This window comes from Panicum hallii, chromosome 2, assembly GCF_002211085.1.
Source record: "Panicum hallii strain FIL2 chromosome 2, PHallii_v3.1, whole genome shotgun sequence".
In the NCBI taxonomy this organism is placed as follows: Eukaryota; Viridiplantae; Streptophyta; class Magnoliopsida; order Poales; family Poaceae; genus Panicum; species Panicum hallii.
This window is the reverse complement of record NC_038043.1, coordinates 8,025,375-8,148,631: the sequence shown is the minus strand read 5'-3', so window position 1 is coordinate 8,148,631 and position 123,257 is coordinate 8,025,375. Positions and strand designations below refer to the sequence as shown.

Genomic DNA, 123,257 nt, shown 5'->3' with positions numbered 1-123,257 from the left:
GCCGGGTGGCAGAAAGCACCCGCCTAATCCTAGTTAAGGATAGGTTTGGAGGAGACTTAGGAGCGCTCAATCGGTGGGCAGATGAACGCAGGAAGGACACGAGGATTTTAGAGTGGTTCGGGCCGCCGGAGCGTAATACCCTACGTCCACTTTGGTGTTGTATTGATTGTGTGAGCACGGATGCACCTTAGTTTGTGTTCGTGTGTGTCTGTCTGAACCTCTTTCTAATGAGTACACTCTCCCTTTTATAGTCCAAGGGGAGCGCTTACACTGTGCGGGGCCCCGACAGGTGGGCCCGGCCAACAGGAGCCTGCTCTATGAGAGATGTGGAGATCTTCATCTCCAGCTTCTCTCCGTAGTCTTCTCTATCGGAAAGTTGATGTGCGTATCTATAGCCAGGATATGGCCGTGTACAGCCTTGTCTTGCACAGTGTCCGGTGTCAGTGTTGCCCAACAATGAAGCCGTGCTGTCACTGTTGGGATGTAGCCTTCTGCCAGGCGGTGAAACAGCACTGACCCGTTGCGTGCGCACTGTTGCAGCGCACGCCTTGGCTCGCCTATTACAGGCCATCATCACGCACGCAGCGCGGTGACGGGACTGTACACAGTCCGCGCACTATGCACGGTGATACGACGCGCCGCCTTGGAAACAGGCGGGCTTACTGTGGTGTCAGCCTACCTGCCCCGTGTGTCAATGGCAGGCCGCTCTTTTTGACTTGGGCGCGCCCGGCCCAGCTACCGCATTAAACGCTGGTAGGTGGGCTGGAGACCAGCGAAGGGCCTCTAGCCGCAGGCACGCGGCAGGGCCAGCCCCGCTCCTTTTGCAGGACGGCACGTGGCGGCACCGGACCCCTTCCCGGGGGAGGGGGGTCCGGGCCCCCGAGGCCGGCAGGAGCGGACAGACGTGTGATGGCATGGCCATCACACGTGGCGGTCCCGGACCTCCCTAGGGGTCCGGGGTTTCGGGGGCAACCTGAGAGCTCGCCAGCCTCCCTGGGCACATGGAGGCCCCGGGCCCGGAGGTGCAGGGGGAGGGTCCGGAGACCACGGTCCCAGCTGCCAGGCCCAGACCGTGTGCCACGTTAGCCAGAAGGCGAGGGGGAGGTACCCCTGTCTGTGTGTACCGATATATACCGTACTCACATTAATTATAACACATATAGATAGGTGCTATCACAACCGGACATATAAATTAAATAATTTGAGAGGATTTTGATTAGTGAATAGAAAATTCAGATTACCATGTTTGTCTCATATGCTTAAGATATTAGAATATGCTGCTTGTGTATTTGTTTATTCGTTGATTAAATTTTTATCTTTATATGATTAGTATTTTATATGCTCAGTATCTGATTAGCTTTATATGTAATGCAGGACCGTTTTAGGTTGGCGAAACTAACGTTACAGCCGGTTTACTATGTGGTTGTGAAGTTATACTCGTACTCACCATATTTATCGCGAGTTTATATTTAATAAGCAGCCTCCTTTCCCTCGGTCTCTACAGTCGTGACTATGCAGTCTAAAATCATGTCGTCTCCCCAGGCAGTTCCACCCGAAGGGAGCACTTCTCTACGGCAACAAGTTCTCTCAACTGTTAAACACGGCTTTAAACGAGAACTACCGAGAGGTCTCTCCTATAGGATCCTTGGCACGAGACTTAAGACGCACAACCAGACTAGTGGATACGGGAAAAATAAAGAAAAGCTACTTTATTAAACCAAACAAGCTTACATATGGTTTTTCCTTTCGAGAAACCTCCAAACTCTTAAAAGATTGAACGGAAAAGATTACCTTACATTGAGTATTTTACTACAGACTTGGCTGCTATATTACGGGATGGTACTAGGAATTTTTATTAGCTTTTGGGACTCTCGCGGGATCTTTTCGCTCTTGGAGGCTCTGAATTCTCTCTTCGATGCCTTCTGCGTAGCATGTTCTCCTTGTATAGTGCCGTGGAGAGTGCTGAGGTCTTCGTTGCTTCATATCTTCTATGTTGAGCTGATCATTCTGTGTCATGGTGCAAACTTCATCGGTATGGTGCTAGTTTTTGGTAACTTATTCTGCATGGCGCTTTCTGTCTTGCATGGCCTTAACTGGAGTCGCTTCTTATGCATATTTTTTGGAACAAGTCCCATGTAGAATCTTGAAGACACCGTAGCTTGCTGAGTGCATGCTTGTCCATGCAGCGCTAGTGCATGCTATATCACAATCTGAAAAATTTTATTTATTTATCTATTTTTATCTATTTTTGGATTCTGCGGTAATTTTTTGGATTTTGTAGGATATATCTTCCACGCCCAAAGATTTGATAGTACCACTATCAAATTAAGGGAATGGGAATGTTATTGATGCTTCCACGCCCGATTTATTGATATTCATATCAATATTCAAGTGCTTTCAAGCCTGGCTGTGGCCGTGGATGTCCATCTTATCTTCTGGTGAGTCTTCCATTTTGTCATCTATTAACGAGAATTCAAATTTCTCATCCAAATCTTTCTTTAAATTTTCATTTTTTTCTTCGATTTCTTGTCTAGCTCATTCATTATTTGGTTCTTCATTTCATCCTTTAATTCATTCATAATTTATATTATGGGGAAGTTTGTTCAAATATTTCTATGATCTTCCAGTCTATATATTCACTATCTAGAGGATCTATTTCTTTTTGAAGAGTTTGTTTATAAGTTGGTCCAACGGACCTTCTTGGGCTCTATTTATTAGGGATGTTCTTTGTTGTATTCCTTTTATCTTTGCTAATTTGAAATTTTGGATGTATTCTTTGGCAGCTGGTTCTATATAATAGTTCACTCCCAATAAAGATCTTGCTTTAGTCAAGGCTTCATCAATCTCATTGTATTTTTTTTCATGACATTCCCACTTGGATCATATTTGCTTCTATTTTTGGGATATTATTTCTTCAAAAGTTATATATAGATCAGACTATTTTCCATCATAAACTACATATACTGGTTTTTGTTTAAGAGCTTCTGGAATATTTAGGATTGGTAGGATTTTGTTGATATGGTGGAAGTATTCGGCAAGGCTGTTTAGTATTGATAGCATGTAGCCTTTTCCTTCTCTTTTGTTGTTGTTTTGGAACTAGAAATTATCTAAAATATATTCTTGCACTTCATCTAAGATTATATGATCTCTTGGCTTGAATTTGTATGAATTTGGTGGGAATACTTTGAGCTTGTTGTATTGCCCAAAACAAATGTTTTGATTCCGCTAAAACTGACGCTTTTCTTCATCATTTCTGCAAGAAGGATGAACATGAAAAAGGTTAGGTAACTTGTTTTCTTTTCCTTTAATATGCTCAAAATTACTTTATATCCATTTCCAATAATGACATCTTCAAATAAAACCCATCTTCTAGTAGAACCTTTTTGCTATTTATTTGGTTATAGTAACGACAAATGGCTTCGCAATCCGTTCGCACTGTAAACTCTTTGAATCCTAAGCATATCTAAAGGCATTTAGCGCATGAATCATTGCTAAGATCTCTCTATCAGTGTTATTTACTCTTTTTAATTTATAGCTCCCTGAAGCATATCCATATTTTTTCTTCTATTTTTGGAGAATATTTATTTGGTTTCTTTTTTAATATGGCTCCACGTTCTCATATGGATGCATATGTTTCAATGATAAAATAATTATTGTCTAAAGGTAACTCTAAAGGTTGCAGGTTTTTAACTTTTTCCTTTATGACTTGGACTAATTTTACATCTTTAGAGTTGAAGTATTTTTCACCATTTTTTCTTAACTTTGCATATAGGGGTCCAGCAAATTTTGCTAGGTTATCAATATAGTTTCTAGCATAATTTACAATTCCAAGGAATTGTTGTAGAACCTTTTCGCCATTCATAGTATCAGGAATTGTAAGATTTTCTTTGCTATATGTTCTTGTAGATAAATTTTTCCTTCTCCTATTTTATGACCAAGAAAATTAATATTTTCTTTACATACTTGCATTTTATTTTTAGATAAAATTAACCCATTTTTTTCTACCTTTCTAAAGAAAACTTCTAAATGATCAATATGTTCTTTATAGGTTTTTGAAAAGACTAATAAATTATCTATATAGAGTAGTATATATTCATTAAATATGTTTTGTATTTTTCTTTGAAATAATGCAGGTGCAATTTTTTAATCCTAGTGGCATGACAAGCCATTCATAGTGTCCTTGTGGGCATGTGAAGGCGGTCCAAAGAATGGACTCTTCGGCCATTTTTACTTGCCAGAATCCTGCCTTTAGATCAAATTTTAAAAAATATTTACTATCTTATATTCTATTGATCCATTTTTGTTTATTGGGTATATTGTAAGCATCATCTACTGTATTATCATTAAGTCTCTTATAATTTATTACTATTCTAGATTTTTCTCTAACTATTTCATTATGCTTTCTTACTATAAAAGCTGTAGATCTATGAGGGCTTCTACTTTCTCTTATTGCTCCTAGCTTTATTAATTCTTCAATATGCATCTTGAATTCTTCTATGTCTTTTGGAGTAGCTTCTATGGGGCTAGTTTTGATTATATGATCAGGTTAATTATATTAAGTTTGCAAACAATAGCACTTTTATCCCAATACTTCATTGGAATTTCCCCAATTATTTGAATATCTTCTAGTCTGGAAAATTCTTTCTATATCCTTTTTAGAATTTGTATCTCTATACCAGTTTGGTGCAAAAGATTGCAGTCCAATGCATTCTATATGATAGTTTTCTGCATAATATGCTTCGATATTTTCACTAAGGTCTATAGTATTTGATTCAAGATTTTTCAGATTTTATGTCATTGATTTATAAACATTGTTGGGTGCCTTTTACTTTTCTTACTTCAGAAATAAATGGAACATTATCGTGATAAGGGATAAATGTTACCCTTTGTTCAGTTAGTATGAGGGCGCTTATGGAATTTTGTAAACATCATAACCCTATTATCATATCATCATTTATTAATGATAGGTCTCTTATGATAATTTCATCTATATATATCTAGTTCTCTTTATATATGATTCAATATTATATGCTATTTGGTTATGGACTTTTATTATACCGGACATATCTATGGAAACTTTAGCTTTGTCATTAACTATAGTGGTAACTAATTCAGGGCATCTTGAAGTTTCTCCATAATACCTTATTTTTCTTTCTTTTCCTAATTCTACTTCCATGGCTTCCATAGAATTTTCTAAATTGCATATACTTTCATCATCTAGGAAGTCAATATTATTATCAGATTAATTGAATATATCACTATTGCATTCTTCATATTCTTCTTCTTCTTCGTAACTTTCCAAAAGTAGATTATTATTTATATCCTATTATTTTTCTTCACTTGGAACCTATCCTTTGGGAGTTTATGACTAGCATCTTCTTTCCTTTCAATCAATTTTTTGTTTTCTTTTATATGTAAACTATTTGTAGCTAGATTTTTGTTTATCTATAGCTTTTTAATTCTTCAAATTTCTCTTATTAGGAGTAGCTCCTTTTCTCTTATCTTAGAACAATCTATTGCCATTTCAGTTTTATATTCCCTATCTATTTTCTTTAAAATTTCTTCATAGTGCTTAATTTTATCATTTAAAACTGTTTTTCCATACATTCAGATATACTATGTCTTCTGCTATCTGATGCTTCTGAGTCTAAGTTTCCTATGGATTTTATCTTTTAGTTTGTAAATCTAATACTAGTTCCTCCTATGCTATTGTTATAACTAATATAACCCTCAGTTTGTTTTAAGGTCTTACTTTCTGTAAGCTCACTTATTTTCCATTCTTCTCCCGCTCTTTCTTCAGAACTAATTTTTAAAGGGCTCATAAATTTTATTCTTTTTTATTGCATACTTTCAATTACATCATTTACATTTACTTTATATCTGGTACCACTTATATTAGTTAGTCTTCCTATAAATTCTATACTAACTAAAAAATTAGTTCCCTTGAAATCTTCATAACCCTTTGTTTGAAAGCCAAGGCTCATTTTTTTCTATGAATTCTTTTATAGGCATAATAGATCTGGAGCTATATGAGCTATATAGATGATTAGATTATTTTCATTCATATCTCCTTCAACAAATCCCATTGCTGCTTTATTTATGCAATCCCATCTTTTATCTAGTAGTGATATTAAAACTTTTGTTCCTAGCTTTTTTCTAGTCATTCACTTTATTCCTATGATATACATACCTTGGTGAATATATTTGTAACATGAATATTCTAAGCAGGGAGAGGTGATTCGTTTCGTAAGCTTCTTGCGTGCGTGTGTGTTTGGGAGGGCACCCACCACCACCGGTGACCCTAGAAAAGTTTGTTTTTGGATTGTGGGCCTTGTCCATACCCTCGATACGAATGACATGAGCTGCATGGTTGTAGCTACCTAGTTGCTAGCTCGGAATTGGCACGCACGCACGCGTAGTACGTAGATAGGCTATTGTGCTTTTAAAAAAAATCTCTCCCGAGATCTTGCTGATGTACCTGTCAAATTTGGTGGCGGTTGGATTTAATTTCTATTCAAACGGTTTGTATCCAACCCGCGCAACCGTATGTCCTTATCCCCGCCTTCACTCTCTCCATCCAATTCGTCTCCAAACTAGCGCTGAGATATATGTCTCGTCTCAAGATGGTGGCACCATGCCCTCGCGCCTCTCTCCCCTTCCTAGGATTCTATTGTTGTTGGCCGCAGCACGAATGCAGCATGGCGACAGCATCCTCACCCTCCTTTCGCGGGTTTCATCTCTCATCCTAATGATTCACGGCCCACCATTTCTTCTTTGACTCTGGCATACTCGACAACCTATGTATGCTGTTTGTCGGTACATACGGACAGGGGTACCTCTTGCTAGGGTGTCCGGCTCTGGTGTGTGCGCCAAGCGCATTGTGGTGGACGCGCACCACCACATGCTCGGCCACCTCTCCTCGATCATCGCCAAGGAGCTGCTCAACGGCCAGAAGGTCGTGGTGGTCCGCTGCGAGGAAATCTGCATGTCCGGCGGCCTCGACCACCAGGGAGTCGTCTGCCAGAGTGTCCAACCTGATGGGCATGAGGTTATCCGTGACTGCGCCCTAGGCCTTTAGGGTGATGAGGGGTACGGCCCGGGCCTGACAGCTGGGGTCACAGTCTCCGAGCCTCCCCCCGTGCTCTTACAGATCCGGCGCCTCCACGTACCCCTCGAGGACAGGGTGCTCAGGAATGGCCTCCACGGGCCCGGACCCCCCCGGAGGGGGGGTGTGGCAGAACCAACCTGAATTATACCGGCTCAAGTACGCGAGTCCTCTCTGGAGGGCTACCTCGTGCTTCAAACGGTATAACCCTATTGGCCTGTCGGGTAACGTCCCGATCAACCACCGAACGCAGGATCCAACAAGGTACCTCACACGAAGGTGAGTCCAGAGATATAAATGCCATTATATTTTACATCACAAGCAGATATATTACAAAAGTATACAAAACATCATTAGTTCCCAGTGAAGGGAGATTATTACAAAACAGGTTTTAGTTTTAAGTCAAAACAGCGGAGTTTAAAAGCGTAAATATTGTACATGTCGTTATTACAAATACCATGCTAGCCCTGGCATGATATCACTCGGCGGAATCCGTGTTGGCCGGGGACGGATCCCACTCCACGGACCAACCATCAGGCAAGGGGTAGGGCCACGGTGTAATGAATGCTGGCTCATCAGGGAGATTACCTGAAGTAAATCAACAAAGCAAGGCTGAGTATACTAATACTCAGCAAGATTTACCCGCTCATGGTATACTTAGCCATGTATCTAGACTTATGCAGGCTTTTCAGGTTTTGGGTAGAGTTTTCAGCTGAAAAGCAACAAAGAGTAGATCCTTATTTTCAACTTTTAGTTTTCAGGTTCTAGTTGATTAACCATTCTAGATAAGCACCTGTAACTACTCACACATGGTAGAATCTTTAATCAAACATCATCTTTGATAATCACAAAGTTACTCTTGTTACTCTATGTGGTAAAGGGATCAAGCAGTCTCAACCATCGTGAGAAGCGGACGATTCTGAATCGAATTCAACCTTGCAAGGGTAAACCTAACACACACGCTTGGAACACCAAAGGGTCGTTCCGAAGCAACCGTTTACCTTTCATTCCGACTCGTGGATCAGATCCACCACAAGCGACTGCAGGACCATACGCACTTCCAAAGTGCAGGACGTACGTCTGTAGCGCGACTACAAAACTCGTACTCCTGGTTGCCCAGCAACACGTATTCCTGCACGTAGAACAAAGTAATCAAAAGAAGCAAATACATGTAGTGGGGGGTATGTCCACTCCTCGGGCCGATTGGTTACTAGGCTTACCGCTTACCATATTTCACGGTATGTGGCTAGTACTTTCAAACGCTTAACCACCGTTACCACACACTGCGACCTTATCCATTTCAATAACACTGACAGGGTATCATCTCAAACATGATACTCCTTAAAATTCCCGTCCGTCATCCTTATAGTGAATACCGAAAAGTAAACATTACAATTCCTATATCGCGCGAGTGACAGGAAATCACTCGACTTCTACCGGTCCTATAAGCAGAGCAGCTATTCGGACTCAAGTACTAGTGTTCAATACATCGGTTCCTGGAATTATGCAGCTAAGGTTTCCAAACAACTCCTAAGAACTTAATGCATAAAGACATATATAAATAGTATAGTTTGCAGTGTAATAAAGTAGGGTTATGTCCGGGGCTTGCCTTCGCTGGTGGGGCTGGGGTTATTCAAATTAATATCTTCTGAACCTTGGTTCGGGGCTTCAGAGAATTCCGCGGCGAAGTTCCCGGGGTCTTCAGGACAAACTCCTTCTGGTTCCGGAATCAGCTGATAATCTCTGTCGGCAAGAGCGGTCGAGTCTATATGAAATGCAGAGTTACAATTTATGGAATGCATATACTTTTATGTTATTTTACAATAAAGTTGCAATCCAAATAAAATAATATTACATTTCAACAAATAACCTAACTACCCTTTACTGGGCAGTCATTTATCGAGTATCAACTAAACTAACTAGTTACGCTAAGCAACAGGGTGGGTTACTCTAAACATCTATACTAACTTCATTAGGTAGCATGTTTGATTATCTAATTGGTTGGTGTATAGGTCTTGGTCTTAACCGATGAGGATGCATCAGGTTTAGCCGATTGATGTGCTTTGGTTATGTCTAACAGAGGCGTGTCTTAACAGAGATGTGCTTAAGCATTATCCTAGGTAACTAGGTGTGGTTGCATCGGCTGGATTACGTCAACACAACAATTGAGTGCCGTACAGCCGATGGAGTTATCTAAGTTAGACCTATTTCAAGAATTAGGTGCAACAGATCACTAATATCAAACTAGGTTGGTGAGACCATAAGTGCGGAATTAGACTAAAGAGGATGTGGTTGAGGGTATGTAACCGGTAAGCATATAGCCGATCTCTCAGCCGATAAATCGGCTGATAACAGTGTGTGGATAAGGATGGGAAAACTAAGGATTGACCGGCCATATTTGACCACTATGGGAAACAACTGGAATCGGCTTAGATCAATGGGTAATAGAACTCTAAGGTCGTGTGTGCATCGACTAGGTGCAGCCGATACGTTATCTAAATCGAATGGCTAGTTGATCACTGTGCGCATTGGCATAGCCGATTTGTGTTTTTAGCAAACTAGTCGATCTGTGAACATCAGCATGCTAGTCGATCAGGGTAAGTAACTATTTGATTGCGTATTAGTAAACTAGTCGAAAGTGTGAGCATCGGCCGAGCTAATATGTGCGCATGCGTTAGATTTGTGAATCGGCACAAGTAGCCGATTCCCTATGCTGTACTGGCTGTGCTTAACCGATAATTACATTCTCTATTGGATGTGCCTATCCGATTCTTGACTGGAGTGTTAACCGGAGTAATCAGTGTTTGAGTGGTTCGATGATATCAGCAAACAACCGATTGATGCATAGCCGGCGTGGTTGTCTAGATCGGACCGGGTCGGTCAGGGCACTAACATCGGATCGGACTGATAGGGTGGTTAACATCGGGCCGAGGGGCTTTTGCCGGTAGGGAAGAAGTCAAGAGGCTCATGGCCGATAGGGTCACGCCTATCGAAAATCGGCTGAACTAGTAGCCCATTGCTAAACCTAGTTACAAAGGTGTATCAACTAAGTAGTCGATACACGAGGTAGACTAGGATCTTTACATAGGAAGGGGCTCTAACAAGATTGTAATCAAGACCAAAGCAAATGTATGAGCATCCATATGAATAAAGGTTAACCAATCATCACAAAAAGTCTGCCATAGGAGCAGCAAGTATATCAGGCATGGTGCACAATTTACCTTTAATCTATCTATGGCAAGGACTTTGGCTATCAAGAGATAATTAGGTTTAGCGTCACACAAACAGTAGGCTAAAATAAATTAAATGTTTCATGTCCGAATTAGACATCTCTTATGCCATAAAGTTGCACAACAAGTTTAATTAAGATTCGAACAAGCGGCACAAGGAAACGTATTGCAATAACAAGCACACATGACTAAATATAGCTTTAAGTGGTTCCTAAATTATTCCAAGTTGTTCATTATGACACAAGTGTCACAAGGTCTTAGGTATGTTAGCTAAGTTGTGCTGAGGTTACGAGTTAGTTTTAGCAAGCATACAAACAATATCATGCTTAAATAATCAACTTTAAAGCATATGCTCGGAATTTGAGCAACCACACAGAGACACTCGTTGTAACCCTAATTCATGTTGTAACATGACTTATTTAGGAACAAGGATCAGCTACTGAGATTCACAGGTAGGAAAACACTTCTTAGCAACATTCAACAAGAAAACTATATCTAGGGACCAAATAAATGCCGCAACTTGGCATGCAGCAAGGATCTAGCAACACAGATTAACTTGCATGATAACCTACTGATAAGGAGTGTAAAAACAGTTTACCAGCATTTATTTCCGACCTAAAGTATTTATTTTAGCCTCAACAAGAAAACTGAATAAAAATAGATTTACAAACATGCACATAGCTTCTAGGTTCGAAATTTTTATAGTAAATTAAACATGCAAAAGAGTAAGCTACTGCTTAAATTTCATAAATTTTTGACTTCCAGCATTGCAGATATCGAATAAGCAAGCTAAAACAAGCATTACTCAAGATCAAATCAACATCATAAAAGCATTAAAAAAATAGTAGATTAAATATTTTTCCTAAGTTTTTCATGCTAAAATAAAACTAACCCAACTGGTTTTACATGTTTACCATTTTTCTACCATTTGCTATGCATTTTCAAAGCTTGCAACCACTTAAAATAATACTTAAACTAGAGCAAAATTTTCTACTAACACATACAAAATTATACACATACTACATAGACCTACTCACAAGGATTCCAAAACATCTTCATTTGATATTTTACGATTTATATACCACTTTCTATGAATTTGTAAAGCTTTAAACGATTAGGTCCCTAAAAGACTATACCTATGAGTCTATGACAATGCAGAAAACCCCCTGGACTTGTTCCAACTGTTGCACGAGGTCCTTCCTGTGAACTTGAAGCAGAGGAGGTGCTCGGGGGGAGGGGGGGGGGGGCTCGGTTCCTGTGGGAGGAGACCACTCCGGTGGCCGGGGAGGACGAGTGGCACACCAGGAGTTCATTTTAGGGGTCAGAAGGTGAGGAGGAAGACCGGAAGGAGGCCTTCGGCGTTGGGGGGGGGCGGAGCTCAGAGGCGCGGCTGCTCCGGCCGGGGAGGTGCAGGCGCGACGCTGGGCAAGGCCAGGGGAGCGCTGCTGGCCTGGTGGCGCGCGGGTACCGGGCGGCGTGGGGGCGAACGGCGTCGGAGACAGTGAGGAGGAGGTGCGGTAGCGACGGGGACGCGGCAAGGTGCGGCAGCACGGCGAGCGGGCAAAAGGCCCGGTGTCGTGCGTGGATGGTGTTGTCCTGCGCGACGTCGAGCTCGGGGAGGGTCGCGCAGAGCTCCAGACGCGGCTGGATTGGCGGCGTTGAGCCGAGGCGAACCGTGCACCGCTCCGGACACGGCTGGGCCAATAGCCCCGACCCAAGGAGGACTAACGGTGATTGGACGTAGGGGGAATGGCGGCGTGGAGGCGAAGCGAGAGGAGGGCGTCGGGAGGCGGGGAACGCGGTGGCGGGGTACTTGCTCGGCTCTAGGTTCGCTTCGACGACGACCTCCACCACTCTGGCATCTACCTGCCTCCACCGCTCTGGAGTGATATGCAGATGCCAGGAAAGGGAGCCCGGCGGAGGAGTGCTTGCAATTGGGGACAGAAGGGAACAAGCGCGAAGAAGGGAGTGAGTGGGGCGATTAGACACGGAAGGAAGAGGAACCGAAGGGGTGGCGGCACGTGGAAGACTTGCAGCAGGAGGTGGCGAGGGCAGCCAGAACAGCGGCGAGCTGCAGAGCAGAGCAATAAAGGGGCGCCGGAGGAGGAAGAGAAAGGGAGTTTTTCCCCAGAACCTATGCACAAATTTAAAGAAAAACAAGGGCCTGGATGTAAAGAAGAATTTAACCACTGTTCTAGAGCTCAAACAAAACTGGGACCAAAATGAAAGTTGTACAACTTTTCAAACTCTACAACTTTGTTTTAGGGTTTGAACTCCAAAACTCAAATATGAAGTTTTATTTTAAGACTTGGACTAAATTTGAATTTTATAAAATCTTTGTCATTGTTAGTATAAATTACATATAACCTTGGGCCTATTTGCAAATTGCTAAGTAAGTCATGATTACTTACATTATTACCCTTTAGCCTCTAGTAATTTTGGAAAGTTACTTTTGTAAATCACCTATTTCGCATAAAAAGACTTGTACTGTTAATAAATTACACAAATACCCCTATTTCCGCAACTTTACTCAAATTTTTACACAATTTAACTCATACATTTCTAATGCAACTGTTGAGTAAATATATATATTTTTACAAGACATGAAGTAAGAAAAACATATTTGCAAAACTACTCTTTACTTATTTTGAAGTTACCTTCTATCCAATTACATTTTGCAAAAACAACCCTAGGTTTTTCTGTAATTACAAAAGTACCCTTTTACTGGCACTTAAATTTTTCAAAAGCTTCATATAAACACACATGAGCTTTATACAAACAAACATATATTTCACACTAACAAATATATGTCTAACTTACAAACACATGAACTGTCACAGGGGGGTCGGTGCCGCCACGTGTGGGAGCCAGACCCCTATGGGCCTGTGCACTGGGCCGGCCTCGGGAGCCCGGACCTCCCTTCCCCCCGGGGAGGAGGTCCGGTGCCGCCACGTGCCGCTGAGGAAGCGGCAGCTAGGCCAACTCTGCCACGTGTCCGGCGGTAGAAGGCCTTCTGCGGGACGCCAGCCTAACTACCGCATTAAATGCGGGTAGGTGGGCTGCGCGTGCCCAAGACAGGGTATGGACCGTCCACTGATACGCTGGGCAGGTATGCTGACACCATGGTAAGCCCGTCTGTTACCAAGACGGCGCGTCACATCACTGTACTCTACGCGCGGGCAGGCAGCGTATAGTCACGTCACAGCGCCGCGCGCGTGAGCAAGGGGTAATTATGGTCTGCTGCGCAAGAGCTGAGGTGTGCGTTGCTACAGTGAGCGCGGAGGCGACGGCGCGGCGGGTCAACATAGCCCCTTCGCCTGTCAGCGGGAATTGACCCAACATTAACAACACGTCTTCCACTGTGCATGACACTGACAGCAGGCACTGTGCCGGTAAGGCGGCACATGACCATACCCTGGTTGTTGATATGCACATCAATTTCTCGATCGAGGACTACAGGAAGGAGCTGGAGTGGAAGATCTCCGTATCTGTGGCGTAGAAGGCTCCAGTATGCTTATTATTTAATGTGTCGCTAGGTCCACTTGTCTGGACCCCGTTCAATATACGCACTCCCCTTGAGCCTATAAAAGGGAGAGTGCGCCCGATAGAACACAAGCTCTTTTAGGCTCCCTCAAGCTTAAGTTCACTCAGGAACTCCCAAGTTCTTCAGAAGCAATATAGCACATAAGTGGACGTAGGGTTTTATGCTCCGGCGGCCTGAACCACTCTAAATCCTCGTGTCTTTTCCGCGTTCATCCATCCTTTGATCAAACGTTTCTAGATTTCACCCAAACTCGTCCTAAACTAGGATTAGACGGGTGCATTCCGCCACCGGCTGGAGATTTCCTCGGACACTGTTAAGCACCAAAGCTTTTACCATTACCACCTCTCGCCACAGTTGCCACCCTAAATTATCGTCTGATATTGATCATTATAAAGACGCGTAAACTTCAATCGATCGACCGAAGAGAGGAGTAAACTTCCTTTTTTGTCCTCGGGATTTATTGGCAGCCAAGCCACGCAGAAAGGAAGACACACACACTCTAGCTCGCCAGCCACTTATATTAAACACAGATGGTGGCCGGCCTAGGCTACCACTGCCACTTCGGGTCGTGATAAGGTTTGATCACTAGCTGGAGCACTCGTCCCCAGCACCGGCGTACGCGTACGTGCGCTCCGCCAGTGCCCGCACCACCACCCAGCCCGGCCGCTCGCTCGCGCAACCACAGCCGCACAACAAGCCCGCGTCCACCGAGGCACCCATCCCCCAATGCTTATATATAGAGACGCGGCGGAACCCGTGGCGCCCACACAATACAAGCCTGCAGCGACGACGACGTACGCGGGTGATCTGATCGTCGATCGGAGGATCAGCGCTAGCCAGTCAGTCTATAGTGTACTGTGGTATCTAGCTAGCTAGGCCAGGATGGCGGCCATTTGGCTGCTGCTAGCATGCTTGATCGCCGCGTCTTTGGCCGGCGCCGGCGCCGGCGACGGGGGGAGCCGGAGCCAGGTGTACGTCGTGTACATGGGCGCCGTGCCGGCCCGGACCTCCCCCAACCTCCTGCTCGAGAGCCACCTGCGCCTCGTCGGCACGGTGCTCAAGAGGTCGGTCGGTCATCTCAAAGTCTAGCTCCGCGGCGCATACACACGGTCATTTTAGTGGCGGCCACACCACCATAGAAGGAAACAAGTAGGGTTGGAGAGAGCATCGTATCGGAGGAACAACAAATAGGATAATTAGAGAGTGAAAATAGGCTAACAGCACGATGTTCATCCCACCGTCGAAAAAAATCTAAGCCTACCATCTCCTGCTTAGTGATTTACAGTACTAATTACTTCTACTCCACGTGCCATGAATTGTTTTTTTAGAATAGTTTGTTCATTTCCGTATGTGATTTTCTTCGTCGACCAGGGGGCAGCGGGCGGACAGCGTGGTGCTGCGGCAGTACAGGCACGGCTTCTCCGGCTTCGCGGCGCGGCTGTCCAAGGACCAGGCCGCCGCGCTCCGCCGCAGGCCCGGCGTCGTCTCCGTCTTCGCCGACCCGGTGTACCAGCTCCACACCACCAGGTCCTGGGACTTCCTGCAGCAGGCGGCCGTCAAGATCGACGCCGCCGCCCGTCGCCGTGCGGCCCGCAAGGCCGCCGGCGACCCCTCCTCGTCGTCGTCCCCCGCGGCCGCGACGGCGGACACCATCATCGGCCTGCTCGACTCCGGCATCTGGCCGGAGTCGCCGAGCTTCAGCGACGCTGGATTCGGGCCCGTGCCCGCCCGGTGGAAGGGCGTCTGCATGACCGGGGACGACTTCAACTCCTCCAGCTGCAACAAGTGAGCGCCATTGATTTAGCTTTTCCCTTTTTTGTCATCTAATTTTCCTTCCATTTCGATCGGGAGCGGGAAGAGACGTCGTCAGGGTTTCTTACATCTTCTGCGACGATCCCGACGCAGGAAGTTGATCGGGGCAAGGTACTACGACATGGACGACGTGAGGGGCCCCTCGCAGAGCGGCGGAGGCGGCTCGCCGCGGGACGACGTCGGCCACGGCACGCACACGTCGTCCACGGCCGCCGGGAGCGCGGTGGCCGGCGCCTCGTACTACGGCCTCGCCCCGGGGACCGCCAAGGGCGGCTCCGCCGCGTCGAGGGTCGCCATGTACCGCGTCTGCTCGGAGGAGGGCTGCGCGGGGTCCGCCATCCTCGCCGGCTTCGACGACGCCGTCGCCGACGGCGTGGACGTCCTCTCCGTCTCCCTGGGCGCGTCGCCCTACTTCCGCCAGGACTTCTCCGCGGACCCCATCGCCATCGGCTCGTTCCACGCCGTGGCCAAGGGGATCACCGTCGTGTGCTCCGCCGGCAACTCTGGCCCGGCGGCCGCCACCGTGGTCAACGCCGCGCCGTGGATCCTCACCGTCGCCGCCACCACCATCGACCGCGACTTCGAGTCCGACGTCGTGCTCGGTGGAAACAACAGCGCTGTCAGAGTACGTGAAGCTCGTCTTCGGTGGTGTTGCAGCTTCGATTTCTCAGTATTGTCATCAACCTCTGATCATATATACATATATATAAATATATATCTTTATATATATGTAGGGTGGAGCCATAAACTTCTCTAACTTGGATAAATCCCCGAAGTATCCATTGATCACTGGTGCAGCAGCAAAGTCGAGCTCAGTTTCCGATGCTGCCTCAGCTAGGTAAGAGCAACGAACTCCTAGCCAAATCGATGGCTAAAATTCTGGACAGCAACAACTCTCTGCAAAATTTTGTGACGCCGTCGTCATCCTCCGATCATGTAGCCACTGCGAGCCCGGCACGCTGGACAGAGGCAAGGTCCAAGGGAAGATCGTGCTGTGCAACCACTCGCAGGGCGACACGTCGAAGCAGGTGAAGGCCGACGAGCTGAAGAGCGCCGGAGCGGTGGGGTGCATCTTCGTGAACGACGCCGAGCTGGCGGTGGCCACCACCTACCTCGACTTCCCGGCGACCGAGGTCACCTCGGCGTCCGCCGCGGCCATCCGCAAGTACATCGCCTCCACCAGGTAGGTAGCTCTGCAGCCGACAGTCATGGCCTCCTCTCCCAAAGCGAAGAAAGAACTCACCTTCGTCATTCCGATCCGCCGCCACGGAAGCCAACCGGTGGCGACGATCACGCCGGCGGCCACCGTGACGGAGTACAAGCCGGCGCCCGTGGTGGCCTACTTCTCGTCGCGGGGCCCGTCGGCGCAGACCGGGAACGTGCTCAAGCCAGACGTCGCTGCCCCGGGGGTGAACATCCTGGCGTCGTGGATCCCGACGTCGTCGCTCCCGGCGGGGCAGACGCAGGCCTCGCAGTTCAAGCTCGTCTCCGGGACGTCCATGGCGTGCCCCCACGTCGCCGGCGCCGCCGCGACCGTCAAGGCGTGGAACCCCACGTGGAGCCCCGCCGCGATCCGGTCGGCCATCATGACCACAGGTAACAGTATTCTTCATCTCTGAATCTGAAATTGGCCGTCAGCGAAGAAGAAAGTCTCATCATGTCCGGTCGATCCGCCGCCGCAGCGACCCAGCTGGACAACAACCATGCTCCGATGACGACGGACTTCGGGTCGCCGGCGACGCCGTACGACTACGGCGCCGGCCAGGTGCACCCGACCGGCGCGCTGGACCCCGGGCTGGTGTACGAGGCCGGGGAAGACGACTACCTCCACTTCCTCTGCAACTACGGCTACGACGCGTCCAAGATCAAGCTCATCGCCGCCTCGCTCCCTGGCGGGTTCTACTGCGCGGCGAACGCGAGCACGGGCCTCATCTCCGACCTCAACTACCCGTCAATCGCCGTGTCGGGGCTCGGCAAGGCCGCGGGCGGCGGCCGGACGGTGACCCGCGCCGTCACCAACGTCGGGGCGCAGGAGGAGGCCACCTACACGGTCGCCGTCAGCGCGCCGGCCGGCCTGGACGTGAAGGTCACGCCGAACAAGCTCGAGTTCACCAAGGGCGTGAAGACGCTGGCCTTCCAGGCGAGCTTCTCCGGCGGGAAAGACGCGGCGGCGAAGAAGGGCGCCATGTCGGGCTCCATTACATGGTCGGATGGAAAGCACATGGTTCGCAGCCCATTTGTGGTGACCAGCTGAAACTGAATGTCACATGTAGTAGAAAACTGTCAAGTATCATGGATGCTGCAGTGGTCAAGCAATGCTGTGAACTGTGATCAACATAAAGGATATGATGCTGACAACTAGTAGTGGCAACTATAGAAGATTCTGAAGCTGGGTCATTGGCAATGTCTTGGTCACAGACATGACATCATGTGACGCAGGGCCGTCCCAAAGTGAAAACAAAGTCCAACACATACTTTGTAGCAGCACAGAACCAACATGCAGAGCAGCGCTGGCAAATAAGCATCAAGGCCAAGGCACCTAGACTTGTGCAAGATCACCAATGAACAATCACAACATAAAGTGTGTGATATAGCCAAATGTTTCAAAAGGCACTAGGCAGGCAGTGAGTCTGCAGAGTTTGAATTTGCCACGAGAGCTTGAGGGCAACTTGGCGGTAATACAAAGTTGAATCAAACACATGGAGACAAATCAAAACCTGACAAAACATAAACCCACAGCCACTCCAGCAAGCCAACCCAGACTGGAAAAACCAGCTTCACCTTTTCTACAACCAGAACAGAACTACATCTTTACTATTTAATCACTATCATAGTTGGATTTAACTATTCTCCAAGAAAAGAGTTGTGGTGCATACAACTAATTATAATGCGGATGGTCAAAAAATACATAAGCAGAATGCTGCTCATAATAAACTACCTAAAACATGGATGGATGATACTATGATAGCTATATTCTGGAGTTGCCTTCTGCCACGTATTACATCCACTGCAATCAGCTTCCGGATACCTGATTCGATGATATCACTAGCATCATCAACCGAGATATATCAAGTTTCCATAAGCAGGGATGAGAAAATATCAACCGTTGTTAGTTTAGTCCTCGTCAGAATCACCGAATGTGATCTTCGTAGATTTAGGAGCATCTGCAGTGATTTCCTTGAAGTGAGAGCCATATATTTTAGATTCCTGCAAAAGAATGACAAAGGATAAAGTCAACATCATTAATCAAAATCACCCTCATGCAAACTATTTAAATGTTCATTCTGTTCACATGTAGTGAATTGAGCCTTTAATAGCATTCAAAGAACTGAATAACATTCTCTACATTTAAAAATTGATACAAATTATTTGAGGTTTAAGTCAATACTACAGTTCTAGAAATAAAACTTTATTTTGACTGACTGAAAAGTGTTTGGATATAAGAAAGCATATAGTTTTGAAAACCATCACCGGAATTATATCCCTTTTGGGTTAGGCAGCTCAAATTAAAAAAAGGATCAATCACTCAACTCCTGACTCCCAAGCCCTCAGAATTCATTTGCCACCCACATCTCTTGTGCGTTTCCAGGTCCACAAACGACGGAAGCCGGGGGGGGGGGGGGGGGGGGGGGGGGGGGGGGATTTATGTTTGCTACATATAAAATCTTTGTTTGTGCATGCCCCTGTAGTCACAATTGCCTTTGTTATACTGTGGCCAGATTCTGCAGGAGTAGCATCGGTCCGCTGCTGATTGCTGAACACATAGACTAGACCTTGGCTCCCATGAAATGGTAACAGGACCCTAATTTCTATGTCTGCTGCATCTAGGAATCTAGAGACAGTTATCCGCTTGAATGAAGATATCTCACAGAACCATCTAGCCATGTCATTTCAGACAAAAATAGTTACAGATTTTGCATGATGGGTCAAGTACACTAATTATTTCCATTAATTTATGCAGCTTGATATATTGATGGTCAAATCTTGAAATGTTTCATGAATCCAGATCCTACATGTTTTGATGTGGAGTGCACAACTGATCTAGTTTTCTTTCATGGCAAATAGCTTTTTTTCTTGAACGACGCAGGAGAACTGCGTGTCATTTCATTTAAGGAAGAAAAGAAGAAGAGTGTAGAGGTTAGAGAACCTCAGCACTCAGTACAACACACACCACCTATCTCACCACTGAAAAAGAAACAACCCATGACCAAGACCACCAGCACCTAAGGGGCCAGGGTCAGCGACCCATCTAGCTCTTTAAGCTTGGTGGCTCCTGCCATGCACCACAGGGCGCACTCATTAGTTTTCTGCCATGGCAAATAGCTTTATCAAGTAATTGGCATTTTCATAGGGATGCAAATGGACCATCTGCTTCTTAAAATGGCAGGAGACATCAAGCTCCATGCAAGTTGACAGATGCTACAAATCCTATGAAATTCAAGCTTGCTTCCATAATTTAAATCTCGGAAAAGAATTCAAGATTGAGGCAATATTCAGTGACGTGAAATAAAAATGAAGATAAACTCAACTGCATTTTCGAGATGAAAAAAATGCATACTTAGTGAACTGAAACACCAATTTCCACGCATTTACAGTATTTGCAACGACACAAAAGCTACAAAACTAGACCGGACAAATCATCAAGGTGGTTTCTTGAGAATGAACTCTGTGAGAATGTGTATTTCAAATGCATTTCTTTCTGTACTCTTACTGACTTTGCTAGATATATCCATACCTAAACAATCAGACATGGACTAATATGGACTATGAACACACGATAACTTCAAATGAAAAATTCGATCTGAATACAAACCTTTTTCTTGACATGTGTGCCAAATTTCATAAGGGCTGAAGGAACAACCTGGCCAGCCTCCCGCAAAACATTCACAAGTTCACCAGCAAGACCCTGTAAATGCAATTAAATTAACATAACCTAAAAAACTGACGTCATCAAGTGCAACAAGGGTATGATCGTGTACCTTGTTCTCTTGGGTGAAAAAGGTATGAGCAACACCTTTCTTGCCAGCACGACCAGTCCTTCCTATCCTGTGGACGTAATCCTCAGTTGTCAAAGGATAACTATAATTAATGACAACTTCAACATCAGGAATATCAAGTCCACGTGAAGCAACATCTGTAGCAATCTGCATGTATTACAAAATAATGAGCACACAGATGGAACAAACCATAATATTTGTTGCTGAAACAGTAAAACAAATAAGAGATATTCACATGCAAGATAAAACCACAAATATTCCACACTGGATTCAGCCAGCCATGCATATTTTGAAGAATTTCCACTCTTGCAAAATGTTTTCATTAACTGAGGTTCACCTCGTTCACATGTAAAAAAATATACAATGGCCTTACCATATGAGCAACATCATAACTAAAATGGGTGCTGGCACTTGTTGATATACCATATTCTAATTTTCCAATAAGTACAACAATAATGATTTCAATTTACAACTATATTCTTGGATGTTTTGAACCACTGATCAGAACACCTAGATCTCATTAAAAATGATCTCTAAACGGTAAAGATGAGAATCCAGGAGTAGCATAACCTGTTGATATCCAGAAGGAGCTCTTTAGCTGCTCTTAACTTTCTAAAAATTTACAATGCAACATGAAGTCATGAATCCCATTAGTACTTCAAAGTACTCTTACCTAGCATGGCTCTCCACTAGTATTGCCCAACCTTGCCTAGCAAAGCTGGTGTTTAGTGGGCAAGGACGCAAGGTTCAGCAAAGAAACCAAAATTGCTATAGATATGAGGATCTGATCATAAATTAAACAACAAACCATGTATAAAAAGCAAAGTCCATACGTATCTACAATTGGACTATCAGGCCTGAATCAAATTATATGGAAGTGATTGAAAAAAGCTAACCATTAAAGGGCATTTTCCTTCTTTAAATAAAGATAAAGCTTTTGTTCTATCATGCTGAGCCTTGTCTCCATGGACTGAAACAGCCTTCCATCCCCTTTAGAAGAACATATAATTAAAAATATGGAGAGATATTGTGCACAGATTAAATCGAAAGATGGAAACAAATCTGCTACCTTCTCTGAAGCATTGTTTCCACTCGTGCAGCTTCTTTCTTGTACAGCACAAAAACCAAAACCCTGTTGCTGTAGCATTAAACACAAGTAAACTTCCTTATATGAGTTTTAAATATAAGGCTCCAAAGACAAAAGAAGAACATCACTAAAAAACTGTTCATGTGCAAAAAGAATGTTTTTCACTTTTTTGGGAGACAGTAATAAATCACTAATAATGTGAAGACTGGTAGAGTAAGAAAACTGGATTTTTATTTAAGTTTGTCCCAAAAAGGCTTGATTTTTTTTCCCATAACTTACATCTTTCTAAAGATGCTCTAGTCCTCTTTAAATACTTTCCTCAACTTCTTTTTTTTTAGTTTTGTTTGAGTCGAAACAAATCCCAGGACCAAATATCTCCATTTGTAACCAAAGTGTTTCAAGCAACTCTGATGTTTCAAGCATTTCAAGTAGACCACAAATTTCTCCTTTCGTAACCAAATTGCATCCAATCATATGATCAAGTTCATATATGTTTGCTTGAGCATCAATCTATTACCAAGCCTGATGCTTATCTCCCAGTATGCCAGTGGAATCAGTGCCTTAAGGAAATGAATCTTATGTAAAAAAAATACAGCAGAAAGGAAAACCTGAATAGTATATACCTTTGTGCTTGATGGTATTTGTCAAGCAAGGCAAGTAATCTTGAATCTCGTGATCTATCATCCAATACTTCAACAATTTGCATCACATCATGGTTAGCTGCAAGATCTTCTGATCCAATAACAACCTGCAGTGAGATGTTGAACAGACTGTCAACCCCAAGTAATCAGGTACTTTGAAAGCAAAAACAAACAAGAAAAGCATAACCTTTATCGGATTCGGATCCATGAACTCTTGGGCTAGCTTGTGGACAGCAAGAGGCCAAGTTGCACTGAACATAACCATCTGCCGTACTGCATGAGAAATAGCATCATTATGCATCACACAGAAAACAGAAGGCTTGAGGTCGAGGATGCAGTAGAAAAAGGACAACAGGACTATGTAACATACAACAAAGTCCAGGTTGCTCAGGTTGCATTGTATAGCATCATCAATAAGATTTCTAATTTGTAGTAAGCACACAATCACAAAAGGGGAAACTGTGACACTTGGACCTGTCAGCTTTACAATCCAGAAAGAATCCCAATCTGAATTTCTTTTGCAGTTTATTTTATATTCTGAAATGGGCTTCGTAGTTGTTTATTCTATTCTGACCTAATCTCCTGCTATCAACTTATCAGCAGAATTGTTCAGAATCTGAAATATTTCGCATACAGAAATATCAGAACATAAAGACTAGTAATACCATGGTAGTGCAACAGTACCACATAGAAGGATCGCAGATCCTGCCATCTAGCCCAGACGTACGAATGAAATCACCCCCCCCCCCAACCCCCCACCCAAAAAAAAAGAAAAAACAAACTGCCAAATGCATGTGTATAGGAAGATAAAGTAATAGATACAAACCAGATGATGTTTGGCTCAAAATTGCCCTGACTTCAGGTTCAAAACCCAAATCCAGCATTCTATCTGCTTCATCTAGAACCTATGCAAGAAAAGTCTGTGTTAAAGGACATTTATCACACCATACAAGACCAAAAGCAACAGAATAGAACACAATAATTAATCATTAAAGCACAACCATGAAAGTGCAAGCACAGTAGTTCCAAGAAACATTTGAGGTGACTGATGCCCGAAATATGCTAATCCATTTCACTACTATTTTTTTATCTTAACCACCCGTTCTTAGACCTAATCAGTGTTCATTAGATCCCTGAACGAGGACGGATAAGGTAAGGAAGATTAGGGGCAAAATGGTTGTGGGAAATGCCATATCCAACTAATTTGTTCCTATTTATGTGAAATATATTCGGTAATTTCCTTGAGATTTATGAAGCACCGACTGACACTAAAGAGTGTGTACCAGGCTACACAGTTAGCTGAAAGGAATGCAATGCCTATGTAAAAGGCAATTATTATCATTCTAATAGGATGTCTATTTATGAATATATTTAAGTTAGACATGACTGGTAGATTTGTCTCAGAAAGTACTCATAATGTTTTTCTACCTCCCAGTTTCCACGGCCTCTGGTTTCAAGATGTCACTTTCACTATTCCTTTCATTAATTTAGCATTGATACCTAGTTGTAAACATACAATCCAATGGAACTACTTTTAACTAGAAAACTAGTAACATAGTTTTCGTACAGCCAACCCACAAAGTTTTAGGATATCAAGTACAAATGAACAAATGAATAGTGATTGAAGTTGCAACTGGGTGAGCCTGTTGATGTCCAAAACACCACATAAATATTTGTGACTGAAGAGAATATATATAGTATGCACACCATAACTCAGACAACAAGAACAGCACAACAAAAAGCACAACTGACTTACCACAAACGAAACTTCATTAAGGTTACAAAAACCCATTTCAATAAGGTCTTTCATGCGACCAGGAGTTCCTATGACTATATCCTGAAAGCAAAAAAAACCCAAGAAAATGAATAATGGATTAGGCAGCAATGTATTTTTACATAAAAGTAGCTGTGGAACAGTGTTGTTAAGGTGTTGCCTATGTGCCACAGGACACTTTATTGCCTTAAGAACCATGCTGTGGAATACTGAAAGACCAAGGCAAAGTTGCATGTCCTATAAAATAAAATAAAATAAAAACATTTCTAGTTTTGGGATTTAATCAATATTCATTATAATTATGTGAACCATGTCTGAGCAAAAACTGAAATCAGTGTGATCTTACCACTCCTGATTTAAGGGCAGCTATTTGGGGTCCCTTTGAAGTTCCACCATAAAGGCAAACTGAATTTATCCCACAAGGTGTACCAGCCTCACTTAGTACATCTGCAATCTGGCACAATACAGAAATGTGTAAATCATTCAGCAACATTTTTTCTTCAGACCCCCCACCAAGCTTACAAATTACTATGATCAGTTTTTCTACTATCCCACTAACAGTATATGACACGCATTTGTAGACAAAGGTAAAAGCATTATTATGCCCCTCTTATCCAACTTTTTTTTTGCTATGTGCACTAGAAGTTTTTTGGAGAAATTGAAAAGGCACCATATCCATTAAATTCAGGCTACAAAACAAAAAACAACTGGACATGAATGTAAAAAATGATTATTACAGAAAAAATGTCAAATAAGAAAAGCCTCACGGACTCACCATTCGATAAATTAGCAGCAAGAATATAACGAAGTAGAAGTACGTATGTCAACTGAACCTAAAGTAACTTATTTAATGCCACAGCAATCAACCAGCATTTACCTAAAATTTGCGTGCCTTGTTCGAGCATGTAATTAAAAAGCAACATTTTGGATCACATTCATAGGCTTACCTGCTGAGCGAGCTCCCTCGTTGGTGACAGCACGAGGCACCGCGGCACGGCCTTCTTGCCCGTTTTCCCTCCAACCTTCTTTCTGATGTGCATCAGAGCTGGCACACCGAAGGCAATTGTTTTCCCTGGTATTATCGGAATGACGCAAAGCAACGAGATTATCAGGAATCCGGACACGACGGGGCAAAGGAATAATCGAATGGAAAACAGAAATCAAACAAATTTCGCTGTACCGGATCCGGTGGCGGCGATGCCAATGAGGTCTCTGCCGTCAAGGAGGAACGGCCAGGAGTGCGCCTGGATGGGCGATGGCTGCGAAAACTCTTTGCAGCAGTCGAGCACCTGGGACGGCAGCTCGGCGGCGGTGAACGACCGCAGCGCCGCGTACTTGGGGTCCTCCGAGCCCTTCCCGGTCACCGCCACGGCCTTCTCGGCGCCGTTCTCGGCCGCCCCTCCTCCTCCTCCTCTGGCCCCATCCTCCGCCCGCTTCTTCTTGCTGCTCTTCACTACCGCCTCCTCCGTCGCCGCCGCCTCCTCGGCCTCGGCCGCGAGCTTCCGCTTCTTGTCCTTCTTGCTCTTCTTCTCCTTTTTGCTGCTCCTGGGTAATTCCGCTTCCGTTTGCTCGGCGGGAAGCTTGCGGCCCATGGCGGCGGAGGAGGATGTGGCGGTGGGGATGGGCGGGGAAGGGAGGGAAGGCGAGGACGGCGGGAAGGGGGACGGGATGGTTGGTTTCTAGGGTTTTAGAGGGAAACCGAGGCACGGGTTGGTGAATCTCAGCCGTCAATTTCGTGATCGTGTAATTTTGTAGCCCCGGCTGCCCAGCCCAGCATCAGTTGCTCCATCCGATTTTAGTCCGACGACGTCCGGTTTTTTATTAAAATCACCTAGACCTGCTTATTCGCAAGTCATTTTTACAATTAGATTCACATTAATTGTTCAGATCAGCTTTTAGAGAATTTTTATTTAATCGATAATATTTTTTTCTCGGATGAAGTACTTAAGTGGAACATAAATAAACCGGTGGATATACAAAACTATTTTTTTAATAAGTTGGATTACAACCTTAACACTAATTAGATGCATTTTTATGAAAACCCCACCTTAAAAAAATCAATTTAAATAATAGATCGAAATGAAAGGCTGAAAGTGACATGTGAAAAAACTGATTTTGCATCTTTTACTTCAATGATGGATGAAAATGAAAGGGTGCAGTGCAACTAACATGTCCAGAAACTGTTCCTGAAAATCATGTTGAAAAAATTGATTTTGCATCTCTACAGCGTCAAATTAGCATTGGAGCGGGGGGGTGTAGAATGATTGCCCATCGATTATGTTGACAACAACAAAATAAACATCCAACGGAACCACAAGCAAAAGCATTTTCCGACTTGTATCACGCATCATATTTTGTCAAAAATACGATATATTATGGACGGATGTGAAAGTGTATTTGTCCTCCTATGTGGATTTTGATGTTAATGATATGCATAATTAAGGAGCTAACGAGTTTAATTATCAAGTTATGGACAGATTAAAATTCGATGAAATAAAAAAAAGCAAGAAAAGATACCAATTTATTTGAAAAACGGTGTTGGAGCTTCTATTTTGAATTTAAGTATAGAAAATACCGTACTAGGGGACGCGAATAGATGTTATGAAGATGTCAAAGTGCTTAATTAAGATGCTAACAATCCAAGAGATATATAAATCACATACTTGTGCACTTAGTTTTTCTCTTTTATTTTAGTGTGTGTTGGAAGTTTCCACGGTATTTCCGACCCTTGTTGGAAGTTGACAGCTTCTTCCGGTTGTTTTGAGTTAGGCCTTGAGTGAGAGCAAGTTTGAGGTGTGAGACTTGGGGTTTTGAGTGTGAGGTCATCCACGTTCATCTCAAGAACAATTGAAGCATCTTCATCCATCGATTCGCGTTTGTTACCCTTGGCTTGTAGACGGTTCGGCGCCGTCCGGTTGAACGTCCTCTCGTGTGTGCACGCCCCGGGAAGTTTATATTACCCATCCTTTGTGGATTTCATAGCATGTGACTAAATCCTCCTTTGTGGTTGATTGAGTGAGGAAAAAGGTTAGTGTAAGATCCGGCTCTTTGTGAGCTTCTCAATGGAGACGTAGCTCCTTTGGTGGAAGTGAACTTCGTTATACAAATCTCTCTTCCAGTGCTTATTGCTTTTATCCAGTTCTTGTTGATCTTGAGCTTATTTTATGCCAATCTACGTTCTCGTGTTGTTGTGCTGCAAAGTTCACTTGTAGAAGTCTCCTAGCATCACTGTGCAACTTTTGATTCAAACAGATTATGCAGTTTCAAGTTAAATTTCGTAAGTCGGAAGTTCCGGTCCTGTGTCGGAAGTTCCGATAGATTTAACTGCTGCGAAGTTTTTTAGGAATTTTCAGATATGCCTATTCAGCCCTCATAGACATCACCAAGATCCATTCAGGATGGTAAGAAGCAAGAGACTATATGTTGATAGGCTATACCTCTATGTGGAGAATGATTCAGAGTCCTATGCTTGTGAATTGTTGATTTGTCTCTTCACTCAATCGATGAAATTGCTTGTCGCTGAAAATGGGAGAGAAAAACCTAATCTCCTCTTTTTTGGGTTTTGAAAACCACATGAAAAAAGTGAGCTAACAGGAAACACAACACAACCAAAAGAGTAGTAGGAAGAATGAAAGGAAAAAAATGTCCAGATTTGGTGATTTGAGGTTGACATGTCTCAAAATAATGTTGGGAGGCTCAAACTTAGCTTGGACCAGTGTCAAAATTCGGTGTCATTGTTCTACGCCTAGAGTACTTTAATTTGATCAGTTAGTTTGAGGATGGTTTAGTAGCATATTTGAGAGGGACTTCGCCAATTGGGATGAGTAGCAATCGCAATAGATGTCAAGTTTAGGTCATAAAACAATATCCGAATTTGTCCATGGATAGAGGATATATGGATCTATATGTCTACCCAAAATTGTGTGTAGTGAACTTGCAATTTGTGACAGTTTGTGAGATACAAATTGATATCAGAGGGGGAAGATATGTGACTTCTTTGTTTGACTGTTCATCACACTTCTAGTTAGATGGTTCTAGTTGTCGTTTTAGATGCTAAGTTTGGACCTAGGTGAATATGTGTCGCTGCTGTTATAATCCTCTAGAGGCTCTGGAGACATTGCACATTCTTGACTATATGTAAATTTGAAGCGTGGTCAAATGTTTTTTTTTACTTCTCACCTTGAGTAGGTTTTTCCATACAAATTGACGTTTCTTTGTGTATGTGATTGGTATTATTTCATTAGCAACATGCCGGTAAATATTTTTTTAATTTTTATCTCAAGATGAGATATTAATATTGGTGTAATGCTACTTCTATTAATCCCAGCTGGTGTGACGTATGGATCGACCAAAACTTTGCACTCCCCTCCTTACCTCAGTATCTTGCATGATATTGTCATAAATGCATCGAGATGAGATTGATCTACGAGGATCACATCGAAATGTTCCGGGGGTGCTTAGATCCGAGGGTTAAATTTTAGCCCATGTCATATTGAATGTATGGTTACTAATTAGAAGTATTAAATATAGACTGATTATAAAATTAATTATATAGATGGAGACTATTTCACGAGATGAATCTATTAAGCCTAATTAATCTATCATTAGCGTATGTTTACGGTAGCACCATCTTATCAAATGATGAACTAATTAGGCTTAATAGAATCGTCTTGCAATTTAGTCTCCATCTATGCAATTAGTTTTATAATTAATCTATATTTAATACTCTAATTAGTAACAAACGTTCAATATAATATGAGCTAAAATTTAACGTAGTATCAAACAAGCTCTCAATCGGTAACCCACGGGTCAGCAGGGATGAAACTTCTTGCTCCCTGGTCACTGACACGTAGGTCAGTCAAAAGGACTCGCGTCAGAGGATTTATATCCTGTCAGCAGCTCGGCCCACGCTACCTGTCCAGCAGCAGGCCGCCGGCCCGCGAGTCCGCAAGCTGCAGTAGCCTGCAGGCAGCGGAGCAGCTAGCTAGCAGCCTGTTCCAGTTAAAGAAACAAAAAAAGAAAAAAAACTAGCAGCCTGTTGAATACAATGACCTTTGGCGTCAGGTAACGGGGCTGTTTGGATGGATGTCTAAGACGCCATAGCCTAACTTTAGGCGTGCCACACCATGTTAGGCAACCGTTTGGCAGCGGTACTAAGGTTAGCGCGCCACAGTTCCTTAGGCGTGTTTCCACCAGCTCGCCACAGCAAATATCGCAGAAGGTGCGGCGCTCGATTTGGCCGCCGCACCCAGAAATCACGCCACGCTCTCGCCTTCCTCCCGTCCGCGCCGCCAGGTCCTCCTCCCCGCCGCCCCCTCCTCCCCCCCCCCCGGGATCCACCGCGAGCGCCTCCCCCCCCCCGCGGGATCCACCGCGTGGGCGCCCGCCACCCTCGGCGGAAGGCCGCCCCCCCCCCACCCCGCCGGGGTAGAGCCCGCCGCACCCCCCCGGCGGAAGGCCGCCGCCGCTCCGCCCCTCCCGGGATCCGCCGGGGCAGAGCCTACCGCCCCCCTCACCCCCACGGCGGCAGGTCGCCGCCAGGCCGCGCCCCCCCTCCCTGGGCTGAGCCCGCGCGCCGCCGGCCGCGCCCCCTCCCTGGGGCAGAGCCCGCGTGCCGGCCCCCCTCCCCCCTCACCCCCTCCGGCGGAAGGACGCCGCCAGGGCGCCGCCGGCCGCGCCCCCCTCCCTGGGCAGAGCCCGCGCCCCTCACCCAAATTGATCATTTGTCTACCCCCCCACACCCCCAAATTGATCAAATTTGTCTAGCCCCCCCTGCAATTGTCCCCCACCCCCCCAATTGATCATTTCCTGCAATTGTCTAATATTTTTGTTCCTTTCTTCAGGTATTTTTGTAGCGAGAATAGTCACCTTCTCCTTTAAGGTATAACTATCTTCTAGATTTTACTTGTATTATATGTGTTGTATGCATTCTAAAGTAGTTCCTAAATCTTTATAGATGGGTGCAATGGAGGATTATCTTGAGTATTATTATTATAATTATAACATTCGAAGAAGAAGGTTGCTTATTTGCATAGCCATCTGTGTTTGTATGTTGTGGTACAAGTTACAAGAACATAGATTGATGAGGAGGCCCAAATATGGTTCTTTATTAGAAAGAGATTTCGAAAGAGAAAAGAGGTTAAACCGTTTATATAATGGGACTGAAGCCAACTGTATTAGTGAGTTGCGCATGCGTAAAGTTGTTTTTCACCGGTTATGTGGTCATTTAAAATCCCGTGGATTGTTAGAGGATAGTATCAATGTGTCAATTGAGAAACAAGTAGCTATGTTCTTGAAATTTGTTGGTCATAGATGGACAAATAGATCAGTTGGTTTTGAGTTTCTACGCTCCGGAGAGACTGTTAGTAGATATTTTAATGCTGTTTTGGATGCTTTATGTGTATTGTCTCGTGATATTATAGTCATGAGAACTACGGAAACACATCCAAAGATATCCACCAGCCCGGGAAGATTTTACCCATATTTTGAGGTAATTTATATATATAATGCAATGAATTTATTTTTCCATTAATTTGTAGTAATCACTAACAGGAGCACTTTTTTTATTTGTGTTAGAAATGTGTAGGAGCATTGGATGGCACACATATACCGGCATCGGTTCCTATATATATGCAAGATCGGTTTAAGGGTAGAAAGTACTATCCAACATAAAATGTCTTAGCTGCCGTAGATTTTGACCTTAAGTTTACTTATATGCTGGACGGATGGGAAGGATCAGCTCATGATTCCTTTGTGCTCCAAGATGCATTGTCACGGCCATCAGGCTTAAAAATTCCAGAAGGTATAAGTCAAGTCATTAATATACCGTATTTTAGCTTCCAAAATGAATAGCTAATGGTAGTTCAATCTAATTGTAGGTCACTACTTTTTAGCCGATGCTGGTTATGCTGCTAGACCTGGCATATTACCTCCATATCGAGGTGTCCGGTACCACCTTAAGGAGTTTAAGGGTACTAGACGACCGGATAATCCAAGAGAATTGTACAACCTTCGCCACTCCTCTCTTAGGACAACGATTGAGCGGGCATTTGGCACACTGAAAAATAGATTTAAGATACTTACAAGTCAACCATTCTTCCCTTTGAAAACACAAGTCAAGATAGTTTTGGTATGCTGCATTTTGCATAACTTTATAATTGATGATGGACCTGATATTTATGTCTATGATGATGCGACATGGTTTCAAACTCTTCCAAGAAGCAATCGTTCACATGAGGATATTAATAGGGACAACCAGCAATGGGCAATCCTACGTGATCAGTTAGCTCAGCAAATGTGGGATGAGTGGGACCAAAATTGATGCTTGTGCTTCTGTTTTGATATATTAGTTTAAGTGTATTGTATGGCTTTGTTGAGACCTTATTTAATTATTTAGAGACATTATTATATGGCTGTTTTGAGATCCTATTTAAGATATTTGTGTTGCTGTTTTGAGATAATGTGTAAGTGTATTATATGGCTGTTTTGAGACCCTATTTAATTGAATTGTGTTGCTGTTTAATTGTATTATAAGGCTATTTTAACACCATATTTAATTGTATTATGTGGCTGTTTTGAGACATTGTTATACATTGATCTTGAGTACAGATATGGTCAAGGGGAAGGAAAAGGATGAAGGTGATGGCACTACTCGAGAGAGGACCATTCTATGGGATGAGGATCAAACTAAATATATGCTTGGTTGGTTCATTGACTACATAAAGGAGCAGCATTCTGGTTTCAAGATAAAAAAATAGCATCACTTCAAGTGTTCAGAAGCATTGAATAGGCAGTTCAATATGGGGGTAACTGCTACTCAAGTTGAGAGGTATTTCAGACATTACAAGGAAAATTGGAAGTTTATTAGAATAGCTTTAAGCAAGATTAGTAACATATTTGACACCTCAAGATCTATGGTTATCATATCTGAATCAGAGAAGGCAAACCTACAGGTATTCTCTTCTTCCAATCTTTGTTGTTAGTATTTTGCTAAATGAATGAAATATTGTTTATTAACAAATAGCATATTACCATATGCAGGTAAGAGCAAGAAGGCTCCCGTCCAAGCCTATCAAATTCTTCAATAAAATGCAAGAACTATTCCTTAACAACAGTGCTGATGGTTCTCTTGCCATGGACGCCAACGCTTGTCTCAATGAGACACAAGCTGATGAAGATAATGATTATGATGATGACTTATGCAATGAGTTATCCAGCTATGCTCCGCCTGAAGATAATCTAGGTGATGATTCAGACACTTTACCTTCACCTATTAGTGGCCAGCCTAGCATGGCATCCCAAGTGGCTGAGCAAAGCTCATCTAGCTCGGGAGTCAAGCGTCTAAGAAGTGAGGGAAAAGCACAGAAGAGAGATGTGAGACCAAAGAGCCGCATGTTTAGGGTAGGAGATGCAATCACAACTACTTTAGTGGAACTTCAAAATGAAATCAAGAAGCCACCACCACCTCCACCATCTATGCGCAGCTCTGATGATATATTATGGCAAAGATTTGAGAATATGACTTTAACTACTGACCAAAAACTGATGGTAGGAACATTTCTAGCATCCAAAGAACAAAAGGGGATGCGTAGTTTCTTATCAGGCTCATCCGAGGTAACATTTCAGTCATGGGTTTTCAAGTTTCTTAGCGATTCGGGGATGTGAATTGGCTATGTCTACTCGTCTGCTATTTTGTTTAAGTACTCAGGTAATATATCTTGAGTGTTGTTATTACACATATGTTGTATTCTAGCTGTCATTACAATTACTATTTGCATTTGGTTAAGCTGATTTATTTTACACTTGTATTAGATTCATCGGACTACTCAAGATGGGTGCTGTGAATGGAGGCTGACCGCTGCGAATGGAGGCTGACCATAGGAACTTTTGTTAACTGCTAGTGCTCTACTATTTTGTAAATCAGCACCATTGTAAACCTCTTATGGTGATTATATGGAGCTGGTGAAAACTATTGATAACTGCTTATATAGGCTTGTATGTTGTCTTGTGCAAGTTTGCTGGGTACATTTGATTGCTTAAAATTCAATCAGTCGATTTCATTTTCTTGGACGTTCTTATTTCCTCACATGTTTGTCGGGTTTCTTTTTTCCTGTGGAGACAGAAATAATGGGTGGTCGGGTGGGTATCAGAGAGACACCCACTTTAGAATAAGTTTTTTTCCGGATTTTTGTCCTCTAATCCTCCTTTCAATATGCAATTCAGTTGCAAGTTTAAAGTTGGATATATTCGTCTTAATGCAGCAACTAGTTCACAATGATAAATTCTGACTTCATTTTTCCATCTGTAGGCCCTAAACTGAAGGACCCAAAAATCTGGAAATATGCTATTCCTGGACATCGGTGTTACTGAAGTCCCAAACAGAGATATGCATACTGCAAGAGGTTTGTCCTACTAAAGGAGGCAACTGGTGCCCATTAAGTCGGTTTATAAAGCATCTATTTTGATTTGTGCTTGTGGCGATTGCTGATCGTGTGTGCCTACCTTTCAGAATGGATGCATTATGCTATCTAGCATGGAACAATGATGGGCAGGCGCAGAGCAGAGGGTAGGGCAGAGCAGGCAGCACATTGGTGGTGAGGCAGAGAGGACGTGTGTTGGTTGTGTGTGGGATGGTACGGCCTTTGCGAAGTGCTCCTGTTCCGTCGTGGACGGACTCTCTAAACTGCGATAAATTGGTTGATGAAATAGTAGCTACTCTGCTCTACACTTGATTTCCATTTTGGTGTGTTCTGGATGCAAATTGTGTAGTTGGTCAGTGCCACACGGCAGGTCTTTTTTCCCCTTTTGCCAGTCTTCTGAAGAGATGGTGTGTTCTGCTGCTCAATGCTTTGGAATAATCTTCATCTCAACACCAACATGGTTATAGATTTGCCTCCAGGTAAAGCAACAACTTCACAGCATAGATAGTTTCCATGCTCTTCGTCTTGCTAATTTTCATGTGCTTTTCAGTTCAGGCACTGAAAGTGAAAGCTGGACGAATACAAACCGATTGATTCAAGGCCAAAAACATGGTCACTGGATCAGCTTGTTTTTCTCCAATATCTCATCTTCGGTAGACTGCTTCATGTCTACGTATACTACTGAGTTTAGTCTACAACATATGAGCAGATTAGCGGTAGGAGCATGTATGTATACTTGCCATTTGAGGTGAGGATTAGAGGGAACTGAACCAGATTCATGGGGATAAAGGAAGTGATGCGGGTTCAGTTTCCTTTAATATCTCACCATGAATGGTCCATCTGGAAAACAATTTAACACTCACACGTACACAATTATACATTAAGTACAGTATCAGGCATCGAAGCAGGCATATAGTTCGGTTTCAGTTTGTTAATTTTCCTGTACCATCTTGAATTAGTCTGAATAGTGCGTGATCTATGAAGACTAATACTACCTCCGTTTTTATTTTCATGATGTTTCAGATAGCTACTTTAGTGTTAAGATGCCTAAGTTTCCATCCACTTTTGAATTTGAGAAAACCCATATTTGCACATTAAACACATGCATAAATTAGGCGTGTTACCAAACAGATGCTACATGCGCCTAACATTAGGCGTGGCAGCACATCAAACACTTACCATACTTTTCTTCAGTATGCCTAACCTTAGGCGCGGCAGTACACCAAATACATAACTAAGTATGGCTGCTTAGGTACGCCGCACTTGTGGCGGTTGTCTAACCTTACTTAGACGGTGGTAGGTTAGGCAGCATTCCAAACAGGCCCTATGTCTTCATCTTTCTCCATCCCTGCCTAGGTAGAGCAAGGCTTATGTTTCAGCCTGCCGCCGGCTGAATAAACGCCAGCGTGAAGAGCATTTAGGGTCTGTTTGGTTCGACGCCTCACTCGCCTAGCCTAAGGTTAGCCTGTTGCCTAAGCTGTGGCACGTCTAACGTAGCTAAGTTCAGGTACGTGTTTGGTTCATGACCACACCTAAAGTTAGGCATTTAGAAAAAAAGTGTGGTAGCAGTTTGGATGGCTGCCACACCTATAGATAGGCAATGTGTGGTAGCTGTTTGTTTTGCTACCACACCTAAAAGCCACTTAACCGTGATCTTCTGAAAATTGACATCAATGATTCCAAAAAAAAGGCTGTGATGAGAGGACCTCCATGATGGTTCCCAATGCGAAGCATGCAGAGAATTATACAGACAATTCAAGGTCTGCTGAACTTATTCCAGAAATCAACATGATAGAAACTCCTAATGCCGGCAAGGAAGCAACTGCTCCTTTAGTACATGAAGTTTCTTCAAATTATGACAATAGTTTCAAAGCTCCTATGTAGGCAATGGCGTTGAAAATTTTGACAACTCCCTGGACTTATTGTTCTGGTCATTTGGTCCAGTAGTTGATGCATCTGAAGACTTGCAAGCTGCTCAGGGGTTCTCTATGCTGCAATCTGAAAATGATTTTGCATTTGGTTTTCAAGGACCTGAAAAAGCAATGGTTTCCATCTCCCAATATGAGGTTCATAGTTTAGAAAAAAATGGCTCAAATTCTATATGTGCTGATGAAGTAACCATGAATGGAGATACACAAGGTATCAGTATATCGCCATCTCAGTCACAAGTTGAACTCCTTGGGGCCTTTCAAACAATCTGATGTAAATGTAGCATGACATATGGTCATATGGAAATCCTCATACAGAAAATGAACAGCAGCCTTAGACCAAAACTAAAAACTCTTCTTTGTCAGTCTAGCATTTAAATAAATGCAAAATTATTATAGTAAATAACAACAAACAGACACAAGTGCCAAAGATGATGTTTCTTGCAAGCTCACCAGAGATGCAAAGCTCAAAAAACATTAATTAGCAGCTGTATCAAATAACATATAAGTTGGATACTAATGTAGCACTGTCCACAAAAGATCGTACCATTAGCAAAAGTACGTGAGCACCACCATAATATCATCATCTTAGTTCTACAGAAACTAGAGCAGCACCATAGTAGCATCATCTTAGTGCTAGAAACTATATGAGCAGCACCATACTACCATCATTTTAGTGCTACAGAAACTATATGTGAGCATCACCATATATCTTCATTAGCTGTCATATATCAGCCTAAAAGAAAATCAAAAGAACTGCTGTTGGATACACCATCCACCTTCAGTTAATTCTTGAATGAGTCTACAAATGCAAAACAGCTCATTTTAGCAAAGTGCAAACAATGAAAGTAATAATGTATGAACTGAAACATATATCACCTGGCACTTAAACAAAATAGCAGTCAAGCACATAGGGAATTACAACCCCGAATCACTGAGAAATTTGAATACCCATGATTGAAATGTCATCTCCGCTGAACCGGATAGAAAACCACGCATACCCTTTTGATCCTTATGTGCTAGAAAAGTTCTCACCATCAGCTTTTGATCGGTAGTTAATGTCATATTTTCAAGCCTTTGCCACAAGATAGCATCAGAATTAGGCATATGTGGTGGAGCCGGTGCCGGCTTCTTGAGTTCTTGTTGAAGGGTCACCAAAGTAGTTGCAATCGTATCCCCTATTTTTGACAACCGACTTTTCGGTCTCACATCTCTCTTGGCTGGTTTACCCTCAGCTCTAGGACGCTTCATTCCAGAGCTAGATGAACTACCATCGGCAGTTTGGGATAAAAAGCTAGTCTGCTCATTTGTAGGAGAAGGCAAAGTGTCAGAATCATCACCTAGATCATCTTGAGGTTGAGCATAATTTGAAAAGTCATTGCATATGTCATCATTCAAGTCATTGTCTTCATCATCTTGTGTGTCATTCATGTAATTAGCGGCATCCATAGCAAGAGAACCGTCTGCATTGCTGTTACGGAACAATTCTTGCATTTCATTGTAGAATTTGATAGGCTTAGAAAGGAGCCTTCTTACTCTAACCTGCACAAAGTAACATATTACTTAGTTGTCAAAAGTTACATTAAAACAGTAAAATATTAACAAAAATACATTGAAAAAGTGAGAGCACCTGTAAATTTGCCTTGTCTGATTCAGAGATAATTACCATAGACCTTGTTGCATCAAAAGTGTTACCACTCTTAGCTAAGGCTGATGCAACAAATTTCCAATTTTCCTTGTAGTGTCTCAGATGTCTCTCAACTTGGATAGTACTTACCCCCATATTGAATTGTCTATTCAATACTTCTGCACACTTGAAGTGGTGCTGTTTTTTAAGCTTGAAACCAGCATGTTGATCCTTTATGAACTCAATGAACCAACCAAACATAAACTTGGTTTGATCATCATCCCAAGTGATGGTCCTCTCACGAGCGGAGCCATCACCTTCAACCTTTTCTTTCTCTTTTCCTTTAACCATATCTGTACTCAAGATCAACAAATAAAAATATAGCAATGCAACAAAACAAGATCTGAATACAGCCGCTTTATATAGGTAATCAATAGCAACTAAATGCAACCATCAAATACAAGTACAAAGGGTCTGAATACACCATCCAATACAAGTAAATAGGTCTGCATGCAACCACACACGTCCAAATACAAACACACAATACAAGTACATAGATCCGAATACAAGCGCACATTTGTTGGGCTCAAATACATCAATTTCGATCCCATTCATCCCACATTTGTTGGGCTAACTGATCGCGCATATTTGCCCACAGCTGGTTGTCTATATTCATATCACCATGGGAACGGTTGCTCCTTGGAAGAGTTCCAAACCATGTCTCATCATCATAGACATAAATATCAGGACCCTCGTCTATTATAAGGTTATGCAAAGTGCAGCAAGCTAATACTATCTTTACTTGAGTTTTAAGAGGAAAAAATGGCTGACTTGTTAGTATCTTAAATCTGTTTTTGAGTGTGCCAAATGACCGCTCAACAGTAGTCCTAAGGGAGGAGTGACGAAGATTGAACAATTCCCTTGGATTCTCTGGTCGCCTAGTCCCCTGAAACTCCTTAAGATGGTACCGAACACCTCGATACGGAGGTAATATACCAGGTCTAGCAGCGTAACCAGCATCAGCTAGAAAATAGTGACCTACAATTGGATTTAGCTAAAGTTAGGTAAAATTTTTTTAAGGCAAAACACTAGGCATCACTTATGACTTTACTAAATACCTTCTGGAATTTTTAATCCTGAGGGGCGTGACAATGCATCTTGTAGCACATAGGAATCATGAGCTGATCCTTCCCATCCAGCCAAGACATATGTGAACCTAAGATCAAAGTCCACGGCAGCTAACACATTTTGTGTTGGAAAGTGTTTTCTACCTCTAAACCTATCCTGCATATATAGAGGAACCGATGCTGGGATATAAGTGCCATCCAGAGCCCCTATACATTTCTAGGAAAAATAAAAAAAAGTTATTCTATTAGTAGGTACTACAAATTAACGAATATAAGATTAAATTCTAATTACATATGTATATGTTACCTTAAAGTATGGGTGGAATCTTCCTGGGCTGTTGGATATTTTTGGATGTGTCTCGGTGGTTCTCATGGTAATGACGTCGCGGGACAGAGTGCATAGAGCATCTAGAACAGCATTGAAGTATCTACTAACTGTCTCTCCGGAACGCAAAAATTCAAAGGCAACCGACCTATTTGTCCATCTATGGCCAACAAACTTCATGAACATAGCAAGCTGCTCTTCAATAGAGACGTTCATACTGTCTTGTAACAACCCACGAGACCTTAAATGGTCACATATCCTATGAAAAACGGCTTTACGCATTCGCAACTCACTAATACAATTAGACTCGGTCCCATTATACAAACGGTTGAGACGCCTTTCCCTTTCTAAATCTCTTTCTAGCAAAGAACCATATTTGATGTACCTCCTGGACAATCTATTTTCTTGCAACTTGTACCATAACATAACAACGCAGATTGCCATGCAAATAAGAATCCTTCTTCTTCGAAATTCATAATAATAGCAATACTCAAGATACAGCATTTTTTCACCCATCTATACAAATTATAAACTAATTAGAATGCATACAACGCATGCTTATACAAGTAGTGGAACGAAAATATACCTTGCAGAAGTTCCAATAGATTGTCCTGCTCAGTAATCCCTGCTCAGTAATGTAACGCCCGCGTTTTTACCCTATTTTAATTACAGCACAAATCGCTCGCTAGAAAAATTCTTCCGTCACACTCAGATCGCTCCTAAACCCTTACCGTCCGAACTCCTAATCGCCCAAAACATTTTCGCCCGTTCGCCGTCTGACATCCGAAATTAACCGCCATCCTTTCTTTTTCCTCGACCCCGCGCCGTGCCGCGTGCTCAACCTCGCGCGTCGCGCCGCACGCTCGTGACCGTCGCCGCGAATCCCGTCGACCCAGCACCCCCTCGCGCGTCGCGCCGCACTCTCGCGACCGTCGCCGCAAATCTCGCCGACGCAGCCCCCCCCCCTCCTTTCCTTTCTCCCCTGTTCCTCTTTTTCCCCCCTTCTTCTTTTTCCCTTTCTCTTTTCTCCTTTCCTGCTCTTTCCCTCGTTCCCCTGCACGCGCAGCACGACACCTAGCAGGGCTCGACGCCGGGCGCCCGGCCACCACCGCCCCCGCCCATTGACGCCTCCACAGGAGCTGCCTAACTTGGCCCTCCTCTGCACGCACCGTACCCCCTTGCTGCCTCGGCACTCGTGCTTGCCCCGGCGTGCCGCGGCAGAGCAGTGCCGGCCGCCGCGCGTCGCCTCGCCACGGGCCGCTCTCCCCTGCGCAGCACATCCCCAAGCCGCCCCTCCCCGCTACGCGCCACCGACCACCCCTGCGCAGCGACGACCAAGCGCCACCGCCGCCCCACCGCCATTACTGGCCGCCCCCGAGCTCACCGGCCTCCACCGCGCCCTCCTCCTCCCCGCCCTCGCCAGCCTACAAATACCCCCACGACGCGCCCCGCCACCACCACAACCTTCCCCCGCAGCCCTAGCCTCCTCCCCGGCCCTGCACTGCCGCCGCCGCCAGGCCCTCCGCCCGCCGCCCCTGGCCCTCGTGGGCAGACCGCCACGCGCCACCCCGACCCGTGGTGAGTAGAGGAATAGGTTCCCCGTGCTCCCCTCTCCGTTTTGCCCCTGCCCCCGGCCGCCGCCGTGCCCCGGAGCTGCCGGAATCAGTGGCGCCGCCGGCCCCTATCCCCCTCCTCTGTTCCTGGTAACAGGAGGAGGAAGAAGGGCAAAATTGCCCTGAGCCCCCTGCCCTTCTGATTATCCCCTTAAGAGCCCCACCTCCCCTTAACCCCTTTTTCCAAATAAACCCCCCTGCCCATTCTATTTAGGAAGTGAACCCCCTCCTATACAAAATAATTACGGATAAACCCCCGACCTTTTTCCAGGGTACCCTAGGTATTTCCAGAAATTCTAATCAAGCCCTCCCCTCCCAACAGTAATTACAAATAGGTCCTTGGACCCTTATCCCTTCCCTAAAACCCCGTTCGGCCTATCATTCCATGCGCCAAAAACCTTCCGTTTGCCCTGAAAATTTACCATGCCATTTCTAACATAATGCCGGCCATGCCATCGAGAAATCCCCCAAAAATATTCTTTCTACCATTGTTTCTTAAGTTATTTCCGATTCGGGCTTGTAGATAAAACCTTTATTTCTTTTTATTGAATGTTTGTTTGTGGGCGCCGTAGATCACGAGGTGACCGAGGGAGAACCCGTCGACGAGCAGTACTGCGAGCAAGAGTCCGAGAACCAGTGCCGTGAGCCCGAACCTTAAGGACAGTACCTCGATCAGGACTTCCCGGAAGGCTTTGTGAATGGCAAGTCCAATCCCATCATTTGATGCATATTTATCCTAGATTTATAAATACAACCTATTGGCCTGTTTGTAAAATGCATCGTTTTATTGCAAGACCTGGTTGGATAGCCACCCCTTGATTGCTATAACCCTCCCCTGATGACCTAGGACTTGCTCGGTTAGGCGTAAACTACATGCTAGAGATACTTGTTACCTGTTATTCCTCTCATTATATTTTAAACTATGATCATAAGCGCTTTACTAAAAATAAGGGTACGAGTGTTTTAGAAAATAAAATGGGATTTTGAGGAAATAAAAGAAAGGCTTAATCTGGCGAGATGGACGGCGTTTTCTGTGTGAAATGCCACTAGTGTGCTTGTACCTTTGTGGTTGAGCATGGTCGGGAGATGTCCATCTGGTCAGTATAAGGATGAACTGAGGTGTCATCTTGCCTAACCCATTTATCGTACAACCACTCGACCGTTGTGTGGGCAACGGCTTAGCATAAACCCCACTAGTTGTTCTACTAGCCAAAAGGAGAGCGGGTGAGCAACGGGAGACCATGGAGAAGGAATACGATCTGTGTGAGTTATGTTCCGGTTATGACTTTGTTGATGGGTCATTAACCCCATGGTAGCTTCCGTGTTGGCTAGTTAGATTCAGCTAAGGTGGGTAATGGCTTTGTTAGGATCCGCCGCGACATTAAGGTGTTCGTAGCGCGGTACCCTACTTGTGGGTAAAGTGTACAACCTCTGCAGAGTGTAAAAATCTATTCGAATAGCCGTGTCCACGGTATTGGACGCGTTACGGCATGGTCACTTCAATAGATGTTTCGGGATGATTGGTTTTGTGGCGTGAGTTGTTTTGAAAGTACTCGGCAGTTGTGCAGTAAGCTACTGTGGACGTGGAGTCCGGTGGCACTAAAACTTGGATCCTTTGTGTAGGATCAACTCTACTTATGATTCGATTACTATAAAAATATTTTGACAAAGTGCTTTTGTTAAAAGAACCCTTGCATGTGTAAAACCTTGCTTTATCGTAAATAAACCCTAACCCCACCCTTGATATAACCGTGCATGATCTCTGTTATCTCCCCCTCCGCGGGTGTGGTTGGACTTGTTGAGTACCCTTGTACTCACCCTATATATATTTGTGGTTTTCTCAGAGGAAGACCCGGACTACGTGATCGAAGACGTCGAATAGGGGTTGTGTCCGCGCCCAACTTTGCCTGTGGTGTTGGCCCTCCGCAAGATGCTTCTGCTAGCATGTTACTCTGAGCCCGAGCTGGATCCCATGTAGGTCATGCTTTGGTGTATTACCATAGCTGTTTTATTACTAGTTATCGTTTGTATCGAGTGCTAGCCTCCACGGAGGTTTGTACGGTAATGTACCATCTGATGTAATAAATGTGTATCAGCCTCCTGGGATTGATTTTTATATCACATTTAAGTCACCTCGGATGAGGGGACGCTTCAAGTAATCCCTGCCTGCACGCGGCGACCCTGCCTGCCGCCGCCGCCCCTGGCAGCGGCCCCTCTGGCCGCAGCCCAGGCCATGGCCGAGCCCCGCGGCGCCTCTGGCCGCAGCCCACGCCGGGGCCGAGCCCCGCGGCGCCCCTGGCCGCAGCCCACGGCGCCCACGGCGCGCACCTGGCCGCCGTCCCCCGGCCGCCGCCCACGTCGCGCCCCTGGCCGCCACCCACGTCGCGCCCCTGGCCGACGCCCACGGCGCCCACGGCGAGCCCTCGGCCGGCGCCCACGGCGCGCCCTCGGCCGGCGCCCACGGCGCCCCCGGGCCGCCGCCCTCGGCGCCCTCCTGCCCGCAGCCCACGCGGTGGCGGCGCCCCTCGCCGCTGCCCACGGCGACCCTCTGCCACGGATCCGCGACCTCCCCGCTGCAGCTCGTGCCGTGGTGCCGCCGCCGCCACGGATCCGTGACCTCCCTGCCCCCATCTTTTCCCCAACGAGGTGAGGCGCGACGGGATGTACCTGGAGGAGCTCCGGCGACGGCAGGGAGATGGGGAGTGCGGCGCTCGTTTCAAGCGCCGAAGGTTAGGCGATTTTTTTGTGAGGCGAAGGGGTGCCGGCCTGCCTAACTTCTGCGGCGCGCCTACGGTTAGCTGCGAAACAAACAGGTGCCTAACGAGGTGTGGCACGGCTAACGTTAGGCTGCGGCAAGTTAGGCGTCGAACCAAACAGACCCTTAATGCGGCAGCGGCAGCGAGTGGCGCAGCACAAACGGCGAATGGGAGTTGCACGCGCGCATTGCGGGCCGCCCGCTCCACACTCTCTCTCCTTTTCTCACTCCGCCAGCAGTGATTTTCCTGACATGGTTGTGCTCCCAGCCCGCCTTGCTGGCTCCACAACACTTGCTTTTAGCTGATACAACGAATGTTCTCCAGTGTAATGTAAAGATTTGAACTAATAATTGTACAGCATTTGAGCTTTGCATCTTGGATTTTCTTTATTTCTGACAAAAGCATGTTTTCACTTTCTGAGCCTATCACAATGCAAGGATAATATACTTATTGCCAATCTAGATAAGTTGAAAAGAATTCGAGGAAGAACCTATGTGGATACTTCGTTTTGTTGTTCTCACGTATCTTAGCATGGCGATGGAACCTAGTGAAAATTTGCTTGCAAACAAAACACAACAAGGTATGCGCTTCACATTATAGTGATTTACTTCGTTGGACGGGAGTTTTCTGATTACAGTGATTGTTAGGAATCAGAGCAACATGGATGGGCCGGGGTTATTGTAGTGAAGTCAACTTTCTTCACGATTTATTTAGGAACACATGTATTTGTTTTTCTTTTCCAAGTAATATAAGGGTTCCGATAGATTCAGTTTTTATTTGGCTCATTTTAGTGCCTTCATCGTGTTAATCCGTGCACACGATTTATTTAGGAATGCATTTGATGATTCGTCGTGGGTAATAGATAGAGAATGCATGCACTTTCGTGGTTGGTGGCCAGGTAAAGCGCAATCCACCGGCGCATGCATGCCTTACGTTCACATCTACTCCTCTAGCTATCTTGTTCACGCGCTTAAGATCCCGTTTGTTTCAGCTCATGATCGATTTTGAAGGTTTAATTTTAAAAAATTCAAAAATTAGATAAACAAACATAAATAACTTTAAATTTAACTGTTAGTGCGAGGTTGCCTCGAGAATAGCCAACTTCTCATTCGAAGTTCTTTAATTTTCCCCTTCTTTACATGGCCCCTATGTGTGAAAGATAAAAACATTTCAGAACCACATTTGAAGCCCCGTATTGATTTGTCCTCATATATGAAAAAAATGATCGACCATTCTCCACGGAAGATAGGTAAACATTTGACGAGCAAAAAAACACGTGAGAAAGACCAAAAAATATAAGAATAGTGGAGTGGAGACGGAAAGAAAAGTGATAAAAAGAATGAAACATATATTTTTAAGCTCTACCTTACCCTGGGTAGACCTTCCAATTATAGCCGTCTCTTTGCCGTTGGTAATTCGACTGGTCTTTCTTTCCCTACTTGCTAGCCAACCAGAAGTTGTTACATAACATGTGGTAAGCACTGTACTCCATTACTTTCTCAAATGCTTCACTCAGCCATTCATCTTGCATCAAATCCGGTCTTTCATACAAGATTTTTATTTTTTGCTGTTAGAATCGAGAATCGAAAATTCAGCTGATTATGGATTCTTGATTTTGGAATCTGGAATTCATCTGATTTTTGGATTTCTCAAAATCGAATTTTTAAAATCAAATCTTTAAAACCAATCCTAAACTGAAACAAAATAGAACCTAAAAGCCAGTAAAAGCCGCTACCCGGCGGAACAGCCAGGGAGCAATCGGACCCACCCGAATGCTCTGGCGGCCATTAACGCTTCCTAGCTGTTACCTTTTGCTGGACCTCCAAACTGTGGATGGGGAGAGGAGCAATGCACGGGGCCGGGTGGGGAGGCGGGGAGGACGAAGAAGAAGGATCATGTGCACCCACGTGCGCGCGGCGTCCGCGAATCCTGGGCTCCTGGCTCCTCGGGGCAGGCAGGAACGTGGAGGCGGCGGAGGCCCTTCCTGCATGAGGGTGGGCCAGGCCCGGGACGCACGCAGGCCAATCAAATTAAAAGGTTCTGCTGCATGGGGCCGGCTGGAGAGCTAGCATGGGCCAAAGGTGCACGCGCGCTACAGAGCTACTAGGCCGAAGAGTGGTTACGGGTCAGCGTAAGGGTGTGTTTGGTTGGACCGTACCTTTTGTAAAGCTGTTGCGAGCTGTGGTCCGTGTAAAAGCTGCCGTGGAAAAAGCAGAAGACCGTTTGGCTAGAGCAGCTGTGAGCTGTGAAAAACTATGTGCTGTGGGTGAAATACCTATAATACCCTGAAGGTTTGTGGCACTGTATATAAACCAAAATACACCTACAAACATAATATGTTCACCATTTCGCATGTGAATATATCTTTTGGAAAGAAAAATATTAAATTTTCTAAATTTTTCATTCATATGGACGGCGTCGGGGCGGCAGCCGGGCCGGGCGGCATCGGGCCGCTCTGGGCGGCGCGGCGTCGGGACGGCAGCCGGGCCGAGCGGCGCTGGGCGGGCGGTGTCGGGCGGGGAGCGGGGGGCGGTGGGTGGGGCGGCTCGGGCCGAGCGGCGCCGGATCCAGGCGGGCGGCGGCGGGCGGGGGGGGAGGCGGGGGGTGGGGGAGAGACGGGACGCTAGAGCGGATAGAGACGGGAGGTGGATAGAAGGAACTATTTTTTCTATAATCAGTGGTAGGTGGGTAATTTTTTTTATCCCAAAAGCCACTAAAAGTAGAGGGAGGTGCTTTTGCATTTGTACTAGGGTGAAAGGTGTTTTTGGGCAAAAGCACCTAGACGTTTAAGCTCTTTGATTAGCTTTTGGCTTTTATAAAAGCAAAAGCAGATAAAAAACCCAATCAAAAGCACCCTTAATCTTGCTCCCTAAACCACCCATCCATGTGGGGGCATGTGGCTGCCACCTGCCGGGAAGATATCGATCCGTCCGCGGCGCGTGGAGCACGCGCGCGGTGCCATGGATTCCATTCATTCACCGAAGAGATCCGTCCAGCCCCGGCCCGTGATCAAGGAGCAGTGGCGACGGCACGATTACTCGATCAGCGCACATGATGGCATGATCGAGCTGTGAGCATCTTAACCCGAAACAGTTTCTGTACTTATCATGTAGATACCGCACATAGGAATTACCTCTTCCGTCCTTAAAAAGGAAGTGATTCTAACTTTCTACCAAACCAACCTATCTCAACTTCGACTAGGTATATATATAAAAAATAATATATGTATTATAATAAATTATTATAATTAGATTTACCATGAAATATATTTTTGTAAGATACATATTTGGAGTCATAAGGATAATAATATTTCCATAAATTTAGTCAAACTTGAGAAAGTTTGGCCCAATTCAAACTTAGAATTGCATTTTTTTTGGATCCTAATGCATAGTTTTTTCTTTCAAAACAAATTATCATTCAATCCCCTCTTTTCTCTCTCCTTTCATCCCCCCATCCTCCTTGCTTCTTGGTTCTTGCGTAGATATAGTTTCACGGATGAGAAATCATCTCCTTCTCTTCTTCCTTTCTTAATGCTCTTACCGTCTCAGAAAAACTATCTTTGTGGCAAGGTGTTCAATGTTAAGAAATCTATATCCTAGTTAACTAGTGGGATGGGACACCCTAATAGTGTGTGCAGGCGGACGAAGATACAATGACACGGCGGCTGCCTGGAGGAGCTAGATCAGCCACGATGTCTAATATATATATATATATATATATATATATATATATATATATATATATATATATATATATGTATATGTATATGTATATGTATATGTATATGTATATATACTCTCTCCGTGCTGAAATGTAAGGTATTGGAGGATTCAAAATTTGTACCAAATAGAAGGCATCATAGGGTATTAATGAATTATTTCCGGTCGGCCATAAAATTAGTAAAACGACAACCAAACAAAACATTAAATAGTGGTATATACATCATTTCCTTAGCTCCCTAATCTGTTATGAAAAATGCTAGAATACTCTAAGCATGTGTTTGGTTGTAAGGTCCAACTGGATTGGGACTGGTTCGACCCAGTTGGACCCGCATTTTGTTGAAAGTCTAGATGTGTTAGATCCAACCCGCATAGGAATATTCTCCTCGGATGCGGGTTGGATTGGTCCCTCCAAAATGAGGGACCATCTCGACCCACTTCCTCTCCGTCACGGTGGCGTCTTCCTTTGTTCCTCCTCAGCATGCTCAGGCTACGGCGGCGCGACGAGCTCGGGCTGCGGCGGCGCCGGCGTGGTAGTGGTACGAGGCCGGCCAAGCTCGACTGCAGCGGTGCGGCGGAAGGAGGAGCGGTGAGCTTGAACCGCGGCGGCCAACTCGGGTGGAGGACAAGAGGAGCGATGCGCGGCAGGGCAAGCTCCATGGCGGCCGGCTCGGGGCAGAGGAGCGGCACGCCGACGAAGGAGCGACACGTGAAGGGAGGGATGGAGCTCGGCCCGCGGCGAGGGGCTCCTGTGGAGGAGCGGCGCGGCTCGGCGGGGCAAGCTTGGCCCGCGGCGGCCGGCTCGGAGCGAATCGCGCGGTGGCGGTGGTGCTCGGCGTGAGGAAGGGGATGAGACGTATAGAGAAAAAAACCAAACAAAAAATTGGGTTGAGCCTATTCTCTAACCAAATATTAGGTGGGTTGAACTCAACCAAAAAATAAGGATGGATTCAACCTATCTTCAAACAAACACATGCTAATATTATAGGATGAAGGGAATAAATAAATGTATATAAGATAGTGAAAAGGCCAACGGAGGTGGTTGGCTGCCCGTCTAACGTTACCGGCGTGACACAGCCGGAGTAATATAATTCCACCACCCCAACAACAAAGAAAGACAATTGGCAAAGGATATGTTACTAAAATGAATTCTTAATTTGGGTGCGTTGATGAGCGCACGCCGGAGAAGAGAGAGCGCGAGGATCGGAGCGATCCGAACGCATATACCGGGAGCTAGGGCCAGTGTCATATATCATAAACCAGCACGGCAGGCTGGCAGCACGCAGGACAAATACACAGCATCCCCATTACCACGTGGATGGCGAGCCACGTGCCGGCTTGTTTAGCACGTCCTCCTCCCGAGCGAGCTCGATACAAAACGCGCACGCTGGCAGGCAGCCTGTAACCGTATCGTCGGAGCGGAGCGGCGGTAGATGCCATGGGGCGAGCGAGGGGTACCGGAAGTCGAGGCAAAGCGACGGCGGCGCGCGTGGATGGATGGATGGATGGATGCGACGCCCGCCTCGATCGTATCAAATCGGATCGGACGTACGGTAGGAGGAGATGCCCCGGGCCCGGGCGATCTTGCTCCGCTGATCTCGAGTCCCGACCGACAGGTTGCTCGGCTCCGTCGCCACCCATCGCTGGAGGATGCTCTGACAGCGCATAGCCTAGGGCGCCTATAAAAGCCCGCCCTCCACGGGGCGGGGAGGCATCACCCCAGTGCTCTCGTTGCTTGTCTCCACCTCCGGGCTCCGGGCTCGCCTCTTCCCACCACCACCACCACCACCGGCCTCCTAGCTCCGTGCCCGCACGCCCGCCGCCGATGGAGGCCTCCGCCTCCGCCCGCGCCGCGGTGGTCGCCAGGGGGCCTGCTGTCTGCTCGCCGCTCTCCTCGACGTCGTGGGCGGTGGCGCGCGGCGCAGATGCCGCGCGCGCCGTCCGCTGCAACGCCGCCACCGAGGTGCCCTGCTAGACCCAGCAACCATTCCTCTCTCCGTCCTCTCTTTGTCTAGTGTTCAAGCATGGATGGATGACTATGGTCAACATCTTATCTCTGTTAGCATCTTCTCTCTGCTAGCTGAAACCTTTAGGTTGCACTAGTCGGCACTACGACACAAGTTTTTGGGTTGAACTAGAGTTGCATATACTTCAGCAGAGTTACACACTTATTACTAATTAAGTATATACATGTAGTAGTTTACGTTTCGGGCCAATGTTTTCCTATTCGTTCTTCTTTTTCTGTCAAGCGTCAACTAACCCAGACAGCATTTTCATTTCATCGATGGGACCATGGTGGTGGGGGCAGGTCTCGGCGCCGCTGCTGTGCGCGCTGGAGCTGGGCCTGGGCGCCGAGATATTCAACTCGGCGGAGGTGGTCCAGTGGGAGAGCGGCAAGTCCGTCAACGCCATCGCCGCCGCGCAGGGCATCCGCGTGCGCCGCCGCTGCCGCCCCAGCCACCCCTCCGAGGGCGTCGGCGCCGACAGGGCCGTCCCGCGCAGCGTCCTCGAGCAGATCGTCTGGGACAAGGAGGTCGAGGTGGCCCAGCGGAAGGCCGCGGCGCCGCTCCACAGGGTCACCGACTCCGCGCGCCGCGCGCCGCCGCCCAGGGACTTCGCCGCCGCGCTGCACGGCGCGCGCGCACGCAACGGCGGCGTCCCCGCGCTCATCGCCGAGGTCAAGAAGGCGTCGCCCACCAGGGGCCTGCTCAGGGACAACTTCAACCCGGTCAGTCAGTCGCAGACTTTCTTCTTCTATAGCTGAACTGCACATTGCCCCTCCTGCACTGCACCTTCACAACTCTGAAGATGGACTGCAACTTCTTGACAGGTCGAGATTGCGCACGCCTACGAGAAGAATGGCGCGGCCTGCTTGAGCATCCTCACTGACGAGAAGCACTTTCTGGTCTGGCATTCGCGACGGCTGCTTATCACATACTAGTTGCTTCTTGTAATCTTGTTCTTCCACTGATGAAACTATCTGACATGTCCCATCTTTTCATCTTGTGCGTGTTCCTCCAGGGGAGCTTCGAGAATCTGCAGACCGTACGCAACTCCGGAGTGAATGTAAGTCACCGTAATTAAGCGATGCATACAAAACTAAACATGCTTGTATATACTACATTGTCTCGAGAGTTGAATGTCCTTGTGTCTCTCTTGACTTTGCCTTTTTTTTTTATGGTGGTTGTGCGAAAAATGCAGTGCCCTCTACTCTGCAAGGACTTCGTCATCGACATCTGGCAGATCTACTACGCGCGGTCGAAAGGAGCCGATGCGATCCTCCTGATCGCCGCCGTGCTACCGGACCTTGACATCAAGTACATGCTTCGAGTTTGCAGGAGTCTCGGAATGGCAGCTCTTGTTGAGGTTAGTACTCACAAGCTTCGTTCTTACTCCGGGGTATCCTTGCAAGCTTGTCTTTATTTATTTACGCTGCTAATATATATATTTTTTACTGGTCCTCTCTAGTCACAGTAAATTATACCATAGTACTATTACTAAGCAGTCTATAGCTAGCTTGACTATTGACTTTTCTACTTGCATGTTTTTCTTAGTTAACTTATACACATATATATGTTTGCCGCATGTCATTTTAAAATTTGTATAGTAAATTCTTTTCATCAAAGTACATTCATGCTTTCACATTTTACTGTTTCTGCTAACATATGTATAATTAGAAAACTGGAAAACAAAGTATGGAGTGTAATTATATTCACCGTGTCTCGTGCAAGTTTTCATTCACCCACTGCAATTTTGGGTACTAAACGTAAAACCTTTTCTTCCAAGGAATTACTAAACGTAGCTTGTAATTTTAGGTTCATGACGAGAGGGAGTTGGATCGCGTACTGAAGATAGACGGTGTTCAACTTATTGGCATCAACAATCGCAGTCTAGGTACGCACTTTTCTCCATCACTTCTTACAACTTTGTTTGTGATGTTGTGCAGCTATCCTCTGTTGACCCAGTAGCAAGCTGAAATTTATTTGATATGTTGCAGGGACATTTGAAGTCGATACTGCAAACACAAACATGTTGTTACAGAAACGTGGTGACATCATTAGGAAGAAGAAAATAATGGTATGCCCGGTTTTTCTCATTAAGAAAACATTTTGAAATCCCAACTTGACACATTTAATCGTTGTGTTTCAATGGATTATTTTGCCCAGTCATTCGTGATGCAGACATTGTACTCGATACAAAATCTAGAAACTGACGCACTAATGACAACTGAAAGTTACAAAAAAAAAATCATGATCCTAATTTTACAGAATTGTTTTATCTCAGTAAATTATTATACCAGGTCATTTAACTTTGTAATGATGCCAACATTGTACTAGACATGAGAACGTATCAGAAACTGAGACAATAGCATTCTGTCCACTTCTTGTGCATTGACTTCCAGTATCGTTAATTTGGCCATTCACAAGAAAACCAATTCACTGGACAGTTCCTTCCTACTAGCACTGAGCATGTGTTGTCTGATTCCATAATAGAAATTGCTCAGGATCGATGGGCTTAAATATTAAATTTCAATGAATATGTTTCTTCAGGTTGTGAGCGAATCCGGGTTGTTTACGCCTGATGATGTAGCATATGTCCAGAATGCTGGTGTTGCAGCTGTAAGTTTTCTAAGTCATTAACTTTTGCCAAGAAGGTAAAATTAATTAAATGTAAAAAGGGTGCTCTTCATATGCCACTATATTATTCGGGCAGCTAATATGTTTGCAAAGCATATTTTTCCTTGAAAGGCTTAGATTTGATAAATTTATCATGCGTAGCAGTACGGAACGCATATTTTGATCTTATTTAGAGGGAATATTTTTTTCATATAGGGTGATATATACAGACATTGATCTGTTTTTACTCATGTTGCCAGGTTTTGGTAGGAGAGTCCCTATTGACACAGGAAGATCCTGGTCGAGCAATCGCTGGGCTGTTTGGGAAGGAGCTCTTACTCTAACCTGCTTCCCTTGTGCTCTAGCTAATTGTCGCATGTAGGGCTGATACGTGGCTTCCAAGCGTAAAGATTGCACAGGATGTAACCGTGAACAAGCCCTGTATTTATAGAAGTGATTCACCAATGTTCCCACTTCTTTGCATGAATCACGAATGCGCATTGTTTTCAAGTGTTCAGTGCATATGTTGGAATATCAATTCTGTTCTGGTCTTGTGATGCCAGAGGATTTCTTTATCGTTTGTGGAGAACAGCTTACTACCACGCTGCTAGGACAGCAGACAGCATAGCTCCAAGTTTATCTATCAAGGCATCTCGCAGCACCTTACCAGAAAGATTAAGAATGCCATGCCGAAACGAGAGACATCATGCGAATGCCATGTGAAGTTAGCTCAAAGCCTCAGACCAACTGGCAACGGCATTGCTGTATATGACATCATCGTGGAAACCGACCCGGCAAACCACAAGGCACAACGCAAAATACCAGTGTGCTTCCTCAGATATTCCATGCCATACTTACGAGAACCTGAGGCCAGTTTGGCAGTTTAGGCGCTCCGCACTAGAAGCTAGCTAGTTTTGGTTTTTCCCACCATGCAAGTATATATATGGTAATAGTTGACAAGGTAACAATCCGGTTCCACTAGAAACTAGCATCCTTTCCAACTGTATTCCCCCCCCAAACCAATTGAGGTCAGGACTAGAAACCAACTACATCCTACACAGCTACTCCGCTCTCTAGCAGTGGTTTGGTTTTAGACGATGGCTGTTTTAACAAAGGCAAAAGGCTATAACTCCTGTGATTCTTCCCCACCAGATGTACACTCACCCCTTAACTGTCGGCGAAGCGAGCACAGATCCTTCGCTCGATGGGAGATCTGCAGGACAGGCACTCTGTCATGCCCCCGTCACGGTGGCGCTGGTTGCAGCCTGCACAAACCACCTGATGCCCACACGGGAGGAAAACCACCGAGATCTCCTCTTCCAGGCACATGGCACACTCTTGCTCCCGCTGTACAGAGTCGATCCCGAACCCTGGAGGGGCCATGAACTTTGCAACTCTCTGAAGCTTGCTGAAGCTCGACAGTTCATCTACCTGCTGTTTGAGATTCCTGATACTGGACTGCAGCCACTCCTGATTGTTCTGCGCTTTCAGCAACAGATTGCTAGACTTTGCTCTTGCTGATGTATCGATCCGCTCAAGCTCCGCTCTTTCAAAGTTAACCTGCTTCGTAAGTGCATCTAGCATCTTCTCTCCTTCCTGGCACCTTCTCTGCAGTGTTTACAGCCAAAGGTCATAAAACAATCTTTGCGAAAATACATTAATAAATAAAGGGGAGGCAATAAAAAGCTAGGCAATAACATAAACTTTTTGTAGATTATGCATGAGCCAAGTAATGCTAGATCATATTGAGCATTTTCATCTCAAGACAACCAAAAGAACGAGCATATTTCTACTACGATGGTCTATCAAGTTATCCGCGATGCATGAAAACATGTGCGCTTGCACAAACTGCGTCATCTTCGCAGGTCATTTTGATATGTATACATTAACCGGTATCTAGTTATCAACCCATTATTCTCCTCATAAGATGTGTTAGGCAGTAATGGCCACAGTGAAACCCCAAAATAAGAAAAAGATATAGTGCCTTCAAGGTTGAATATCATAAAGCAGGACCAGCATGGTAACACACAAAAGTTATAATATACAACCAACCAAGGAATTGAAACATGCCACAATTGCTGCCTAGGAATTTAGCATCTCAAGCACCATGGTAGTTTGGTGAGACAAGTTTAGTCAGCTAGGAAAATATTTGAACAACATTCTAGTTTCCTGTCATTTATTCATTTTTACAAATAAGAAAATGATTTTACCAAACAAAAAACTATATATAATGCGGATCTAAAGTGCCACACATCTGCCATGCAGAAATCATTCCATGGATCATATTTAAAGAAGACAATTGACCTACCGAACTCAAATAGGATTCTGCATTTGAGTGAAAAATGCAGTTGGTTTATTAATAAACTACTCCCTCCATTCATAAATCTCAGGCAATTAAGAAAGAATACAGTAAAAAATCTCTAACTTTGATAATTAAGCATTGATTTTTTTTAAAAAGAAGTACTTGAAATCTTGAATTGATCATATGCAATTTTCATAATATAAAAGTTAACAGATTTCCAGTGGAACTTTCATGTAAAAAAGTTGTGGCGAAAGTTGTTTCAAGAGACAGTATCTGTACAAACATCATATATTTATAAACCAGGGATGTGTAACAAAGCCACCAAAATAATACGCAAGTGATGATAGCAAATTTGAAGGCACAAGGTGGGTCAAATTGGAATACCTTTAACACATCTTCAGATCTTCTAACTTGCTCAAGGCTTTTCAGAAGATTGGATAGTTTACTCCTTTCAGCAGCAAGCTCCTCCTGCAAAAGGATCTTCTCTGTTTCCATGGACTTCAGTCTGTCCTTTTCCTTGCTTAAAAGGCTAGCCAATCTCTCATCTGCTTGCTTTCCCTGTAGCTGGACAGCTTTCATCTCACGCCTACGATGTGTAATCTTATCTGTAAGCTCCTGAACATGGGAATTGACACGATTGAGCTCATCAGAAGTGCTGTCTAGTGCCTTTTGTGTCTCCTCAAGCTTCTTTCTATTAAAGACATCAGGCTCTTCAACATCTGTCTTATCCTTTTTAAGCGATAAAAGGATGGCCTTTTCATTTACCAGCCTATTTGTTGACTGCATCACCCTCTCATTAGCCCAATCTGTCCAAACTTTCACCTCCAGCTTTAACTCACCCAAACGCTGCACTAGTTCTAGAGCCAGCTCCTCTTCCCTATCTTTTGGAGCCCAAGTGGTCTGCATGCCTTCACGTGAGAAATAAAATTCAAAGCCCTCTGCAGGAGTATGGGGGAGAGAGAACTGTACAACATCAGATCCCATTACCTCCTTCGACTCTGCCTTTGCACTAGAGGATGGGATGGAGGAACAGCTAGCAGAAGAAAGTGCTCCAGTTGGAACAATTGCTGGTGAATCTCTTCTTTTGACTGAGGAAGCTCCAGAAACAGGTTGGGTTGGAACTAACGTGGATGGTTGTAAGCTTTTTTTATTGGCTACCTCCGAAATGCCTGTCGATGTGCTCTGCGCAGATCCAAGGAACGCCATTAATGATTTACTCTCTTTCAGCATTCTTGAAGATGTTTTACCTATACCCTTGACTTGTTGGACGTTTTTGAAAACTACCAGATCCTTGCCAGAGTCTTTCTGATACTTCATGGAATTAGGCTTGTTACGGTTGCCTTTCTTTGCTTTTTTGCTATACTGAACCACAGCCCTAGGCACAGAAGAACTTTCATCTTGAGCAGAAGGAGCATATTGATTTTTCGTTGCAGAATTTTGAACTGAAACTATATAATTTGCCAGAATACTGCTCCACATCCTTTGGGCTGCTTCAGATTGAGGTGGATCAAATTGTGCAGGCGATTCTATGGCTCTACTACAACCACATTCTTCTGATATCTCATTTACATCCTCACGACCTTCACATAAGTTACACCGTCTAAGAGCATGCCCTTCTGATTGTCCATTCCCATAACCACTCATATGAATAAAAGCTGCACGAGCAATAGAGATATCCAGGTCACACAGCAGAATGCACCACAACACATCTCCCAAGGTGAAAAATGGGCAGCATCTCTTAAGCAAACTTGATGCATTGCAAAGAAAATACAAGCCCAGCATGTGCAAAACTGTGTCAACATTCTCACTGCCTGGATAATCAACCTGATGACTGCCGCTCTGTAGCAATGTGCGTGCATGCTCTGTGATCTTATTGATAGGCCCATCAAACTGGTAACAGAGTGCAGAGTCCACAACAGCATTTACAACAGCATCCTCAATGTAACCTTCAGAGGATAACATCTGAACTGCAGTCTTGAAGAACATGTGCAAGCTATTCATTGCAACATCCCTTAGGTCATTGCAGCCCACGTATCTGAAACCATCCAGCCCAACAGCCTCCTTGCTCCAATCCATATCAAGATCCTTTGAGTTAATATGCTCAGCAACAAAAGCTTGTACACTTGACCATGACTGTTCCAGTTTTACATGAATCAAAGATAGATCATCACTGACAGGGTTCACTTGCATTTCAGCTGCAGTAAAGTCTGAACATAACTTTGTGTGGCTACTTTTGTCGTCTCTTTCTCCAATATGTAATGAATATGGGTTGCTGACAGTGCCAGCAACCCCCATTGCCAGGATATGTTTATCTGGCCAAAAACCACTGAACATAAGGACAGCACAGCCAAGAGAGCTATGAAAGAAAGGCGGTAACACTACCTGAGGACTGAATAGTTAGAACAACTAGAAGTCTAGAAGTGATGACACTTAGCTATGGCAATTAAGGTTCACATTTGGAGCAACAAAGCCACACATTTCAATTGTCTAGTTATACAGAAGATACAACAATAACATCCATTTCCATCAATATTTTAGGTACAATCAACTTATAAACATGAGACTTCAACAACATTAAGAAAATGGAGAACTCTGCTAAATAAAACTGTCTAGCGCGTTGACAAGTACAGTTGCCAGGAAAAAGAAGAGAAGGAAATTGAGCTCACTAAGGCCTGTAGCGCCCAAAATAAAGTACTATATCTATTTATGCAGTGAGTACAGAATACTTGTACAAGATACGGACCAAACTGAAAAGTCAGACCACTACCTACAGAAACCGTTTCTGGACACCAAGCAACAAACTGTAACAACACAAGTAAGAACATTCTGCCAAACAACAGTCCTGATTACAGATTAGTACAACTAAAGGAGTCATAGGTGCAAGCACACCAGTGAAACTGGCGCAGTAGTGAACTTCCAAGAGCAGAAGATTAGGACTAGAGGAAAGGTCTTTCAAAAAAAGGACGAGAGGAAAGTAATGTGCCAAATTCATCACGATGCAAATCGAGATTATTGTCAGAGAGGTGCCTAGGCTCCCAGCATTTCAAGCAGGCCGGCAGATGCACATAATCTTAATGCACAGGTAACAGAATATAACAAGAGTATCAAATAAACAACCGATTCCAGGTAAAACAAGCATGATCAGCCCAAGGCCCAAACCGGTAGCTACAGAGCAAGTGCGTGTTGGGTGTTTCCTTGGCCGCTAGTACGACATTAGCCAAAACAATTTCTACAATCTTCAGTCGCGTCGCGCGCAGCCGACATTGCATCCATGGAGAAGATGCACAATTTCAATGTGATAAACAGCATCGCGACGGGATAGCTGAGCACACGACACGACCATCAATCAAGGGACTGGATGAAACAGAAGCTTAAATCGCTCTCTCAAAACGATGCAACGGGCGGGGGGAAATCGAAACAGCGCAAAGAAATGCTAGAATCCTTACGGAACAAGGGGCCTGCGCATAGGCTCCTTTCTGCGGGGGGAAATTTGGGATCGATCGCTCGGAGAAGGCGGCGAGAGATCCATCTCCCGGAGCGAGCGAGTCTCGGAGTGAAAACAAAATCGCACCCGAGGAAGCTAGGGTTCCCTACCGACGAACCAAAAGGGGGGGGAAGAAAACAAGCAACCGCAAAGTGGGCGTTTCGCCCGCCCGGAGCGAAACCGAAACTGGAATCCGTCCCGACGCAATGCGAGTGGAGAGAGGGGGAGGGGGAGCGGAGGAGGAGGGCCGGCGCCGGCGCTCACCTGCGAGGCTCCGCGGCCGCGAAGGTTCGGTTGGGCCCCGGCCTTCCGCCGATGGAGAGGGGGGAGGGGGAGAGGACTGCGCTGCGAGGAGTGGGGGAGTGGGTTTTGCCGTTTCGGGGGAGACGAGGGGGGTGCGCGCTTTATGGCCTAAACCCCTTCTCCTCCTCTCCGGTCTCCGCGGCCACAGCGCAGGCAAGGCAGCCGCAGCCGCGACTGACGGTGACGTGTTCTTCGGCGCCGTGCCGCGGCCTGTGGGCTGGGCCTGCATGCGCCTGACGCTGGAGGGTGGGCCATGGCTTGCAGGCGCGCGAGACCGGTGGCCGGATTGCTTTTTTTTTTCTTGGCACGGAGCAGGGTCACAGTGGATGAACTCAAGACTAGAATTAGCGAAAAAAAATCGCAAAAATGCGCCGCGTGTTCTGTTCCCAAATCATCCGCAAATGAGTTTCGCTTCTGAAAATCTCAAAAGGAATCTGGTGTTTTTTCAAACACTTTGGAGTTATCACTGTAGAGTCTCGATATTATTGGATGGAGGCATATAAGGTGGGTTCATCTAAGATATTCTTTAGAAAAGAATATAAATTTTAGTCGTGGAAATCAGCACTTACAAACTTGTAGACAATTCACTGATCCATAAATCCGATGTGACACGGTATTTGATGAGCTTCGCACTAGCAGTTATGATGGTAGCATAGCTATCTTCCAAATATACCAGGAGTTACTGCGACTAGAGTTACAAGTATAGAAATCTTTGTTGGTTGCTTTATTAGTTTCTTTCTAAAGAAACTCAATTCGAAATCTAAAGAAATTCAACTAAATAAATTTTAGATTGATATTGTGTCCATGGAAAACACAATGTGTATATGCTTAGACTCTTGAACGATTCGGTAAGATTGTGGCATGTGGGTGTACGGTTTGTTTCATCTAAGGTAGCTAATTCTAGATGAAGCTTTGGAACTAGCTAATGTACAGTTAAAGTACTTATAACTAACTAAATAGCAACTATCCAATTAGCCGGTGGATCCGTACGAGATCATTATGGGACCAATCAATGTCCACATGGCCCACCTGTACTACTCAGCACCAAATGCCAAGTGTAAGTGAGCCACCATGGGAACACATTAGTGGTAGCCCGGTAGTGATGATTCAGAACAAACTTCTTCTCTGCTTTCCTTGAAGAGGAATGCATGATTCATGAACACTACCAAGATCACCAGAAGCTGCTGAAACAGTTAGAATCCGCGAACTGCTCCAGCAAAGCCCAGTCCACCCCTCCACGGTCCACCTTGCGCGCGTGGTGCTGAACTGCTGATGCGTGCATCGATCCATGCTGTACCCCGCTACCGGCCTTCGAGGCTCGTGATGGCCAGCTCGTTGCCGCCGGTGATCTCTGCTTGCGCGGCGAGAGCGGCGGCGGCCGGGTGGCTCCTCGTCGGCGTGCACACCACGGGCCGCTGCGGCCGCGCCGGCGCTTTCTGCTGCAACAGCATGGGGATGACGTCCGCCATCGGCGGCCGCTGGCCCGGGCACTCCTGCACGCAGAGCAGCGCGACCTGGACGCACGTCGCCGCCTGCCCCAGCTCGCCCGCCGTGCAGCCGCCGCGGATTGCTGGGTCGACGAGGTCGTGGCTCCGGCCTCCTTCCCAGAGCTCCCATGCCTGAGAATCGAAGAAATTCGTCAGCGAAATTTTTCAATCTGATCGTTTCCTCAAATTGGGTGCGGAGTTGCAGACACAGTATCTGTCGTAAGGAGCAATCCTTATGCTTTGCATGAGCCTGGTGCTGCCTTACATACATGAGCAATGAGATTGAAGCTTCTCTGGTTCTTCAGGCCGCTGACGATCTCCAGCAGCAGGACGCCGAAGCTGTACACGTCCTGCATGAACGACACCGTGCCGTCCATGGCGTACTCCGGCGCCATGTACCCGCTGCGCCGCCGCCGCCGTCGCGCCGGCCGGACATGGAACCGGTCAGCAGATTCTTACACTGCAGATTTTTCAGTCCAGCGAACGAGTTCTAGTCTTCTTACTATGTGCCGATGATCGTTCTGGTGATGGTCTCCTGGCGGTCGGCGCTGCTGCTGAAGAGCCTGGCGATGCCGAAGTCGGAGATCTTGGCGACCATGTCGGCGTCGAGGAGCACGTTCGCCGCCTTCAGGTCCCGGTGGATGATGTTGAGCCTCGAGTCCCGGTGGAGGTAGAGGACGCCCCTGGCGACGCCCAGGATGATGCCCAGCCTCGTCTTCCAGCCCAGCGACGCGCGCCGCCTCTCGTCTGCTCCGACCCAAAGCAACCCCATTACCACCGGATCGAGCACAGGTTTAATAGCAGCGATGAAATGGTTAGCATGAAATCTGATCTGCAGCTACACGGATGCTAATTAATTACCAAAGATGAAGGCGTCCAAGCTCTTGTTGCTCATGTACTCGTAGACGAGCATCCTCTCGGAGCAGTGGACACAGCAGCCGAGGAGGCGGACTAGGTTCCGGTGCTGCAGCTTCGCAATCAGGACCACCTCGTTCAGGAACTCGTTGTTCAGGCCCTGCGACGCCGTGCTCTCTGCCGAGAGCTTCTTCACAGCGACCTGTTGCCCGTCCGGCAACTGCCCCTGAACAACCCAACCAGACATGCATTCGTCACACCAAAGTGTCGACACAAAAATCTTCATCAGAACAATAGAATCATCGATCAACACATATATGAATCGGAATTTGACAATTGTTACCACCTTGTAAACTACGCCGAATCCGCCTCGGCCGATTATGTTTTCTTTACAGAATCCGTTGGTGGCTGTTCTAATGGTCCCCAGAGGGTACGTGGGGCATTCGCCGCTCATAAGCTCAGCTGCTTCATCAAGCATGGTACTAACTGAAAATAAGGAGAAGGAATTAAGGAACATATATTAAACAGATTCTCCTCTTCAAAGGCATATAAATGGTTCTTTGTCAGATGGATGGTTAGAAACCCCTGCAAAAAAAAAAACTGACCTTTCTTACTGCGCCGCGCCTTTCTCCACATCAGAAAGGCAAGGGATAGAAGAAGAAGCAGGAACCCGGCGATCACCAGGGCGATGACAGCCGCAAACTTCCGGGTGTTCTTGGGAGCGTCTGAAGAGATGGTATGCAGGTCCAGCATCAGTGAGACAGTGATTGTTTTGAATCAAAGCAAATTCCTAGAGCAGGTATACAAGCTACGACTAGCCTACTACTGACGACTGAGGGTGATAGGACCGAGACTATTCATGCTTTGTTATTTAAGCTATGATTCCATGGTGATGCGGCATGAGATCAGAGAGTGGACAAAACATAGAGCATATATTAGAGCATCGTCTTCCCAGTGAGGCATGACTTAGACTTGTTCTCGTCCGGGTAGGCGACTGAAAAGGACATGGCACATGGCAGTGCATGGAAACATCATTCAGGGCATGGAGACGTTTGTTCCCCGCTGACTTCGGCTGAAAGATCAGGGTTTCATTTTATTTCCTGACGAGATCGAATAATGTCCTAGGCGGAAATTCTTCTTTTAATACAATGATACGCAGCTCTCTTGCATCTTTGAGAAAAAAAAATATCCTATGCAGAAACTGAGTGGATGCAGGATGCTCGTCGCATTCACCGCCATTTGACTTATGAAAATCTGAATGTCCCTACGTACACGTACATGTTTGACCGTATGACCATTTCTTCCATTCGACCAGAATCAGACTCATGATTATGCAGTAATGTACGTGAGTAGATCAACAACCAACTGCCAGATACTGCTGTAGAGTTCTGCTGGGTTGGGACAGGATGAGGATAAGCTAAGTCAGACAAGGGCTTTCATAGACAACCCCACCTCCACTTGCAACATTTAATTTTTTTGGCGAACTTTGGTACAAGAAGCTAAGTCAGACAAGGGCTGTTTGGATATCTACCTAACACGCCACGCCACGCCACACATTTCGTACCGCAAGTGTGGCGGCCAAATCAGCCGCCGCACCTTAGGCGCGGTGTGGTGCCTAAGGCAGGCAACCAAACAGCCTGTTTTCATCATAGCCGTAGGGTACATCTAAAATTTTAGTACTTCATGGATGACACAATGCCGCATGATACGTCTAAAATGTAGAAATTTCATGGATGACACAATACAAGATCTTTTAATAAACAAATGGATCTTAGTTTGCTGAAAGACACTTAATTACATATCCTCCAGCAAATATACAAAAAATTCTAGTGTCTGGCAACATGCATAAGAATGACTTTTTCAAGGTCGAAGTCACCCTGTGACAAAATTTCCCATTTTTTAACTTGCCATAGGTTAGTTAAATTGCAACGGTATTCTGAGCTAACATCTTTTTCTTGGAGAATGCATTATATTTGAGAGGTGTGAGTTCATATTAAGGCGGAAAAAATTTAAGTATATATGGGCTGTTGGGCAAAGCTTCAATTTAATACCGTTAGTCTACCCATATCTTGAGCTCCAAGTATGTTTGGAGGTAGGTAGTAAGTATGCAGACGTAGGGAATTACATTCTCAAACAACAAACACAAAATGCTTATACTGTAGCAATACCGACAACCAACTAAAGTACCTACCGGAGAAAAACAGGGCAGAGTTGCTATACGCAACCTGCTCCGGTTATCCTCCAACAAAGCTAAAATATCAAGATGCTCTTGGGGAAAGCTTATATTTAACATAGTTTCAGGCTTTCAGCTAAAATTTTAAAGAATTCTTAGCTCCAAATTAAGATTCAGAACTTGTACTTCTCTTCTGCTAGAAGTCAATTGATCTAGTTCGAGTTTGAATCACCACACAAACTGATTTCTAGTGTGTGATTGTGTATCAGGAAATCAATTCTTCGCACGTCGAACACGCATCGGTTCAAGACATCAAAACGAAGCAGATGAAATTGGTCAAAAGAAAAATATTAGCAGGATCAGAATTTCAAACAGCTCTGTCATCAACGGATTCTGAAACAGTGCATCGTGGAGCAAAGGATTCAGCCATACCTAGTTCAGACTTCGCCAGCCTGACATAGAGATCCTGCCCGCCGTCGACGAACCGCGTGTCCACCAGGTCGCCGAACCACTGGATGCACCCGCTGCCGCCGCCGCGGATGTCCGCCGCCGAGTACGCCGTGCAGGAGCAGTCCGCCAGGCACCTCCGGGCGCATTCCTGGAGCGTGGCGCCGGCGTCCACGGCGGAGCTGTGCGTGTCCGGCAGCTTCACGCCGCGCAGGGCGTAGAACCCGTCGCCGCCGCCGCACTGGAGCGGCGTCCTCCGGGCGCACCCGCTGGACGTGTTTCTCATGTACCACTCCGCCGCTAACCTCGGCGCGAACCCGGCGATGCAGCCGCAGACCACGGCGCCGACGACGTTGCAGACGCCGAACGCGCCGCACCGGCCGTAGCTGTCGCACTGGTCCCGCGGGCCCGACCAGAAGTTGCTCCAGGACCCGGAGGCCCTGTCCCAGACCATGCGCTGCATCACGCCGGACTCGTTGAGGAGCACCCGCGACATGGGCGAGCTGTCGCGGTTGCGGAACATGTAGGAGACCTCGTCGGCGGTGGCCGTGAACCGGAACTCGAACATGTCCTCGAAGGTGGTCATCTCCGGGATGCCGCTGAACCGCACGCCGTTCCAGGGCCCCGTCCGGTACGTCTTGCGGCCACGGCTCCAGACGTGCAGCTCCGGCGCGCCGCGCGCGTCCATGACGTAGCGGAAGTCGCCGGGGGACGGGTCGTCGGCGTCGCGCCACGACGAGAGGGACCACTCGGCGCCGGTCCGGAGGCTCCGCCCGACCCGCATCTCCGGGAGGAACGTGTTGGTCGGGTGCTCGAAGCTCTGCCACAGCACGGCGCCGGCCGCGTCCGTGAGCACCAGGTTGCCCGTGTCGCGGAGCTCCGCGACCGCGCCGGCGACGACGACCGCCGCCGCGGAGGAGTTGGAGGACGACCAGACGGTATAGTTTTTGCTCGCGCCGCCGCGGAGGACGAGGGCCCCTCCGCCGCTGACCTCGACCACGCCGGACGGGCTGGTTAGCGGGCGGTCGCGGTTGGCGACCCAGACGACGGTGTCCGGAGACACGGTGAACCAGATGCCAAGAAACCACCTGGAGCGGTTGCATGCGGGGAAGAGGCCCAGCCGGAAGGTGTCACCAGGCGAGGCCAGCGTCTGGTCCCCGGTGAGGGCCCCGGACTGCGTCAGCGTGCTCCCGCTGGCAGCGGAGGATGGGAGAGCCAACGCTGAGAGAAGAGCAAGGACGAGGACGAGCAGGTGGCTCATGGCCATGCGCGCGCGAAGGAGAACTCTGAGTTCGAGCAGATGACTGAAGACTGAAGGACGGACAGTCTACTGTACGATGGGGTAACGCAGGGTTTGGCATGTAGAACCTTCAGCATCCTCTCTATTGTTTTACCAACATCAAGCTAGTTGGTGTTGACCCAGTGTAAAGTAAATCCACGTCAGCTTCTAAATGTAAAATAGAGAAGTTTTGGAGATCCACGTGAGATCCATGCCAGGACTACTTGGACTAAATCTTGCATAGCCTCTACTTCAAGTCATCCTCAGAGGAAACCAGAAGTTGTGCCAAAACGATGGGAGTCTTCAAATCCTCCCACATAGCTCGATTCTGCAAAAGCAGAAATGATAAACAGGGCCATCTATGAATTGCAAGGGAATTGTAGTTATGTAGAGTTGCAAATATTACAACTTACAAGGAATGCCTTTAGACGCAGACTAGGGTAACTTCAGATTATTTTTATAATAGTAGAGATGGGTAATTTGGATGCAGATTTAAGAGTTACTTTAGATTATTTTCATAACGACAGAAGTGAATATTTTAAAAAATAGGATAGATCCTATCGCTATTGTTATCAATGATAGTTAGAGTCAACTAATAAACTAATAGATGGATATTTCTGATTTTATGAGAATTTTTTCCTTTTCCTAGGGGAATTGCTTTATTTATGATGTATTACCTATACCCAACTATGGCGTGGAGCAGCTGTGGTGCATGTACGCGTGCCAGTGCCCACTTATAGACACCACCAGTTGAAAGAATCCGTCGAACCCATGGCAGTATTTTTTTTACTGTGTCTCATGAGTATGAACATGAAAATGAAAAATAATTTCCAATTAGTAATATTTAACTACCGCCAATCAATGTACATCTGATCAACCCTCCTAAATGACCATTTGTTTGACAGTGCTTTAGATTAAACAACTGAACAAGAACCATAACTTTTAGTGTTTTATATGATGCTTCATCTAGATGTTGGACTATTGATCCATATGCTGTGCAAATATAGGTTCTCGACTCCTAAGATAAGACTAATTCTGTGGGTAAATTGAAAAATAAAGTCAACGCTTTGGATGGATGTATACTGCAGCTTCACTCAACAACCAAATAGCAATCCGGGTTCGAGTTCCGGCGCTGGCACCAGGAGACCCCTCCGCAGTCTTCCCTCTCGAAAAAAAGAAATAAGAAATTATACTGTCAAGAACGTGAGATGCAGTGTAAGTGAAAACTACCATAGCAGAAAAGTGTTGACTTTGTGGCATGGTTTAACTAAAGTGCACGGCAGCTAAAACAAATTCAAGCGATACCGAGTTGTCTGCCAACATCAACACTTGCTCCTGCCATTTGCCAAGTTGCCTCTTTGTCTATACGGGATGGACCAATGAAGAACTCTTGGTCAGAACCCCTGCTGAGCACTGAAGCATGCTTACAGGTGATTCTTGACCATTTTGTACTTGCTTTGCAAGTACTTCCAGAGAAGCGTTGTCAGATTAATACACAAAACTAGACAGAATTTTACAAATGATCAAATATAATAGATTGCACTATTTTAGACACATTTTGCAACATGCATAATAAAACAATCATTTCTTCAATATGAAACGATTTGTCCCTACCGAACTTAGCTCGTTTCTAAAAACCTGTCTGAATGCCAATAATTTGTTAACTAAACGTAGCAGCATCCGAGCAAGTTTTGTACATAGAGAACATTGTCGGTTGATGCATATATCTGTTGTACGCTGCTGATACTCAAAAGGGAGTACATGACTGACTTCTCTATGTGTGTGTTCTACGATAGATCGTTTCTAGAAATTGGTATTTAAGAAAAAAAAACTGTCTCATCCAATTGGCGCGGGAAGTTCCATGATTGTTGCAACTAAGCTTCTATATGTGAAGTTGACCAAGAACTTGAATTCGTGACCATTTGGTGCTGCAACTTCCAGGAAGCTGAAACTAAGCAATCACCAGCATAAAAAATTTGGGTTTGCTTAGAACAATTTCCTGCAGTTGCACGCATTTATCAGTTTCTCGTTCGAGCGAGTTTGCCGTGCACCTAGGACTCCTACATGTACCTGATCGAACCAAAATCCTTTGCTGGAGGAACCAAAAACCATAGTCAGAATCACTTGCACAAATAGTCATCGGCATGGACTGACATTTAGGTGTAAGGAGGACTTGTTTCCGGATTCCAGAAGGAAAAAAAAAAAGAAGAGTGAGCAGAACTTCTTGACCTTTGGGTATACAGCGAGCGAACCATGTGTGTTTAAATACCCTTCTCATTTGAGTTCAAAGTTGGATCTTATAGAGTGGTGGTTGAGATGAAAGATGTAATTTGATTGGTTTTTCAATTTCGATAATAGTCCAAAGTGATGGATTGGAGTTCAAAATCGGCAGCCTCCCTAGTGAAACCATGGTTTATTGGTGATGGCTTCTCCGAATCACGGGCGCTAACCCCAAATGGGAATGACGAATGACCAAGGTTTAGTCGGGATCATAATTTTAATGACGTAAAACATATATACAGTTTATTTACTCAATTTAAGAGAAAAGGACATTATTAACTACAGAAGAGAAGATAACATCGGAACTTCATGGGTAACTTTCCTTGCATTTGGATGGCTATAGCGTTAAAAAATTATAACTTTGGTTGCATGTACTTGAAAAATACTGTCCCTTTTAAAGTGAAGGAAGTTGCACAAAACCATAGTAAGGGAAAATGTGGCTATGTATTAGCTCTATGTGAATAACCACACAATAAGCTTTCGAAACTAGAAGGCATATGATGGGGAAACGCTCTTCCAGTTTCTAACTTCTAAATTTTTGGAGGGACATGTCTCTATGCACAACAGAAATCTTTACAATCAAATGCTGTTTACTCGGCAAATGGATGTACCAGCCGTCCTAGCTCAGTGGTAGAGCGCGTGGCTTTTAACCACGTGGTCGTGGGTTCGATCCCCACGGACGGCGTCTTTATATTGGCTTGTGGTTGTTTTTGTTTGTTGTACGCCAACCTTCACAAGGCAGCTAATGGTACGTGTAATCGAAAAGACACATGGCCGCCTTTATTTTTTTTTTGAGATGAGATCAACTTTATTCCTTATCAACAGACATAATGGGTCAACCACGCCGGAAGACATTTTCGTGTCCACTGCAGTCTTAACATTCAAATCCATATAAAAAACGCGGCTAAATCACACATTGGGCCACATTTTTCCGTCTCTCTGCCTCTCCAGGGAAATATGGGGAATTCAATCACAAACATATTCTGAAACTAGAAAACTAAAAGAGATAGGATGAGAACATCTACTCCGCATTCTCTTAAGAGCTCTAGTGTGAACTGTAAAGTGCTTCTCTGAAGAGCACTAGCGTAAACTGCAAATTTGACCGATGATCAGGGCCTGACGGCTGCAGAATGCGAAAAAACATATTAGGGGCATCGTTTGCCAGCACAAATTAACACGACATTCCAGTGCCGTTGTGCAATCAGCAGCAGCAAAATGTCCTTGTAAATGGAGAAAACTTCTAAACAATCAGGCTCCACCTGAACAGCAAGATTTTAACTGGATTTTCACGAGAATTTTACATGGGACCATGTGATTTCTGCAAGGACATTGTGAAATTCCGGCGTTCCAACACGCCTGAAATAGATTGAGTCAAACAAGCACGCCGATCGAATAATATGCGCACCCTTTAGAGTTCAGCGAGCGACATGCATCTCTCCATTCGATTAGTAAGATCATTGGACTATTGGCAGTTTGGCACTGCTATATATTTCAAGTTGGAAATAGCTAGAAACCTCATGAGACATTGGATGTCGACCCAGAATTATTTGATCATATATTAAAGTCACAGCTAATGGCTGCGAACGGTTCCATTGGAATGTGATGTGAAGTCATTGTGCAGAACATCCATTTTATCGACTTCCGAGGAGAAGCTATTCTCAAAGAATGCAGAGTGGAGGGCTTGGACACACAGTTTTGCCTCACTGTCATGAACTACCAATGAAATGTTCACCTGTGTAAGGATGATGTACTCTACATCAGATTGGAGTCTCACAACAAGTACGGGTGGTCTCATCAATCATGAGGAGAAAAGAGGGGGTACCTTGGATGCCCCTTGCGAGATCATCTGGACATTGACACCATTTCTTCGTAAAACATTAAATGCCTGCCATGCAGCAATGAGTATCAATCACAAACATATGAGACAGTTTGAGTTTTAGCATAGCATGGTCATTGATTAATTACATTTGCTATAATATGTGTTTGTGCACACTACCTAGAATTGAACCAATAACCACAGTTCATAACTCAACTTTGAAGGTTGCAACTGCAGCATCAGGAGCGTTAACAATCACGAAGCTAAGGTTAAAAGCACTTACCTTTTCAAGAATCAAAGACGACCTCTGCACATTTCCAATTAAAGATATTATTGATCTGTTCTGGAGGAGATGAACAACTGCTATCTTTTCGAGCTCTTCAATGACATCATCAAGTTCCTGGTACATGTCACAAAGTACAAATACAAGTATAGTTTAAAAGACAAAAGTAGATTTTTCAAGATGTATCATCATCAATAGTCTACTTTAAAAAGGACTTCAATTGTTATAATAATTACTACAACATCAATTACTCTTTTATTGAAAACATTGAAGAAAATGCAATATTTACATTTGCAGAGTTGTTCCAGATCCTGAGAATCTTATCTGTAAAAGTGGTCAACAAGGATGAGGTTTACAGCCTTAATATTGGGAACGGGATGTTGGGAAGGGCACTGAGTAGGGAGAAGAATAGAGAAACACACATAATGATATAGAATACTTTTCAGTTTAATCTACCTACAAATGTCTCCTTATCCTGATAAAAGGAATATCATCTTTAAGGATATGGCTTAAGGCCCAACCAAATAATAATCTAATAACAAAGCAAACCAAATATCCTAAGTTTAACTGATTTATCCCTAAGAGTACCAGTGGAATGCTTGGGTTCCTAGGGTGCCACTATAGGTCCAGTCCCTCATAACATCAGGTGAGAACATAATACAGGCAGTAAAAGAAGTTGGGCATTGACAAGGAAAACTTGAAGCAAAAGTGTTATGTGTTTAGGTAGACTATGCAAAAAATAAAGCTTGAAGAAATATAGAATTATTGACAGAGAATTAAAAAAGAATGAATTGAGCTCCAAACATTTTTCTGCTGAACCAATTCACAACTCCATAGTTTTGATGGATCCAGGGTCAAAGATATGCTGACTTCACTGGTAGCCACACAATCAACAGAGATGCCCAAATCTTCAAATATTGAAAAAACCTGAAAATTGATAAAAGTTGCAATCAAAAGACTGAAACACCAAGAATAAACTTAAGAAAAGCAGCCTTTGAATAGTTGTACCTTAGCTAGAAAACCATATTGGCCAAGCATGCGCGTGCTCACTATATCAAGCATTGTAATATTTGATTTCAATACAATGCTAGTCAAAATACTCTACAATAAAACGTGTCAGCATTTGAATCAGAGACCAAGATCAGTATTTAGCCAAGCAAAGCAACAAACCTCACTCATATCTCTTGCTTTAGTGATGAGGGTACCAGGGGCTCGACGGTTATAAGAATTCTTAACCCTAACAGGTATATCACCTTCTCTAGCTGGCCGCATTGATTGTGGATGCAAAACCTAAAATTAATGGTTGATGGAAACTAGTCAATAAAGAAAATCATAGAGAACCATTGGCTCTTATAGGTAAAAGACAAGACCACAACATAATAACATGTTCATTTGTCAACGTTTTTGTTAATGGATAACAACACATACCTGCGCACCAAAATAGGCAAGTTCAGCTGCCTCATCAAATGTCAAGTATGGCACAGGTTTTGCCTTTGGGTGAATATTAGGATCACATGTTAAAACACCATCAACATCTTTCCAAACCTAATAGAAATAAGACAAGAGTTAGTCAACTACACAGACATTTAAAATTAGCAAAGATGTAGTCTCTCTGTTGCTTTTATAAATTAAGTTTTGTGACAAAAATTCTGTCCTTCTCTATAATACAAAGATACACAGCTTCCTGCGTGTTTGAGAAAGAAATGAATATAACATCCTACAAGTTACAAACCTGGATTTCTCTTAATCCCAAGGCTTTTCCAATGGTTGTAGCTGTCAGGTCGCTACCACCCCTGCCTAGGGTGGTTATTGCACCAGATCTCCATCCCTGCATATTTAAGTGGATGAAGCCGTTAACACTATATATGAACAAACTCGCTCAGAGAAAAAAAAAAGCATTATGAGGATAAGTGGAGCATTGATACCCCTCAAATGAAATACGTAAGATGGCCAACCTTTCCAAGAAAGCCAGTGACGATAGGAATAGCAGGATCATTACTCCAGTCTCCATGTAGCCTCTTTGCAACAGCAGGATAAGTTGCTTCCAGAATATCCGCATTTGTGAAATCGTCGGTAGTTATAAAGCCAATTTCAAACGCATCATACTGCAAAGCAGTGAGAATCGGATAACTTTAACTAGACATCCACTTGGTCGATGCTTTACAGGAAGAATCTCTTGTCCATTGACATAAATCTAATAGAAGAAAATAGGATTATAAAAAACTTATTAGCAGTACCTGTACAGGAATACAATACAACCAATATTTTCTACTCAGAGAAAATATAATGACTTGCCAACAAAACAAATCTGGAACTATAAATTTGTAGTGCATGCAGTGCATTAATGAATTTGCTACTGGACTGCATGGTATTAAGATAATTAATAGGCGCATATCTGAAACAAGAGAAAGATCATCCAAAATTCATAACTCAAGAATGTACCTGCCGAGCTTTTACCCCAATTTTGTTTAAAAGCGCTGCAAATATTCTTGTAGACATGCATTCACCAAAGGAAACTAGATAATCTCGTGTCCTAAGAGTCAGTTCTTTCATCATAGCAATTCCCTTAAGAAGTTGTTCGAGTTCATCCAACAAACCTACAATATTTCATATTGGAAGTGTTATCATTCATCAAGAAAAATTGCCATCAGTACAGACGAAAGGCTAGAAAGTGGAATATTCATGTGGCAGATTAAAAAAAAAAGGTCCTGAGTAAACATGAGCTTGAAAAGTACATTGTCAGTCAGTTCATCTGTGTGAACACTCATATTGCTTCTGTTGTCAGAAATTGGTTTGTTAGATTCTGTTTAACACAGTAATCTAAGTTTAACATTAGAGCTGGATCTGCATAGCCATAACGGGCACCAGCCTTCCACCTTCATACACTACATGAGGCATTTTTTGAGGAAATATGATTTGGGCGAAACTGACAACACTACTAGTTAATTTCAGAAGATGATGGAACACAAAGAAGGTCAGGGAAAGCATTTGGCAAGTGAGCAGCATCTTACCAACAACAATTGACCTATCTAGCCCAAGCTGATCAACCGTCCTAGACAAAGTAAAACGGTAGAAAAATCAGGCAAAAGCATTACAAAGCAATCCACGGAACCAAAGTAAAGCACTGCAGTTCACGGAACCATACCCAAGGTGCAATTCCTTTATAAAGGAGAGCTCGTCGAGCTCCGAGACGTTGGCCGCGCCGCAGCCCACTGCTTTTTCCCCAGCCTGCAACCAAAATCAAGAAACCACTTCTCACTCCCAGCAACCACCTCCATGGCTCCATTTCACAAAAATGAACAGCTCGCGTATCGAAAGTAAATGAAGCAGGGCGCCGGCGGTGTGGCACTATACCATGAGGAGTTTGTTGGTGGTCTTCCCCATCGCGGAGAGCACGATGACCGGCCGCTCCTCGGGGAAGCTGAGGACGAGGTCGGCTACCTCCCGCATCCGCTCGGCCGAGGCCACCGACGACCCGCCGAACTTCATCACGACGGTGAGCTCCGGCTCCGCGCCCCCGTCGCTGCCTCTCTCCTGCGCAGATGCCACAGAGGCATCCTTCTTCTCTACAATGGCGGCGCCGGCAGCTCTCTGGCACCGGACCGCCGCCGCCGCAGCCGCCTTCTTCCGGCACGGCACAGCGACAGGCGCCGGGGCCCCGCGATGGCGCTGCCGCCGCCACTGCTCCCCGGCGGCGGCACCGTCGAGTCCCAGCCGCGCGGGGGTATGGAGAGCCGCCGCCGCCATGGCCCAAGGGTGGAGCGGCGCAGCAGCCGAAGCTGGCAGAACGGACGGCGGGGATGGGTGCGAGGAGGCTCCTGCGGACGGGGCAGATCAGCTTTGGCGGTTAGTACTGGATTTCACTTCTGGAGTCTTGGGCCCCAGCCGGCCAAGCAGTCAAACGTGGAAACGTGGGCGATGGGACCCACGTGGTAGTCGATGTAGTTCAGAGAAGGCTCACTCGTGAAAGGTAAGAACAGCCAATTCGATGATTTTTTTGTCGAAAACAAACAATGTTCAGGGTATTTTAACTCGGGAAAAAGGAAGAATTAAAAGAAGATGAGGAACCTAGTCCAATGGAAAAGTCATATACATGAATTTAAAAAAATTCAGAGCATGGTGTTTTGCTATAGAATTTCCTTTGGAAACGGGATTTTGGTAGAAATTTACTTGAGTAACGGTTAGAAATTTCATATTCTATTACAACGTAAAGTTAATGGAGCTCCATTAATTATTAACCCAATATTGTATCATCTAGATATACAGATCGGACAAAGTAGAAAGAGTATAGCAAAGATTTGAAATTATAATGATATTTTTGAGAGTTACCATTCGTACATTTTTTTCTTAGTCTTTATCTCGCTAATAAAATCTATATTTGTATTTTACTGTCCCGATCAAACACAAAGTTCTTTGAGCACCTCGTTTGCAGCAACTGTCGTGTTCTTCCATTTGTATAAGATTTGCCTGAGTTGGAAGGTAAGTAGCTATATAAGCTTTAAAGAAATAATAATGGTACGAGATACGAAACTACACTATAATTAGGAGGTGCCTACAAAAATAAACAAAACTAGTAATTAAACCTAATTTTTCACCATATATGCATCCCCATAGCTTAACTCTATGCACCCACAAAGCAAGTGCATCTCCCTTCAATTCGCTCTAACTTCATCACTGAATGGTACTAAAAACGACTTTCACATTACTAGTCGTGTCCTTGAATTGAAACCGACTTTCACATTACTAGTTGTGTAGAATCATTAAAATTGTGCACCGTCTTAATTTTTCCATGGAACATACCCACCTACACACGTGTATTGTAAGAGTGCTAGATTTTTTTCTCTTTACTAGCTTCATACCTATGCGTTGCAACGGGCAGAATAAATAGCAACTCTAGCCAATCATATTACGCAAAAGAGTATAACATGTTCAATTTAATCAATCTAAGTGATATATAAATGCACGCTTTTATAATTCTCATAGTTACCCTATTTGATAGTTGAGAAGGCAAGCATGAATACATAGGCTCAACTATAGTTTATTAGTTTCATCTATTTGAATCTTCTACCATAGGATATTGCACACATCACAGATACATCGAAATTTCACAAAACTTATAATCTAAGATAAATTTTCCTAGTATTCCATAAAATAGGGAAATTTAAGATAACTCTAACATATGTTGGATTTTGAACGAAATTGAACCTAACTCTTCCAAGTTCCAATGCTCTTTTATATTTTGCAAAGACTTCGATCAAGTCAATTACTGATTGTTCCTTTTCCATGTTCAATTGAACTATGCAGTTATGGTCAAACTTGACAACTAAAGAGAATCACCAGAAATCTCCCAGGATGATCAATACCAAAAAACCAAGATTGAAATGATCAATACCAAAAAACCAAAACTAGAAGATAATAGAAGTGGACGTTACTTTTCGACTTACATACATAGATTGTAATACAAGATCTCTACCTGTATCTTAGCATGTCTATCCCTCAACTGAAAGCACGATAATCCAGTATTGAGGATATGAAACATAACAATAATTAAATAGTGAGATAGTTTCGATCGATATGATAGTTTCTTTAATCTCCAAATCTATTGAATTTTCATTATATAGAGGTAGGATGTGTAGCAAGATAAAACAAAAATAGTTTATCACCATCTTACGTCCTGTTAGACTAGTTACATGATCAAATGATCCAACTAAACTGAAATAGTCAAATTTAAACTATGTTTCTAAACAGGCTAAATGATCTATTCGCTTTTCTAAATTTTAATTTTAATTTTTCTGAGCGTTGATTTGCGTGATGTTCTCGAGGGTCAGTAAGGGATTTTTTTTTTGCACCATAGCGTTGAATTTTCATTTCTTTTCTAGCGTAAAGCCGTAAACCGTGCAAACCTACTCCCTTCCGGCTCCGAGAAACCAGTAAACCACCACGACACCACCGCAGGGCGTCGGCCGCCCAGCAATGGCGGCGGCGGCAAGCGTGATGCCTCCACACGCAGACCCACCACCACTAGCCGCGGCGCGTAGCCCCACAGCTCCCACCTCCGCCGCCCAACGCCGACGAGACGCCCCCACCCCGTCCCTGCACGCGCTCTTCCTCCGCGCCGTGGACCCTTCCCGGCCCTCGTCATGGTCCGCCGCCGTCGCGGACCTCCTCTCCGCCGGCGACCCCGCCGCCGCGCTGGCCGCCTTCGCCGCCGCCCTCCGCGCCAACCCCGCAGCGCTCCGCCTGGCCCTGCCCCCGGCCCTCCGCGCCGCCGCCGCCGCCACCTCCCTCGCCGCCGGCCGCCAGCTCCACCTCCTCGCGCTCCGCTCGGGCCTCTTCCCCTCTGACGCGTACTCCGCCTCCGCCCTCCTCCACATGTACCACCATTGCGCCCGCCCGCTCGACGCCCGCAGGGCGTTCGACGAAATCCCCGCCCCCAACCCCGTCATCGTCACCGCCATGGCATCCGGCTGCGTGCGCAACAACCTCGTGTACCCCGCCCTCGCCATCTTCCGCTCCATGGTTGCCTCTGATTCCGCCGGGGTGGTCGACGAGGCAGCCGCGCTGGTGGCGCTCTCTGCGTCTGCGCGCGTCCCTGACCGTGGCGTTACTGGTGGCATTCACGCTCTGGTTGCGAAGGTTGGCTTGGACGGGAATTCTGGTGTGGCTAACACGATGCTAGACGCCTATGCAAAAGGAGGTGGTCGTGACCTGGGAGCTGCGAGGAAGCTCTTTGATATGATGGAGAGGGATGTGGTGTCCTGGAACACGATGATCGCGCTGTACGCACAGAATGGACTGTCGGCAGAGGCGCTCGGGTTGTATAGTAAGATGCTGAATGTTGGTGGTGGCATTAGATGCAATGCCGTGACTTTGTCAGCCGTGCTGCTGGCTTGTGCGCATGCTGGGGCAATACAGACCGGAAAGCGCATTCATAATCAGGTGAGTTACTTGCTTTGCTCCTTATCTATGTCTTGATGTTGATTGACCAGTTTAATTAATTGATGGATCAGACACTATGTCGCCATTAAAGCATCCTCTACATTATTTTGCTGAACAATGGGAGTTAACTGCAACTGTTAGAATGTTCCTACATTAGCTGTCAAGGGCCTGTCTCCCAATTCTATCCTTGAGAAAAGCCTGACCTCACGAGCCACGAGTGAGATGGCTTTATAACACCAACTGTACCTATATGTATAATCCTGGAAAACCATTGCTTACTAATTGTCTACTAGTAAATATTGTTCTATTGTACATGTGGTCCTGGGCCTGTTACAGGAAAATCTTACGAGAAATAATTCTAAATTTCAATATATAAATAGATAGGCATGTATTGAAGAAAAAATACTGAAAAATGTAAATGCAGAAGCATGGTAACAAAGTACATTATCACCTTTTCTTTTCAAGTACCAGAGTATACAGTAACTTTTCTCAACTGTCGCTTTGCTTTTGGAGACCTTCAGTGTATCTGTCAAAATTTGTCCATCAACAATTTGTTTGAGTTTTTGATAAAACAGTATTCGTGACTGGTGAGCAATTTTCTTACTTCCATTTGATTGTATTTGGATGAAATTGTAAACATCTGTGTTTGAGAATTTTGAGTAAACTTTTGTCACAATGTTTATGTCTTACCCATAGTTATCTGTTTTTATGGATCTAGAAATCATTGAAATACAGGTCATTTACATTAGTTTATTCGTCAAATTAGTTTAAGCTTAATTAACTCCCTTCTGGAGTTCTGGTGGTGTAGCAAGGATACTGATAATCTAACTTTCACCTTCTTTTTTCCATAGTTTCCATGCCTTTTGGTCATAAGTTTGTGCTACGCAATTCTTTCTGTTCAATGTTTATGAAATTAAAGTAGCTTCCTCTTAATTATATTTTTGAAAGGTGGTAAGATTGGGTTTGGAGGAGAATGTCTATGTTGGAACTTCTGTGGTTGATATGTACAGCAAGTGTGGGAGAGTTGAAATGGCAAGGAAGGCCTTCCGCAGAATCAAGGAAAAGAATATCCTTTCATGGTCTGCCATGATTGCTGGCTATGGTATGCATGGTCATGGGCAAGAGGCCCTTGAGGTTTTCAATGAGATGAGGAGGTCGGGGTTAAAGCCTAACTACATAACCTTTATCTCGGTTTTAGCTGCTTGTAGTCATACTGGCCTTTTGAATGAGGGCCGTCATTGGTACAATGCCATGAGAAAAGAATTTGGAATTGAACCTGGCATAGAACATTATGGATGCATGGTGGATCTACTTGGTCGTGCCGGATGTCTTGATGAAGCTCATGGACTTATTAAAGAAATGAAGGTCAAACCTGATGCTGCTATGTGGGGAGCTCTACTTAGTGCATGCCGAATCCATAAAAATGTTGAGCTGGCAGAAATTGCTGCGAATAGATTGTTTGAGTTGGATGCAACTAACTCTGGGTACTATGTTCTCTTGTCCAATATATATGCAGAAGCGGGAATGTGGAAAGATGTGGAAAGAATGAGAATTCTGGTTAAAACAAGAGGGGTAGAAAAGCCTCCAGGGTATAGCTCAGTTGAGTTGAAAGGTAAAACCCATTTGTTTTACGTTGGAGACAAGAGACACCCACAGCACAAGGAAATCTATGCTTATTTGGATAAACTACTTGAGAGAATGCAAGAAGCAGGCTATGCACCAAACACAGGTTCTGTTCTCCATGATTTGGATGAAGAAGAAAAAGAATCCATGTTGCGCATCCATAGTGAAAAGCTTGCTGTTGCTTTTGCGCTAATGAACTCTGTACAAGGATCAGTAATCCATGTCATAAAGAATCTCCGGGTCTGCACTGATTGCCATACAGCAATAAAGATTATTACAAAGCTTACTGGACGAGAGATTGTTGTTCGAGATATAAAGCGGTTTCATCATTTCAAGGATGGATTGTGCACATGTGGGGATTATTGGTGACGTAATGCAATGAGGCTTAGGTTGTGATGCCATATTGGTACTCACCAAAATATCAGATATTGAGATCGCTCTTTATGACACTCGTAGTGCATTTGTCCAAGATGCAAGGCCCAATATATCAGTGATACAGTTTGTAACTTTTCATCATGATTAAGCTGAAATGGCCTGAACCACATAGCTGGATGCGGCAGTGGCAACTTATCTGTGTTGAAGATGAAGGGCAGCAAATTTTTGGGCACTTTCAGTAGTCCTGAGTAATAAACTTGCAGCTTCATGTGCAGGACATGATTTTCATTACTATATGAACTATGAAGGTTGAAGGGCTTGTATCATAATGGCTCAGCCTTGACCATTCATAGATACCAGGAGTATGAAGTCATTTTGGAGCACATGAATTTCTTTTATAAGGATTGGTTTTAGTATTTACATGTGATGAGAAACACTCCTGGAAACTTCAGAAGCTTGAATTTGTCCACCCAAGAATTGTACCTCAAATAGGAAAATGGAGGGATGATCATTTCTTAATTTCAACAATGTTCAGTAATACTATACAAGGTTTGTATATTGCTCCCATTTAAATGTACATATATCAGTAAACAACATGTGATACTGTGGAGGAATAAGGACTTGAATGACATTTCATTCATAGTTAAGGCTTTACAAATGATGTTCTTCTTATTGGTAGTGCGTCAAAAAGTAGCATGCACTATGTAAGCTATCACCCAACTGAATAATGTTTTGATGAAAAGTGAGTGCTAATACATCCTTTTAAAGTGGATTGGATTGTTGTCACAATAAGTACAAAGAGAGTCTAATCACATTGCAATTTGATAAGAAACAAAGCATCTTTGATAGTTTTATAATAAATATCAGCAAGGGCCATTTGGCTTACTCAGGTAAACAAAATGAAAGCAATAGAGATTGCGAGGAATAGTAGATTGATTAATTGAGAGACAATACATTTACATTTATAGGGGAGGAGGATCATGAGGCGAAAGGAAACCTGCAGGATCTGGACCCCTCCCCGTATCCCTCTCTAACCGAACATACTATACATGGGCCGGCCGGCTGGAAGCCAGGCTCTAGGCCAGTAGGCCGTACAAGCACATGACTATTTCTAACACAAAACAAGAGTAAAAATGCAGAAAAAAGAAGATATTTATGTCTCATTTGCAGAAAACCAGAGTTAAAGTAATCTTCTTATGTAACTACACATATTGTAGACTAGAATTCATTCCATAGCCACAATCCATTGCATAGCCCCTGGCCTGACAAATATGGTATGCCTGGAGATGACAGGGGCATGCACATAAGGTGAACAGATCCGCTGGATGACACATACATGGAGGGCACAAATCTGTTGTGTTTCCTGATTTCCTCCCATTTACCAGATCAGCAGTTGGCCCTGCCGTTCCTCAGCTTCCTCGAATTGGTGATGATATCTGATCTGAGAGAAGTAATACAGCAAAGAAGACAAGGGATATAGCACAAATTGAGGAAGCAAGAGTGAGAAGCAGCCACAGGTTAGTAGTGCATGTTGTTGACTTGTTGTTCAACCGCTTGTTTCATTTGATTAGGGTTGGAAGAATAGGGTGAAGGGTTTCAATTTGTGTCATAGAGCTTATTCAAGAAAAAAATGTGTCATAGGGTTTCAAGTTGAATTGGTAGAAATTTATGCTGAACTTCACATAGGTTGCTGTGATTAGGGTGCTGATGCTTCTCTGGGTATCTGTTGCTGCTGGCAATAACTGAATACCAGTTGTAGCCTTTAGGTTCCACTCCAGGACAATCTGAAGTCTGAAGCATATTCTGCAACTGCTCTCTGTAATGATTGAGGTGCACATTTTGGCAGAATGTATCTTCTTGGGTTATGATTTATTGTGTCTACATCTGTGACATGTTTAGTTACTATTAGCCAAAATGGCACAATTCAATTGCCTCTTGCTATTCTTGGGTTGAAGTGGTGAGTACGCTGGACAGCTTAACATGGTTCTGTTATTTCTGCATTATGGTGCATCTGTGAACACAGTTCAATTGTTCTTTTTGGATTGCTGTGTGGTTCAGGACAAGAAATTTGAGAACATGTTTGATGCTTTTGATGCTACTTGTGCAGCTAGTGATACGCCAAAAGCATCTGACAATGCAAATGTAACAGTATATTGGGTACAGACAACGAAAGAAAACTAGTTAAAATACAGAGTTATATGACAGCCCAAAAGAAATGTGAGTTGTATGCATACACTTGTCCTCCCAATCCAAAAGTCTAAAAGATTCCAGAGACCACAGAAACTCATCAGCAGCTAACGAATATGCCTTCCATGGCGACGTAAGGCTTTCTAGCTTTTCAAACAAGCTTCCAATAATTAAATGCCCTCCAGACTTCTGAATCAGGTTTAGGGATTTAGATATCTCATTTAATACAAGAATCAGCCAAAGGAATGATAATTACTTGCAGTGAAAATCTCCTCCTCTAACTAATAGTCAAGCATGATGAGATTACATAAAGATCACAAACAAAAGAAAGTATCTGAGCAGGTTAAAAGCTTCAGGCCGAAGACAGTTGGCCACAAATTCTAATGTCACATGGATAAGCAAGGCATCACATTTAGTATATTTAAGGGTTGCATTGCATGCAAATCCCTTCCACAAAACATTTCTCCAAACAAAGTATCGCTGATTTCTCTGACAATGAAGTTCTTGTTTCAGTTCCCCTGCTGCTCATGCTTCTGCTACATCAAGATGAAGAAGAAGAGCAAACCGAAGGAAGAGCAAAAGCAGGCTTGATGTGCGCTGCTACATCCAAGATCCATTTCACTTCAGGATAGGAAGAGGGTTCCATCTAAAAGTATGTCCAAAGAGCTGCAAAATTGTATTGTTTGAACTCTGAACTGAAAGCTATCATCGGAGCTAAATGGCAAATGGCACTCTGTCAAATGATGTAATGTAAGGTGTTAAGCTGTTTCTCATATCAACAATAGTCTGTCACCAGTTACTTTCTTTTCCCTTTATCTGTGCCTTCTGTTTTGTGGATGCCCATCTCCTGCATCTGTTGTTCAACAGGCACAAGCCCAACTTCTGCCAGAAACCTACAATACATAAACATCACTTGAATTAATCATTCATCAAACAAGAGTAAATCTTTTAATGGGGCACGCCACATGGGGAGAGGGGCCGACCTATTAAGCAGCACAAATAGCACCGTGCCAATAGTTACGAGCAGAAAAACATGCCCAACAATCACAAAGTTTTTCGACGAAAATGCTAGAGCAAGCATTGCAGTAAAACAGAAGGCCAGGAGCAAAAATGTGATCTTCAGCACAAACCACGTGGGAGCCTGCACATCAAGACAACATCAGTGGAGCTTTCTTATCAATTTGTGTAATGCCAAACCACGTAAAGAGAGAAGATATATGATAGGATAATGAACACTGTACAACAAACAACACTATATTACAGTAAAAAAAGACACTATTAGAGTTGAACTGAGATGGAATTCTTTGCAGTAATTCTGCGCCATCAAAAGAAATGTCCTTACATTAACACCAGACGACAATGCTCCCACCAGGACAGCTTCGGCAGATGATATTTCTTTTGAGGGGCGCCCTTCCATTTATGTATTCAAGGTTATTAGCACTAGCAGAAATGATAACAGAGTCAGGTATATGCTCCATGAAGAATTATCATAGCTCCCAGGATAGCAGAAAAAGTGCATAACTGGCTACGCAATGTTTTCACATACAACAATGAACAGTTTCAGACAACATACCAAACTGGATCTGGATACAATGTGAACCAAACATGCAGATATCATCAATCAGTAATGGCCGAAGTACATCTTTTTTCTTTTTTACAGTAGAATACAACAAAGTATATCTCAATTCTCAGTTTTGCTTGACATAACAAGCTTGCACATGAATTTTCATGCGGCCAGCCATATACGAGGCTTTTCCCTACATATAATCGTGTAATTAATGAATAAAGGACAAATCTCACGCAGTCATGTTGTTGGATAAGCTCCTGAAATAACAAAATCATGCTTATAAGCATTGAAATAATGTTCCCAACGAAAAACATGGTCTGTGTTTACGTACTCCAGTTAAGTCAACATACACAATAAACGGCCGCAGAACAGTAACCTAGACACAAATTCAGAATGCATCTCTAGCTCGCTCAGGCAAGCCGCATCACAGCAGCAAACTGGATCTGGATGGCCCGGAATATCCGTGCCAAACAGGAAATCCTTGGATTTGATTGCACGCAGCAAAGAAAAGATCCGGGGAACAGAAATTTCACTAAACACAGCGACCCATCTAAGCAAGACAGGCTTCGTTACCGGCAAAAGAAGGCAATCCAGGAGAGGTCGCCGGAGAGATCGCCAGTTAGGCCAGCCTAGACAGTTGCTGGGGACGGACAAGAGTAAAGGGCCGCGGATAGAGGAAGGAAGTGGGAGAGCCGTGGTGGCTCGCTACGCTGCTTGAGGGGAGGAGGAGATGGAACGAAGTCGTCGGAGGCGTCGATTCGCCGGCGGGAGAAGCGCGAGTTGTTCTCGCCGGACTTGGGGAACAGGGGAAGGGGCAGATTTGGTAGGTTTGGTCGTTTGCGGGGCCGAAAAGAAAACCTGGGTGATTAAGGCCCATTTTGGATTCTAAGAATCTAGGATTTTGTACAGATTTTAAAAATCTGGATTCTAGATAAAATTAAGATGGTGCTGTTTGGTGACGTAGATTCAAGTATCAGATTTGCACACGTGGATGACCCCTCGGCGTACGGGCGGGAACAGGGGCGCCTCGAAGGGCAGGGGTGGGGGCGGACGGGAGCTTGGGCGGCCGCAGGTGAGGAGGAGCTGCCGCTGGCGGGGTCGGCCGGCGCACCTCCGCCGCCTCGCGCTGGCTGGGAGGGGCGGCCGCGCGCTCCTCCTCCGCTACGTCTGGACGTGGACGGCTGGCGCCGTGAACGCCTGGGCGGGGAGGGCCAGCGCTCGCCGCTCGACTGGGAGGGAGACGGACGGGAGAGATGGAGAGATGCGGGCGGGCGGCGCTTGCGAATGAGGATGGATGGGGACAGGAGAGTGGTAGATTCTTAATTTCTCTGAGAATCAGAGGGGTAAAAAGGTAGTTCGCACAACATTAGCTGCTGGAAGCAGCTCTCCTCTCCTTAGATTCTAAAAGTCGTACGATCTGGATTTTAGAATCCTCAGCAAAATGAGGCCTATTTGGAAGCCTAGCAGATTTTGTATTTTGGATTCTTATAATCGGGCGGGATCCAAACGGGCTTTAAGAAGAACGATGAGGGTTTGACTAAAACTTCTCTCTTACGAGTTACGAGGACGGCTCGTTTCAAAAAAAATAAAAAAAGAATAATAATATAAAACTAAAATGAAATAATAGAAAGAAAAGATGGAAAGAGAAAATATGTGTAAATGGTGACGAAATTATTATACCAAATTAAAATAAAAGAAAAGAAAAACTGAAAATAGAAGAAAACATATAGAAAAAATAAAAAAAGAAAGAAAATAAAAAGAAGAAGGATTAAAACTACAAAACCCAGCCACTATAGGATTTCTTTGTAATACATTTGCAGTTGGACCAATTATATGTTTACTTTTTTACAATAAAAAGAGCAATAATTTTATTTTTTTAAACTACAGTACGATTGTGATATTATATCAAAACTAGATTCGTGAATATGTTTTAAAATCAATATCACAAAACACACTTTTTTGTTGCCTTGTTTTATTTAGAAGTATATATATATTAACAAAGTCAGGGGATATATTCAATGTTGCAGAGTTGTTTTCTAATGTTGCAAATTAAATTTGTTCTTTAATGTTGCAGATGAACGAAACATAAGATATAATACTGCAATTTCAACATTAATAATGCAGATGTGATTCTTTAATGTTTCAAAAAATGATATTAGTGTTCCAATCCGTTGCCTAAAAATTGTTAAATTTTAGACACCTGGAATATAACAACCATTTATACTCCTTTCTTATTGCAAAATTATACTTGGATTTTAAAAATGTACTTTTACGGTACAATGTAGTTTGGGGAAGTTAATTAAAATACAGGTACTGTTTGGTTCGGCACCCGACTTCGCCACGCGGCAAGTTAGATGTTCCTGCAGAAAAGCTGGCGTTGCTTGGTTCCTGCTTTGGTTTTGCGCGCCACATGACCGTTGTTTTCAGTTTCTTTTCTCACCTCAATTGCGGCGGTAAATCCACTGATTGTGGGGCGGCGTGGCAAGTTGCAGCCGGCAACCAAACATGCCCATAGTTAAACAATATGATATATTAATAAAATATAGTCAACAATGTATAGTAGTATGTCAATAAATCTAATCATGCGAAATTGAATCTTAAAAGTGCACGGTATTGTAATAGCTCCTACAATTCTTAGTATAGCATTATGAAATTCAACCGAACTTCCTTTACATATTCGGTAAGTGAAGTAGCCTTATTCATGGAGTTTGAAAATTTTCAATCACACAGCAGATCTCACATCCCAGAAGGGCAAAAGAATGAAGAACCTAAGAAGTAAGAACACACACAAATTTTAAAATGGACGCAAGCAAATACAAAACAGAGTTTACCACTACACAACTGCATGTCTGCATGTCAGGGCTGTTTCATCGCCCTTCGATGCTCCTTGCAACGCCACTCCGCACGCGCCCTGACGATCTCGGCTCCGTCATCCTGCTGCCGTATCAGATGCGTGCTGTGTAGGTCGGCGCTGCACCGGCTGGTCGCCGGCGACGAGGTCGTCGTCATGCTGGTGAGCGACTCGAGGAGCTGCGACTGGCGGCACTCCCGGCGGTAGTCGAGCGTGATGCTCGTCAGGTGGTAGTCCTCCAGCACGTCCAGCGGCACGCTCTGCACAACACAACGCACATCAAAATTCAGAGGTGTTCAGCAGTCATTCAGAGATGTTGTGAGCTGCTGTTTCAGAATGTCAGTACGACCCAACAACCTCGAGGATCCAGCCGATGTACTTGACGTTGTTCACGTGCTGGTTGACATCCATGTCGCTCCACCTGGGCTGAAAGTGAAAAAAGTTCAGAAATATAATCAGTTCCCTCGAGGCCGAATGGAATGAGAAGATTCTGGCATTAGAACAGCTGAACAAGCATGTTCTGATTCTTACAGCTAGTCCTGATCTTATGTGCTCCGCCGTCGAGTCGGTGAGCTTCTCGATCTTGCGGCCGCCGGCGTCGGCGTCGGCGGCGATGATGCTCCTGTCGAGGTAGAAGGGAAGCACCTCCTGCCTGACCTCCTCGGGGATCTTGGACAGCCTCCGGGTCTCTCGGTTCATCATCACCCAGTTGCTGATGCACAATTGCAAGTCCATCAGCGCTTGTTCCATTACATCTAGAACTTATTACACACAAATTAATTGTAGCCTGTAATATACTGCTAGATTCACTTACCTTGTGGCTCTTGCGATCATGTTCTTGGTGCTGCGGTCCCGGATGATCCAGTCTCGGCGCATGCCGTTCTTCCCTGACGACGCGACCCAGGTGTCGATCTCGACGACGTCTCCCCTGTGTTCAGGCAAGAGAAACATACGAGAGACCCAGTAAACATGCCTGGCTGACGATCACCAAGAATCCAAGATCAGGTGTTTCTGTAGTGGTTACCATCTGCTGTACTTGTCGACCTGGATGTTGATTCTTGTGACCACCCAGATGAGCTTCCTGAGGCTCATCTGCCGCGTCGCGCCGAAGCCGTCTCCGGCAAGCCCAGAGCACATCACATGGTTCAGAGCTGTCTCCTGCACATACAGATTCGGTGGTCAATCTTCAGACAGCAACATTTCTGACGAAAGTTCATATATCACATGTACTGTGAGATGCATGGAAAGGATTCAGGCTGAGTGTACTTGTGCACCTGCAGGAGGTTCATGATGGTCTCCATGGTGGCAGTCCGGTCAGGCCCGATCTCGTAGGACCTGATCACAAACTGCTGCCTGTACAGGAGCCTCCCTTCCACAAACTTACCGAGCCGGACATCGCCGCCGCCGTCCACGGATGACGGTGGCGGCGGCGCGGGTACCTGCCGAACGTCGGCCACCACCGCGGCGCCGTTCAGCTTGACAGCGCCGTTGACAGCTTCCACGGTGACCCGTCTGCCATTACCCCCGCGGCCGCCATTGTCACAGCTCCTCACAAGCAGTCTCCCTCCCTTGGCCTTCCCAGGCTTGCCGAACACGAGCCGGCCGCCGGAGGCGACGCGCGTTGCGGTTTGCGGTGTCGGCATTGTCGCCATTACGGGTGCGGTTGCATTGTGCCAATAAAAGGCTATATATGGAACGATGCGCTTGGAGTTGGAATAACTCGGAAGCAATTTTTGGAGCAAGCAAGAAACAGAGGGAGATTAGCAGTAGGGTTAATGTTATTATTATGCGTAATGGTGGCTCGCGGCACGAGCCCAGTGTAGATGATAGTGGTTGATCGGTTGCCCTGACGAGGAGTTTGGAAAATTGGATAAACAAAATGCGGCAGATAGATAGCTGAACTGCCCTGCCAAATGTTACACCTAAGGTGACTATTCTACATGTTAGATGCACCAAACCTGGCCACACATTTTCTGGAATGGCTATGTTACGTGTATCCCCCTACTGATTTTATTAACCTTTTTTTTTAATACGGATGTGCTCTAAAGTCCTCCTATGTAACTCAAGCTACTTCATGTTAAACGCACATGACAACTGTAAGCAGGGCACCGCTGCACTTGAGGTCAGAAGGCTGCATAGGGGAGTATATATAGTTTGTAACTCAAGCTACTAACGAATTTTCCTTTGAATATTTATTTAAAAACAGCCATTTCAACCAATATTTGGGTCACAATTATTTCAACAAAAATAATTGACGGGTCCGGGGACCCGGGTCCCGAGTGGGCCCACTTCCTGCTGGAACTCTAGATGGCCTAAAACCACGTGTGGAACAAACAGGCGCCCTCCTAGGCCGTGACTTTTTCCAGACCGTTCAGGCCCACGGTCCTGACCAGTCACGACTGGTCGGCTGGAGCCTCGGCTTGCGTCCCCGATTGAGGGGACGACCAAAGCCTAGGTCCACACTATGGTTCTGACCTAAGACACTAACCAAACTCCACCATGCACGTGTCACTTTCCCCGACTAACGAGGTCGGGGCCGGCTGGACCACGCACACTGACCGTCCCTGGGGCAGGTGCTGAGGATAAGGACGGATGCACCAGAGTCAACTACCATATACGACCAACCACTTCCCTCACGGGTGTTAGAGTCCCTTTTACTGCTGCTGCAGGGGGACATTATTTCACCTGCCCATCCTTGTAAAGGGACTTGCAAAGGGGCGGGACGCAACGTCATCATGATGTGGCGGACACGCCTCCATCACAACAGAGTGACGGGGCGTAGCGCCAGAGGACGGAGTGTGACTACTGTACCGTACTTATCGTCGCACGCTCGCCCCCCGATCGATGAAGCATGATGCATAGGGACAAGATAAGATGACCACTCCACGACGCAGGATTTGGACGGTGGTCATCGGAAGGCCCTGACTGACAGAGTTGGTGGCCCCGACTGACAGAGCTGGCGACCCCGACCGGCGAAGCAAGGAACACTCTTTGTTTCTACCTTACTCTTTCTATCTACCTAGGTTCCCCTGTAATGGAGACCCCCTTGGGTTATAAAAGGGAGGGTCATCCTCCTAGGAAAGGGATTCAGATCAGACATCCTATCTCTCGATAGATCTCGACCTATCGGATCATCCACTCGCAAGCCTGTAACTTCTCAAACCCTCACGAGCACCTGAGTTCAAGCAATACAACCAACTACCCCCGACTATACGTAGGGCATGATTGCTTGGATCAGTATAAATCTTTAGTTATTATGTATTAGGCCACCTCCAATCACGACGCGTGATATACACTTCGAGTTGTTGGCCATTTGCGGAACCGACAATAATATGCATAACATAGTTTTTAAAAAGCTAGTTCTAATAGAACACTTCGTTCATCTGATATTCTATTTCCGGAACCACTATACCGAATCTAAAGGGAAAATTTTCATTTACAATCCCTAATTGTTTGGTTTCCTTTTTAACTCCCTACAAAATATTGGATCAATTTGCTCATTTTATGAGTTTTTGCTGGGTTTCCAAATTTTATGATGTTATCTTCATGAATCTTTCATTATTATATTTATCAATTGGGAGCATTTTCATATTAATTTAACCCTCGAGTTTTGAAAATACAAGAAAAGTTGTGGCATGAAATTATTTAAGTATTTTTGTAACATAGGTTGCAATGTGACGTACATCCCATAAAATTGATATCCAAAACATAACTTATATCAGCATAAACAAAAACGAGAAAAATCTTGTTGGGATAAATCGGATCAATTGAATAGTGGGACTACATTGAGTTATATTTGTTAGAGTGTGTAAAATGTACAAAGCTAATTGATTGGGATGAAAAAATAGGTATTAAACGTTGGCCATATCACTACCAAAAATTAATTTATAAGGTTTTTTAGTCTAGCATTGCATACTGATTTTCAATGTATGTTTATCTAGGGTCTAGGGACTTTCTTCCCCCATAAGGTTAGACAAGTTAACGATTAAGTCTTGTTGTTAATATTTGAGTTTCATTAGAGTAAAACAAGGCTAATGGAAAAATCGTGATGACAAGCTAACATACCAATAATGCTTGTCTATGGATAGGGCGGCAAAATGATGATGTGGCAGAATTTTACTGCTGGTGGATTTGATTGTTGTTAAGAATTAAATGTATAAATTAATGATTGTTGCTAACATAGACGTGTTGGACATGGAAGCAGATGCAATAAGAACCCTCCATTTCCATCCTCATATGAGACATCTTAAGATGCCATTCGGATAATACTCCTTTAGCAAAAATGCTCATAGGTGGTTGAGTAGTGGTCGTTTGAAGCTCTCTAATAAATGATGTGGTAAAATTCTACTTGATCTGGAATAATATGGAAGTGTTTTTTTAGCAGTATTTTTGTGTTTGCGAACATGCTTTGAGCCATTTTATTGTCTTACTCATGAGTGTTTACATTGTTTAAACGTTTGTATCTTGGCCAATGACTACAATGCGGTTTTTGCGGTCAGGTCGTGGCACTTGGTGCCATGTCTTCTAACTATCTTTTGCAGTAATTCTAATTGACCATAAAATTATAATGAGATGTTAGACATTATAACTTCATTATAACTATAATGAGTGTTTACATTATATGTCTTCCAGCTATCCCAGAATATATCTATTTTTAGATTTTTCTCATATAGATAAGAAGAATGGCTTGCATTTACTTTTATCTTTCTTTGGTCATCTACATGTTGCATGAGTAGTGTGTTGTTCTTAAGCTTGCAAGGTAATCATGGTATGAAATAGGGCTAAATATTTGTTGCTAATGTACTCGGTCATCTTTATTTCTGATTACACACATGCACATACATATGATCAACATGGAGAGAGCAACTCTTAAGGTGGTGTTCATGGGGTGAGATTTTTATGAAGTGACAGATGTGCGCCCATTCCTAATTGATTATTTATTCAGAAGAGTAGACTGTCACTATTTAATGCTATACCCTAGGAAATCATACCCATAATCTCACAAGGACCATATTTTGCTAGCAAGAAAGGGTTGCCAAAGTCCTAGGGTGTGGTACGTTCATGGTGGCGGCACAATGGAACCTCTTCTGTAGCTATGAGGGGCGAGCCCATGGTGGACAAGACTTGCTGGATCACCTTATATAGGTATGTAGATGGCCTCTCAATCCTTACATATGATTCCAATAAAATCCAATGGCTAATGACTGATTTCCTCCTTCATAGTAGGTTCCTTAAGTGCCAATGAACATTCAAAATAAGTCCCAAAACTGAATCCAAGTTGAAATGTAAAAGTTAGGATTTCAACAAGGTCCCTACCTCAAGGTGACTATGATGGCATTATAACCAACACTAGAGTTGATTATACTGGACCCTTCCATTTTCTGTGTTTGCTCTACTCCGTGCATCTTGTCTTCACCCAAAATGTATCATACTCACTTAATTTGAATTTACAAGGTGGTTTTAGTTTCTTTAGGCCAAGGTCTTGTCCAATAGTTGCTAATAACTAAATATTTTTAATATGAATCTAGTTCTATTTTTTTAATAAGGTACTTGAAGAGCGTGGAAAATTGACATGACATTTGATAAAGATGAATATTGTACCAAAAATTGTAGCTTTTGATGAGATTGAGAACTAAAACTTTGTTGCTATGAATTTTTGATGTTATTAAGATAATCAAATAATTGAAATAAGTTTACAACTACTAAATCTGACATCTATAACTCCTCTAAATCTCCTCCTAGTAGTATCATTTCGCTTTGGTTCATCCATGGGAGTTCTAAAACACCATATCCTACATGAAAAAATTAAAATGTATCTATAAGATGAAATGATAGAACATGCACCTGTAAGTGTTTACACATAATTATTGTGTTTAGTGCATCATTTACAATGAAAGCATATGTGGGAAGAGACATATAGAAAAGCATTATGCATTTAAAAATACAAAATTAAACAATGCAATAGATTAATTCATAGTAGCCTAAAATTAGCATCGAGATTGATGATGACCTAGCAGGGCTATTGTCTTGCGAGACCCTCTATCCAAGCTTGCAGTGTGGCCACAGGTGTTTATACTTTATACACGTGTGGAGTAGTTCGTACCAAGATGCACACTACTACCATCACTGAGAGAATGCTAATAAAGATTAGAAACACGTAGAAAAACCTTAATACACATTTACTTTAAACTTGTGTAGATCTTATATGTACTTGAGCCCTTATTAGTCTTTAAAGCTCTATGCATCATGCTCTTACGGTATAATGTCCTTTTAACTGGGTGCCAAAATTTAGTGTCTAGGGGTAGTACTTTTCACCAAAATGATGGTAAAAGGATCTTATTTATGAACATTTGCTAGATCTAAGGTGACTCATATCACGCAAATCTATAGGGTCCCAAAGTTTCAGAAGAAATTTTGGTTAGGCTTGATGATTTAGTGTTTGGTTTGGGAGTTTGCCTTATTCCTTTAGTTTAGATACATGATCATGAGGCTAGCATGTGGGAGGGTAACTGTGGCACCATGTTGGTGCCATTAACCTTTGTGTTGTTTAGGAGGTTTGAAAATGTACCAGCAACTAATTGTCTAAGGCAGGTTAGGGGATGTTTGATCAAAATAGCTAAAATAATTTGTATCCTATCCAAACAATCCAGATTCTTGTGTAGATTATAAAATCCAACTACCAGATTATTATAATCCCACCATCTCCCTCTACCCTGCTATTTCGAGAGTATAGACACAATAAACCCTCGAACTACCTTGTAATCCAGAGATCCAAACAAGCCAGCTATTTATAATCTAGAATGCAGATTTTTATGATCCTATAGCTACTATCCACATTCTTATAATTTGTATCACATCCAAGCTGGACCTTAGTTGGCAACAGAAAGTGATGATGATCCGGAAAAGTGACAATAAATTGTGAAGCAGGAATCGTCGGAGACAACATATAACAGGAGAAGGAAATTGAGCTCACCTGAATTAAGAAATAAAGATGTTGATGTTGAACGGAGGGGATGTGGAGGTGCCCAAGCTATCAAGTGATGGTACTTGGTGCAATGGCAGGTTGATGTATGTGGGGAGCGTTAGCTGTGGCGTACAGGTCTGGAGAGGCCGAAACAATGAAAGGCGACAGGAGGACAGTAGGAATAAAGTTAAAAGGTGGAGACAGGGGTAGGTCCGTATTGGATTTAGACATGATGGATCTATAAACAGCTCAAACAAATACAAGATCTGAAATGATCTAAGATAGATTTGACTGCTAATTTCTTGAAAAAGTAAGCTAAGGGGATGTTTGGTTCCAGAGTGCTAAACTTTAGCATTGTCACGTCAAAAAGAATCTTATCATTTAGAAGTATTAAATAAACTCTAATTACAAAACGAATTGTAAAATTTTCGGACTAATTCGCGAGACGAATCTAATGAGGTATATTAATCCATGATTAGCGGATAGTTACTGTAGCAAATTATGGATTAATTAGGCTCATTAAATTCGTCTCGAAAAAGTATTATAAATAGATTTTATTAAATACTTCTAAATAGCAAGATTCTTGTTTGATGTGGCTAAATTTTAGCCCCTGTGAACCAAATAGGGCCTAAGATTTTGTCAAATCCGGGCCCACAGGACTGCGCACATGGCCTACATTTACAATATAAGAGGTGAGATATGGTCCACACACTACACCAGTTGTAACTACTCGTAGCATAGTAGGACTAATCATACAATAGTAAAACTAGTCGGAGACAGTAGGAAACTAACCGAAAAGTACCCAGGTAGGGTTCCTAGGCTCGTATCCGACTGAAACTTCCATGTAACCCTGTTCCCCCAGACTTACCCCATACTATATAAGGGCGGGCAGGGGTCCCCTCCAAACATGAGATCACCCGATCACCATTTAAGGCAATACAAACCACACAGGACGTAGGGTATTATGCTCTCGGAGGCCCGAACCTGTCTAAACTTTATGTTCCTTGCACCTTCAAATTTCTGATCTTGGTGATAGACTACCTACAAACTCACCACCTTGGGGGTATCCCTCGTTGGGCGTGGTGGTAAAACACCGACAGCTGGCGCGCTAGGTAGGGGTGTTCATCGAGCATCCACCGGAGAACTCGATAGCATCGTTCAATTTCACCAGCGTTGTGCTCGATTAGGGCACGGCGTTCACTTTCGGCTCCTGATTCTGCATCGCCAACGTTCATGGTGGTTTCAACAGCCACCTTGCCGACACCAGAGAGCCGACGGGCATCTGCTCCAACATCCTGCCGCGACATCTACGACCTCGCCGATGATCTCGGCGAAATTTGACTTTCCGATCTAATCGGAAACCGTAAGGACGAGTCTGGATCCAACTTGTCTCCTACTCGTGATCGGCTCGCGCTGCCGTGACGATGACTACCACTGATCACTACTGCAAGTCCATACCGGCTACTTCCTCTCCAATCAAGCGTCGGCCCAAGACAGCCACTACATCCGGGGGCGAAACGCGCTATGGTCTACGGCTATCAGGGATCAGGTGCCTAACATAATAGGCTACCTACCCAAGAATATTATGCGACCCAGCAAGAGCAAAACGCGAAAAATTTTACATGCATTTTACAATACCAGGATTTGCTCCCAACGCAATATCATGTATATCAGTTACAACATATTTTTATGTTTACCTTGCAGGGGACTTGATCTGGACCATCCCGCTGGGCGAGTCGGATTCAATTCCGACTAGTTGGCTTCATCAACAATCGCCAACGACTACTTCGACTTCACGATAACGCTCGGCTACACGTCCCCGACTACAATGACTATTTATTTCGTCTACAAGACTAGTCGGAAATGACTATGCTTGGCGAGACACTAGCGACTACTTCGAGTAGTCGGAAACTATTATGCTTGGCGACACGCTGGCAACTACCCCATCTACTGGTTCACGACTGGTACTATGTGGAGTTTACTGCATGGGCTCGCTCTCATACTTCCAGTATTACTCCATCTACTGGTTCACGACTGGTACTACATGGAGTTTACTGCATGGGCTCGCTCCTATACTTACAGTACTACTCCGTTTATTGGTTCACAACTGGTACTGCATGCAGTTTACTGTAAGGACATCGCTTCCATACTGCTAGTACTACTCCATTTACTGATTCACGACTATTACTATGTGCAGTTTACTGAAGGGGTCTTGCTCCCGTGACACTATGTTTACTAGTTCCCAACTAGTTTTACGCGTCGTCAGCTACTTTGACTACTGGTCTCGCCTACAAAATTAGTCGGAATCGATTCCGACTAGACGGCTTCATTGGCGGTTCAAGATCCAGTGGCAACTTGACTAATGCCTAGGCTCGGGGGCTGGCGCCACCGACTACTAGGTGTATCTTGTGCGACTCATCTAGCTCTGAAGCTTGGGGGCTGAATACGACACGGCTCTCGGCGAACAAGGTTGATTTGAGCGGTAATTTAGGCCGCTTTTTGAGAAGTTACTTGTTTAACCATTTTTTTGGAATGCATCTCGAAAAAAGAGGTTTTCGAATTTCTGAACCAATTTGCCCATCTTAACCATCAAATTTTTACCGTCATTGCATGCCACGATTCTTTGGATCCTTTATTCCAAACCTTGGGAATTTGGATTCAAGGTTCGGAGGCTGTGGGACACATGTCATCAACGACTTATTTTTCAAATCTTTTGAAAGATAAGGACATAAGACTCAGGACTAAATTGACCCTCAGCCTGATTCAACGAGTCAACCTAAGGCTGGGTACTACTCCATATGGAGCATGAGTTCAATTGCACCCGATATAAAAGAAGACTTGACGGAGCATGAATACCCCACAGTCTCGATGCAGCTAAAGAAGTACTTGGAAGCCACCTTTAAGAAGGAGTTTGGGAGGACTCGAAGACGCGTTCAGAAGTACTCGGAAGGTTGCAGTACTCAACTACGAAGAGCTCGGATGCTTGTCAGATCCGGGCCCACGGATGCGTTCAGAAGTACTCGGAAGGATAAAGGGTGGGACATGGCTCATACCCTACACCTCGTAATATAGTAGGACTACTCATACAGTAGTGAAACTAGTTGGAGAGAGTAGAAAACTACCCGAAAAGTATTCGGGTAGGTCTCCTGAGCTCGTATCCGATTAGAATTTCCATGTAACCATGTCCCCCCGGACTATGGGTGAACAGGGACCTCTCCAAACAGGATATCACCCGATCACCACCTAAGACAATACAAACCACAAAGGACGTAGAGTATTACACTGTCGGTGGTCCGAACCTGTCTAAACTTTATGTTCCTTGCACCTTCGAGTTCCTGATCTCGCCGACACCCTACCTACAAACTCACCATCTCGGGGTGTCCCTCGGCGGGCGTGACGGTAAAACATCGACAGATTTGTTGTTGTAGGCATATCAGAAGAGCGGCATTAAGTTCTTGCCTCTGTACTATAACACACAAATCTTGATGCATGCTATCTGATGATAATGAGCCAGAGCACATTCTCCCCTTGAGGGCAAGGAAACCATGCACTGGCTGCCCATTTAACCGTTTAATTTGTGCCTAAGTATTAGTGCATGCTGCTTATAAACGACAGTGTAGTAGCTTACTCAGGAGGACCAGCCTCTGCCAGACTTGTCACTTGTTCAGTAGCACTGACATAGAAGAGAGATCACAGAGAAAACAAAGAAAAAGGGACATCGCTGTATTTCCCTCCATTACGAGGATACGCCCGGATGAGCTAGCGAACGTCCAGCGGTAGCCGGTAGCCCCCTTCGTCAGCGTCTCTCTGGCAAGCCGGCGCGCGGACACGCCGCGCGCGGGTGCAGCCGAAGCGCCTACGCAGGCAGGCCTGCGTTGGTTTCCAGCGGAGCAAGGCCCAGGCAGGCAACCACCCCCGGCCGCCGCGCAGCCCAAGCTCGCAGGCATGCGCGGCGCCCCGGACGTGGCGCGGCCGGCGCCCTCCACGGCGACTCCTACAAACTCACGGTGGTGGACCACCCGCGACGCCCACGGTCGCCTATATATACATATATATATGTATCATCTCCAGAGCCTCTACCGTCCAGAGGGAGTACTGTTAGGCACGTACTACAACGCCGGCCGATGGCTAAGGTACGATGACGATATATATATATATATATATATATATATATATATATATATAGATGTTGGGTGCTCGTATCATCTCTGTTTCTTTCCCGATGCATGTGATGCTTTGCTTGAGCATGGCAACATCCATGTTTTTTTCTCTTCGTTGATGCGAGTGATTCTTCTGAATTTCTTGTAACATTCCACTGTTTTGATAATTGATTCCTCGTGCCGCGACGGAACGAATGGATGCGCAGGGGACGAAGCCGGAGGGTGGCGGTGATGGCGGCGCTCCCAAGGCTGCCGGGAAGGGCGGCGGCGACGTGCCTGCGGCGGCGGCGGCCGGGGAGGAGGTGGTGATCAGCGCGCCGGTGCACTGCGTCGGCTGCGCCCGGAAGCTGCGTCGCTCCCTGCAGCGCCTCGACGGTAAAACGGGCAGCGACTAAGTTTTTTTTTTACTGCGTCCTATTCCCTGTTTCCATTTCTTACCGAGGTGGATCTCAGGGGTTGGAGAGGTGATCGTGGATAGCATGACCGACAGGGTGGTCCTGCGAGGGCCAAAGGCGGCGGAGAACGCGGCGGGGGCTGTGAAGGTCGTGGAGAGGAGGACCGGGGGGAAGGCCGTGCTGGTGAGCCCGGCGCCGGAGAAGCTGCCGCCGCCGGCGGCGGCGGCGAAGGGTGAAAAAACCAAGAAAGACGATGGTGGGAACAAGGACGTGACCAACGAGCTACCGGAAATTGACATGGTATACTACTCATATCGTTCAAGATAACTGTGGTTTAATAAATCATGTAACCTTTCAATAATTTTGTTCGTTTCCTTCAGAAAAAATAAATAATTTTGGTTTCATGCCCAGAAAATGGTGGTTGTACTGAGGATCAACTTGCACTGCGACGCCTGCTGCGAGGAGATCAAGCGGAGGATACTTCGAATCAAAGGTGTCGATCGAGATTTATTATTTCAAGAAATAAAATGCTAATATGAGATCAGGACAGTTGCTTATTGTTTCATTTGATTGGCTGATCAGGCGTTGAGGACGCCGTGCCGCACCTGAAATCCTCGCAGATGATGGTGAAGGGGGTGGTGGAGCCGGCGACGCTGGTCGGCTTCATCCACAACCGCACGGGGAGGAAAGCCGCCATCTTCAGGGCGGAGCCGCTGGAGCCGCCGCCAGCACCCAAGTCGCCACCCAAGGACGCACCGCCGGTCGATGCCCAGACCAAGAAAGATGGCCCGTCTGACAACAATGGAGAGAAGAAGGATGGACAAGAGAACGGGAACAAGGAGGAGGAGCCACAGGAGGAGAAGAAGGGAGGAGGAGGAGGAGAGGACGACAAGAACCCCAAAGCAGAGAAACAAAGCGGCCGCGACGGCGCCGCCGAGGAGCAGGAAGAGGCCCACGGCGGAGCGGCGAAGGACGACGACGCCGCCGGCGACGGGGTTGTGCTGGAGAACCACAAGAAGGACGACCGCCTGTTCACCGTGCCGCTCCCGGCCGGCGTCGTCACGGTGGCGCCGGAGGTGGCCCTCGACAACGCCGTCGCCGCCCCATACTGCTACTCCTACTCCTACCCGTCCTACTATCCCTACGCGCACCCGTCGTACCACTTCCAGTATCCGCAGCCGTACTACCCGCCGCCGTACGCGTACGCCGGCGGGCCTGACGTGTACGGGTGCCCACGCTATCCGCCGGAGGCGTTCACCGAGGAGAACCCAAACGCGTGCGCCATCGTGTGATCATGGGGTAAATAAAGGGGCAAAAGAAAAAAAAGGCTCGGGCTTGTGTATATTTGACCAAATAATTAATCAGTATATAGAAACTGTGTATAATAAATGGATTGCCTGCGTTCATGCTACTAAAATTTCTTAGCTAATTAAGTTCAGAAAAGAACTTAACTACAAACCAAAGTCTCCCCAGAAATTTGTTCCACTCACCCACAGTCCCACACCCATGCTTGTACTAGTTTGATGGCCATGTTGGAAAGAAGTGTAGTAAAGTATAAGTGGACAAGGCCAGTACACATGCACATACGCAGATATATGTGAGGAATTCATATACCTGCTTGAAGCTAGGGCCCTAGTTTATTATCCTCACAAGTTTATATATAAGATTCCTAATGCAAACAAGGATAAGGCGGAGACGTGTGAGCATTTGAGTTTCATCAGAGGATTATGCTAAGACATTGCAGATTAAGGCAAGTTAATGAGGTTAAGCTCTACGGTGAAGTTGTGAAGACTGCGCGCTCGAAGAAACTCATCATTCATTCAAGAAATTGGCAGCATTATTGGACAGCCAGCAGAGCCTGCAATACTTCTCTTCAATGTAAGAACACAATGTGCAACCACCGTTTCGGATACAAAAAATGTCTCCTTAATACTGACATATGAACTCATCATCTCAAATTATGCATCGTACATTGATATAAAACAGAAACCACCGATGGCAAAATACGTTCGCAGCGCTTTCCGTTATCCAAAAAAAATAAATCCCATACTGTGTTCAATTCTGAGAAAGAAGAAGAAGAAGAAACAAACAAATCAGCCAGAAGGAGCTATACAAGTAAACAAAAAGATGTGCACAGAGGCTCTTTATCATCTTATTTCTGTAATTCTGTCCATCGTTGATCTAGTACAGCATGAAAAAACACTGTATATATGTATGTTACCTTATACTACAAAAAGATACATATAGAGGGGCAAAAACACCAACGCCGTTAAACCACCACTGGAAAAATTAAACACATACATGGAAGCAGCTAAATTTAATTTACTCTACGGGGTCGGGTTTGGTGGAGTAGACATGGACGCCGATGGCCACGATGACGATGGTGAGGATGCAGAAGTAGAGGATGGTGTGGACGAGGATGGAGAGGGCGCTGGTGCCCATGTTCCCGAACTCCACCACCCTGAACCTCGCCGGCAGCTGGAACAGGAATCCCGGCGACAGCAGGATGAACAGCACCACCGCCACGATGATCGGCCCCCAGTCCGTCGTCACCATCTCTCTCTCACACACACAAGGTTGCTGTGTCCAAGGTATTCTGGATGAGATTCACGACGACATCGTCGTCGTTCCGGGAGAGGCAATAAGCGGCCAAGAAATGCCATCCTTGGGAAGCAAGCAACCGAAATGCGGCAGCAGAAAGAGAAAGGCGAGTCATGACTAGCTCAGCTTTGACAGGTCGCCAGTTTGCCAGCCGCTTTAGCTTTCTGGTTCTCGAGGCCGCCGGTAGCAAGGAAGAGATCTCGTAGCAAGGCGTTCTGTAGGTTTGCAAACATACAGGTTCCTTTCCGCGGGCGAAGACAATCAGCAACACTACACAAATAAAAAGAGCATCCATCTCTGGTGGTAATTCAATCTGCGCAAAACAAACTTAACATTCTATATACATATTCAGTTATTCACTATACATTTGCATTTCGATACCCCTGCATCATCAAAGTTGGCAAAAACATGCATGATCATGGTGGCCAAAGGCATGTAGCATTGTTGCTGTAATATAATAAATCCATAAACACGTGATCGTGAACAGCCATTATTTCCAATAGGAAGATCCCCAAAACCAAACTCATATGCCACCTAAACTGTTAGAAAACACGGTATACACTATACAGCTTTTAAATCTAGACAATGCAGGTACTTTACATCAGCATGGATCTATGCAAATGCAGGGAATGGTAGACTAATAATAGTCTGTCCTGTACATACTCTCCAGCATTGCTTCTAACGCAACAAAAAGGAAAAATGGCAACGGAATATTGTGCTATGCAAGATCTGCGGATGGGAACGTGTGGACGAAATTATCCCACTTAAACCAACCATTCCATATTTGCATGTAACTTCTTCTCACTCGTTCCATTTTGTCGATCTTTTTTTTTTCTGTACCAATCTTCTTTTTCTCGGTTGCATCTTCTGTTTCCCCAAAAATTCAGGCGTGAAACTGAGCCGAGCATTGTAGGGGACTGAAGAGGCAAACATGGTTTGTGATCCTTAGTTTACGCGTTTCTTGGTTCCTTTTTTCTTTAATTTCTTAGTAAAATGTTGTTTTGATTTCTCTTGTTTAAACTTGTATAGATCGATTGATCCGGGGAAGCTAAAAAGTAAACAGATACGTGGGATCAAGCTGTCGTGGGCCACGTAATTGAATGATTCTTGTGAATGTGGTAAGCCATCTAATTGTTGCCTGCAATCAAATTAAAAAGGTCGAATGTTCTTTACAATATTCACAGGCATTCCGCATCTGTATCTTCTTTTTTTATGTTCATTTCACTTTTCTTATGCAACCTATTCACGGGAGGTCATCAAACTGTATCATTTTTTCAGAAAAAAGATTAAAAAACAACAAATCTGAAACCATGAAAAGTGTGCTTTCCTTCTTCTCTGATTTTGCAAGACTTGCAAGTCAGTAACATGAAGTCTCAGAGAACATGGCGATTCCTTCTGTATATCTACAATAAGGCCAAGTGAAATATAGCTAGAGAGATTGTCTAAAAAAAATCATTGAGAGATTTCACAAGTTTTCTCATTCACAACAGAAAAAAATAATATACATGGCAGGCTTAGTAAATTTTCAAAGAACCCAGATGTTGTTTGTGTTTTGTTGTAAAAAAATTACTGTCTTCTTTTAATATAATTCTTTGGGCTGCTTATTCAACTGTGTAGGAGTAAATAACAGAACAGTCAGACATCATTCGAGGGAGATGCTGCAGTTACAGTTTGAAGCTCGCAGTGTGTCTGCCTCAAAAAAAAGCTCGCAGTGTGTTAAGATTTACAATTAATAATCATATCAGCAGGAGACTACTTGAGTTGATGTTTGTTTCATTTCACAGGAATAGTCACCAAAGACAGGTATCAACAAGTTCTCGTGGCACCACACAATGGTCCATCAGAAGGAAGACCAAAATAGTGGACAAGTGAGCACCAATCCTTCTGTTACCCCTGCCGAAACCAATAACCAAACACCAGCAGACAAGCCCGGCAAGGAGTCAAGCTCCTCATCTGCTGCTTCATCAGAAGACATAGATGACGATGAATTCTTTCAGATAGAGGGTCCAATACTAGGCAGCACACTATCGTTTGGTCAAAACCCAGTAATCACAGATATCAGGCAACAGAGCAGTTCATCTTCAAATCATGGAAGTCATGCCCCCACTGACCCAAAGCAGTCACCATCGGTGCAGGCCATGTCTAGGGCGCCAGATGAGTGTCCAGACCCTAAAAGAATCCCATCGTCCATCTTTGCAAGGTCAAAATCGTCGTCGCCGACGGACTGGAGCGTGACGTCAAATGAATCTCTGTTTAGCATCAATGTTGGGAACGCGAGCTTTTCAAAGGACCATTTCTTCTTGTATGGCAAGTCAGGTGAACTGAGCAACCCCAATGACCCATTGGCGCCACTGCCGCCATTGCCAAGGCCGAGCACCAGCTCTAGCCCCATGAGAAGTGAGAAGGCCAAGATAACCGCACAGGCCAGTGCAAAACTGAAGCCTGCTGCTACCAGGGAAGGGGACCAAGATGGGGATGGCACTACAGATTATATCCATAGCCTGTCACACCGTTCCGATGCTAGCGCAACAAGCTTCGCATTCCCAATGTATGATCTCTCAGCGTTCTATTCCCTTACAAGATTTACCATACAAGTTTTCAATGTTTAAGGTGTTTCGTCAACCCATCATAGATGTAGTGTTTTGAACTGAAACAGTTAATAACTGAATACTAAACAAGTACCAAGTATCTTTTAGTACTTCTTTTTATTTTCAGTTTTTGGTAGAGCATAGACAACCAATCTATCTAATACTAAAGGAAGTATCTGCAAAGTTCAGTTAACATTGCTAAAGAGCATATTGCATACAATACGTCTTTTCTTTGGTGAAAGATGCAGCCAATGATTTCAAAACCAAAGGTGTTAAGTATTTATTCCTAATCAATTACTTGCAATTAATTTCTTCAGATTGGCTAGTGATGAGAGAAATAGTGGATCCGTGAAGGATGACCCTCCTGAGCTTGCGCGGCAAAGCACATCACATTCGCAGTCGTCCCAACAGGCAGAGCCTCCTGCTGAGCAGCAGGAAGCTCCGAAAGTTCAAGCCGAAGCCAAGACACGGGAAGCTGATCAAGAAGCCCCGGAACCAACCCCAGAACTAGCACCGGCGCCGGCACCGGCGTCGGCGGCAGAACCAACGCCGCAACCATCAGCCGCGGCGAAATGGTTTCCTTGCTGCTCTTGCTGCCCATTCTGTTGCTGACGGATCCAATTCCCCTCTCCATGAGCCTCTGTTGAGTTCCTGAAGTAGGAGGAGGCCCGATGTCGGCAATAGGGTTTAAGTAGTAACTGGGTTGATTCTGATCATAGAATTTTAGTGGAAGGAACAACAATCAACCTATTATTATTACTTGCTCTGAGTTGTGTAGATTACACCAATAGATGTACACTGTTATTTCTCTTTTATTAAATTATGACGGTAGCTAGCCAAGTAGTGAGAGAATATGGTAGATGGTGCAATGATGCTTTCCTTTGCCTCAATTTGCACTCAGCTTTAAGCCAAACAGGTTTTGAGAGGCAGTCATAGTCAAGATGCTTGGCTTGTAGCACCAAGTACCCAGGTTTTTCCCCTTGCAAGGAAGTAAAAACCTTTTTTCAGGCTGAACCAGCACCAAGAGTTATTGAATAATTGGATTGATAAAGAAAGAAAAACAAGTCCAAGAACACCTCCCAGTACAGAGGAAAAAAATAAAGAGATAATCTACAGCTCCATAGTACAAAGCTATTGGAACATCAACGCATTCCCAAACAACGCCCTAAGGATCACACCACTGGCCTGATAGCTTAGGATCTTTTAGCAAAAGCATGCATTGAACTCAAAGTTTTAAACAAACTATTCGATTAAATTGTCAACTTTTAGTTCACGTGGTTTGATTTAAAATGTATGATTAACATAAGAATTGTGCTCAATTGTATGTACAACCAGGTTACAGAATGTTTAGCGTTGTTATAAGAAGCACAACATAATCAGCAGTGAGCATGGAGAGACTTGGTCATAATTAATGCACCAAGAAGGAAACCTCACATGAACAGAAACTACTCTTTACTGTCTATGACACCATCACATAATCATGAAATTCTTTCTTCATAAGGTGGGAAAACTTGGTTTGGTGTTACAATTTATGTAAAAAAGATGGTTTCCTTAAAATGTCAAGGTTTTATTAAAATAAAGATACTATATGTTGGGATGTGACACTACGTAATAACCATCTGAAGATCTATGATCGAACTCAATTTGGAACCAGTGGTACAAAATGGCAAATATTGGATACATGCTGACATCAACCCAAGACCGTTCATTTTGTTGTTTGTCAATTCCACATATTGCAAAAAGGAAAAATCAAGTTTGATCTTAAAAATTTATATGGCCACGTAATACTACTCCCGATTTTTCTAAAACTTCACCGCAGTGTGTCGTAGCGTTTTCTTGGTATTTCATGGAATCGGTGGTTTCCACTAAACCCTTTTTTTCTATTTAGCGGAGGCTAGAGGCGAGCTAAAACAAGATAAAGACACTAAAAAAAATAATACAATTAACATTTAGGCTCATTGTTTGGGGGAGGTTATATGTTATAGTTTGTCAAGTATTCACCCTGCCATCGGATAAAGTCATTATCCACATGACACAAATCAATTAATTAAATGGTTCCTTTTTGCTTTGGGGTGTATTTGGTTGACTCCTCCATATCTTGTGGCTGATGACCCAAGTCCCAAATGGCTGGCGGGTTTCTTAAATAATATTTTGATCCAAAACAAAACTAAATCACCGTACATAATTTCGTGTAATAAACCAGGATATGCACCGCCCTCTCCTTAAAGACGTAGATACTCTCTTCATTTTTATTTACATATCGTATTAGATTTGTCCTAAATTAAAGTTAGCTAACTTTGACCAAATCTATAGAAAAATATAGCAACAACTATGTTATCCAATATATGCACCGCTCTCTCCTTAAAGACGTAGATACTCTCTTCATTTTTATTTACGTATCGTATTAGATTTGTTCTAAATTAAAAATAGCTAACTTTGACCAAATCTATAGAAAAATATAGCAACAACTATATTATCCAATATATGCACTGTTAACGTATACTTTATGATGGATTCAATAAAACAGATTTGGTATTTTAAATATTATTTTTTTATAAATTTGATTAAATTTGGTCAAATTTAATTTAAGACAAATAAAATAAAGAGAGTAATTTTTTCATCTGGAAATTGTGTTTCAGACGGCCTGGAACCGCTGGACTTCCCGAGGATTTTCCACCGAAAACAGCGACTCCATGGGTCCCCGCGTCCAAACTGGCCGGCGCAGCCGTCTGGTACGGTACGCTTCCCCTTCCCCGGGTCAAGAATTTCCGGCCCGCTCAGACCTCCCGACGCACGCCACGCCCGGCCGCCATCACACCAACTCTGAAACCACCACCACCACCACCACCACCATCCAGCTTCCGCCTCCCCCAAACCAAGTCAAATCAAATCTTCCCATTCGCCGCAGTGGGTCACGAGGGTCCCCGCCTCCCACCGCACCGCACCGCACCGAGCCACGCCCCGCCCTTCCGAATCCTCGCTCGCAAGTCGCGACGACAGCGGCGGCGCCGCCGAGGCTGACCGCCCCGCCCGCCGCCCGCCGCCCCTCACCTCCCGTCCGATGGCCCCCCGCGCGCCGCCGCGCCGGCAGCCCGCGCCCGCCGCCGCGGGCGGCGCGGGCTTGTGGGACTCCGCGCGCGTGCTGCTCGCGCTCGCAGTGCTCTACGGCGCCCTCTCGCTTCTCGCCTACCGCGTCATCCACATGCGCCACGTCGCGCCGCTGGGAGCCGACGCGCCGCCGGAGGAGTTCGCCGAGGGCCGCGTGCTCCGCCACCTCCACCGCCTCGCCGTCGACATCCCCGGCCGCCAGGTCCGCCCGCCCCCCTGCTCCCGATCGCCCTCTCGCGCTCGCTCGTGTTTGCTGATTTGTTTTACCGCTGTTTGCTGCTGCTACTGCTGCTGCTGCTGCTGCAGGAGGGGAGCCCGGGGCTGGAGGCCGCGGCGCAGTACATCAAGGGGGAGCTCGAGGGCCTCGCTGCGCGCGCGGGCCCGGAGTACAGGTGAATCTCCCCCCTCGCCCGCTCCTTTCTGCCTTTTGGTCGATTTGGATCCTCCAATGCTTCCTCTGCTCTCTGCGGTTCCAGCGATGGTGATGGTTCTGCTGTTCTCGGGTGCTGGGTTGTGGTCCTGCCCGATGGGTGCTCACTGGATTGCTTCTCCTAGTATCGCATTAAATTGGGATCTATTAAAGTTGGAATGCGACAACGTATCAGTTTGCATGCTCTGTGAGCCGCTAACATTACTGTGGTATCTGCTACGTCTGTGAGATGCTCAACTGATTCGTCTTTAGGCCAAAAGGACAGATAGTGCGGTCCAAGCAGAACAGATGAAGTAGGTGAAATTAACATTTGAAGCCCCTCGATTGGCCAATATTATTATCAAGGCCACATCCTTCTGTCTGCTTAGCACCATCAGTTCACTGGAGTAGGTTTTTGCAGTGGTTTTGTAATTTGCTTGAAATAGCTGAAATCCAAACTACTAGTGGTCCAAATGATGTCCAAGGCGCCCTCCGCCCTGGTTGAAATGTTACTTTTGAGTTTTTTTATTGTTTAGTACATCTTGCATTGAAGTGAATGCGTATGTTGGCTGAATTTTAGGTATGCCAGTGTACGTGGCGTGGGCTATGTCAAACGAATTAACAGCAGAATTTTGTCCCTAAACCTGTGGGGTTCGATCATGCCAGCAAAATCTTGTTGTCTTTTTCTTTGCAAATTTGGAAATGTCTACCATTATCTCTTTCTTGAGGATTTCATTACCCGGACCATAAGTTGTCCTTATCCTCAGGTGTTTCCATGCAACCACAACAGATCTTCTATTTTTTTGTGTTCATGCAGGAGTTTCTGATGTACATATTTTGCTATTATGTACTAAGAACCACTGAGAAATTAATGAAATTCTGGTGCAGTATTTATAAATCTGATAGGACAACTTTTATGCAGTTTGTTTTCTATTTATAATCTGTTATTGACTTCACCTTTTCGTTTCCCATTGCAGAATAGAGGTCGAGGAAACGCTTGTTAGTGGCTCTTTCAGCATGATGTTTCTACGTCATAGAGTAACACTAGGCTACAGGAATCATAAGAATATTGTCATGAGGTGCGTTCATGATTTTGCTCTCCTATCTTACCACAGATTCTTTTTTGTCTAAATTTTTACTCTATGCAATTGGGTGGCTGTGAATTTTATTAAACACCTATTCAAAATTTAAAACTAACTTAGTTCAATATTCTTCCCACAAAATGCTAACATGGCTTGTTTCGGTGTTTTCCCATGGCTTATATGGCTGAACTCATAATAATCTAATTTAGTTTGGAATCCATACTAGCACAGGGCCACTTCAACTATGGTTGGGGTTCTAATATGGGTAATAGTTTGCCTAGCTTGTATATTCTTTTTGAAGAGTCAAATTATTTTCTAAGATACAACAATTAATTACAGGATTTCATCAAATGTTTCAGAAGATGACGATCCATCCTTGTTGGTGAATGGACATTTTGACAGTCCGCTCGGATCTCCTGGTGCGGCAGACTGTGGTTCTTGTGTTGGTAAGTACAAATGTCAATCTTCTAAACATAGACGCTGTTCTTACTATGCAGACTTCTTATGGAATATTTCTTTTCCAGCATCCATGCTTGAGCTATCACGACTCATCATTGACTCTGGGTGGGTACCTCCTCGACCGGTGATTTTCCTTTTCAATGGTGCAGAAGAACTTTTTCTTTTGGTATGTTACTGTCAGTTGTCACCTAATTGCTCGACCACTTGGCCTCACATATATATAGAATGCATAAATGAAAATAGTGATTGTTGTGGTGGGAGTTATTTTCAATAATGGAAATGCTGTTTAGTTGGCTGTGCTTCAGTTCAGTCTCAGCCATGTTCCAAGGGCTGGATAGCTTCAATCTTCTCATCTGAGAGGAGATTACCTTCATTTATCTTGCTGCAAAAGAATTGTATGGTTGTATCTTGATGCAGAAGAATTGTAGGGTTGGCCAACCTAGTAATAGTCTAATCACACCAATAGTCTATCTGTCACAGAAAAGAAACATGAAAGTCCTCCAAATAATTTTCTTCTTATGAAAAAAATTGATAAAAGTGGATTTAACAAAGCAGCATCTAAAAAAATGGTAAAAATTGTGTTGATTCAGTTGATTTGTTCGTGTAATAAACCCAGTGAAGCAACTCACCTGCTCCCATGTTCGATGATGTTTAACCAGGGCTCACATGGTTTTATTAAGACACATAAATGGAACAGCTCAATCGGTGCTTTCATTAATATTGAAGCTTCTGGAAGTGGGGGTACAGGTATTATTTTCCTAGATAGTAATGTATTTCATATTGGTTTTCAAGAAATTATCATGCTGAGTGTACGGTTCACTAGTATGTTGGTAACTTCTAACATATCCTAGTTTCATAAGATATTTTGATTTAGTAGATCTGAAGCTTTTGTGTGCGATTATGTCTTCCTGTATCTACTATTCAATATTTGCATGTGTTACTTGCTCATTGGTGGTTGAGTTTTGCTGTGTGTCTAGATATTTTAGTTCTGCATCCAATGGAACTGCTGCTGCAAGCCTGTAGAGTTTTTTCTCCCTATGCAAAAGGACCATCAGATGGATTTCTCAAACAGTTGAGTCTATTAATTTGAATTGACAGATTCATAATGTAAAAACTCTTGTATTGATGTTAAGACATTTGATAGTTAATGTGCACTGTCCTAGATGTGAGAAACCTTTTATTATGTTAGTTGTTAAGTTAGCAACTGAGCACTGTTCCTTGTGGAAAGTACGAATTAGCTCTGTTTTATGGATTCATTTTTATTTTGTGATTTGTGATTAAACTGATTTTTGCGTTGCTGGATAAAAAGTGATAAAACGTAAAACTACGAATGGCTTTTGTTTTTGTTAACACTAACAACTATACCACGTAGACATGTTGGCATGTTAAAGTTAATTTTTTTGTTTGACTACAATGCTGATTTTAGATGTGAATCTCATCCTACCAATTTGCCTTTTTGTTATCAGATTTAGTTTGCCAATCTGGACCTGGATCGTGGCCTTCTCGTGTTTATGCTCAGACTGCAAAGTATCCTATGGCCAATAGCGTCGCTCAGGTTCTTGCTTCTTAACTAGTTAACTTGCATCATTTCTTATGTAAGTTGTGCAAAAGGGTTCATATACTTTTTTTTGGTGGGTTGAAATTGCTTCGTTTCATGTGCTTTCATAAAACTATTTACATGCTTGTTTTAGCTCTTGTCTTTTGGCCTAGTTTTAGCCTACAAGCTGTCAGCCAAGCTCAGGCCAAAATAGCAGCTTATTTTGAGGTTTAAAGTATATAGATTGTTCACAATAATTTGCTTTGTTTGAATATTGGTAGATGCAATAGCTTGGCGATGAGCATATTAGTTGCCAGTGAAGTAGCGAGGGATGTAGGGAGACCTGAAATTCTCATTTCCATGTGCCTTTTTCACAAATCCCTCATTCTGGAGGCCCTAAAGCTAAAATATTAAGAAACATTGGTAAAAGAACATCCAAATCAACAAGTAAAAGAGAAGTGGTAGCATGCAGAAAATCAATTTTCCCAATTAGGCGATTATTTGCAACTCACTGGTTCATGTCTCTTATGGATCTAAATAAGCTATGCACTGTTGAACCTAATAGTGAGCTGTTAAGCACTTCGTGAATACTCTGTTAAGATTGTTAGATGCTGGATTCATCCTTTGGGTTGTTCTTCGATACATGTTGCAACCACTCAATCTTTTAACCTCTACTGCTGTATAATCCAGCTGATATATATTGATTGAATCATTGTACTTCCTATATACAGGATATGTTCGGAATAATTCCAGGCGATACAGATTATAGGATATTTGCTGAAGACATTACCAACATCCCAGGACTTGATATTATCTTTGTTCTGGGTGGTTATTTCTATCATACTTCATATGATACACTGGAGAATTTATTGTATGTATTAAACTATTGTCCTAATTAGAAATTCTAATATTTCATGTGAAATAATATAATTGTAGAATTATCCTCTCTGTACCAGTCCTGGAAGTATTCAAGCACGTGGTGAAAATTTATTCAACCTAGTCAAGGCATTCACAAATTCTATGTCGTTAAAAGAGAATGAGACATCAAATAAAGCTGCTAAGGATGGAATTGAGGATTCACGAGCTGTCTTTTTTGATTATTTGACTTGGTTCATGGTAAGTTAATCCTGTGTTCTTCCAAATTTGAGGATAATACCATTTGGATGTGAACAAGTTTTCTTTTCCACTAAATATGTCGTGTATTTCTGCCCTTGCTTGTGAATTATGATTAAATTTATTATTTTTGATTCCTGCTTACAGGTTTTTTATTCTCGTGATGTCTCTCTGATTCTTCACAGTCTACCAATAGCCATTTTCTTTCTTGTACCACTGTTCCTGAAGTTCCCGAACATTACCTTGATGTCATGGTCTATAACTCTTTTAGATTTAACAAGAGGTAAGTGACTGAAATGTACATTGAAGTAATATCATGCTAGCTGGTTTACCTTTTGCATATGAGGGTGGAGGTTATTTAAGGAAAGGAGTATGGGAGGTATCTGGACTTAACATATAAAATTGTTCAACCATACCTGTTTGCATGTGTACTGCCCCTATCTTATAAATTTTATATAAAATTTGATTTAAACACTTCTCTCTGACATAGATATATCCAAACTCTAGGAAAATCAACTGATTAGAGAAATGTCAAACAATTAATTGATATAATTTTTTTGAAGTCTAATTTTCGGAACTTCAACAACAACAACAACAACTTAGCCTTTTGTCCCAAGCAAGTTGGGGTAGGCTAGAGATGAAACCCCACAGAAAACAAGAATAAGAAACACAAAAAACACAAAAAGGGCACAAGCCAAAGGAAGAGTTAGGGGTTAAACAAAAAGTAACAAAGGTCACGGTTCAGATACGTTAATTGCTAATCTCCAAGCGCTCCTATCCATAGCTAATTCCTTAGCGATATTCCACTCCTTAAGGTCTCTCTTAACCGTCTCGTCCCAAGTTAGTCTAGGTCTACCTCTACCTTTCTTTACATTATCGCCCCGCTTTAAAACTCCACTATGCACCGGCGCCTCGGGAGGCCTCCGTTGTACATGTCCAAACCATCTCAACCGATGTTGAATCAACTTCTCCTCGATAGGTGCCACCCCGACCCTATCTCGAATCTCTTCATTCCGGACTCTATCCCTTCTTGTATGCCCGCAGAACCAACACAGCATACGCATCTCTGCTACACTCAGTTGCTGGACATGTCGCCTTTTTGTAGGCCAACATTCAGCACCGTATAGCATCGCCGGGTGAATCGCCGTCCTATAGAACTTACCTTTTAGCCTCTGTGGCACCTTCTTATCACAGAGGATGCCCGAAGCCTGCCGCCACTTCAACCAACCGGCTGAAATTCTATGTCTAACATCTTCATCAATGTCTCCATTTTTCTGAAGCATTGATCCTAGATACCGGAAAGTATCCTTTTTGGCCACCACTTGACCTTCGAGGCTAACGTCCCCATCCTCATGCCTAGTCGGGCTAAAGTCGCACATCATATACTCGGTCTTGGTCCTACTCAGTCTGAGCCCCCTCGACTCTAACGTGTGTCTCCACAGCTCTAACTTCATATTAACCCCTGCCCTACTCTCATCAACTAGCACCACATCATCAGCAAAGAGCATACACCAAGGGATATCACCTTGTATGTCCCTTGTGATCTCATCCATCACCAAAGCAAATAGATAAGGGCTCAATGCTGACCCCTGATGTAGTCCTATTTTAATTGGAAAGTCACCGGTATTGCCATCACATGTTCGAACACAAGTCATCGCATCCTTGTACATATCCTTGATGAGGGTAATATACTTAGTTGGGACTTTGTGTTTTTCCAAGGCCCACCACATGACGTCTCTTGGTACTTTGTCATACGCCTTCTCTAGGTCAATAAAGACCATGTGTAAGTTCTTCGTCTCCTCTCTATATCTCTCCATCAACTGTCGTACTAAGAAAATCGCCTCCATGGTCGACCTCCCAGGCATGAACCCAAACTGGTTTTGGGTCACCCTTGTCAATCTTCTTAGGCGATGCTCGATAACCCTCTCCCAAAGATTCATCGTATGGCTCATCAGCTTAATCCCCGGTAGTTAGTACAACTTTGAACATCTCTCTTGTTCTTGAAGATCGGTACTAAAATACTTCTCCTCCATTCCTCCGGCATCTTGTTTGACCGAAAAATTAGGTTAAAAAGCTTAGTTAACCATACTACCGCCCTCTCGCCCAGGCATCTCCACACCTCAATGGGGATGCCATCGGGACCCATCGCTTTACCTCCCTTCATCCTCTTCAAAGCCTCCCCGATCTCTGCCTCCTGAATCCTCCTCACAAAGCGTCTGTTGGTATCATTAAATGAGTCATCCAACTCGAAGGTAGGATCCTCATTTTCCCCATTAAACAACTTGTCGAAGTATTCTCGCCATCTGTCCTTGATCTCCTCATCCTTCACCAGAAGTCGATTTGTCTCATCCTTGATGCATTTGATTTGGTTTATGTCCCTTGTCTTCCTCTCGCGGGTCCTAGCTATCCTATAAATGTCCTTCTCTCTTTCCTTCGTACCTAGCCGTTGATAAAGGTCATCAAAAGCCTGACCTTTCGCTACACTTACAGCTCGTTTTACAGACCTCTTCGCTAATCTATAGCCCTCGATGTTGGTTGCGCTCTCGTCGAGGTGAAGGCGTTTGAAACACTCCTTCTTCTCCTTAATAGCCCTTTGCATCTCGTCATTCCACCAACAAGTCTCTTTCACTTCCTGCTTGCCTCCCCTACTCACACCAAACACTTCTGAGGCCACCTTCCGAACACATGTCGCCATCTTTAGCCACATATCATCTATATCTGCTCCTTCTTCCCAAGGCCCCTCGCCTAGCATCCTCTCCTTAAACGTTTGTGCCTCTTCCCCTCTAAGCTTCCACCACTTCGTTCTCGCAATCTTGGCACGTTTGTCCCAGTTGGTACGTACCCGAAAACGAAAATCCGCCACCACAAGCTTGTGTTGGAGGACAACACACTCCCCAGGTATCACCTTACAATCTAAGCAGGCACGTCTATCCTCTCTCCGAGCAAGGATAAAATCGATTTGGCTCGAGTATTGTCCACTATGGAAGGTCACTAGATGGGACTCCCTCTTTCTAAAGAGGGTATTTGCTAACAGCAGGTCGTAGGCCAACGCAAAATTCAAAACATCCTCCCCCCCTCGTTCCTACTACCATACCCGAAACCCTCGTGTACTCGCTCATATCCTACATTAGTCGCACCCACATGGCCATTGAGGTCTCCTCCTATGAAGAGCTTCTCACTTATAGGCACGGCACTAACCATGCTATCAAGATCTTCCCAGAACTGACTCTTGGAGCTCTCACTAAGACCTATCTGAGGGGCATAGGCACTGATCACATTCAGAACCAAATCTCCAATGACCAACCGCACTAGGATAATCCGGTCGCCTTGCCTCCTAACATCTACAACTCCATCCTTAAGGTTCTTATCGATCAAGATGCTTACATCATTCCTACCCGAACTTGTCCCCGTGTACCAAAGCTTGAAGCCAGAACCCTCCACCTCCTTCGCCTTTTGGCCCTTCCATTTAGTCTCCTGCACGCATAGAATATTTACACGCCTCCTAATTGCTACATCGACTAGTTCTCTTAACTTACCTGTTAGAGACCCTACGTTCCAACTACCTAGACGAATCCTAGTTGGCTCGGCTAGCTTCCTTACCCTTCGCATCCGTCGAGAGAAATGCGAAGACCCTTGCTCATTTTTCACTACACCCGGGCGCAGATGTAGCGCGTCACAGAGGCTGCGACGACCCGACCCTTGCTCACTTATCATCGTACCCGGATCACGATACGACGTGCCCCTGAGGGGATGACGACCCGGCCCTTGCCCATTTAACACCACACCCGGGTTCCGATGTAGCGCGTCGCTAAGAGGGTTACGCCCCAACGAATTTCTTATGGGTTTCATTTCCATTAGAGTGGCTGATTTTTATGCTGGTTCGCCAAACCTAACACAACCCTCCACATTTTCTCATCGCGGGCTTGGGAACTTCAATTATATTTTTTTCTCGTTTAAAGTTTCCAAGCCATGCGGTTACATCTTCACAATTAGGGCCTTAGCGCACTTATAATTGTGGATTTACACTTGGTATTTGCTAAGGCTAAATAGTTGAATGCTATTTTGATAAAAGCTGAACTTTCTCTTCGTGGTCTGAAGCTAATCTTTTCTGTATTTTTGCGTACACATTTTTAGCTTTATAGATAATATCATATTAATTTGGATTATAGATAAACTTTTGCAGTTTTTGTGAAGTTCTATGAAAGTGCTCAATCACAAACTGATTAGATACTAGCTTTATGTATTTGCATAATTCTGTAAAATAACTGAATAACTGTGCTGGCCAGCTATAATGTCTCACATATGGTTGCAGGAATGTTACTCCATGCATTTGGTGTCATCCTTGCAATATTTATCCCTGCTGGGGCTGCGGCATTAAGATTGTTGTTCACAAAGAATGCAATGAATTGGTAATTATCTATCTTTCTAGAAGTTTTGGCGTCCATAGGCGATTCATTGTGCTTCTAGAATGTGAAAGGTGTATCGAGGGTCTGATTTGCGTCCACCCACTACTCAATTGTGACAGTGTTGCTTCTAGATTTGTGCATCCACCTACTCTTATTTGTCGTTCCTTCCCGTTTTGTGGATATCTTCATTTCCTTCCATAACAGGTTTTCTGTTGGGCACTATAGTATTGATTTTTTTTTATCTACTGCAGTTATTGCCGCACTTTCTCACTTGCATACTAGAATGTGCAACGAACCTATGTATTAATGTGAAATTTGCCACAGTACCCTGAGCTTTGCTGGCATTTACCACTAAATTTTTGCAATTTAGCTAGGTCATTATAAAATTGGGGCTCTTTGCCACAGGACATAGGTGTTACAGTGTTTATGAGTAGACTATTCTGCCCTTCAGGTTTTGCGTTGCAGTCGTGGCATGCTCAGACAATTTTATGCCAATTTTGAGTCCTGAAAGAGACAAAGCCATGCTGCCTGACTATTTTAATGATTATCTCCATAAAAGTTGCAAATGCAATAGATATTAATTTTGTTCTTATATGTTCATTGCATGGATGCAGGTTTGCTCACCCTTATTTGGCGTTCTTTATGTTTGTCCCTGCTTCACTGGTTGGTCTATTGCTGCCAAGGAGTATATGGGTATTTCCTTAGTTATAATATGTAGTTTGTGCTATCCTTTCCCAATTTCCTTTTTTTTTTGTCTGCTTGTAGATCATTTCGTTTTTTATGAAAAAGAATACAAATAAAAGATATGATCATCCTTCTTTATTGTATTGTATTGGTTGTTGATGTATGAATACTTGCATTATCATCTGTGCCTGCAGATTGAACAAAACAGCTCGATCCTGTTTTCTAGACTAGAGTATGCCACTTTTTATGCTCAACAATAAGAAAATACTGGTCAATTGCTTTCATATAAATGATCGTAGTGGCTTGTGGAGAACGTGCTTGTAGCATGGTGGTAAGGCCTCCAGTTGTTAGGCTACTCACCTGGGCTCGAGCTCTGGATCTCACAGAAAAAAGGCCCCTTGCCATGTGTTCCCCAAAAGTATGGGCTAAGACCTGGCCTGTGGCAACGGGTCCCTGTACGGGTAGAAACAGGCTTTTTGGTGACTTTTCTTGACCTTTCAAGTGATGCCTTCAGGATCTCTCCCCTTGGGTCGAGTTTTCTGTATATATATTTATTTATAAAATGTTGCAGTGATTTAAAAAGATACATGAATGCATAAAAGATAGCAAATCAACTAATCTTCATGCAGCCATGCACACATATTTGAACATGATTGGAAATATTACAGGCCACATATTTTGAAATCAAGTACTAGTTACCTGGACTACTTCATATGCACAACGTTTAGGGTGACCATAATTTGGAATGGTCAATGGCCCTATATCCTTGTGTGGCAGATTTTTATGGTATATCAAATCATTTGCAAATAGAAGGTTTTTGCCAGCATTCTGAAATCTGCATAATCTGTCTTATGAATAGAGTATATATGTTCTAATTCCTTGCATGTAGCTAACATCTGCTGGTGGTGAAAGTGCACTGGTGGTGAAAGTGCAGTGTAAGTGAATATAGTTTTGTCCTTTTCTAATGGATTTTTGTTTTAAAACTCTAGGGGCTATCGGAGCAAACACACTTTTGGGGATCTTTTGGGTTGTATTCTGTAATAACTACGGTATGGTTCTGAACATCTCTAAAGACCCTTTACCTTGACACATTGTAGCTGTACTACTATTAATAATAACCTTTACAGCATCTTGTTTGCAGAATACTTTAGCTTTTGTATGCATAGCTTCTTAAAATTTGGTTATTGATATCTCTACTGGTGTTGACATTGAACATGTGAATATATGTAGATTCATCTTGAAAAGTACTACCATAACATTTCAATCTTACTAGTTTTTATTTATACATATATTACAATAGAAAGTAGTGATCTAACCAGATCAAAGATCACTGGTCATTAAGATCTAGAATCAAATATGATTTCAGTTACATAAAGTATGATGTGGACTTTAACTGTAGGAAGTAATTTGTAAGACTTTATTTTGGGAGATTTTCTTTTCTGGTTCATTTTAACAGGGTGAGGAAAGGGGCAGCCTAGATATGAACTAATGATAGCTACTTGCTTTTACTGGGTTTCCTTTTAGTGTTTATTTGGTGGGAGAGGGGCAGTGGATGTATATGACTGATAAGGCTCTTTGTAATAGTAGGGATTGTTGCTTCCTGTATGGTGATTTTGTTCCATGTGTATGCTTCACTGACTGGCCAACTTGAAAAAATAGGGCCACATTCTACATGTACATAGATGTGAACATTCATGATGCGCATAATAAGATTACAGAGAATAATTTTAAAAAAAGAAATAGTTGGTGGTATAAAAGCTCTGTTCTATTTCAATTTTAGTTAGTGCCCTATTTTGAACCAATTAGTTTCAATGGTCCTAGATGTTTCATGCTTAGTCTAATTCATTTCTTTGCAGGCCTACATGCTAGCTGGGCTGAGCGGAGGTTTTCTAACATTTTTCATTTCCATGTCCATGCTTCTTGGGCAATTTATCTCTAGCATCATTAAGAGACAGTGGAACCAACAATCACCGAAGTATGCAATCTCTGTTGTACTTATTTATCTCATTTGATTATTTTCCACGTTTACAAAGTGATCAAACATACAAATTTGTTTATTCACGAATTGTTTCTAGTTTCGTTATGTCATCATGCCTGCGCTATGATATTCCAAAAACAGTCACTTAGTATCACTGGCATATGCACTGTTTGACATTAAGTGCCATCAACAAACACTTGCTATGAATTACTATATGGACAGTTCGATGAAAAAGAAGATTTTGCACAGAAGCACCTTTTGGATCTCTTTTGGTTATCAGTTACCAAAATCACAAAAGTGAATTCTTGGCACCTGTGATAAGAAAAACAGAATATGAAATTTTCACCAACGAAACCTAATCCAATTTGGAGTGCACAAGTGATGCATATTCAAATTTTAAGCATGAATAGATTTTTGAAATTTCAGATTCAGCACATACTTACTACAACATAACTATAAGATGTATATGTGATGTTTTGTGTAAGAAAAATTAAATGAAATACTGATATTATGATGGTGGTATTACTGGCCTCTCTGGTTTCCTATTTCTTTGACGTAACCTTTACACCAACTAGAGGCCTCTTTAATTGACTTATTTTATTTGTGATAAAATTTGATCTAGTAGAGAATTTCCATTGAGTGAATGATAGCATTCACTACACATTTTTTTTTGTTCTTGATCAAATTAAAACTATTTCATACTCTTGTATGTTTTTTCTTGTGAATTTGAACCCCTGTTATGCGGGTCTAAGAGTTCACTTGAAAATTTCAATCTCCATGATATTGTCCTACACACGTAGTTTCTCTAACAAAACTTCTCCATGCTAAGCCCACATCCAACCGCCATAATACATTTGCTTCGACATCTGTTTTGATTCTTTTATTCAGACAAATAATGTGCAGGTCGTTGGTTGCATATGTGGTGCCTATGATCCCATGTCTCCTTTATTGTATTTACTATGGTGGATTCCTTATCCAGTTTCTAATTGAAAAAATGGGCATGATGGGATCTCTTCCAAAACCATATGGTTAGTATACTGCTTCCGATTTCAGTTCAGAGTTTGTTGAAATATTTGTGGCATTAAAACATTTGGTGTGAATAATTGAATATTATATTTGCATTAAGGCAATTTTGGTCCTGGACACCCTAATTTTGTGTTGTTTGGTTATAGACACCTGAAATGTGGTTTGCCTGCATTGCCTCCTAGTTTTGTGGGTTCTTTATTGGAAGGCACTCTGCATATTAAAATATGATTTCCTCTTCATCTTCCATTTTTCTCCATGATGAGTTGCATTTGGAAGATATATTCATGTGGAATGTGCTATAAAATAACTTGAGAATTATAAAGATAGGAATATACTATTTAACGGCTCCACCTACTGACTTGGGTGAGATAGACCTTCCACAGACATGCTAATAGCATGGATTATTTAATAATGGTCTAGCAAATAGCAAGATCTGTCATCTAGCAAACTCATGAGGAAACAGTGCTTTACTACAAACACCATAATTGAAGTTGTCATGTAGTGAAATTTTCCTTGCATTCATTAGCTAGATGGTCAGCTTACCTACTGATTTAGTTGAGTACTGGAGTATAAGCTTATTAATAGAATGTTCTTCATATGCTTTGCTCCATGGAGTAATCTTATGTTCAGGACAATTTGTAATCTGAACTCCATTTGACATCAATAGTTACGAATTAACTTAACCATTTGGCCTTCTTGCAGGATATTTTGTGCCTGATATTATTGTTGGAGCGGCAGTTGGACTGGTGGTTGGTTGGTGTTTTGGTCCTCTAGCACCTGTTGCTACTCGCTGGTTATCCAAGACTTCAATTCTCCAGGGCCTGTTGCAAATTACGGTGGTTGCTTTGGCTATCTCATCCCAACTATTTCCTTACAGCACTGGAGCACCAAAAAGAGTTGTTCTTCAACACACTTATGTTACAGGTTCGCTGTTCCTTGAGTCATGGAAAAAAATGATGTATTCCCAATTGGTATGGTACAAGTCTTAAGAACTGAGGGAATGTTTGGTTTGAGACCCAATGCCAGGGTGTTTAGATCTACCATGGCACCATGACAATACTGCCAAAAGTCCAACTTTGTGTATGACATGTAGGTGCCATGTGTTGGCAATTTTTTTATCCTCAAAATGTACCCAATGGGATTTTTTTATTTGTAGATTTAATTCCAAGGAAAGCAATTGTTCAAATTTATTGTAAATTTGATGCATGGTATAGGAGAAAATGTCATCTGAAGCACACACGTCAGGAAGGTTCAAAGGTTAATTCACCCAATCAGGTTTTGCCTCCCCACTGAGGGCCCTCCTGTTGGCTTCCAATTTTTTTTAGCTGAGTTCTTGGTGCCTTAATTTTAACCTGATTTTGGCACAAAGAGCACACAGTATGGGCAAAATTGGTTTGTCTTACTGGTACCCAACCCAACAATAGCCAAGTGCTATACATTACTAATTGGTAGCCCTGGCATTTGCATTAAACCAAACGTGCCCGGAGACTAACTTAGCTGGGGTCCTCTTTGGCTTGAACTTGGTTGCCTTAATACAGAAGTCCTAGTTCCTAATGGTTGGTGTCCTTTTGAAGTTGAATCACTTGAAATACAACATATATTTCTTTCTTTCTTGTATTTTTTGTCAATGTTTTATTGTTTACAAAACTGCAATGGATTTTAAGTATTTATTTGATCCTCTGTACTCACTTTTTATTGAGGTGCTCTGGCTCCACCTCCAACTGAAACCAAGTTATTGTTTGCAATGGAGGAAGTCTAATTTTCTTGCCCATTGGAAAATAGTACAGGATTTCTGTATTTATGGAATTTCTATAATAATTTTTTAGTGCATCATTTAGTAATTAAAACCATCCTTTGCTGCAAAACATCTGTCCTCTTGTGGACCCAATCCAGATATTGATATTTGTAGATTATTGCTTTTCAGCACTGGCATATTGTCCAAATTTATTACCGATGTTCTGAGCAACAAAATTTATACTTATCTACATTGTGAGAAATAAAATTTATCTAATGCATATCCCTGGCGTTTCCAAAACATCATTCATTTTCAGATGCTAATGATGTTGTGGACTCAAACTATGGTTTCTCTGTGGTTGATGCTAACTCGTTGGAGTTTCTTTTCAACAATGCACCTGAGGCAGCCAAATGGTTGAAGGATAACTCAGAGTTGTCCTTTGAAGAAAAGTATCATTCTGATAGAAGTTCCTGGGTGGTGAGTAATCATGATTGTATAGTTGGATAGCCTAACACTGAATCATCAGAATTGTCGCAAGTACCTCTAGTTTTTTCAACACGTATTGTGCCTTTATTGAATGCATCTTGAAGGACACCAAGCAATATTCAGCAATATGGTTGTTTCATTTTGCAGGCTCTGTATCCTGTCCCTTTCTTGTTCTCTGGAAGTTTAAAGTTTCAGGCGCAAACTGATGAAATTAGAAAGCACTACCACAATTTTCCCCAGCTACATGTTCAGAAGACCTGGAGTAACAATGGGCAGCGAAGGGTGCATCTCAATCTCTCACTGGGGTAAGAATTATATTAGTTTTACTACAATCGATCGAAAATAGAAAAGAGTACAGTTTGCTAAATATGTAAACCAGTTTTTTCATAGGCATATTCATTTTACGTTTTTTATCTATTTCAGTTCATTATCAGAGATTTGGACCGCTGTGCTTAATGTTACTGGGCCACTATCAAATTGGTCCTTCGCTGATAACATGCTCCCAGGTTGTTGAAATATTTTCTGCCATTTACTCGTGTTTGCTTCCATTAGACTTGCAGGATAATAACTAGTTCTGTTTGTCCTCATTAGCTCCTCAAACTGTAAGTGGCGGACCACCATCATATATTTGTCGACTCAGTGGAAAGAGCGATGTGGATTGGTCATTCTGGTTGGAGGTAATGATATATATGCCATAATCAAACCCATGGGAATCACTGCCAGGGTTTTTTATTGGTCCTTAAATGGCATTAGTTCCTACTCCCTCCGTTTCAAATTATTAGTCGTTTTGGCTTTTCTAGATCCATAGGCTTTGCTATGTACCTAGACATAATACATATGTAGATGCATAGTAAAAACTATGAATCTAGAGAAGCCAAAATGACTAAATAATTTGGGACAGAAGGAGTATTTTTAAATTATAGCAAACTGAGACAATAAGGCCAAGGGACTAATATAGTATGCTAGAGAACACAGCTGAATATTAGTTATTCCATTTGTTTCACTATACCTGCCTAACTGCTTTAAAGCACGTTCTGAGGTATAAATTCAAACTCATGATACTCTTCCTTGTCGCATAACCATAGGTATAGTTATAATATTTGACAAATGTGCTCTTAAATTCTCACGCCACTCTTAATATTTGATATTCTTCGTGCGGACATGTTCTCACTACCAATGCCACATTGTTTTGTCACACCTCCACCTTGACCTGCTGCCGTGGACACTTACGCATGCCAGTTTGGGTGTGGTTTTAAATGAGATGTTTTCTGAAACACTAAACCATGAAGTTGGGGTTATATCTTCTGTTCCGCACACTAAGTAGGGGTTTCCTTTAATTTCCTCCGTTGAGTAAGTTTTTCTTATTAACTACTATGTCCTTAAACATATGATGTTTAGGACAAGTTATTTAGTTTAAAAATGAACGAATTTGCTTGTCCTAAATGACAAATATTTAAGATCGGATGGAGTATATTGTTTGGGTTTCCTTTGTTGATTTCTATGATATGTCGATGTTCAAGTAGAGGTTACTTTCTCTATCTTTCAGTTCACTCTTTGTTGGAGCTCCTTTTCTTGTTAGCCATTATAATATTTGTTTCGCTGGAAATGTGAAACATCTTTCTCTGAATATTGAATAATATTTATTTCACTGGAAATTTGAAACATCTTTCTCTGAGTGATGACAGGCCAACTCTTCGGAAAGTCTGAGAATCGATGTAGCAGTACTTGATCAGCATCTTGTTGATAGCACAAAGAAGCTGAAAAGCCTCTTCCCAAGTTGGGCGGATTTGACAGCCTTCACCACATTTTTCTCAACATATTATCTATGATGTCCTATATCTGATTGAGCAAATGTAAATCTTTTTAGAGGAAAAGAATGGAAGTATAGTGCTATGTTTTGGGGGTATGTGGTTTTATTAGCGTCAGCTGGTCCCAAGCTTGAGGCTGGCGTGTTTGTAACATCTTTGTAACTTCACCATGCTATAGTGGTCGCTCCCAAGGTTGTGAAATTCTTCGATTGGATAACAGATAATGCCCTTATCACTCGAGTGTATCAATGCAATACAAATAGCTTAGTATGGTAGGCAAAATAATATTGTGCATAAAAACTTGATCTCTGTAAGGCCTACGGTCCCTTAGGAATATGACTTGTAGCGCCTATAGCCCTTATGGGTCCTGATAACGTACTCCCTCCATCCTAAAAAGAATGCAATTCTAATTTTATCCTAAAAGAATTTACTAACAGTAAATATATGGAACATATAATAGGTTTATTTTGAAAACTTAAGTCATGATGAATCTAAAGATGCTTATTTGGTACCATAAATGTTTATACTCTTCTCTATAAATTTGGTCTTCTCAGTAAATTTGATCAAATCATCATGACATCATTAAGATCATTGAAGCTACGCTACATGGATTTATTCGGACCCATCGCTTATATAAGCATTGGTGGTAGCAAATATTTATTGTTGATGACTACTCCCTCCATCCTACAAAAAGTGCAATTTTGCGTTTGAAAAAAATCTTTGTAATATCACAAAGAGTGCAATTCTAGAGGTTGGATCTTAACTATCTGCCTAATTAAGTGGTCAGATTTAATTTGCACATGCGAAAACTATTTGCATGCGAAAACTAACCATATATGGCAAACAAATGAGGGTACCTGAGTTTTTTCACGTCACCACTAATCTGTCTGACAAACTAGAATTGCAATCCTTATAGGGTAGAGGGAGTATTCATTTCATTTGGGTTTATTTTTTCATAATTAAAGTGAAATGTAAGGAATAATCAAGAAGTTCATAAGAAGAGCTTAAAATGAATTTGAATTGAAGATAAAGGTGACGAGAAGTGATAATAGCACGGAGTTTAGGGAACACCATTGTTGAAGAATTTCTTTAGAAAGAAGAAATCAAGAACGAGTTCTCTACTCCCTACACTCCACAATAAAATGGTATTGTGGAAAGAAAGAACCAGATCTTATTGAAGCTGCAAGAACAATGCTTGATGAGTACAGGAACCCAGATCATTTTTGGGCGGAAGCTATCAACACGGCGTGTCATGCAATCAAGTGGCTTTATCTTCACAAGATTTTTGGCAAGACACCATATGAGTTTCTAACTGGTAATAAACCAAATCAGGTGCATTACTTTAGAGTGTTTGGGAGTAAGTGTTTAGTACTTAATAAGAAATCCAGAAGCTCAAAATTTGCACCTAGGATTGATGAAGGATTTCTACTTGGTTATGGTACTAACGAACATGCTTATCGTGTTTTCAACAAAACTATCGGTTGTGTTGAAATCACGATAGACGTGAAATTTGACAAAATCAACGGCTTTCAAATAGAGCAAATTAATAAGAATCTTGTAGATGATGAAGAGCCGGCAAGTGAAGCTATCATGAGAATAGCAATTAGTGAAGTTAGACTAAGGAAAACTCAACCACAACCTTCAAGTGCAAGAAAATAGAGTCAAGAATGAAGGGTCATCTTCATCAACTAGAGTTGCGCCACCAAGCACTCAAGTTGTCCAAGACCACGGTCATCATCATGGTGACGATCATGATCATGATTCAAGGCAAGGAGAAAATCAAGACGTAGCTCAAGACAACTCACCTCAAGCAAATGATGATGATCGTCAATCATAAGTTGCTCATCCAAGAGTTAGGCAAAATGTTCAATCGGATAACCCCGTTGACAACATACTTGGGAGCATACGAAGAGGGGTAACCACTCGTTTATGTTTGTAATTTTTTTGTGAATTTTACATGTTTGCTTCCTCCTTGGAGCCTGTCAAGGTTGAGTAAGCACTTGACGATCCAGATTGGGTGATGGCTATGAAAAAAGAATTGAACAACTCCACTCGGAATGAAGTTTGGACCTTGGTGGAAAGATCCAAGCAAAATGTTATAGGCATTAAGTGGATCTTCCGCAACAAACAAGATGAAAATGGAGTGGTTACAAGAAACAAAGAAACAAAGTAAGGTTGTTTGCATAAGGATTCACACAAATAGAAGGTTTGAATTTTGGTGAGACTTATGCACCCATAGCTACGCTTGAGTCAATTCATATATTACTTGCTATGCTATTCATCATGATTTTAAGCTCTACCAAATGCATGTGAAAAGTGCATTCCTGAACCGATCTATTGGTGTATGTGGAGCAACCACCGGGCTTTAAAGATCAAAAGTACCCCAACCACGTCTACAAGCTCTAAAAGGCGTTCTGTGGGCTTAAGTAAGCTCCTAAAGCATGGTATGAATGCCTTAAGGATTTTATTCTCGAGAATGGCTTTGAAATAGGCAAAGCCAATTCTACTCTCTTCACTCGCAAAGCTGATAAAGATATCTTTATGTGCCAAATATATGTCGATGATATTATATTTGGTTTTACTAATCAAGAATTTTGAGATGTCCATGATGGGTGAATTGAAGTTCTTCCTTGAATTTCAAGTTAAGCAAATGAGGACGGGACATTCATATGTCAAACTAAGTACGTGAAAGAGATGCTTAAGAAATTTGAATGGACAAAGCAAAGTCACGACCGTGAATGGACATCTTGATCTCAATGAAGAAGAAAAAACCGTCGAGCAAAAGGTATATTGGATCATGACTAGCCCGATATAATGCTTAGTGTGTGCTAGATTTCAAACCAATTCTAAGTAATGTCATTTGATGGCCATTAAGAGAATTTTAAGATATTTGGTACTCACTCCTAATATTGGTTTACGGTATCCCAAGAGCTCCACTTTCGATTTATTTGGTTATTCTAATTCGGATTATGCCGGTTGCAAGGTAGATCGGAGAGTATTACGGGAATGTTTCAGTTCCTTGGATAGTCTCTAATATCTTGGAGCTCTAAGAAGCAAATTTGGTTGCTCTTTCTACCGCCGAAGCTGATCATGTTGCAGTCGGCGCTTATTGTGCACAACTAATTTGGATGAGGCAAATCTTAATGA

The 123,257-nt window shown here is 43.8% G+C and overlaps 14 protein-coding genes, 1 non-coding gene and 1 pseudogene across 23 annotated transcripts; 8 read left to right on the top strand and 8 right to left on the bottom strand.

Moving 5' to 3' along the window:
- Nucleotides 1–14,659: 14,659 nt before the first annotated feature.
- Nucleotides 14,660–18,095, top strand: LOC112880578 (CO(2)-response secreted protease-like). The gene is made up of 7 exons (XM_025945283.1): nucleotides 14,660–14,943; nucleotides 15,251–15,664; nucleotides 15,785–16,316; nucleotides 16,426–16,529; nucleotides 16,632–16,874; nucleotides 16,965–17,287; nucleotides 17,374–18,095. The coding sequence occupies exons 1-7, from the start codon at nucleotides 14,762–14,764 to the stop codon at nucleotides 17,943–17,945; spliced, it is 2,370 nt and encodes a 789-aa protein (XP_025801068.1). The 5' UTR covers nucleotides 14,660–14,761; the 3' UTR covers nucleotides 17,946–18,095.
- Nucleotides 18,096–18,473: 378 nt separating this feature from the next.
- On the bottom strand, nucleotides 18,474–25,880 carry LOC112880579 (DEAD-box ATP-dependent RNA helicase 5). Of its 2 annotated transcripts, XM_025945285.1 has the most exons (13): nucleotides 25,371–25,880; nucleotides 25,138–25,262; nucleotides 24,537–24,644; nucleotides 24,173–24,253; nucleotides 23,243–23,321; nucleotides 22,604–22,689; nucleotides 22,399–22,523; nucleotides 21,758–21,826; nucleotides 21,585–21,678; nucleotides 20,671–20,835; nucleotides 20,505–20,597; nucleotides 18,796–18,898; nucleotides 18,474–18,719 (listed from the first exon to the last, which is right to left on the bottom strand). In XM_025945285.1, the coding sequence occupies exons 1-12, from the start codon at nucleotides 25,780–25,782 to the stop codon at nucleotides 18,806–18,808; spliced, it is 1,530 nt and encodes a 509-aa protein (XP_025801070.1). In that variant the 5' UTR covers nucleotides 25,783–25,880; the 3' UTR covers nucleotides 18,474–18,719; nucleotides 18,796–18,805. The 2 variants fall into 2 exon arrangements, with proteins under 2 accessions (XP_025801070.1, XP_025801069.1); XM_025945284.1 differs by having other exon boundaries at nucleotides 18,474–18,898.
- A 5,493-nt stretch (nucleotides 25,881–31,373) lies between these two features.
- LOC112883296 lies at nucleotides 31,374–32,865 on the top strand (annotated as a pseudogene).
- A 3,590-nt stretch (nucleotides 32,866–36,455) lies between these two features.
- Nucleotides 36,456–44,975, bottom strand: LOC112880848. The gene is made up of 4 exons (XM_025945589.1): nucleotides 44,794–44,975; nucleotides 42,363–42,850; nucleotides 37,168–37,517; nucleotides 36,456–37,079 (listed from the first exon to the last, which is right to left on the bottom strand). Exons 1-4 carry the CDS (start codon nucleotides 44,973–44,975, stop codon nucleotides 36,456–36,458), a joined length of 1,644 nt encoding a protein of 547 aa, XP_025801374.1.
- A 3,998-nt stretch (nucleotides 44,976–48,973) lies between these two features.
- LOC112883028 (indole-3-glycerol phosphate synthase, chloroplastic-like) lies at nucleotides 48,974–51,895 on the top strand. The gene is made up of 8 exons (XM_025948248.1): nucleotides 48,974–49,432; nucleotides 49,535–49,609; nucleotides 49,726–49,770; nucleotides 49,906–50,070; nucleotides 50,520–50,598; nucleotides 50,702–50,781; nucleotides 51,255–51,323; nucleotides 51,581–51,895. Exons 1-8 carry the CDS (start codon nucleotides 48,989–48,991, stop codon nucleotides 51,662–51,664), a joined length of 1,041 nt encoding a protein of 346 aa, XP_025804033.1. The 5' UTR covers nucleotides 48,974–48,988; the 3' UTR covers nucleotides 51,665–51,895.
- Nucleotides 51,896–52,102: 207 nt separating this feature from the next.
- On the bottom strand, nucleotides 52,103–57,493 carry LOC112883027 (putative E3 ubiquitin-protein ligase RF4). Its single transcript, XM_025948247.1, has 3 exons — nucleotides 57,371–57,493; nucleotides 54,007–55,934; nucleotides 52,103–52,928 (listed from the first exon to the last, which is right to left on the bottom strand). The coding sequence occupies exons 2-3, from the start codon at nucleotides 55,915–55,917 to the stop codon at nucleotides 52,488–52,490; spliced, it is 2,352 nt and encodes a 783-aa protein (XP_025804032.1). The 5' UTR covers nucleotides 55,918–55,934; nucleotides 57,371–57,493; the 3' UTR covers nucleotides 52,103–52,487.
- A 688-nt stretch (nucleotides 57,494–58,181) lies between these two features.
- On the bottom strand, nucleotides 58,182–63,686 carry LOC112881955 (receptor-like serine/threonine-protein kinase SD1-8). The gene is made up of 7 exons (XM_025946890.1): nucleotides 62,357–63,686; nucleotides 60,357–60,476; nucleotides 60,098–60,237; nucleotides 59,758–59,977; nucleotides 59,400–59,643; nucleotides 59,166–59,298; nucleotides 58,182–59,028 (listed from the first exon to the last, which is right to left on the bottom strand). Exons 1-7 carry the CDS (start codon nucleotides 63,636–63,638, stop codon nucleotides 58,711–58,713), a joined length of 2,457 nt encoding a protein of 818 aa, XP_025802675.1. The 5' UTR covers nucleotides 63,639–63,686; the 3' UTR covers nucleotides 58,182–58,710.
- A 2,857-nt stretch (nucleotides 63,687–66,543) lies between these two features.
- TRNAK-UUU lies at nucleotides 66,544–66,615 on the top strand. Its single transcript has one exon. It is a non-coding gene; the product is annotated as a tRNA-Lys (tRNA).
- Nucleotides 66,616–67,171: 556 nt separating this feature from the next.
- LOC112883147 (aspartokinase 2, chloroplastic-like) lies at nucleotides 67,172–71,856 on the bottom strand. 2 transcript variants are annotated; one of them, XM_025948392.1, is made up of 13 exons: nucleotides 71,384–71,853; nucleotides 71,175–71,257; nucleotides 71,041–71,081; nucleotides 70,472–70,626; nucleotides 69,985–70,134; nucleotides 69,762–69,857; nucleotides 69,458–69,574; nucleotides 69,200–69,319; nucleotides 69,038–69,130; nucleotides 68,834–68,956; nucleotides 68,030–68,146; nucleotides 67,753–67,815; nucleotides 67,172–67,662 (listed from the first exon to the last, which is right to left on the bottom strand). In XM_025948392.1, the coding sequence occupies exons 1-13, from the start codon at nucleotides 71,774–71,776 to the stop codon at nucleotides 67,501–67,503; spliced, it is 1,713 nt and encodes a 570-aa protein (XP_025804177.1). In that variant the 5' UTR covers nucleotides 71,777–71,853; the 3' UTR covers nucleotides 67,172–67,500. The 2 variants fall into 2 exon arrangements, 1 of the variants encoding a protein (XP_025804177.1); XR_003226760.1 differs by lacking the exons at nucleotides 67,172–67,662; nucleotides 67,753–67,815 and having other exon boundaries at nucleotides 68,319–68,956; nucleotides 71,384–71,856.
- Nucleotides 71,857–73,922: 2,066 nt separating this feature from the next.
- On the top strand, nucleotides 73,923–79,803 carry LOC112881571 (pentatricopeptide repeat-containing protein At3g26782, mitochondrial-like). 6 transcript variants are annotated; one of them, XM_025946329.1, is made up of 5 exons: nucleotides 73,923–74,968; nucleotides 75,917–77,515; nucleotides 78,352–78,483; nucleotides 78,653–78,796; nucleotides 79,667–79,791. In XM_025946329.1, exons 1-2 carry the CDS (start codon nucleotides 74,003–74,005, stop codon nucleotides 76,958–76,960), a joined length of 2,010 nt encoding a protein of 669 aa, XP_025802114.1. In that variant the 5' UTR covers nucleotides 73,923–74,002; the 3' UTR covers nucleotides 76,961–77,515; nucleotides 78,352–78,483; nucleotides 78,653–78,796; nucleotides 79,667–79,791. The 6 variants fall into 6 exon arrangements, with proteins under 6 accessions (XP_025802114.1, XP_025802112.1, XP_025802111.1 ...); XM_025946327.1 differs by having other exon boundaries at nucleotides 78,260–78,483; nucleotides 78,720–78,796; XM_025946326.1 differs by having other exon boundaries at nucleotides 78,260–78,483; nucleotides 78,667–78,796.
- On the bottom strand, nucleotides 79,302–82,053 carry LOC112881573. Its single transcript, XM_025946331.1, has 3 exons — nucleotides 80,496–82,053; nucleotides 80,137–80,294; nucleotides 79,302–80,046 (listed from the first exon to the last, which is right to left on the bottom strand). The coding sequence occupies exons 1-3, from the start codon at nucleotides 80,568–80,570 to the stop codon at nucleotides 79,950–79,952; spliced, it is 330 nt and encodes a 109-aa protein (XP_025802116.1). The 5' UTR covers nucleotides 80,571–82,053; the 3' UTR covers nucleotides 79,302–79,949.
- Nucleotides 82,054–83,354: 1,301 nt separating this feature from the next.
- LOC112882401 (palmitoyl-acyl carrier protein thioesterase, chloroplastic-like) lies at nucleotides 83,355–85,305 on the bottom strand. Its single transcript, XM_025947456.1, has 6 exons — nucleotides 84,846–85,305; nucleotides 84,596–84,729; nucleotides 84,386–84,499; nucleotides 84,103–84,283; nucleotides 83,929–83,997; nucleotides 83,355–83,831 (listed from the first exon to the last, which is right to left on the bottom strand). Exons 1-6 carry the CDS (start codon nucleotides 85,221–85,223, stop codon nucleotides 83,577–83,579), a joined length of 1,131 nt encoding a protein of 376 aa, XP_025803241.1. The 5' UTR covers nucleotides 85,224–85,305; the 3' UTR covers nucleotides 83,355–83,576.
- Nucleotides 85,306–94,889: 9,584 nt separating this feature from the next.
- LOC112880847 (heavy metal-associated isoprenylated plant protein 7-like) lies at nucleotides 94,890–96,393 on the top strand. The gene is made up of 4 exons (XM_025945588.1): nucleotides 94,890–95,070; nucleotides 95,149–95,390; nucleotides 95,502–95,583; nucleotides 95,673–96,393. Exons 1-4 carry the CDS (start codon nucleotides 94,890–94,892, stop codon nucleotides 96,380–96,382), a joined length of 1,215 nt encoding a protein of 404 aa, XP_025801373.1. The 3' UTR covers nucleotides 96,383–96,393.
- An 870-nt stretch (nucleotides 96,394–97,263) lies between these two features.
- LOC112882980 lies at nucleotides 97,264–97,730 on the bottom strand. Its single transcript, XM_025948180.1, has one exon. It carries the CDS (start codon nucleotides 97,644–97,646, stop codon nucleotides 97,413–97,415), a length of 234 nt encoding a protein of 77 aa, XP_025803965.1. The 5' UTR covers nucleotides 97,647–97,730; the 3' UTR covers nucleotides 97,264–97,412.
- A 1,793-nt stretch (nucleotides 97,731–99,523) lies between these two features.
- LOC112879363 (cell surface glycoprotein 1-like) lies at nucleotides 99,524–100,891 on the top strand. Its single transcript, XM_025943602.1, has 2 exons — nucleotides 99,524–100,239; nucleotides 100,597–100,891. Exons 1-2 carry the CDS (start codon nucleotides 99,524–99,526, stop codon nucleotides 100,889–100,891), a joined length of 1,011 nt encoding a protein of 336 aa, XP_025799387.1.
- A 2,172-nt stretch (nucleotides 100,892–103,063) lies between these two features.
- LOC112880243 (endoplasmic reticulum metallopeptidase 1) lies at nucleotides 103,064–120,345 on the top strand. 2 transcript variants are annotated; one of them, XM_025944752.1, is made up of 21 exons: nucleotides 103,064–103,589; nucleotides 103,694–103,779; nucleotides 104,774–104,875; nucleotides 105,218–105,324; nucleotides 105,403–105,503; nucleotides 105,997–106,084; nucleotides 106,804–106,892; nucleotides 107,606–107,745; nucleotides 107,831–107,990; nucleotides 108,135–108,270; nucleotides 112,300–112,396; nucleotides 113,008–113,086; nucleotides 114,067–114,126; nucleotides 114,934–115,052; nucleotides 115,944–116,083; nucleotides 116,784–117,005; nucleotides 118,133–118,293; nucleotides 118,450–118,607; nucleotides 118,726–118,808; nucleotides 118,894–118,979; nucleotides 119,988–120,345. In XM_025944752.1, exons 1-21 carry the CDS (start codon nucleotides 103,341–103,343, stop codon nucleotides 120,129–120,131), a joined length of 2,607 nt encoding a protein of 868 aa, XP_025800537.1. In that variant the 5' UTR covers nucleotides 103,064–103,340; the 3' UTR covers nucleotides 120,132–120,345. The 2 variants fall into 2 exon arrangements, with proteins under 2 accessions (XP_025800537.1, XP_025800538.1); XM_025944753.1 differs by having other exon boundaries at nucleotides 103,341–103,589; nucleotides 115,959–116,083.
- Nucleotides 120,346–123,257: the final 2,912 nt, after the last annotated feature.

Bases quoted from the DNA above. Each gene is read 5' to 3' on its own strand.
- LOC112880848 (XM_025945589.1), bottom strand. From the start codon at position 44,975: ATGCAGGAAGGGCCTCCGCCGCCTCCACGTTCCTGCCTGCCCCGAGGA. The intron at 42,851-44,793 runs GTAACAGCTAGG...AGATGGGGGCAG, and splicing joins GTTTGGAGGTCCAGCAAAAG to GGAGGTCACGGATCCGTGGC. The intron at 37,518-42,362 runs GTGACTTAAATG...TCTTGAGTACAG, and splicing joins GAAGCGTCCCCTCATCCGAG to ATATGGTTAAAGGAAAAGAG.
- LOC112880579 (XM_025945284.1), bottom strand. From the start codon at position 25,782: ATGGGCCGCAAGCTTCCCGCCGAGCAAACGGAAGCGGAATTACCCAGG. The intron at 24,645-25,137 runs GTAAGCCTATGA...GTATTGTGCCAG, and splicing joins CGAGGGAGCTCGCTCAGCAG to ATTGCAGATGTACTAAGTGA. The intron at 20,598-20,670 runs GTACACGATCAT...TTGCATTTACAG, and splicing joins TTTTCACCCAAGAGAACAAG to GGTCTTGCTGGTGAACTTGT.
- LOC112879363 (XM_025943602.1), top strand. From the start codon at position 99,524: ATGGTCCATCAGAAGGAAGACCAAAATAGTGGACAAGTGAGCACCAAT. The intron at 100,240-100,596 runs GTATGATCTCTC...TAATTTCTTCAG, and splicing joins ACAAGCTTCGCATTCCCAAT to ATTGGCTAGTGATGAGAGAA.
- LOC112883028 (XM_025948248.1), top strand. From the start codon at position 48,989: ATGGGACCATGGTGGTGGGGGCAGGTCTCGGCGCCGCTGCTGTGCGCG. The intron at 49,610-49,725 runs GTCTGGCATTCG...GTGTTCCTCCAG, and splicing joins CTGACGAGAAGCACTTTCTG to GGGAGCTTCGAGAATCTGCA. The intron at 50,071-50,519 runs GTTAGTACTCAC...TTGTAATTTTAG, and splicing joins GAATGGCAGCTCTTGTTGAG to GTTCATGACGAGAGGGAGTT.
- LOC112880847 (XM_025945588.1), top strand. From the start codon at position 94,890: ATGGATGCGCAGGGGACGAAGCCGGAGGGTGGCGGTGATGGCGGCGCT. The intron at 95,071-95,148 runs GTAAAACGGGCA...GGTGGATCTCAG, and splicing joins CTCCCTGCAGCGCCTCGACG to GGGTTGGAGAGGTGATCGTG. The intron at 95,584-95,672 runs GTGTCGATCGAG...TTGGCTGATCAG, and splicing joins GAGGATACTTCGAATCAAAG to GCGTTGAGGACGCCGTGCCG.
- LOC112880243 (XM_025944752.1), top strand. From the start codon at position 103,341: ATGGCCCCCCGCGCGCCGCCGCGCCGGCAGCCCGCGCCCGCCGCCGCG. The intron at 106,085-106,803 runs GTATTATTTTCC...TTTTGTTATCAG, and splicing joins TTCTGGAAGTGGGGGTACAG to ATTTAGTTTGCCAATCTGGA. The intron at 107,746-107,830 runs GTATGTATTAAA...TCTCTGTACCAG, and splicing joins GATACACTGGAGAATTTATT to TCCTGGAAGTATTCAAGCAC.
- LOC112882980 (XM_025948180.1), bottom strand. From the start codon at position 97,646: ATGGTGACGACGGACTGGGGGCCGATCATCGTGGCGGTGGTGCTGTTC.
- LOC112881573 (XM_025946331.1), bottom strand. From the start codon at position 80,570: ATGGAAGGGCGCCCCTCAAAAGAAATATCATCTGCCGAAGCTGTCCTG. The intron at 80,295-80,495 runs GTAAGGACATTT...CTTGATGTGCAG, and splicing joins CATTGTCGTCTGGTGTTAAT to GCTCCCACGTGGTTTGTGCT. The intron at 80,047-80,136 runs GTCGGCCCCTCT...TATGTATTGTAG, and splicing joins CTATTTGTGCTGCTTAATAG to GTTTCTGGCAGAAGTTGGGC.
- LOC112881955 (XM_025946890.1), bottom strand. From the start codon at position 63,638: ATGGCCATGAGCCACCTGCTCGTCCTCGTCCTTGCTCTTCTCTCAGCG. The intron at 59,644-59,757 runs GTAATTAATTAG...GGGTCGGAGCAG, and splicing joins CTTGGACGCCTTCATCTTTG to ACGAGAGGCGGCGCGCGTCG. The intron at 59,029-59,165 runs GTATGTAAGGCA...TTCGATTCTCAG, and splicing joins GCTTCAATCTCATTGCTCAT to GCATGGGAGCTCTGGGAAGG.
- LOC112883027 (XM_025948247.1), bottom strand. From the start codon at position 55,917: ATGGGGGTTGCTGGCACTGTCAGCAACCCATATTCATTACATATTGGA. The intron at 52,929-54,006 runs GTATTCCAATTT...TAAACACTGCAG, and splicing joins GATCTGAAGATGTGTTAAAG to AGAAGGTGCCAGGAAGGAGA.
- LOC112881571 (XM_025946325.1), top strand. From the start codon at position 74,003: ATGGCGGCGGCGGCAAGCGTGATGCCTCCACACGCAGACCCACCACCA. The intron at 74,969-75,916 runs GTGAGTTACTTG...TATTTTTGAAAG, and splicing joins GAAAGCGCATTCATAATCAG to GTGGTAAGATTGGGTTTGGA.
- LOC112882401 (XM_025947456.1), bottom strand. From the start codon at position 85,223: ATGGCGACAATGCCGACACCGCAAACCGCAACGCGCGTCGCCTCCGGC. The intron at 83,998-84,102 runs GTAAGAATCAGA...TTTCACTTTCAG, and splicing joins ACATAAGATCAGGACTAGCT to CCCAGGTGGAGCGACATGGA. The intron at 83,832-83,928 runs GTTGTTGGGTCG...TGTGTTGTGCAG, and splicing joins ACATCGGCTGGATCCTCGAG to AGCGTGCCGCTGGACGTGCT.
- LOC112880578 (XM_025945283.1), top strand. From the start codon at position 14,762: ATGGCGGCCATTTGGCTGCTGCTAGCATGCTTGATCGCCGCGTCTTTG. The intron at 16,317-16,425 runs GTACGTGAAGCT...ATATATATGTAG, and splicing joins GAAACAACAGCGCTGTCAGA to GGTGGAGCCATAAACTTCTC. The intron at 16,875-16,964 runs GTAGGTAGCTCT...CCGCCACGGAAG, and splicing joins AAGTACATCGCCTCCACCAG to CCAACCGGTGGCGACGATCA.
- LOC112883147 (XM_025948392.1), bottom strand. From the start codon at position 71,776: ATGGCGGCGGCGGCTCTCCATACCCCCGCGCGGCTGGGACTCGACGGT. The intron at 67,816-68,029 runs GTAAGTGCTTTT...GCTGCATGGCAG, and splicing joins CGTCTTTGATTCTTGAAAAG to GCATTTAATGTTTTACGAAG. The intron at 67,663-67,752 runs GTACCCCCTCTT...ATCCTTACACAG, and splicing joins TCTCGCAAGGGGCATCCAAG to GTGAACATTTCATTGGTAGT.